General features: G+C 40.1%; 6 protein-coding genes across 12 annotated transcripts; 1 reads left to right on the forward strand and 5 right to left on the reverse strand.

Annotated features, from left to right (window-relative positions):
• Positions 1 to 882: 882 nt before the first annotated feature.
• Positions 883 to 20128, reverse strand: foxp3b (forkhead box P3b). 2 transcript variants are annotated; one of them, XM_072681812.1, is made up of 15 exons: positions 20107 to 20128; positions 12172 to 12237; positions 11441 to 11497; positions 11202 to 11254; positions 8767 to 8912; positions 6028 to 6136; positions 5707 to 5842; positions 4315 to 4413; positions 4108 to 4195; positions 3895 to 3960; positions 3529 to 3667; positions 3334 to 3410; positions 2058 to 2159; positions 1548 to 1669; positions 883 to 1382 (listed from the first exon to the last, which is right to left on the reverse strand). In XM_072681812.1, exons 5-15 carry the CDS (start codon positions 8908 to 8910, stop codon positions 1328 to 1330), a joined length of 1137 nt encoding a protein of 378 aa, XP_072537913.1. In that variant the 5' UTR covers positions 8911 to 8912; positions 11202 to 11254; positions 11441 to 11497; positions 12172 to 12237; positions 20107 to 20128; the 3' UTR covers positions 883 to 1327. The 2 variants fall into 2 exon arrangements, with proteins under 2 accessions (XP_072537913.1, XP_072537916.1); XM_072681815.1 differs by having other exon boundaries at positions 11202 to 11257.
• An 8280-nt stretch (positions 20129 to 28408) lies between these two features.
• Positions 28409 to 34785, forward strand: gpr173 (G protein-coupled receptor 173). Its single transcript, XM_072681811.1, has one exon. It carries the CDS (start codon positions 28493 to 28495, stop codon positions 29654 to 29656), a length of 1164 nt encoding a protein of 387 aa, XP_072537912.1. The 5' UTR covers positions 28409 to 28492; the 3' UTR covers positions 29657 to 34785.
• A 7039-nt stretch (positions 34786 to 41824) lies between these two features.
• Positions 41825 to 45908, reverse strand: suv39h1a (SUV39H1 histone lysine methyltransferase a). The gene is made up of 6 exons (XM_072680923.1): positions 45890 to 45908; positions 45027 to 45172; positions 44208 to 44867; positions 42782 to 42928; positions 42073 to 42202; positions 41825 to 41958 (listed from the first exon to the last, which is right to left on the reverse strand). The coding sequence occupies exons 1-6, from the start codon at positions 45906 to 45908 to the stop codon at positions 41825 to 41827; spliced, it is 1236 nt and encodes a 411-aa protein (XP_072537024.1).
• Positions 45909 to 47380: 1472 nt separating this feature from the next.
• LOC140556838 (organic solute transporter subunit alpha) lies at positions 47381 to 53570 on the reverse strand. 2 transcript variants are annotated; one of them, XM_072680924.1, is made up of 7 exons: positions 53384 to 53570; positions 52635 to 52786; positions 51898 to 51971; positions 51641 to 51796; positions 49964 to 50075; positions 49100 to 49352; positions 47381 to 47923 (listed from the first exon to the last, which is right to left on the reverse strand). In XM_072680924.1, the coding sequence occupies exons 1-7, from the start codon at positions 53451 to 53453 to the stop codon at positions 47496 to 47498; spliced, it is 1245 nt and encodes a 414-aa protein (XP_072537025.1). In that variant the 5' UTR covers positions 53454 to 53570; the 3' UTR covers positions 47381 to 47495. The 2 variants fall into 2 exon arrangements, with proteins under 2 accessions (XP_072537025.1, XP_072537027.1); XM_072680926.1 differs by lacking the exons at positions 52635 to 52786; positions 53384 to 53570 and adding an exon at positions 52606 to 52626.
• Positions 53571 to 58601: 5031 nt separating this feature from the next.
• Positions 58602 to 64245, reverse strand: mapre1a (microtubule-associated protein, RP/EB family, member 1a). Of its 4 annotated transcripts, none has more exons than XM_072680930.1 (9): positions 64162 to 64245; positions 63504 to 63636; positions 63122 to 63267; positions 62810 to 63008; positions 62591 to 62629; positions 62427 to 62497; positions 61230 to 61379; positions 60774 to 60849; positions 58602 to 59819 (listed from the first exon to the last, which is right to left on the reverse strand). In XM_072680930.1, the coding sequence occupies exons 2-8, from the start codon at positions 63622 to 63624 to the stop codon at positions 60814 to 60816; spliced, it is 762 nt and encodes a 253-aa protein (XP_072537031.1). In that variant the 5' UTR covers positions 63625 to 63636; positions 64162 to 64245; the 3' UTR covers positions 58602 to 59819; positions 60774 to 60813. The 4 variants fall into 4 exon arrangements, with proteins under 4 accessions (XP_072537031.1, XP_072537030.1, XP_072537029.1 ...); XM_072680929.1 differs by having other exon boundaries at positions 58602 to 60248; XM_072680928.1 differs by having other exon boundaries at positions 58602 to 60849.
• Positions 64246 to 65822: 1577 nt separating this feature from the next.
• Positions 65823 to 86006, reverse strand: dnmt3ba (DNA (cytosine-5-)-methyltransferase 3 beta, duplicate a). Of its 2 annotated transcripts, XM_072681816.1 has the most exons (27): positions 85933 to 86006; positions 83523 to 83640; positions 83216 to 83361; positions 82884 to 83088; positions 80937 to 82696; positions 80660 to 80816; positions 79762 to 79830; positions 78954 to 79024; positions 78605 to 78730; positions 78099 to 78179; positions 76077 to 76226; positions 75870 to 75977; positions 75428 to 75563; positions 74786 to 74908; positions 74548 to 74592; positions 74376 to 74455; positions 74172 to 74284; positions 73078 to 73261; positions 72322 to 72406; positions 71594 to 71739; positions 70930 to 71020; positions 70599 to 70747; positions 70320 to 70405; positions 70010 to 70079; positions 69804 to 69922; positions 68678 to 68843; positions 65823 to 67864 (listed from the first exon to the last, which is right to left on the reverse strand). In XM_072681816.1, the coding sequence occupies exons 2-26, from the start codon at positions 83635 to 83637 to the stop codon at positions 68699 to 68701; spliced, it is 4560 nt and encodes a 1519-aa protein (XP_072537917.1). In that variant the 5' UTR covers positions 83638 to 83640; positions 85933 to 86006; the 3' UTR covers positions 65823 to 67864; positions 68678 to 68698. The 2 variants fall into 2 exon arrangements, with proteins under 2 accessions (XP_072537917.1, XP_072537918.1); XM_072681817.1 differs by lacking the exons at positions 65823 to 67864; positions 68678 to 68843; positions 69804 to 69922; positions 70010 to 70079; positions 70320 to 70405 and having other exon boundaries at positions 70681 to 70747; positions 70887 to 71020.
• Between the last annotated feature and the right edge of the window lie 30471 nt (positions 86007 to 116477).

Below are 116477 nucleotides of genomic sequence, written 5' to 3' on the forward strand. Positions count from 1 at the left end.
ACAGGGATATATATTAAAGCTGGCTTTAAACGCTGGAATTCGTCCTTTAGATCTGCCTTCGGAATCATAGCCTCACATTAAAGTCACCGTTCCTCAGCACAGTGAGCAGGAGTGGTCGTGGGAAGAGACGAGGCGAACAAAAGGCTTTATAGGTATGAGGAAGCTGGAGTGGATACAAAGGCAAAAAGCAGGAGAAACATGAGGGATCTGCAGGCTTCATCAGTGCCGGGAGACAAAACAGAGAACCGCAGGGGTGCAGGCCCAGTGGATTCATCTAGCAGTGGCACAAAAGCTTTCATGTGTGCGCTGCAATATTTCATTTTTACGTACATTTCATTTGAGCTTTAGCTCTTAGGGAACCTGAGGATGAAATTTCATATGGATCAATTTAAAATTCAGCATCACTACATGCTATTTTATTTTTGATAGAAATCCTATGTAGTGAACTGAATTTTCTGATCGCACACATACTGTGTGGGTTTTATTAGGATAATGAGGAACTATCAAAACACATTTGCATGCACATACACACATGCTTTTCATCATCATTAAACACATTAACTAGTGAAAGATTCTATTTTTGGTGTTTTTTGATTAGAACTGCATTATTGCATATTTGAATAATGTCTCACATCTGTGTCATAGAACTAGATGCGTTTGTCTGACTCATTTCTTTAAATCCATTTTATCTGATGTATCTGAATGAGCTGTGAAATGAAGGGGTTACCACACCCAAACACAGAAACCCTTCTATCACACAGTCCCCCTCTTCTGGCCAAGCTCTGTCATAACATCAAGCAAGTCAGACTCTGAAAATGCCTGCAAAGTTTAGTCTTTCACTGTCAGTGTTGCCACTGCTGTATTGTCAATGCAAAACTGAGGTATGAATAAGAAGCTCTGTATTGAGCTGGAAGACTTATACACACTGAACAAAATACACATATATGACATTAATACAATGTAGTCTGGACTGCTATATAGTACAAGGACAGAATACACTCCATTGAATACCACTTTGGATTACTGTAGATATGAGTATAAAACATTATAGAAAAAAAATAAGTATACAATGTTCTAGGATAAAAAGTAAGAATATCATACATATTGTGAACATAGCAATGTTTTTTCAACATGTGAGTTTAAGTGAACTGACCATGCACAGCTCTGTTTCGTTTAGCATTATTTTACCATTCCGCATAAAGTGTTTACTCTGTGCTTTTTGCTTAATCGCTGTTTTCCATTGAAACGAGTCAAATGAAGAAAAAAAACAGTAAAACTACAACACTGTTACCATTCAACAGTACTGATGGTTCAGAGTAAGGGAAGCTTAGGACACTTGAGGGGGGTGGGTGAAAGATGGCAGCCATTTCAGAGCAGACTCTCTGGAAAACAAAAAAGGGAATGTTCAACATAAAGTAGATTTTAAATCAATTCCAATTGAATTTAAATTATTGACATTGACGCTTTTCCCCCAGTACATAGTTTAACACATGAATCTAGTCATAGGTTTAAATAATTCATTAATATATAAATATTTTTTATTTTACCTGTTAAACTTTTGTCCCTTTCTTTTTTGAAACTCCCTCTCATCCACGGTCCACACAGCCCCTTTACCTCCATCCACCCGCACAAAACATTTATGGAGGCTGAGGTTGTGGCGCACTGCATTCTGCTTACCAACAACAACAAAAAACAACACAGTTGAACCAATGATTTTGTTGTGAAATAAACCATAAATTGAAAGTAGAATCAACTAATAAAAGAAGTTTCAGTCTGGAGACGTTCAAATATTAAGCTATGATTTCACCATATCAACACTGCCATCTAATGGCCACAAAACTCTGGGTCAGGAGTGGACAAGGAGTTTACCAGGGCAGCCAAACTGAATTTAGGGCAGATGCTGATCTAACACTATAACACTGACACTAACGCTGCCTTGCTCTAAATGTGTTTCACTTCTGTGCAAATTTCAAGATACTATCAGTTCTGGTTCTATCATTTCATTTCTATAGTTGTTTTCACATAATGAACAGATGTCCTATTCCATGGTACAGTACCTTCCAAGTGGGAGTGTTGTGACGGAAGTAAAAGAACATTCTAATAAACCAGTTGTAGATCTCATTCAGTGCCCTTCGCTTGTCTGGTGCCTCCAATATTGACTATGGAAAAAACATGCAGATCAAAAAAATAATATTAACAACGCCATCTGTTCTTCATAGGTGAAGTGAAAAACACTGATCTACAGTAAGGATTGAGGTCTACAACTGTCAAAGGTTGGATATATGAGGCAGCAAGTGAACAGTAGAACAGTAGAACAGGAGAAATGGTCAAGCATAAGGACCTGAGCCACTTTGTCAAGAACCCAACTATGATGACTAGAAGACTGGGCCATCTCCAAAAACATCAGGCAGGTCTTGTGTTTGTTTGTTTTTTTATGGTATGTAGTGGTCAATGCCTACCAAATGACAAAAGGGGAATCCATGAAGGCTCCACCTCACAACTCACAGGGTTCGTTAAAGGATTGTTCTGCTGCTAATGTATTCATACCAGATACCACAGGATGCCCTCAGAAAATGGGGAGTTTTGCAAACATTGGCGTGTTGGTGCACTTTACTGTGCAGAAACACAAACATGATCTTAATGAAAAAGTCATCAGAAGAAAACTTTTTTCTGCTTCCTCACCAAAAAATGCAGAGTCAGGCATTTTTAAAGCAATGTTCAGAGAAAAAAGGGTGCAGAATTTCATGAAAAGAAAACCTCTCCGACTTCTAATCACAGGGCTTGTGTTGCAGCCAGTGACATGAGGAACATTTCACTGGTAAGGAATGGATTCAATTAAATAGCAGCAAATTCTAGAAACATCCCACTGTCTGGAAAAAAAAGCTAAGGATGAAAAGACAATGGCCTCTACACTAAGATAATGATGCTTCACATACTTTAAAATCTACAAAGGACTACCTTAGGAGGGGCAAACTGAAGGCTTTGACTTTGAAACTAAAGATCATCAAATCAAATCTGCGATAGTCCTTAGCACTTAGCAGTGCGTGCAAGACGGCTCAAGAATCTCACAACTAGAATCCTTCTGCGAGGAAGAATGGATGAAAATCCACTAAATAAGAACTGAAAAACTTTTACTTTGGGCTCTTTAACCTTTTTTGCCGTTTTGAAAGTGGACCTTTTTGTTTGTTTTTTAATCAGATCATCTTTTACCTGTTTAGCTAACAATAACAGAATAGGGGTGGCTACAATGTTGCCCGGTACATATACTAATGCAATACTTAAGAACATTAAAGATATAATGGATGATATCATTTGCAGAATTTGTTTACTTACCCATCTGATAAGGAAGGCATATGTATATGGTGGCCTGATATTGACATATTTGTAGCATTCCATACTGTTGATGAAATCTATCATGAAAAAGAATACATTTTAGTACAGGCTATTGTACCATGAATGTGTATGCATGTGAGTGTGTGTTATCTATCTTGACAGCCCTGGGAAAGTCAGTGTGTTAGTAGGTGTTACCTGACAGTAGGTGAGGGGCAGGCGTGGGCCAGTATTCCCGGCGTCCTGCTGCGTCGCTGGCCCACTCTGCCCCTCCATCTGGCTCCTCAGGTGGGGGCATGATCGCTGCCAGTGGACTCCACCAGCCTTGAGCTGCTCTCTGACAGGGTAACACACACCACCAATAGTAAAACCTTGATATGGATCCTTTACTCCCAACAATAATGGTGCTTCAAATGTTCTGAGAGATGCCACAGAATGACCACTTTGGGTTCCATAAAGAACCATATTTGTAATAGATGTAAGGTTCACAAACAAAGTTTTTCATGCAACCTCCCTTTTTAAGAATGTTTATGTGAAAAAGTCATAAGATTATGTTTTTCCTACTGAGGTATGTTCAGACAGTCTTAGATGGAGCTGCATGGCGTGCAGTCGCTGTTTCTCCTGAATGAGCTGTAGAGGAGTGAATGTCGTTAAGCGTTACTAACAGTAATTGAAATTAAAGCTGGATGTAAAGGCATGACATACAATTCTGGATAAGGACTGTTGATATATATATATATGATCAAATCCTACACATCCTACTACACATCCCCATACCTGATTCTCCATGTGCCGCACCCTTTCTTGCTGCACCCTCCACTGTGCAATTGCTTTTTCTCCACAGCTGTGTCCATGGTTCAGGTGTCTGGACAAATTACAGAAAATGTGTCGTCAAAAAAGTAATAAGTGACTTTTTGGATGCACAAAGCATCCTGTCATTAGAAATATTTGGATTAAATGCCACAAAAATTGATGAAGACTTACTTTAGGAAAACAGCATAGTCTTCAAAGGCTTCATCACATCCAGGCCATCGACATCGTCCACTTACAAAAAGACAGCTTATCACTTCCGACTGGACGAGGCTGTGAGGCATAATTGTAGAATGCTTTAATGTCATAAGGCCGTGAGCTGAAAGTTGATCATTCAATCCCCTGAACCGCCGGTACTTGACTGAATTGCCCTTGAGCAAGGCATCTAACCCCCAAATCCTCCCCAGGCACCACAGATGTTTGTTTGTTTGTTTGTTTGTGTGTATGTATGTTCACTTTATGGACAAAAGTATTGGGACACCTGCTCATTCATTGTGTCTTCTGAAATCAGGAGTATTAAAAAAAAGAGTCTGTACTGCTTTTGTTGAAGAAACTCATTGCTATCTTACACTCCCACAAACCGCCTGCATCATTTAAACAGCAACGGTGCTTGCGATTATATATCTATTCCGATGGGCGTGATGGTCTCGAAATGAGGTGTGTTCAGATCAATTTCTAGTGTATTGATATCTTGGCAACGGAAAACACAGGAGTGCCACTGACTGAAAACAACCTAGGCAGACGTCAACAGTCATTCAGACATTCCATCCTGGCAGTGAATTGCATGCCGAACAGGCGAACACCCCCGCTTGTTACACACACATGGACACGCAGCAGTGCACAAACCCATAATGGGTGCCAGTTGGCAGCTTTGCGTCATTTTTACGTCAACAATAAATAGAATACAAAATAAAATAACTTTATTCTAGAGGTAAGGCACTCCACCGCTTCAGCAAGCCTTCCCAGACTGTGTGAGATGCCCCAGTGAAAAAGCAATCCGCCAAAGTCAGACCGCACCTGGCAAGTGACACACTGATTGGTTTATTGCACGTTGCCCCCAAAACACACCCAAGAGACTGTCGAGCCAAGCAGGGCGCACTTATTCCAGTGAAGACACACTGACACGCCCTAAATCAAGCTGCATGGTGTGCGGTTGACGGCTCGTCTACTGTCCAGAGAAGTCTTTCTACTTGATTTGGGAGGATTGCTTTGAGGATTTGGTAGCATTCAAGACAAGTGTTACAGGCACAGATGAAACTTGGCCTTCGTCTTTAACCCAACCGTGCAGTGAGCACATACATACACAATAGTGAGAAAACACAAACACAGTGATACAGTGAGCACACATGCCCAGAGTGATGGGCAGCCATTGTCACAGTGCCCAGGGAGCAGAGAAGGTCCTACATAGCTGATACTTCTCTTATCAGGTATGAGTTCTGTTGTACTGCAAGACAGTCGAGTTGCGCAGAGAGACTGAACTTCTTTTTTATTCCGTGCTCTGCTGAATTAAAATGGAACTGATGGTTTGAGGTTCCATTTGCAGTGAAGAGCAGAAGAAAGTCTCACCTGTTTGTCTGAGAGCTGGGCGTTTTGCGCTGATGGGTGAACGCTAAAGCTTGACTTGAGCTAAAGGCTGTGCCATTTTCTCTGCTTTTGAGTGCTGAGTCACCCTCGTTTGATAAGAGGTGAGAAAAACTGGGTCCTGGTAAAGAAATAACAAAGAAAATGAGCGAATAATCACTTAAATAATCACTATCACTAATGATTTTTCATATAATGAACAAAAGCTTTAATTCACAAATCATTTGAATGACTTGACTCAATGAACCTACAGACCAGCCAACATTCTGCAACTGGAAACGGTCGTTCAGATAAAAAAGTACAAACCCAGAGGTAGGAGAGAGGTGGAACGAAGCACAGATGGTCTATTCTGGGTCATCTGAGGACTCTGAAATGCTAACCGAAGAATGCGTGTCTGTGCTGCTTTATCAGCATTCTGCAGAGATACACACACACACAATGTTTTTTAATTTATAGGAAACTGACTCATTTACATTTACAGTTATTAGCAGGCAACGAAACTGTCTCCCATATTTAATCTCAAAGATCATTTTCATTCAAAATAGAGGTGCTACAAAGGGTTCTTTGATCAATGCTACAGAGGAAGAGCTCTTAACCTATAAATTGGTAGAGAACATTTACCTTGACTTCTTTAAAACCTTTAAAATGGTCCTCACACACATGTCTCTTTTACAAAAATATTCTTTATGGAACCACAATTGGTTCTTCCATGACACTGCTCAAAGAACCCTCTGCAGCACCTTTATTTTTAGGGTGTAAGTTTCAGAAATGGCAAAAGGGTCTGAAGATTTACATCACAGATTTAGACATGCAGTCATTGCTTGGTTCCTGCTTTGCTGTTTCTTTCTATAGTTCTTGGAGTTGATGATGAAAATGATTCAACCACAAATGTGTCATCTGTCCATTAACGATGTGTTATTGAGACATAATTTGGCGCGTGCAGAAAATCCTAAAAATGAAATAACATTTGTAGTGGCAAGTCATTTTGAACTCCCACCATCTTCATCACCTTTTTAAAAAACATTTAGCAAATTTGCAATCCCACTGAGGGGAGTGATTGGACACAACCACACCCTTACACTCCTCTTTATTAATTGTTTTAAAAATTTATATTTTTATTACTAAATAATTTAGAGGGACAGATGCACTCTCTTTTGCTATGACAAGGCCAAGAGGAGGTTGGAGGTTGTTTGTAAAATGCTGCTTATGTCTTTCAGGAAACTCAGATGTTCTCCTGAAGGCCGTTATCAAGATGCTTTTGCTGTGTCAGGTAGGACTAAAAATGAAGTATGAACTACGGGACTACGAGCTATCTGAGTGAGGTTCTTCACAACCTCTCCTTAATATGGCTTGTGCACGCCTGTTCCGTACACAAGCCAGAAGCACTTTTACTAACCACTCATTTCTTCTCTTTCACCTTTTCAAAGACTTCCAGACACCTTGACACAGTGACATTAGGTAAGAAGTTGTTTTCGTCTTTTAGGGGTGGGAACTTCCAAAGTGGACCCCCTCACGGTCATCAGGGCTGAATAACATGTTAATTGGACACTGCTGGGGCAGTAATTTTGATAGATGCTATCCAAAAGTTTTTAATGACCAATCGTGGTAAGCTTTGATTTTAATATAACAGTTGATAAGTCAGGTATTTGATCCTTTTGATTTACATATCATTTTAAAAGGTTTAATGGCTTTGATTGGGTTTGTCTGTTTGTTAGTGGAGGGAATGCCCAAACCTGATCTCATCCCCTTCACCATGCTTTTTATTTCTCTATTTCTCTCTCTTTCTCTCTCTCTCTGTAAAACATTTTTAGTCAGTTTTAATATCTTTTAGATTTTAAACTTTGGCTCATGGTCATCTTTTAACATTTTGAGATTTTAACAGACATTCATTAGGACTGAGAGTTTTTTCACATAGTTGCAAGGATTATCTTAGTCATGCTGTGGTATATTGCCCAACACTACGAAATTAGAAATGCTTAAAATGAGCAAAACCAATTTAGGAAACGGATGAAGGTCACATTTCCAGGAATTCATATTCTGAGGTACACATCAAAGTACCCTGCCAAAAACTAATCGTGTCAGTTCATTAATAGGAACCAGGTGCTTTAATCAAATATCACTTTTAGTGTCGTATAGACACTGATCAGCCATAACATTAGCACTTCATATTTAGGTTTTGGATTATTAAATATTTTTCATCTACAGTGGTTGGATATCAGTCAGTTCTTGAAGCAGAAAAAATGGGCAAGCATAAGAACCTATGCCACTTTGACAAGAGCAAGGCTAGACGACTGGGTCAGAACACATCCAAAACATCAGGCAGGTCTTTTGGGGTGGTCCTGGTATGCAGTGGTCAGTACCTACCAAAAGTACTCCAAAGAAGGACAACCGGAAAACTAGCGACAGGGTCGTGGGTACCTACGGTTCATTAATGCAATCTATGGAGACCCCACCTCACAACTTACAAGACTTAAAGGATCTGCTGCTAACGTCTTGGCACCAGATAGCACAGGACACCTTTAGAGGTCTTGTGGAGTCCATGCCTAAAATGGTCAAATCTGTTGTGGCAGCACAAGGGGGACCTACTCAATATTAGGCAGTAGTACTAATGTACTAATGTTACTGCTGAACGGTGCATATCTGGTTAATAATTCATCTCCAGTCAGTCATACCGTAAGCAAGTAAACTTAGTATTTAAGATGCTAGAGGAAACTCATTAGGTACTATGGGAAAATTTGAATAACTGGAATTAAACTCTTTAAAATGTAATAGGTGAGTTCGAGTGGAAAAATTATGTTTTAGCGGAATCTTTTAGAAGTAAGTCAAGATGAGGTTTATTCATCTGGAGGTTTATTTTCTATACTGTGTACAAAAATACACACATGTAAGACTAAAAGATCTATACGAAAAAATCTATACAACATATTTTGTAAAAGAGAAAAGGCAGCATTTGGTGTTACCATGGTAGCAAATAGAGAGAGGACCACAAGCGAGTTGCATTTGGTGTAACTACAAAACGGCTTTCCTCCACAAACCTCAAATTACCTGATGTTCTTCAGGCTGGGCCGAGGCAAGGATGTTTTGATCATTGACTTCATCTTCCTTTTCCTCTTTCAGAACAGGACGTCCCTCTCCATACCTCACGCCCCTCGTCCTGTCAATCTCAGCCTCACTCTTGGACTGTGGCATTCCTGTTGTCGAAATGGAGGAAGAAGTAAGTTGCTCTTAGAAATGTCACAGAAATGCATGATGTGCGTGTGTGTTCATCTTTATCGTAAAATTTACACTGAAATAACCTGAGGCTTATTAGGCCTAGCTCAACTTTTATGAGTACTGATTTATTGGCTTTACCCACGGCTTCTTGGCTGTTCCCAGTTTTGTAAACTATACAACATCTGCTGCGAAACAGTCGCAAATCCTCAAAAGAAGAAGACTGTGACAGAAATGTAAATGCATTTCTCTTAACACAACACCAGGGTTTTCCCCCTTCATTAACACTGTAAGGGGGGGGAAGGGAAAAAAATGAAAGCAGGATGACTGCTGCAGTGGATGTGTATGGTGGCAGGCAGGCTGCCGAAGCAGAACACAGGGGCCACAGGGATGCCACAGGGAAGCCAGGCCGTGGCGCAACACCAGAGGCAGGGATTTGAGCCGGAGGCCCCTCTAAACACTCTTTTTTGCCCATCTCAATTTTGCGAACAAGAAAATTGCCCTATTTCAGCAGCATGTCAACCTCTCCCACCTCTCAGGAAACCACACGTACACACCGCACGCAAACACACAGTCTCACACAGACACACACTCGAACACCAGTGCACGTACACTCGCTTTGCATTTTGCAAGAAAACATGCAGAAGATAAGTAAGCCAGGAAGGGGAAATTGGATATGGGTACACACAGAAAGAGAAAGTTCTCAATCTTTGTGGTTACTGATATTATCACTGTTTATAAAAAAACACTTGCGCGTGAGATCACAGGCTTAAAAATAAACGATGTAATGTTGGCACACCGTGGAACTGAACATGTGTGATGGCCTCAAAGTAAACACTGAATAGTAATGCATAAGCAAGAGCTGAAAACGGATCGCTAATGCCAACTAGCATTATATGAAAAGTCTGCTCTGAGAAGAAGACATCCAATTAAGTGATCACTGAATCATTCGTACGAGAACCCAACACTGGTGGCTTGCAGCCGTGGTTCTGCTTGGCGATAAGAGCTTGTATATAAACAAATCACTCTGATGGGCGTTTTGTACATGACCTCCCCGTGATGGAAAATTACTCATTGCCTAAAATCTTTGAATCTTCTTTTTTTTTCTGCATACCATGGAATGTTTCGTTATTACGCACAGCTCTCCCACAAACTCATTCAACCTGTGCATCTGGTCTGAAACTGGTAAAAGTATTTTCTGGAATCAGTTTCTACCAACCACTCAGTCTACCACATATTGTTTACACAGACCAAGATGTGAACCAAACTATTTTTGGGAGTTTTTCATTTTCAAAGCGATATGCATCAAAACATATGCAGCATAGGACAACTTTCAACTGTCGCATAATACAAAGGAACTGTATTGGGACTACGCACATCTTTCAGTTTTTCCACCTACTCATGCTTTTTTTTTTACCACTTTCAGCTAATAAAATATATCGCCGCTGACACACACAGCCGTGGAGCTCAGAAAAAAACAGCTGTACAGGAGAAGGGAAAAGCATCGTAACTTTCAGTGGAAGTCAATCTAAAAAAGATTTAATCTCAAGAACTTTTGGTGCATTTCTATTGGTGCCTTCATATGAGCTTTTGATACGATAAAAAGGACAACATGCATATTGAAATGATGTCAAAAATGTCAAAAGAAAAAAAAAACGTACGTGCGGAGTACGGATGTTTCTATGTTTTCAGCCTCTGCACTACGCTTATGGTATCCGTACTGCCTGTATACTACAGATATGCTACATACTACAGTAACACATACTACATACACTGCATGTGTTTTCCGTATAGACTCAGATTCTATGTAGAGCGCCTAAACCTGACATTTAAAATATTTACATAACTTGACCAAGCTTAAGACAGCTTCATCTAATAACAAATATGTATTTTAAGACAGTTTTCCTAGAAAATCATTTCAGTGTAAGACAAAAAAAGCCAGCGCAGGCTAAATCCCAAAACACAAAAGTGCAAATCTATCATTTCAGACTCATTACATCTCATTTCCAGAAATAATTTATGTTGTGAACTTTTGTCTCATTAAGAGATACAACGTATAAGATTTACAACAATGATATATGCTTTTGGACTGAACTTTTAAACACCCATGAAAAAAACAATAACAAACAAACCAACACAACACAAATGCAATCTTCTAAATCAATATTCAAAATGCAACAAAGTCTTCGACTGTTCAAGCCAGATCCTCAAAGGATTTATTGCATTTTCGGTTCTCGTTCTTCAGTAACGAAGTTACGGAAAACAATTACCTGTTCAAAAACACACGACCTTTTTGTGCCTCCTGTTCTCTTCCTGTGTTGTTCTTCTTGTCAAGAAAGAAGAAAAAATAAGGCAAAATCTTTTTTGCTTTTTCATCCAAGGCTTTAAAACTCCATGCTGAAGGCCATAATCAACATTTAATGTAAATATGAGATCCTTTCAGTTTAATAGTGACTTTTCAAGGCCAATAAATCACTTGAAAAGACTTCCATGTCAAAGTCTTGTGTACCTGTGGCACTCCTAGGTGATCTGAAGTTACAGAGCCACTTTGTGTGGTTAGGAAAGCCTCATATGGAAGAAGAAAAAAAAGACTTCAGTAAACTACATTAGATACTCCTGCTTGAAAAAGACTGTTCATCTAGACTGATGTTTACTCAAGTTCCTTGTATTTTAATTTACATTTATTTCAAGCCATCACAAATAGGGCTATTTTACTGATTTACCTTACTTTAAGAAATTGTGTGCATGTGCACATATGTGTGCATGTATCTTATTTCTGTATACCGATATATATACATATATACATATACATATATATATATATATATATATATATATATATATATATATATATATATATATAACTACTTTCATACTAAAGCCATATATCTCCATTTATTATTGTTGTTTTCACAGCATATAGGCACTGCAGCTGTGCTTTGCGTTGTGTGAATGTAATATGATAACAGATATGTGGTAGTCTCATAAATTCTTGTATAACATCATGTGCTACTTCTTCTACTAAAGCCTTACACCTACATATACATTTAAGCAAAGACTGTATGCCACTATTTATACCTGAACTGTGGCTAAAATGAAGCATAGCTGAATACTAAAACCATTTCTAACAGCGATTTCTTTATTTTCTTCAATATTTTCGAATGTATTTTGGATTATTTTGTGACGTGCATAAATTTAATTAGCCTAAAAGAAAAGTACCTTATTCATACTGACACTCACCTGAAGCTGTCGCCTCCCTCTGAGAGTTACGCGGCACGCGCTCATTGTCCAACCTTTATTTATACTCTGAAAATGCAAAATGTCATCAGAAAGGAAATTAGCACGTTTCAGCAAGAAACTGTTTATGCCAAGAAACCTTTTTTTTGGTGAGATTAGAATAAGTTGTGCGGCAGTATGCAAACGAACAACCTGTCCCTGAGTGCAGTATTTACCTGTGAAAACTGGAAAATATACTGAAGAAGGCCAAATCAGTGTTAACTTGGAAAAAGCTAAATAAGGTCAGTAAACACATTAATTATCTACCATCCCTCACTATTTCACTTTTTCATATTCATATGAAAACATGAAGAAGATAAATATGAATATCTGTTGGACTCTTTGAAATTAAATGATGATTTTGTAACCAGCTACTGTTGGACTGATTCACTTCATTCAGTGCTTCAGTTGCAACACAAATGTAACAAAATATTCTTAGGTAGTTTTTACTATATTCTCAAGAATTTCAGAGGAAAAAAAGACAATTCAGCAAAAAATGTAACAACTTAATTAAATTATAACATATTCTTAAAGTGCTGAAATGACTCCGAATTTGCCACTCTGTTATTTATTCTTTCCTCTCTTCTAGTCACTCCTAGACTTGAATGATAAGAAGGTCTGAAAGAACAGTATATATTTATATTGTAGTTGAAAACAAATACAGCCGTTTAATACAAATCTCTCTACCCATCTCTGTAGTAGTTATGAGGGAGCCCATTGACTGGTGTAAAAATGGTGCAATGTGATTACACTGCATAATAAGACTGTTGTTTTATATTTGAAAAATAATGAAAACAAATGTGTTTGGACAGTCCATCACAGAAAGGTGTCTGTCTGTGAAGTATACAACTAGTACAATGCTTTCCTGTCGGTTTCTAATATATTAAATAGTCTATAGCTATTTTAGCTTAGCATTTTTCTATATGACACATCTATTGATGGGTTCCATTGATTACGCTGATAATCAGTCAGTCAATCAATCTGTCTGTCATCTATATAAATTGTCTTCCAGAATTACTGGCACCTACGGAAAAGAAGAGCAAAAAGTTGATCGGTAAATGTCATATATTGAAACATTGAGAAACATTGAGAACTTGCAGTGATTAGGGAACCTTCTATTGGACATATATACGAGAAGTGTTAGCTTTCAGTGATGTAAAAGGGACTGGAAATAAGGAAATAATAACAAAATAATTCCTAATATACATTCTTATTTTACAAAATTGGCTGCTTTTAGTATTTAGTATAGTTTAGTATAGTTTTCAGTTTTCTTCCTTAATGCTGGACGAGGCAGGTTAATCCATATAAAAATGATCTTAAACCAAATATCCAATAAACAACAAGGACACTTCTTTAGCTTCTTTGCTTTGTTTTGCTTTATCAAAGTGGCCAGTCAACAGAAATGGCATTAATTTTAGTTTGAACTGAAGGTTTAGATTGTGAAGCACTACAATCATGCACTTCCATTATGTGAAAATTCTTGCTCTTTAGTTATAGTGATTCATCTCAAATTTGAATCATGTTACTCTGACTCAGTATTTCTCTTTGTAGGTGTGTAACATGTATGAGGTTCAGCTGTGAGCAAATATGAGTGCATGTGGGAGGCCACTGAAACTAGATGACCTACGATTTTGGACCTAACTACACATGTTCCCCTTTGCGTGAGTGTGTGAATCAGGCTTAGGTCCAAATTTGACAGTTTGTTCATGTTCACGGGAGGATGTTTCTCACAGCAACACTGTGCACTCTTTAATAAAGGTGCTACAAATGGTTCTTCAGCAAGGCCATAAAGAACCATTGTTGTGGTAGAGATGTGAGTGAGTGTGAAGAACCTCACTCACATCTTTCTTTACCCATTTGAAGGGACTACACATCTACACATCCCTATTACAAACTGTATGGTTCTTCATGTATATTAATATATATATATATATATATATATATATATATATATATATATATATATTAATTATTATATATATAATGTGTGGTTGTCATCACCATTCCACCATTTTGTAATATTTCGTAACAGTATCTCTACTATATCAACTTAATTCAACTCTACGATATGTTCTAATTATTTAGGTGATTTATTTGAATGTAGAGCAAAATAAACCGCAAAGGAAAGGCAACAAAAATCTTCAAAACAAATTACAAACATGGGACTGTCCTCACAGGGCAAACGGTGACGTGCATTTTCACGCCGGCAGCCTGTTTTTGTTCAGATTTCTTATTTTTGTGGTTGGCAAATGTCATCACCGCAAAGCCTGTAAATTCACTCTAGCATTATGATTTCTGCGAAAAACATGATAAACATCACTGTTTGTGTGCCCATTTGCTGACAAATGTGCTAAGACAGACAGTTTCGTAGGAGCAAAATTTAGTTTTCACTGCGATGATTCACAAACTCTTCAAACCGGCATTCACATGAATAAGTCCTTATTGTGGGGAGGATGCTGACATAAACAACACACACATTAAGAATTCAGTTTTGTCACACAGGCTCAGGAGTGAAGCAGTCAACAAATGACTAAGGAAGTGTCTTTTCACGGCAAATGTGTAATGAATTCTCTTGTGCTGAAATTACAATATGAAAATGTCTGGTGTTGATATTCTGTGCTGAGAGGAGTTCATGAGACAAAGTGCAGTGGTGAAGCCTTGTATCACATTTGTTTTTTTCTTTTTCTTTTTTTCAGCTGCAAAAAAAGAGAGAAGAAGATACATCACAACTGTGAACTTCTGACCACTAAGAGGCGCTACAGTATGCAGAGCAATGAAACACTTTGACCTTACTCAGGGAGTATACATGACATCTCTTCCATTTTAAAGTAGGTCTGCTGATTTTGTTAGGCACTGCTGACTTTCCAAGGCACTCTTGGACTTTGTGAGGCCTAAATAATCAAGAGCACTGCTATTCCCATATCTGTAAGTGTGAATCAGTGTTCTTTCTGTCAAGGGAGCTTAGTTAGGTTGTATCACTCATTATTATGCTATATTTCATTACATCACGAGACTTGTTATTGCTGCAGCTCAACAAATAAAAACACCACACCTCCCAAAATATGGTAGATATAGAGTCTGACCAGAGAGATCAAACATTCTTAACTATTAATGAAAGGGAATGAAAATAGGTTTCTTATTCCAAGGAATTTTTACCCAGTTTTAGATTACTCAACAATTATTCAACCCAATTGTTAGTACTGTCCCCCATTATATTTTATACTCCAGACACTGTGAAGGTGAGGACTGATGTGCAACCAGCCACTGCCTATTTTCAAACTGCCGCCAGCGCAACATTACCATGCTCTGAGGAAAGCCCCAGGTACCCAGCTCTGATGTGCTGGCTAGAAGATGCCTGTGCCAGCCAGCATCACACTAAAAGTAATGTGGGAAGAGAGCAAGGGTGAGTATCAACAGTCATATCATAAGTCAACACCAGTGACCCAGTTCTATTGGCAGCCATGGATGCCATGGATGCCCAGCAGCGTCTCTACTTCCTCCAGAAGCTGAGAAAGGCCCGTGTCCCTCCACCCATCCTTACCCTCTTCTATAGAGGGACCATAGAGAGCATCCTGAGCAGCTGCATCACTGCCTGGTTTGGGACCTGCACAGCCTCTGACCGCAAGACCCTCCAACGTATTGTGAGGACAGCTGAGAGGATCATCTGAGTCTCTCTCCCCTCCGTCATGGATATTTACACTGCCCACTGCATCCGCAAAGCAACCAGCATTGTGGATGACTCCACCCACCCTTCACACAGACTGTTCTCCCTCCTGCCATCAGGAAGAAGGTACCGCAGCATCCGGTCCAACACGCCCAGACTCTGCAATAGCTTCTTCCCCCAAGCCATCAGACTTCTCAACTCCAGAGACTGAACTGATGTTGTTTTTCTGTTCCATGCACACGCTCTCTCTCTCTCTCTCTCCAACCATTTACCCCAGACAATATGGGAAGCATTTTACACAAAAAACCTTACTACCTCACTGGACTCAATATTTATTGCACACTGCATAATTTGCACACTACCCCTAATTATTTATTATTCTATTCGTTTCACTGTGTACTCTGTATGTAGTTGAAATGACAATAAAAACCTACTTGACACTTGACTTGCTCATGCCATTACAGTGCCTCCACCGTGTTTGAGAGATGATGTCATATGAAGATGGTATGCTTAGAATCATGGACCCTTTCCTCCCTTCTCCATACTGAAGGAGGTCTTGTGTTTTCAGTCAGCTTCCCCTAAAATGTCAAAAAATTAAATGATCAAATATGTACAGTTGTGTTGACATTTCATTGACTCAGCATTCATTGTTCAGAATCAGCTACTTACAACAAATCTACTGACTCGATTTTGTTCACTTCCCATACATTCCCGTAGCGTCAGTGCACTGAGAGCGTCTATTCACTTCAAAACTCGCCGATCATTGGATAAATGCCACGGTTTTGTCCCGCCCCCGGACGCTGAGCGTCTCTGGGGGTGAAGGGCGCTGTGGGCGGGGCTGGACGCGGAGCTTCTGCAAGATGATTGGAGGATCCGTCGAAGAGCTGAATACCGGTTTGATTGACAGCTATTCTGAGATCTACACCGTCACTTAATCACTGGGAGCTTCAGTCCCATCGCGGATTTTGCAAAAGAAGTCGAGAGGCAAACTGCTACCGATTTCTTAGTATTTTCTTGGTGAAATTACTTCGCCATTTTTATTGTTCATTGTGTAAATAAAACACACTCACAGTACTTTATTTAAGTTTAACATCATTTCGACGTTTCGTTAGTTCGTTCAAATCATCATTCATACTATTGGCAAGGTCGGAGTGAACTACCTAGCTAGCATGGCAGACAATGCTAATATTGTATATATAGCCATTTGATAGTCATCCTAACGAGGAGAAAGTTAGAATTAAACAAGAGGGCAGATTAAAACCTAAGTATATAAAAATATATATGTGGCAGATTATCTTAGAACATTGAAAATGCACAACAGTGAAAATTAAATCTTTATCCAACAAGAAATACATTGATCAACCTAACACTGAGTATGTCCCCCATGTGCCGCCACAACAGATTTTTCACCCAACTTTCACCCCCCCCCAAATTAAAAAGGTACCAATTTCAAGCCCCATCTCTGACTGCCTCCAATTTTCTACAAACTCACACCCTGTGTTAAGGAGACCCAGACTTACATTTACGTTTAGCTGACGCTCTTATCCAGAGCGACATACAAGGTAACTCATATTACAGAGGTGGGTCAGTGTAGTGTTAGGAGTCTTGCCCAAGGACTCTTATTGGTATAGCGCAGCATAGTCACCCAGACCGGGAATCGAACCCCAGCCTCCCACATGGCGTGGTAGCTCAGTGGCAGGTAGTGGTGTTATCTGTTGCGCCACACCAACCACTTAGATAGGCCTGCTCTTAGTCTTGTCCTATCTTGCACCAATGCAGAGATCCGACAATCATATTTGTAATATATTCCAGTCAAGAAAATAAGCGGTTTGGGCCATTTTGACCCAATTTTACAACTTTTAATGTAACATACAAATCTTTACATACACTTTTCCCTTGACCATTCAAGGTCTCTAAAGTGTTCTGTGGTATCTGGCAATAGCAGCAGATCCTTAAAAGTAAGCCACCGTAGATGAAATCTAATGTTATGGCTGATCGACGTACATACATATTCAGTGTTACACTGTACTCACTAATGGCTACTGACTACTGCATCCTGAGTTTTAATCCTTTCCAACGGCTGCTCATGTGTCCTTCTCTTTTTCCTTTTGTCAGGTGAGGCCATCTGTTCTCAGGGCTTCCAGCGGTTCGAACAGCTGTTCATGCAGGCATAAGGGCACACGGCAGAGCGTCGTGTCACGCAGAGACAAAACACCTTTTTACCAGCAACTTACAGACAGCCTAAATGCTCCTGCACCAAGGGCCCTCCAGGTGAGCTGGCAGGCCACACTCTTCGTTTCAATCAAACGCACACCATGAAGAGTTTAAGGACAAGCATCTAACAAATCAGGGCTAGTAGATTTCCACGTGGACTGCAATCAGTAATAAGCACCAGGTAGGCCTATGACTGCAGAACGGCCTTAATTATTTATCAGAATTCTAATCTTCTATACCTTACAGGTGAACAGATTACAGACAGGTGCTTGTATATGTGTACCTCCATGATCTGTATGACCTCTTTATTTTTATAGCCTTTATAAACTAGGATGCTTCTTTAATGTTAGCCTAGTATGACCACCAAACTTTCAAATTCTCAGAGGGGCTCTGAGTGGTCCAGCGGACTAATGCGATGCCACTATGACCTAAGGTTTGAATCACAGGTCATACTGCCTCTCTAAATGGGTCTCTTTCTCTCCCCACATCACTTCAGTGTGATGCTGGCCAGGACATGAGTCTGTTAGCCAAATGCACCCTTCGCTTACTGGCAGTTGAAAAAAGAGGCGATAGCTGTTTGCACATGTGTCAGTCCTCACCCTCCCAATGTCAGGAGCATTACATGTGATAGGGGAATAGTACTAATTACTGGGTTTAACTAAAATATGTTATAATTCTAAATATAAGGATTATTTGTAATACTCCGATTCAAGTCATTTTGCCTGAATTTTGAAAATCATGAACATCACAGAAAGTTTCTTCCTTGAGATGCTTTGCCAGGCTTTTATTGTAGTCGCCTTTCTTCGCTGCTTGTTTGTGGGTCTTTTTGTCTTCAGTTTTGTAAGTAGGTGAAAGGCACGCTCGACTGGATTGAGGTCAGGTGACTGATCTTTTCATTTCTTTGCCTTGTGAAGCTCTCGGTTGCTTTTGTGGTATGTGTTGGATCATTGTCCAGCTGTACTGAAAAACATCATCCTATCTGTTTTGCAGGGTTTGACTAAATCTGAGCAGACAGTATAGCTCTATAAACATCAGAGCTCATTATGCTACTTGTTTGAGCATTAGTGATCCAATTCCATTTACAGCAATACACACACCCATGCCATTACACTGCCTCCACCATGTTTGACAGATGATGTGGTATGCATCAGATCATGAAACCTTTCTTTCCTTCTCCATGCATACATGAATCAATCTTGCTTTCATCTTGTTTTCAGGTGTTTGCATAGTGAAGTAACTGACACTGACAATGATACATCAACCTCTTTGAGTGTTCCTGTACTTTGGCTAGATGTGGTGAATGGGTTTTTTCTTCAAGGGAAAGAATTGTGAAATCATCTACTTTAGTCTTCTGTGGTCTACCAGGCATTTTAGTGGTGCTGCGTTAACCAGTGCATTGCTTCTTTTTAAGAATAAACGTAATTGCTTATATGGCCATTCCTAAAGTTTCTGCTCTCTCTCTCTCTCTCTTTGATGTTTAGATTTTTTAGCCTAGAGATGGCATCCTTCACTTACACTGTCACCTCTATGGATTGCATAATCATAGTCATAATCAACACACAAAGTAATAAGGGAACAGGCCACACCTGGCCATGGAACTGCTCATTAGGCGATTGTCCCATTACTTTTGAACCTGTGAAAATGGAAGGACTATGTAAAAAATGTATGTATTTCTAAATGGTGTGTGTATATTATTGTTTTTTTATATATAGATAGATATAATATATTTATATTATTTATATTCTATAGATATAATGTAATATTATATCATATAATTCTCCTCACTCACTGTGTTTATTTAAATGAATACCGTGTCTTTCTTCCCAGATCTACGTGTTAAACACTCTTAGATGTAAAGTGGTGTAACACACACACACGCACACACACAGCTCATTCCTCATTCATAGGAAGGGGAATGTGGGCCAGCTGGAAGTTCGCAGCCGAGCCGAGCGGAGCCGAGTGTTTCCGAAAGCAGCCGAGTGCAGGAGGCTGGGCGAGCACACGCACTCTCCCCCACTCACCGCGCAAAAACAACAGCTCCGTTTCTCCCCCTTTTTTACGTTTTTCTTCTCCATCCGGCTCCATCCCGCATGTCGTGATCGCGGCGGACGGCCATGAGGACGAGTGCTGGATCTTTCTGCGCGCTCTCCACCCAAACAGGCGCGCGTCTGTAGGTATATAGGGCGCCCGTAGGATGAGCGCGCCGTGCCAGTGGACGAGCCTGAGCGGCGGAGACACGCGCAGGGCTGATGCTTGATCCCATCAACCGGATTAAGTCCAGCCCAAGATGTGCCCAAACGTCCGATGGGGGAAACGTGCCTAGCTCCAGCGGCCGAGATTCCAGCGAGACGAAGACGACGACGAAGACGAAAGGCAGGGAGGAGGAAGCAGCAGCAGCAACAGCAGCACCAGAAGCAGCAGCCCTGTGTCGCACAGCCCCCCGTTATCCAGATCCAGCCTCTATTTCCGAGCGCAGTCCTACGCACCTGACCACCACACCGAGCCCCCCGTCCCCGGATTAAACACCAGGGCTCTCCCGTAAACAGCTCGCAGCAGCAGCAGCAGCAGCTCCGTGCACCGTTGTGGCCGTTACGCCTCCGTTTATTTATTTCATTGTGCCTCGGTTGTGGAGGGGAATACAGCTCATGTTCGAGGCTCTCGCTGGCTTCATGGAAAACCCGGAGACATGACATGCACACGAAAAAAGAGGAAACGATATCTCTCGCTTTCTGAAGCCCGTGTGCTCGTCAGCTAACGACATTATTAGCACGGCTTTTTTCCCACCATGAAACGGGCTTTGCGTTGTGTCGTTTCTCCCCAGACGTAACCGTCCTGTGCATTAATTAATTCATTTTATTTCATTATTTATTTCTTCCTCTTATCCTCCTGCTCTCCGTTACTTGGCAAAGGACGCGAAAATCGATCTTGGATTACCAGCTGGATTCATGTTGGATCCACTGTGCGAGGTGTGTCGGTGCCAAAAGACACAGTTCCCCCCTTTTCTGGGTTTTCGTGGCTGGCTAACTGCAACAAGCTCCCGTTCAGGCCTACAGCCGGAGCCAAAGCCATTGTCTCGGATACAGGCTTGAGGATTCCAGGTAAGAGCTCCCACACATCCACCACAGCCAGCCATCACATCCCCTCGTCCTGGAGCGGTTCAGTAAAGCGAGGCCATTTAGGCTGTTTCATTTATGACAGGCTTTAGGAGAGAAGCACTGATATCAGTCTTAACCCTTCAGGGAAAGGCAAAGTACCATCGCCTGCTGGCCCTTCTGTCATGTCGCAGAGGCTACCATACCATAAAATCTGAAAATATAACTTAGGCCTTTTTATGTAGGCTATCCACTTGTTATTTCACCCCCCCCCCCCCCCCAACCCACCACCACCACCACCCCCCCTCCTCACGTACACACACACACACACACGGTTGGTTTTGTGCATCTGGACAACGAAGGCCCTGTAGCCCAAACAAACAGATCTGAATTGAACCCAAGAGACAGAATATAGACAATCCAACCTGGTCAGTGTTACTCTGACTGATCTGTCTCATGCACACACACACACACACACACACAGAGAGAGAGAGAGAGAGACAGACACACACACCGATACAGGTCATAGACGCATTGGTTGGCATTGGCTGCGAGGGTCTCGTCACCAGCTCTGGGCCGTGAATCAGTTTCTCCATCACATATTCAGCCCTCTTTCTTTTCATGGGAGTGATGTTGGACCGCGCGAGGAGCAATGCAGGAGCTAGGGCTTCAATAAACGCTGAAACCTGCCAGTGTGGCGCAGCTCATCCTTCCAGCTGCACATTAGCTCAACACAGGCTCAGACAGTGGGGCCGTGTTCTGTTTCATGGTGGATTTGAACAGATTCGTGTAGGAGAGTCCAGGCGATTCAGGCTCTTAGGAATGGGGCATTTAATCATCCGTTTCCCCTCCTTCCAGAAAGCAATACAGAAAGAAAGGGGTAGCACAGTGTTGTTCGCTGCTGCTGGCGTTCTTTTTTCCCCACCGGTTTTGAGACAAGCCCCGCCCTCCCTCGCTTGGACTGGCTAACAGTTCATGCTCAGCTACAGCAGACCGCTCGTGAGCATCAACTGCTAACCAATCTTAGCGCGGGAGACGGACCGTCTCTGGCCAATCCTAGCTCAGGGGGCGGGGCGTGTCGGAATACGGGTAGTGAAAAAAATAACGCCCTGCTGTTGCTATCCAGTTCTTGACTGTGGCGCGGCCTTCTGCCTCCAACCAACTCCCATTTTAGCAGACTCCTCCCGGAGCGTTAGCCAGGAACACGACAAATTTCACTTAAGACAGACGCTAAAGATTCCCACCATAATGTGTAACCGGTTTGCAGTTAGTTAATGGGTAATTAGCACAGCGCATCTCTTTGTTTACACGTATTTGTGGGTTGCATAAGCTTATGTGTGGAGTCGTTTATGGTCACTTTTAGGTGGGTTGGGTGGAGGGGGGTGGAGGGGGGGGCTGTAATTACGAAACAAGAAATTTCAGAAATCTGCTCATGTATGTGTAAATCTTTCCAGTGTGCTTTGTGTGTTTGGAGATGAATGGACTATTTCTATAACAAAAACACACAAGCAAATCAGGTGGGGTTTATATGATTCATTTCACACTGAGACACTGAGACACCCATTCTGTGTGATACCAAATGAGACATGAAATGCCACAGAGAGCCGAGACAAGAAGCCATATATGATTTGAGCTTCTATCCTTTTAAAGCTTACGGTACTCTAAAATTCAGTGACAGTAGCTGGGCCTGCATGTGGCATGCCCGGGTCTTCTAGGCCGAGGTTTAGGATATTGCATGTCACATTTTTTAATATTCTGATAGGTAGACTGAAATATAGGCAGTGTTACCTCAAAACCCTCTATTGTCAAAACGGAGGAACTTTGAGGTACTTTGTATTTTGACTACTGTCATTTCTACATTTGGCAGCTGAGAATGTGGAAGACCAGAGCAATCCAAAATCACTTGTTAAATGTTGGATGTCAGTTATCTGGGAAATCTGCACACAGTCGTCCTTCTTCAGTCTTGATGGGTAGGCCTAAATGCTTACTTTGATAGTCACACTTTTCAGATGGTTAGCTTTCAGGGCTGCCATTGTCATTGTTACAAAATGTGTATTTCAGACTCGGGTATTGTTGTGAGGTCCTGAAACATGGCATGATGTTCATATTGTCAACTGCATAACTGGCAGTCGGAGTTGGCCACTGCTGACCAGAATGTGCACTTCCAAATCATTTAGTTGGCTTTGGAAGTGGAAGTCAGCCTTTGCATAATTTTGCTGTGATTTTGGATTATTTCATAAGATTCTGGCCATTTATAGCTCTATTTATTATCATTCAATGTAACGCATTGGCATGCATGTAGCGTTTCTCTGAATAGATCATATTGTTTTAATAATGCACAGACATGATCGGAGCCACTATCCAAAAAAAACAAAACTCACTTTTTTCTATGCATTGGTAGCTGATTACATCTGATGAGCATTACTTTCCCTCCCACCTCACCTAAGCACATACAAATGTGAGTGCATTGAGTCTTATAAAGACACACACACTCTCATACACACACACACACACTCACACTGCACGAGGCAGAAGGGCCCGGTAGCTTAGCAACAAGCTGCTGTAATTGCTATGACAGAAGTACATTAGTATGACTGCTCTAAAACAATAGGTCGTTGTTGTTCTCTCTCCTGTTGGAGTCCGATACTCTGTAATAATCACAATAAGCTCGAAACAGCTCGGACGTAAAACGTGAAAGCCAGTCACTGCTCATATAAAAGGGTCCAATAAATAATGCCCCCAGTATCACCACAGAAATGTAGCTCTCAGAAATTACAGACTGGCCTTCATTTCTGGAGGATTGAAAATCTTGATCTCTGCAACAACTTCGCAATCTTGTCGAAGATCATGGGTGATTATCCTCCCCACACCCTATCCTTCTGCCTCTCTCTTTCTACAGAGATACCCGCTCTCGACACACAAAAAGTGATGTTAGGTGTTGTAGCCTAGCAACAAGTGAGGTAATCACTGTGACAGACTAGTTGCTGGCATGCCATGTTGCGTGTGGTGGGAACAGCTGATCTGCTGTGTGCTGAGAGGGAAGCAGAAGATGTTCCTCAGCATGCTACAGCAGATGCTTACAGGAGCCCTGCTCTTCCCTTTCAGGGACTATTGATTGATTTGTGTTTACAACTGACATGTAGCCTACAAATCTGTAGCCCCCACCCCCTTTAGAGTCCTGGCAAACGGAAGGCAAACGGAATAACTATGTGGGTATAGTAAATTGTGCCACCCTTTTTTATATAATTCTTCAGCTTTGATATAGTTGTATGTGAATGTGTGAACAGCCTTGGCCAAACTGCATATTTTAAATTGCATATTAACTGTTAACAGTAACTGTTACAGTCTCTGTAGCTAATTACAACGCTATTTTCAGCTAATCCTAATGCACAGTTACTCTGTCTTTCATGACATTAAATAAAAAGAAAAAATCAAAATCATCAGCATGGCCTGTGCTAATGTTTGGACACCTCACAGAGTACTTAGTAACACCCCCTTTGGCAGAAATCACAGCTTGCAGCTTACACTTTCTGTAGCAGCAAAAATGGCGTTCAGTTTTTGGAGACATATTTTCCAACTCATTGCAGAAGGCCTGTAGTTCAGAGATATTCTTGGGTCGTCTATCCAGACATTTTCTGTGATGTTTACGTCAAAGCACTGTAAGTGCCATTCTCAAAGCTTCAGCATGTCTCGTCCGGCAATCCAGCGTAGATTTTGAGGTATGTTTTGGATCATTATCCCTGTAGTAGCCATCCATTTTCAGCTTCATTTCTGTGCTTCTGATTTGCTGGTGTTGTTGGAATCTGTTCTTCCCTCTGACCGTGTAGCATAGTCACTGGTGGCAGCACAACCCCAAAGCAGGATAGATCCAGCTCCAAGCTTCACAGTTGTCAAGGTGTTATTTTCATGAAATGCAGTTCCTTTTGTTCTTCAAACGTACCCCTGCAGACTGTGGCAAAGGTGTCTGTTTCAACCTCATCGGCCCACACCACTTGTTTCTAAAGCTCATCTGGCTTCTTTAGATGTCCATATTTCGAATGAAGAGATTCGTGATGAGGTCACAGCAATGTTTTCTTTTTTTCACTCTCCCACAAAGATTATGTTTGGGCAATCAATGCTGCACAGTGGAATGGTGCACCACCAGTCTTATGGGATCTTATGGGATCAGCACCAGACTGATTTTTTTTAAAATTGTATTATTATTTTTTTTAACCAGCATATGAATGGTTCTGTCTTCATCTAGACTGTCACAATTCCCTTAAACTGCTATTTTTTTTAAACATACTACATGGTACAAACTGCAAGCTAAAACATGTCATACATGTTCATAGATCTTCTAATAGCCTTTCTCTGCCTTGTGTGCATCGGTTACTTTCATTTTCAGAACTTTTCTGTTCTGAATTCATAAAGCTTCATAAGTAAGTAAATTTGATTGAGCTAATTACAATTGATAACATGCCTCAGGCCTGATTTGCTAAAATGTCAAACAAAACTTGCCCAGGCCACATTATTTTTGAATTTTTCATTTTTAAATGTAAAGCAACATTAATTGTGCATTATGATTTGCTGGAAATACTGCATTTTAGATTTGATTAGTTATGTTTATTATCTCCAAATTGATAAACAGACAGATGTGGCATTCGGCCAAGGGTGCCCAAACTTTCACATACAGCTGTAAGTCCTCGCCTTGAGTTTTACATTGCATTGTCCCATGTACATTTGTCTTCTTTTTCTAATTGTTCTTTTTACAAACATACTTGTTTTAGGTGTGATTAGGGCTAGATTAAATATACAGTATAAGGCACCCCTGGTCAGGTGCCACAAATGATTAAACAGTTGGAATTTCTATTTATTAAGTGAATTAAACATTTTGGTGTTGTTACTTTTGCACATGTGTTCGCACAAAATTATTCTCTGCAGACAATCTGAATTTATTTTCACATAAAAATAAAAAATGTCAGAGTGCCCAAACTTTTGCACAAAACTAAAGAACTTGTCCATTCATAGATCCTTTATCAAAGTTTGTGCTATGTGTCAACATACACCATAACATTAGCCATAACACTGAGAGGTGAAGTTAAAAAACATGAATTATCTTTATCTACAGTGGCATCTGTAAAGTGAACAGTCAGTTTTTAAAGGTGATGTATTAAAAGCAGAGAAAATGAGCCACTTTAGCAAGGTGATGGCTAGACGACTGGGTCAGAACATTTTCAATACATCAGACAGGTTTTTCTCTGATATGCAGTGGTCAGTATCTACCAAAAGTGGTCCAAGAAGGGACATTGGGCATTGATGTGATTCATGGAGGCCCCATGTCTCAACTTACAGGACTGCTGCTGACATCTTGGTGCCAGATACCACAGGACACCTTCAGAGGCCTTGTGGAGTCCATGCCTCGAATGGTCAGATCTGTTGTTGCAGCACAAGGGAGACCTACTTAATATTAGGCAGGTGGTGCTAATGCCATGGCTGATCTGTATATGTTAACATGGAGAAATGTTTTTATTTGCATCGTGATGGTCAATGATTAAAGATCTTCCAAACTTTCCTGAAGGCTTCTCATCATAAAGATCAATCATAAAAGCTAATGCCAGCATGACACTGAACACGCTCTCTAACAGTTAAGAGGATTTAACACTAATGCTTTTGGGAAACCAGGCCCTGATTAGTTGGCTTTAAGATCAATATTGGGGTAGGAAAAGTAATGGAAATACAATTTTATATTTGATCATTAATAATCAGGTGAAGACCTTGACCAGTTCACCCTCACAGTCTTCCATGTGTATTGCAAAATCTTACAAAAACCTTAGTTGCTAAATGTCAGCTTATTTTTAGTTAGTAGTGCAATGCTGGATTATTGTACAGGGGCTTTGCTTCAAGAAATCACCTGCAAGCCAATAAGCCGTTGCACCTTTTTCAGTGTTGCAGTTTATGTTTGCAAAATGAAGGTTGGGTCCTAAAATATGCAGGTCGGGGGTTTAGAGTAGCAGCTAATTAACTAATGTTTTATGAAACAGAACATTTGTTAGCACTTTTGCACATCCTATTCAGAGGCCAGATTGTGTTTAGTATCTGAAGCACTACTCTTGACTCCTGATCCTTTTTTTTTTTTTTTTTACAGTAAAACCTCTTGCCTATTTCTCCAACTACACTGGTGTGCAATAGGTGATTGATTGTGCTTTGGCTTTAAAGCAGGCACGTACAATTGTGGACCTGGTCTATGTGTCTGAATAGCAGTTTGAGAAAATGAAAGGAACTATGGAGAACTCTTGTAAGCTACTTGAAGATCTTTAAAATAACTGTTGCCCCCTCCTTTGAGGCCACGACAGAGTTCGGCACATTTTGGCACCTACCTCACCCAGGAGCCGACAGCAAAAAAAATCAAGACTGCACTGGGCACCTGGTTCAGTTTCACAACTAAATATGGCACTGTTGAATGCCTGCTTTGCTAAAAAAGGGTGGTGTTGGGAGTGGTCTATGGTCAGAATCTTGGAGTGCATATTCTAGGAATTTGGTGTTTAGCGCAACAATGGTTCAAAACAACTACTAAGGTTGAGGCTAGGTGACCAAGAAGATCAAGTGCACACCACCACTGTGAGTACACCAGGCAGTGCTCCTTTAAAGTGAGGGATGTAAGCATGCCTGCTTTCTCTAAAGTGATGAGAATGAAGGGCCTGATGTGGTAAAGGGTCAAACTATATTTTGGAGGGCAGGGATTTTCATTCTGTTCCATCAGTAATTTCACTGCATGTCCTCACTACAAGATTTAGTGTCTCAATAAAACTCATCTCAGCAGTTTATTATAAACAAACATCACAATTTTGGATCTTATTATGTTTGGTTCAGGGGATAGAAGACAAAATGGATTTGCCAGTAATTGTAGAAATGCTGCTAAACAGTGCATTTCCCAACCAGCAAAATGGGTGTTTTTGAAATTTTGGGGGGAAATTTTACATTTCACTGTGAGGAAATCATTCTTCACAAAATCCATTAACTTTAAAATTCAAAGCTGTTTCAATGTTAACATATATACTGAGAAAAATAACAACTATTTCACTTTATTCATAGGTGTGAGAGGAGGAGAGGAGAGGAGGCCGTTTTGAAAGGTAGCTCCAAAGAAAACTGTGCAAAATGGGGCAATGCAGAACCAGCTTCTCCTGTTCCATGTGAGACAACAACAAGAGGCAACCACGAAGACGGAAGACAGCTCAGCCGGAGGAGGCGGAGGAGGCGGAGGGGGAGGAGGTGACAGAAAAGGAGGTGTTTGTTCCAAAGGAGAGGAAGAAGCTCTGCAGTCGGAGCAGAAAGAGGCATGGCCAACGGAAACGAGAGCAGCGATGGGCCCAGTAACCCCCTGGCAGCAGTTGTGGCTAGCACAGGTGGCATGGTGGGTGGAGGGCCTTCATCAGCCGTGTCCACCTATGTTAAGCTTGTCCTTCTTGGGCTGATCATATGCATCAGCCTGGTGGGCAACCTAGTGGTCTCTCTGCTAGTGTTAAGGGACAGGACCCTCCACAAGGCCCCATACTATTTCCTGTTGGATCTCTGCCTGGCTGACACGATTCGATCAGCAGTCTGCTTCCCGTTTGTACTAGTGTCCATCAAGAATGGCTCAGCCTGGACCTACAGTGTGCTCAGCTGCAAGGTGGTGGCTTTCATGGCTGTGCTCTTCTGCTTCCATGCAGCCTTCATGCTGTTCTGCATTAGCGTCACACGGTACATGGCCATTGCACACCACAGGTTCTACTCGAAGCGCATGACCTTTTGGACCTGCGTTGCTGTGGTGTGTATGGTCTGGACACTGTCAGTTGCTATGGCTTTCCCTCCAGTCTTTGATGTAGGTACCTACAAGTTCATCCGTGAAGAAGACCAGTGCATTTTCGAGCATCGCTACTTCAAGGCCAATGACACACTGGGATTCATGCTTATGCTGGCTGTGCTGATCCTGGCCACTCACGTGGTCTATATGAAGCTCTTGCTCTTCGAGTACAAGCACCGCAAGATGAAGCCCGTCCAGATGGTTCCAGCCATCAGCCAAAACTGGACCTTTCATGGGCCTGGAGCCACCGGTCAGGCGGCCGCCAACTGGATTGCAGGATTCGGACGGGGCCCAATGCCACCTACCCTGTTGGGCATCAGGCAGAACTTGCACAACCAGAATCGACGGCTGCTGGGCATGGAGGAGTTCAAGGCAGAAAAGCAGCTTGGCAGGATGTTTTATGTGATCACCCTGTTTTTTCTGGTGCTGTGGTCACCATACATTGTGGCCTGTTACTGGCGGGTCTTTGTGAAGGCATGCACCATCCCACACCGGTACCTCTCCACTACGGTGTGGATGAGTTTTGCCCAGGCAGGGGTGAATCCCATTATCTGCTTTTTCCTTAACAAGGACCTGAAGAAGGGTCTGCTGGCCCACCTGCCTCCCTGTTGTAGAACTAAACCTCAACTACCCCGTGAGCCTTATTGTGTCATGTAAAGACAAACACCGATTCATTTTCTTTTCTTTACGATTCTTTGTCTTGGTGTGGGTGACAAACGGACAGTAAGAAGGGGTTAAAAGGTGTAATAAGATGGCAGCATGAGGGACATTTTCTGTTACTGTGGCCTTTGATTCAGTGCACGATGCTTTAAAAGGGTGGGCATCATGGAAAAAAGCATCTGCTGTCACCTAAATGCTAAGTCTTTTCTTTTTTTGACAGTTTTATGGGGGAAAAGGATTAGGGGTGAAAATGCGAGACACTAAATCATATATAAACAGTTTTGAGTGCTATTTACCACAAGCATGAGGGTGCTATCATTTTTAAAAAAGGTACAATTATAATAGAAAAAACTGCTGTTTTCACACCAAAACAATTATTTTGGGTTAGCAGTGAGGATTGAATCACAAAAGGCCAAATGTAATTGATTCTATTAAAAAAATACCACTCTTCTATTGACATCACCTGTTAACTGTCAAACCCTTTAAAAGAGCCTGAAAACCGCTATGCCAGAAATATTTAGTAGTTGTCAAAACATTGTTAATAAACACTAAACTTGGCGTAGTTCTATTTGAAGGACCAATTACTAGCAAGTGCATATATTACAGTATTCAAAAAAACTATTTTGTGCATGCATATGATCTTACGTTTAAAAAGAAAACATGTGCCAAAAGGCAACAGACAGCCTACAGATAAAGCTAATCAGTGAGAGCCGAAATTGGTCCATTTCTGCTAATCTCGGGAGTGGCCAGAGGGGAAAAAAAAAATCATTCCTGAAGATTGAATTTAGAAATACAGATTAGAAAACAGAACAAATCAGGTTTTTTGTCTATTCCATGCACCAAAGACACCACTGATCTCAATAAAAGCTGTAGTTGAAGCTCTGAAGTTCTGTCAGATATACTGCAGAATTACATTGGCAGTGGCTCTCATGTTTAGCAACTTTAATTGCATTTGTGCTGAAATTGTTTTTACAGTGTTTATTTATTTGTCTCAGCTCTATTCATGGATTCATTTCTACCCATGAAAGTAAAACTATTTAATCGCAATGCAGAAAATGGCTAATGCCTTCCAAGTTTATTTGACTGAATCTAGGAATGCGACCAGCGTCTTGATGTTAACACTGAACTGACGAGGCCGCATTGATAACCTTACAACAACAAAGAAGTTAACAAAAAAGTACAACTTTTGGTTGCCGTCAACTGAAAATGGCGTAGCTGGAGTGAGTCCCTGTGTGACCTCATAGGTTGATCTTACTTGTCGCGTCACATAAAAAAAAAACGTATAGTACTTGAATTTGTGCTTATTATTGCTGACCTGACAGATATTAAGAGGCACTATTTATGTTACATGACACAACAAAGGGGTATCGTTGCATCACATGCTAAATTACTATTGATACAATCCTGGACAATGGAGTATTAAAATAATAGAATATGTACAGAGGAAGGAACCAAGCTGATTTCAGAACAAATAGATTTAAAGTCTGAAAATGAAAATATGACGTTTTACTAAAAGAATTTCTAGATCACGTGTTACAACAGTGATTAAATAAAAGACCTAAAGTTAAGAGTGAGGTCATGGAACCTGAATGATAATGATCATGAGCAAAGTTCGGGTAAAGAATAACGTGGTGGTTTAACATCAAATTTCTTTCATATTATTTAAATAAATGTTACACAAATACGGTATTCTCATAGGTATTAGTTGAGCTAAGTTGAGGATTTGGGGATGGGACAGGCAGGGATTTCCATTAATTTGCCTGATAGTATTTTGCACACAACTTCAGAAATTGTTGATCAGTGAAATGTTTCTTTGATATAACATTGACTTGAAATGGAATGCTGACCGACGTAGGCAGGGACACAGAGATTGTAATATTAAAAACGAATGTTACAGAGAGCAGAAAATTGTGATCTTTCTCGCGAGGTAGTTTTCAGATTGTTAGAGGTGTTCTGCTCCATTTTTTTTTGTTGTGCAAAGAGAAACAGAATAACAGGAAAACGAACCAACTGCTACACCAACAACTAAAAACCACCATCAACAAAAAGGGGAATAATAATTGTTTCTGTTATCTGCATTTACTGCCTTACTCTATTATCAAGGTTTGATGTTACTGATGTAAGGATGATTTGACAGCTGTATGCCTCTACAGACACTGAGAAAAAAAAAGAATGCTGGGGAATATTACACTGTGTCGTTGACTATTGGAGGACATTCTTCACTCCCCTTCACAACCATACAAACTGAGGTCGCATCAGAAGGGCGATACATAGCTGGAAAAAAAATTTGCCAAATTGTGACACTGGAGTGTACAATTTTGCACAGTCCAATGGAAAGACTTGAATGCAAAAACTTGATTTCCTGTGGAATTAAAAGGAACTTCCTTAATTCTTGTGGATTTCTTTAAGACATTTTTGGTTTTCGTTTCGGTTTTTGTTTCTTCTTCTTCTTCGTATCTTTTGGGGGTCGGGGGAAAAGGAAGCGGATAAAGGTGGGCAGTATTGTGTATTCATATGTGGAAAGGATCGGAAAAAGAAGAACCAGCGCTCGATTCGGTGTTTGGGAGGGAGGGCTTGTGGGTGGGTGACAAGGGAGTGATTTTTGTAATGAGCAAAAATGCCTGGTAGAACATTTTTAGTTGCTTCAGGCAACCTATCTTTTGTAAAATAACTGTGACCTCTGTGCGATTTCCTGTGTATTATATGGACTATGGACTAACTACAAAAAGAGGGAGGGGAGGGGGAGGGACTATCAATTGGTCATCATCTTTTTACTGCGCATGTGTGAGTGAGTGTTTATGCGGAGTATGAATGTGGGAGAGAACCAGGGGGGACTGTGGGTGAAGCCACGTATGTAACAGCCAGAGAAGGACAGCCTGGTGAAAAACGTAACTCCTGCAGTTAATCTTTTGCTTTCCTTTTCCGAAAACTAAAAAATGCTAAAATGTTTGTCCTTTGGATGATGATCCACATTCATTTTGTACATCAGTGAAAATGGCTGAATAACTGCAGAAATATATATACAACATCATTTAGATCCAGGGATAAAAAAGGCTTCATACATTACAGCTTGAAACAAAACAGAAAGATATTCTACAGTGGTTTAACTAAAAATGTAGTTAGCTAAACTAATTCCTTGTTTCCACTGGACATGGCAAAAACATCTCAGATAGAAATACTACTCTGAACTAGTGAACAAAAACTCTTAACAAAACTGCCACCCTGTTTAAAGTGGCCAATATGCAGCAGATTTAATTCGCCATATTTGAAGGTTGAGTAGAATGATTCTGACAATGGCAAAAAGCAGCATTATGCGAGATTGGTATTTTTGCTCTTGCCCCCCCTCCTACAGTTTAGGAGTGTAATTCACCTTTGACTTTTATGGACAGTCATAAACATGCATTATCAGTAATCTAAGAAATACAGAACTGCGCCTGAAGTGACAGACTCATCTAGGCTGACACGGTAGAGTCATATTACACAATTCTATACAAATATGACTCATTTATGATTATGCAGGGTTACACAGTTCTCGCAAGAGGCCACGTGGAGCTCCACTAAAGTTACATAGTGCAGTAGTCAGCGTTCCAGGCCCAGAGTGGCAATGACAGGGATGCCATTCTTCCTGTTACAGGTCCGTGAAGGTTACTTCAAGGTACCAAGACTACATGATGCTACTTTAAACCGAACTATATTTCATGTTACAAGCAACGTAACTGGTTTAATTCATGTCAAATACACACTTTGAATAAAATACTAGCAAATAGCTTAGATAAAGAAAAGAAACTAATTTCCATCAATTAAAACCTCACAAACAAAATCAACCTCTGCCTCATTTACACTTTTTACGGTGCATTTGAACCACTACTAAACATACCAGAAGTAGTAGCCGCTCAATGTCATGTAAAGCTACACTTCGTATGGCATATCTGAAGTAATAACAGTGTAAAAACCAGTTACTGTCTCAGTTGGGATCTAGAGTCTGCTTTAATGCATTCAGGCAGTACATGATAACGGTAGCTGCTTCGAGGCTGCAAGCTGTGCTATTCCCATAACCGTTATCTCGTATTGTCTGCCAATTTCATTGTCACACTGATTACTGGAAATAAATGAAGGAATAATTGAAATGCAAATGAATAGCGAGAAATATAATTCACAAACGAATGTTGATATACAGGCTTTGCTTCAGCTTTCAAACATGGTTAAGGCAATACAGTGTTTCGGGTCAGATTTCTGAATGTAGATTAAGCTTGCTCTCGGACTAAATTACCATAATGGTGATTCACTAATGAGAATTTTCTCTCAGTCTAGCACTAGGCTTAACCTGCATCAAGAAGACAAGTAGGCTTTACTTATTCTGCACAAAGAAATCCGGATTTTTATGTAGGAGTGGGATCTTTCAGCACAATGTAGATAACACTGAATGATAAAACGGAACAAACAACATTCCCTCAATGGCTGACATGCAGATCGAGATGCACCTCAATAACACTGAGGTATCTCCATAAAAACTCTTCAGAAAGAACATGTTGATTCAAACCTGCTCATACCCTTCTCAATTAAGTGCCTGTTTTGGTCAGTTTATTTAAAGCAGGGGTGGGCAGTTCTGTCCCTGGGGGGCCGGATTCCTGCACTGGTTTGTGCTTTTCCTGATCAAGTGCACATGATTCAACTCTCCTGGTTTAGAAGGTCTGTTAGAGCAGGAAAATCAGCTGGACTCCAGCCCCCGTTGCCCACCCCTGATTTAAAGCACGCCATTATTTCTTTTGATTTGTTATTAATAGTGCCTAATATGAGTCCATTTCCCATTGAATTCATTTGTCAATGCAAGACAATTACTCTATGATACTTTCACAGCTCTTAAACTGACTGACAGACATGAAAGGACAAACATAAGTAGTACACTAATCAAACTATGGTCATAGTGGTCATATTTAATTCATTTCCTGGCTTAAAAAATTATTTGATTAACTCTGGAGTTACTTTTTCATGAGTCTATGTTCTATGAAAAAAAAAAGGATCAACATGAGAATGTCAAGTTGGCTTTCAGATTAAGATATCTTGTTCTGTAAATTAAAGGGTTTTTCCCCCCCAACACGACAATAAAAGTTTACTTTTGTTGCGTTTTTGACTGTTAATGTGGCGTAACCTCTCTTCAAAGGGAAATGCATTCTTGCCCAGCTACAGAAGAGTGTAATAGCGTTCTGCACAGCACAAAACAATGACTGTTCACAAAAAAACACCGCCATTGGAGGGCTATAGAATCAACCTCACTTGTGTAGTGAGAACATGGAGAGTGGGACACAAACTACAAAATATTTACTTTTAATATGATTTGAATTTTTTTATTTACGTGACATCAATCGTATGTTCTTGATGAATATGTGCATGGGATTTATACAGAGGATATGGACTCTCACTGTTTACTTCTAACACTGCATTACAACCAAGGAGATGTTGTACTTGCTCCCTTCAAAATGTTATATTTTTACTTTCTTCAGAATAGTTCTATATTCCCCACCAAGAGGATTATATATACTGGTACAGACAGTGATGTGGTGTGCTTTACACCATTGTATCTGATGCTTTACATTGTGCTTGGTAATGTAAGGCTTGGATGCAGCTACGTGGCCATTGAAACCCATTCCATGAAGCTCTCTATGCACTGTTCTTGAGCTAATCTGAAGGCCATATGTTTGGAGGTCTGTAGCGACTGACCACAGAAAGTTGGCGACCTCTGCGCACAATGCACCTCAGCATCCGCTGAGCCCAATGTGTCATTTTACGTGGCCTACCACTTTGTTATAATTCTACTGACAGTTGACTGTGGAATATTTAGTAGCAAGGAATTTTCACGACTGGACTTGTTGTACAGGTGGCTCCTATGACAGTACCATGCTGGAATTCACTGAGCTCCTGAGAGCGACCCATTCTTTCACAAATGTTTCTAGAAGCAGTCTGCAGGTGCTTTTATATACACTGCTCAAAAAAATAAAGGGAACACTCAAATAACACATCCTAGATCTGAATGAATGAAATATTCTCATTGATTACTTTGTTCTGTACAAAGTTGCATGTGCTGACAACAAAATTACACAAAAATCATTAATGGAAATCAAATTTATCCACCAATGGAGGCCTGGATTTGGAATCACACACAAAATTAAAGTGGAAAAACACACTACAGGCTGATCCAACTTTGATGTAATGTCCTTAAAACAAGTCAAAATGAGGCTCAGTATTGTGTGTGGCCTCCACGTGCCAGTATGACCTCCCTACAACACCTGGGCATGCTCTTGATGAGGTGGCGGATGGTCTCCTGAGGGATCTCCTCCCAGACCTAGACTAAAGCGTCCGCCAACTCCTGGACAGTCTGTGGTGCAACGTGACGTTGGTGGATGGAGTGAGACATGATGTCCCAGATGTGCTCAATCGGATTCAGGTCTTGGGAACAGGCGGGCCAGTCCATAGCTTCAATGCCTTCATCTTGCAGGAACTGCTGACACTCCAGTCACATGAGGTCTAGCATTGTCCTGCATTAGGAGGAACCCAGGGCTAACCGCACCAGCATATGGTCTCACAAGGGGTCTGAGGATCTCATCTCGGTACCTAATGGCAGTCAGGCTACCACTGGTGAGCACATGGAGAGCTGTGCGGCCCTCTAAAGAAATGCCACCCCACACCATTACTGACCCACTGCCAAACCGGTCATGCTGAAGGATGTTGCAGGCAGCAGATCGCTCTCCACGGCATCTCCAGACTCTGTCACGTCTGTCACATGTGCTCAGTGTGAACCTGCTTTCATCTGTGAAGAGCACAGGGCGCCAGTGGCGAATTTGCCAATCCTGGTGTTCTCTGGCAAATGCCAAGCATCCTGCACGGTGTTGGGCTGTGAGCACAACCCCCATCTGTGAACATCGGGCCCTCATACCATCCTCATGGAATCGGTTTCTAACCATTTGTGCAGACACATGCACATTTGTGGTCTGCTGGAGGTCATTTTGCAGGGCTCTGGCAGTGCTCCTCCTGTTCCTCCTTACACAAATGCGGAGGTAGCGGTTCTGCTGCTGGGTTGTTGCCCTCCTACGGCCTTCTCCACGTCTCCTGGTAGCACCTCCAGCCTCTGGACACTACGCTGACAGACACAGCAAACCTTCTTGCCACAGCTCGCATTGATGTGCCATCCTGGATGAGCTGCACTACCTGAGCCACTTGTGTGGGTTGTAGAGTCCGTCTCATGCTACCACGAGTGTGAAAGCACCACCAACATTCAAAAGTGATCAAAACATCAGCTAGAAAGCATAGGTACTGAGAAGTGGTCTGTGGTCCCCACCTGCAGAACCACTCCTTTATTGAGTGTGTCTTGCTAATTGACAATAATTTCCACCTGTTGTCTATTCCATTTGCACAACAGCATGTGAAATTGATTGTCAATCATTGTTGCTTCCTAAGTGGACAGTTTGATTTACTTGCAGTTATATTGTGTTGTTTAAGTGTTCCCTTTATTTTTTGAGCAGTGTATATATACACACAAACAATGACCAGCCCTAATAATAACATTGTTTCTACACTTTTCCACTGACAATATTGGAGCTTTTTGTAGTACTATAATTATAGCCTTTAGTCCATCTGTTTCTCTGCATACTTTGTTAGCCTCCATTCACCCTGTATTTCAATGGTCAGGATCCCACAGGACCACCACAGAGCAGGAAGTATTTAGGTGGTGGGTCATTTTCAGCACTGCAGTGACACTGACATGGAGGTGGCAGGTTAGTAATGTGTTTTGCACTAATACGAGTAGGTCACACTTCAGTGCTGCTGGAGTTTTTAAACACAGTGTCTAAACACTGTGTCCACTCACTGTCCACTCTGTTGGACTCCCCTAACCTAGTTGGTCCACCTTGCGGATGTAAAGTCAGAAACAGAACAGAAGCTCATTTGTTGCTGCACAGTTTATGTTGGCCATCTTGTAGTCCTTCATCAGTGCTCAGAGGACGCTGCTTACAGGACGCTGTTGGCTGGATATTTCTGGTTGTTGGACTATTCTCAGTCCAGTAGTGACGCTGAGAATCCACTCGTAACAGTGCAACACACACTAACTTGCCAGCTCCATGTCAGCATCACTGCAGTGCAGAAACGCAACATCCAAATAATATCTGTTCTGTGGTGGTCCTGTGGGGTCCTGACCATTGAAAAGGGTGAAAAGAGGCTAGCAAAGTATGCAGAGAAACAGTCTGTAATGTGTGTGTATACACCTGTTGCGTAAAACAGCACACTTTTTTATTGTTAAACTACTGTAGACAGATGGTGATTTACCTTAATACTTAAAAGCCATGTTAACCTCTATTTATCAGAAGTGACAGGTAAACCCAAGTGGCAATAAAAACTGGCAATGCCAAGTAAATAATAAACAACAACTCTGTCAAGCATTCAAGTTCAAATGGTAAGACTGTATATCACTGGAGCTACCATTACTCACCTAAAACAATAAGAAATAACATGTCTTTAAAACCATCATCCTGTTCTTATCCTTTCTTGTAAGAAAACATGCCACCTAAGACAGATGCCTGAAGTTAACACCTTCAGATTAAGAACAGCAGACTGTTGGCCTTAATCTGCCTTAAACTGCTTGCAGCTCCTGTCTACAAAGGTGAGTCTGCAAAACTATGTCAGCCTTGTAACAGAAGCCAGTAATGATTCTGCCATTTAAGGGGCATTAAACCTGCTGAAAGCAAAGATGCCATGTGGATGATAGATTCAGGGGTGTAGTTTTCCCTTTTCTTGTTTTTATAAATGGACTGGACTTTTCAAACTTAATTTTGGTTTAAAAAAAACGTGTTAATGTCAAAGTAAAAACAAATGAATGTCAATTAAATAAAAAACAAATAATGTAAGTATATGAGTAAATTAGCTCCTGAAGGAATGTGAGGAAGTGGTGAGCCCCCGATACTATCAGGTGTGCACCAGGACATTCCATAACAGTGACAATTTTCACTGAGTTACTCTATGCTACCCTATGCACAGGCTGTTTGGGTCATTAAAGTCATCATGTAGGAAGACATTCATGACGTTTTAGAGTCGCAACATTTGGCACAAGAACAGGTAAAGCGACTTAAAGATGACAAGGTAAGATTGTTTGTTTAGACAGCTATATAGACCTTAATTATTTACCTATTTGTCATATAAATGTAGGCTGCCATTGCTAGATATAGTTAGCTACCTAGCTAACATTAGCTAACTTGCATTGCTCGCTACACAATACGTTAGACTTGTTGAAAGTAGATTAAATAACAGGGCCAAAATGTTTTTGCTAGAAGAACCCTTCTGCTTTGTGTGTTTCTTACGCTTGTCACATTAAAAACACTGCAGTGAAATGAACTAAAGCTAGTTCTTGGGGATTGATGCTCAAGAGAAAAGTGTTATGCAGTAAAGAAGGTTTTGCTTTGACACCTTGTCCTCATGTTATTTAAGTAATGTCATTTGTACATTGCCTTTCACTTGAGACATTTTTTTCTTTATTGCAGAAAGGGGTGTGAACCGGGATGCATCCAAAAGATCATCTGCCCAATGGCAACAAGTATGCATGTAAGGAAAACTGGCTGCATTTCCAGAATGGACAGTATTAGATTAGGATTAGCCGAACGTCTTCTTTTTTTTCCCCCCATTTTCATGACATTTCATATGCATCCACCTGCTACCATGGAGCTGACCACAGCTTCGCAAGTGTAGTTGAATAAATACAATTATGTTGTCTGTTACTGTAGTTCTTTAAATGTTGTCTGTTACCCTTTGTCTTTAAATGCGTTTTTAAATGTTTCTCAGTGATAATGTGTTCATGACAACTAGCAAGAATAAATGTTATGGCTTTAGATTTGAGACCTAGCTGAAAGTACACTTCCATTAACCCAATATCCATTTAGCTACAGCATAACTGCAAGTCTGTGCTCACCCAAGTGAGCAAAAAGTGCTCATCTGATAATATTGGGTGCTCACCACATAGTATCTGGTGCTCCACTTTTTTTTTTCCTGAAAAAATAAAAATGCACCACATCCCTTCAGGGGCTCCATAGTAAATAAATAATTATATACGTGCATAAATATTCACCTGACCTAATTCAACAGAGGTCCAGGAAGTCTGTAGTGTCAATTAGTGAAATGGAGATCACCTGTGCAGTTTATGTACAGTCAATGTGTCTTAAATGATTGTAGAATACAGACACCTGTCTGGCTCCAGTCACAGGTTAATCAGCATTCCTGGCTACACATACACCATGAAGACAAAAGAACACTCAATGCAACTCCAGAAAAAGGTTATTGAAGAGTCAGGGGATAAATACCAAAAGCGTCCATTCTTGGACAATGCCCTGCAGTGGAAGGAATATGGCACGTGTTAATCTTCTTAGAGGAGGCTATCCTCACAAACTAAAGGAATGTGGAAGAAGGATACTACTGAGGGAGACCCCTGCATACACAAGACACTCCAATGTAGCCAATAGGCTAGTGCGGTCAACGGTCAAAGGACCATGCTATCTACGTAATGGTGGTAATTGGAAATGTCTATATGAGCGAGGTCAGCTGAGAACATTACACTATGCTTACCCAAGACTGATCCAGCATAAATCCACCCAATCCAATAAAAGCCACGGGTAGGCCTGAATTAAGCCAGAGTAAAAAGCACATCATGGAAGTGCTAGTGAGAGAAGAGAAACGAAAGGGGAAGGACAGGTATTGGGTATGGACAGATGACAGAGGATGGTACAGGAAGATCAGCTGAAAGATGAAAGTGGAGGGATTGACTGTAACTGAGACAATATGATTGATAGAAGTTGAAAGTATCTGACCTCCTGTAGAAACACTAAAGCTGAACAGAGCTGACTGACCTAAGCTGAGGATTCAGGGTCCATAGGGAGTACAGCCATCACTGGTGCTGAAGCCCAGCGTCCAATGTGAACTGCTATTTAACTACTACAGAATCTGTGGGGCAATAATGCAACCAAATAACGGTCTACATTAGCAGGATTGATTATGTAACAATGATCAATCAAAAGGTAAACTCTGACTTAATTACACACTTACTACATAACTAGTCTAGAATCTCATAAACAGCTTAAGATTGATTAGAGATTCGTTAATCCCTACAAAAATGAGCATGTGCTTTCCAAGATCTGCCTCAAATAGGCTTACATGTAAATGCTCTAAAACCTATGTAAACAGGACTGTGTTGTGTGCAAACATTAGAATACAACAACACCATCTGGTGGCTACCACAGGTGTTGCAAAGACAGACAACAGATTGAGTTGTTCGTAGGTGTCGAGGTGTGGTGTACCATGCCATGGGGCTATTTTGCTGCCAGCGGAACTGGAAATGGATGTATTAAAGGAAAAGGCATAACCAGCATAACCTTAAACCATCAGCTAGAAGGTTAAAAACTGGGATGTTCCAAGAGAACAATGACCCCAAGACACTCACACAAGTGGTTGTGAAATGGATAAAACAGCATTTTATCCCCCAAAGTCTTGATCAAAACCCTATCATAAAAACGGATTTGAGCTCCAATCCTGCCAAAAAGAGTGGTCGAATATCCAACCAGAATCCTGCCAGAAGATGATCGTTAATGGCTTTTAAGTGACAATTAACCAAATTAAGAATGTTTACTTGTGCAGACAGAGACAACAGTGCTAATTTCTACAGTTATTCATATTCATTTTATTGGATCTAAATTGTGAAATAATTTATATGTATAAAAAAATGGTAAAGTGCTTGATATAAACAATAAAAACAAACAAGGCTATCTGTTGGGTTTTGTAGATAGGTAATTGGTTACCCCCCAACAAAAGAAAAAAGTACCATCACTGTGTAAATAGTGAAAACAAGCATTTAACAAATAGTCACCAACCTCTGGCATGCAGCATAGTTAACACTGAGGGACTGAATCTACGAAATGGAAAAGACAGAATGCAACATAAAACTAACATGAAAACTATAAATAAAACAGTAAAAGCTTTTTAAAAGTTAAAAAAATAAGAATAATATAGTTAGCATAAAAAGTGAAATGCAACTTATCATAATCACTGAAAAGTGCATAAAGTTCCATAAAACTGCCATGACTACCAGAGACACTTTTCTAGGTCCCCCCAAAAAAAGCTGTTCCACAGGACACAGAATTAAAACAGATATTTCCGGCAGTTCTGTGCTCCACACTTGCACTCCATGCGTACGCGCTTGATAGGAGTGTCCTGCATTCCTGCCAGGCTGAAATTGGCATCCATTTTTGTGCTCTCTGCATCTAGATCATCAACTGCTCCACAAGAGAGGGCCCCAAAATATCAGTGAGCTTATTCCTTAATAACTATATCCACGATTGTAGAAAATAAACTTAAATTGTAAAACAATAAATCTCACACAAGCTTACTTGTCATTTTGTAGTCAAAGGTGAGCTCCTCCCCTGCTTTGATTGCTCGTGTTGCAAAAAACGCGATTCTGGGAAGACGCTCGTCCAGGTTGTCGATGAAAACGTTATATACCTGCAAGTTTGGGTCACACTGCAAAATTGTTATTAGAGTACTACTGTATTTGTGGCTTTGGTAAGTGGCATCCACTGGCAAACATTAGTGCCTAGTAACATATGTTGTCACTGTCATTCACACAACTTTTTTCCCCTCCATTTTTCTTTCAATTTCTGTACCTTGAGCCAAAATACCATGCTTAAATGGGCCAACAGAAAGGTTGCAAAATGACTTTTTCCTATTTCTGTTAAGCTGCCATTATGGAGATACAAGATTTATGTGTGACATATTTGTGTGATATATTTGATAATGATGAAAATAGCAGTGCCTTTTTATTATTCTATTTTGTGCACACTGCTCATGGTATCTAGAGCCCAACAGTACAGGTAATTTGCTGCGTGGTGTGAAATGTTCTGGAGGAACAGTTGAAAATACAGCTTCATCACACATTTCTAAGGACATACTTTAAAATAGCAAAGGCTGCATAATTTGAAACCAGAATTATTGCTCCTGACTGATATCAAATCAAAGAGGATGTTGCTCCTGACAGGAATATGGAAATAAAAGGAATTCATACTGACAGCTAATGTCAGAGAAACCTTAAATCACACTTACACTGTGGTTGACAAAGTGGGAGATATTTCCACAATGAGCAGCATCCACTGTATAAACGTCATCCACATAATCCAGATCAAACAGGTAGGTGACTCCCTGCTTATCGTATTTCTCTCCTCTCCTCTCAGCCTCCTCCGAGGTGATAATCTGTGATGGCATATTGTAAACAGCGAGCAAAGAGGACAGCAACTTAGAATAAGCTTACTATGTGGGCTGCTGTGGACAGACAAAAAAAATAAGCTTTAGGCTTAATTAATACAGGGTTACATGTGCAGTGACTAAACAAACATACAGTGAGAAGCATTTCTGTGGGCGGAAAACATTTTAACATGTTAACGTCAAAGGTCAATGGACTAGACTGGTTCGAGCGCAAAGAAAGGCTACAGGAACTCCCTCTGCACAAAAAGCACAACCATGGGGCAGATGGGCTACAACAGCGGGTACCAAGTCTCGTCACCCATAAAAATAAAGCTGAAGCTGCAGTGAGCACAGGCTCATCAAAACCAGACAGCTGAAGACTGGAAAAACATAGCCTGGTCTGATGAATCTCAATTTCTGCTGAGGTACACAGATGGTAGAGTCAGAATTTGGCACAAACAGCATAAATCCATGGACCCAACCTTCCTTGTGTCGAGGGTCCAGGCTGGTGGAGGTGTAATGGTGTAGGGAAGGTTTCCTTGGCACACTTTGGGTCTGGTAATGCCAATCAATCAATCATCGCTTGAATGCCACAGCCTATTTGATTTTTGTAGCTGACCATGCGCATCCCTTAATGAGCACAATTTACCCATCTCCTAATGGATCCTTCAGAATGATAATGCACAATGTCACAAAGCAAAAGGTCAGGGAGTTCAGTGTTCCTCAAAACACCTTTAGGATGTGGTAGAACGAGATTCTCTGGACCAGAATCTCAAAGGAATGTAGTGTATGTAGGAATAATAATGTAGGAATGAAGTGCTTGTTGAGTGTGTGTATATATATATATATATATATATATATATATATATATATATATATATATATATATATATACACACACACACACACACACACACACAAACACACACACACACTTTTGTATTTAAATTATATATATTAATTCAGAAACATACTTACTGCCAAAATAAGCAGTTTAAAACAGGTGCCTTTGTAGCCTAGGAGACAGTACTGTGTGAATGTATATACGCAGTATATGATTGTATTTTGCCATGTTTTTTGAAAGCCTTGTAACCAGCATCACAACTCTTCCAAATGCATGCTTCCACAGCAGGGGCCTATTCTGACTGCTTATTGCCTTTGAACATAAAAATATTTCTCCCCGCAGCTTGAAATATGAAGTGAATGAGGTCTGCATAATCACAGAACGCAGCACTGCAGTGATTGAGAAGTGGGAAATATTTTTCCCCATAAAATTTAACGCACCCACCTCTCCAAGGTACTCCATGACAAATGTGTTCTTGTAAATCCTTTCAAGCGTGCGCACACCCCAGCCTCTTCCATTGGCTGTCTTAAAGATGCACAGGTCGTACTGAATGCCCCTCTGCACCACCCTGTTACCACAGTCTGGCCCACAGCAGCATCTAGAGTTACACTCGTAGATGGGCATACCTGGCCTGATTTTGACCTGTCTGCTGTCATTATATGCCATTCGGTGTTCGGATGCTCCTGCACAGCATCCGTTTAGGGGCTCTTTTATACAGTGTGTGCACTTGCAGCCTGCTGCTGCCTTGCTGGCCATCACCCCTTCCCCGATCTTGTAGTCACTGATGTATATAAAGTCTGTGGGAGGTCCATCAAAGTCCACCTCATTTAGGATGAAGATGCGGCCTTTGTGATTGCAGGTCCGGTTAAGCTGCTCCTCCCAGCGGAGAAGTTTCAGACGCTGCTTGGCCTTCTGGAGGAGGAAGGACGCAGTAGAGGCATCCAGTGATGTAGAGCGTAAAGGTTTATTAGCCAGAAGCAGTGCTAAGCGCATGTCTCGTCGAAACTGTCGGAGCATTCTTGGGCATTTGAGGTTTTTGTAAGGTTCCCATGTGTTCTCAACCTCTGAGTAACCTTTCCACTTCACCAGGAAAAACTCTTGATCCTACACAGTAAGGGTGCACAGTAAAGAACACCAGATGTATGAGTTTGTTATATAGGAATGACAGAACAGACTGTACTCAGTCATACTCAGGCTCATCCACACATACAAGACAAACATTTATAATATCCACAGTCCTTTATCCAGTTAAAGCTCTCTCACCTTAAATTTTCTGTAGTTACATAAGTACTCCACCTCGTAGTCACCCAAGTTGTCTCTGGTCACAGACAGCTCCTGGCACACTAATCTCTGTCTGCGACACAGAGCTCGCAGGTCATCTCCGGTCAGCTTACAAGGGACGCTGCAATCTTTAGAGACAAAAGAAACCCCATATGGATGCAAATGCAACATGAACTCCGGACTGCCCCAAGAAAACCATACAGGATATTAAGCGCTCTGAACACTCACGGTCACTCCTGACTTGCTCATACGCTACATGTCCAAATGTTTGTGGACACCCCTTCAAATGAAGGCATTCAGCTACTTTTAGTTGCACTTATTGCTGACACAGCTGTGCAAATGCACATAAACAGATTGTCTAGTGCTTGTAGAGAAGCTTGGCCAATAGAATAGGACTCTATGGAGAAATCCTTACAGTAACCTCACTAATACAAGGGGGTTTTTTGGTGTGTGACAGTGAGCCTCATTAATACTGAGGCATGTGCTCTATCTCAGGACTGCTTCATAGCTAAATACCAGCCCAGAACCACACTTCCAGTGTCAGCTCAGGAAAACTGCTGTAGGTGATGGAGAAGATAAAGAATAGCTATGCCCAAATCTGAATCACACTTTAATTCTGATAGCAAAAGTTACCTTCTCCTTAGCCAGCGTTAGCTAGGTAGTTAGCTAGCTAGTTGGACAGACTCGTGTGCTTTAACTTTAGAAGTTTAATTGCCTTCAAAGTATTCAGAGAGAAAGAAATACGATATTTAAAAGAAAACTGGCCACACGCTAAGACTGGCATCTGAGAGCACTTATATAAATACGAAAACAGCGTTTCATGGTCGCCTGGCACAAAATCCTACCTTTCAAATATCGCGCCATGTTTTCCGCTCGAGCTTGAGGTAGATCACAACCAGCTGTAGTGAGTGGTGAGAGACGAGCGTTGGTGATTGGTCGATTGGTTGTCAGGAGGACGATATTTGATTCTTATTGGGCAGTCTTATTCATTTTTATTTATAATATAAATACATATTATATTTATTCGTCATTAATAATCGGCATTAATAGTGTGTTTCTTTGTGCTGGACCAAAGCATTATTGTAACAATTTATTTATAAAGCTTTTAAAAATACAACACCCAGAATGCCAGCAGTGCTATCAGGTGGTCACGTGGCCAGGCGTATGTAAATTAGTGAGCGGTAGAGATTGTAATTTCAGTGCAGATTGTAATTTTCATTTGCAAATTAATTTAAGTAAATTAATATGCAAATTTGCTGAAGTAACAGTTTAGTGTACTTCTTGTCTACAACCCTAACTAAATATACTGAAGTTTAACATACATGCAACACTACATACGTACAAATGAACTGTGAGCGGTGCGACTGAGAGGCACCAATGACAACCAATGACACAACCATAAGGCTTTTGACTGAATACAATACCTGCTGTATATTATTTACTTTTATACAGAATTCAGTATGAAAAAATAGTACTATTCAAACGCTTGAACCCTGATGACCCAAGACTCAACTCTTTTTATATTCAACTTGAACTGATGCATCTGCTTTACAGCTGAAATCAAGGACCGCATTAAATAATTCTGAACTGTGACGCAACCATTGATAATACTATTATGCTGCAATCATTAATACAAAAGTAAGTGACAAAAGTGACAAACTGTTTTAACAACTTGGTATCGTTCATCAACACTATACTGGAAAAGGAAGGAAGGGTAAAAATTGCAATGGGATGGTCCACATCTGACAACAGGCTGTGCAAGCAGTACATACAGTTGCTCATAATAAAGTAACTGGATAATGCCACTGTAGCATTACTTTTCCTGGCTGCTAAAAACTGAATTCTCACTTTTACCGAACCCATTGTTTAGATATGCTCTCGGTTCAGTGGGATAGGCTTAATGCAGTATGATGGTGTGTTTGCCATTTGCTTAGTGGGGCCTGTAAAGTGTCATGTGCAGAAAATAAATATTGAATATAAACAATGTTCAAACAGCAATTTTCTACTTACATATATGATACTATAAAGACACTACCAGCATGCGGAGATATACTGTTGTATGCAAACATTTCGACGTTGATTTTCTAAGTGAAAATAATTATACAAATCCTTTACAGCAAATGAAATATGGCATGTTAAATATATTCCACATGCCGTAACCTTTGTAAATGCCATTTTAGATTAAGCAAATAAACAGTAACGAACTGTGCATTAAAATGTGCCCAATTCTGTTCTCTGTAGACACTTTCTGACTCAGAAAATCAAGCCAAACTTTCACATACAACTGTATAATATTTCTAATCAATATTACAGAATTACAGAGAACATGCTGCCACTTATTAGACATTTTAATAAATAAAACATTGTTTTCAGATCAAATCAAAATGCACAACCTGGTAAACTACAGCAGAAGGTCATGGAGGTCATGTAATGTACTGTAATGTACTGACACTATACAACAGTCACGTCAGTATTTTCCACATAGTTGATCTCAGCACTGACAGTGATGGTTGGTGGCTCCGTGCTTTTATGCTCCTCAGGTAGCGTAGTGTTGACTTTCTCTGACGTTGCCCGTATTTGAGGCCTGGACTGTGAGGGAAAGGAGAAGCGGTCCAGTGGTGCATGTTCTATCCTGCACAGGCTGTCTTCACTGTCACTGCTGTAGCCAAGATTAGAGCACCATGGCTCCTCTGCCTGGGAGCTGAGCTGCACGGCAAGGGGCAATGCGTCCTCAGTTTGGATGGACTTGTCAGTTTTACTCCCAACCCCCTCCTCAAGTCCGTAGGCCTCCTCTGGAACGGGCTCCACTTTGCGGAATATGTTCCGTGCAAAGAGGCCAATGCAGAACATCTCCACGATCACAGAGTAGTGGTAGATTACTACAAAACACAGAGTGGAAGAGGGACATAGAATTAGTAGCTTTTCCATGTCAACCCATGTCAGCTCAGGAAGGGCTGAGTAGTTGGTTTAGTTGTGTTAGAGCAGGAAAAACAAAAATCTAGGGCAACCCATGACTAGGATTGGGAACAACTGCTGTAAAGAATTCAATGTTTCCAAAGAAATTTGGAAAATGAAGGATAGGCTCTAAAGGACTCTAAAGGCCCAACATTTCAGTTGCTCATCCATAAATTAGTTGCATATTGTTTAATAGCAGTCACCGAATACTTTATAGTGGCTGAACCAATTTCTAATAGTTACTAAATAATATATCTTAAAATTAAAACTACTAAAACCTATAGTTTAAGGGGCTAAATTACATATTTTATTTTGTGATAATAATTGAAAAATATCACTAAATAATATGTCATATTAAACATATTACTTGTGCTATAACCTTTGTGCACGCTTGTTTGTTTGTTTTTTCCCATGTTAAATGAAGTGAATATGTTTTTCCTAATATGTTAAATTAAAGCAAAGCTCTTTGAACAACCACTAAAAGACACATTTCTTTTTGGGATGAGCTGAGAGATACAGGACCCTCACTGAAAGTGAAAGAAGCATGTGGACTGACATGGTACAGTAATAATACCAGTTTTAACTCTAGGAGGGAGGTAGGACAATTCTAAGGGCCAATGACTAACAAGGGCCCTAAAAGTTATTAAGTTATAGGAGTTTTTTGACAGAATTGGTAGAGTTGTGGGGCCCACTGTAAGTGGCCCACTGGGGCCCATCTCACCACAGGGCCTTAAATCCCTGACAGCAGCCCTGCAGTGGAGCATCACAATTATTTTAAAGCTGTTATTTTAAGGTAATATGCTGCATAGTGTTGCTTTAAGTATACCCCACATATATTAAAACAAGCAACTACATTTTACTGTGTATTAAAATATGCAGAAGTGTGTTCTCTGTAGAGGGTGTGTATTTGTTCTTACTCAGAAAACCAATAACATGTCATTTACCAAGGTTCCCAAATCTTTGCTGGGAATATGAAAGGCAAAAGGTTCCCCAGGACCAGAACTGGGAACCGCTGCCAAAGAGTATTCAAGAGTATTCAAAGAGTATTCAAGAAAAATTCATTCTTAGAATAACCAATCAAAGTTTCAGTAAGCACTTACTCTGGGAGCGGAACAGATCAGAGAAGGGAGGTGTACATGGCACAACTTTAAGCGCTCCCATGGTTTCCAGAATTCCATTTTGAAGTCCACACAAGACCAAGACCACAATGATGCAAATAAACTTGGCTCGAAGCCCGTAGCCATGCAGTGCTCTCTTTGTTGCCTTATAAAACAGCAGGTAGCCATAGAAGGACAGAAAGGTGGACACACCAATGATGGCATTCACATACACATTGGGATTGACTGAATCCACCTGAGAGACAAATGGGAAAGAAATGCATTACGGTTGATATGCTGGACATTATGCATTATAGTGTAGCAGAAGCAACCTGGACCTGATAACCCAAATGCTTGGACAACTAGACAGTTTCTGTCTAGTCACAACAGTGATATGCTAAAGCATGTGTATTATTATACTGTCTAAGGTTGGTGTGTAACAGGTCGTGACACTTCTCCTAATAATGTCCGTATCCGTTGTTTGTTTTCTTGTATTTTTTACCTTGAAGTTTTTCCCATTCACTGTTTTATGATCCCTGTCCACCCTCTCTTTATTCGCATACACATCTACATTTGATGCACCCACCCTTATACCTCCATGCACACTTTACACTTAACCTTTAACGGAAATCAGTGTACAATGTAATCATGGAGAATAGCTATTGGTCTATTCAGCATGCAATGTAACAATGTAAAAAAGGGAAAACAGAAAAAATGGACATGCAAGGTTTTTGTGTGACTGAGACGATATAGACAAGTCCCTGTACAGTATTTTGCTTTTTTGTATTACTTTTTATCATTTATATTTATGAAATTTGAAGATTGATAATCATGTGTGTCATTGCTAAAATGGCCCTTTTTACTTACATCACCATAGTCATACTGTTCATCTGTCCAGAGGACAAGAGTTATGAAGAACAGCAGTGATCTGACCACAGAGAGCTGCAGAACAGCTGCCATCATCCATCCCAGGCTTGTCCTATAACACAACAGAGGCAAGATGCAGATAAATTTATTATTATTTTATAATGTGACAGCCCCTGTGTTAGTCCTTTCTATGTCTCAATATACTCAAACTATTTAAGTCTTAAACGGTTACAGTGAGGATGTGGCATGCTAAAGGGATTCTCATTGTTTTGAGTATACATGGCTTTTGCATAGTCTGTTAAATTTGCCTGGCCAGACTAATATATTTAAATTTAACATAAAAATGAAATTGTTCTAGGTCTAGTTCATCTATATCTATTAGTCATTAGCTGTACAGTAAAGAGGAAAATATTATATTTTTGTGAATCCAAAGACAGCTAGGTCAGGTTTCCCACACTTTTGTCCATTTGTTCTTTGAACTCATGTTTCTGCTGAAAGTAGATTTGTCTGGCTTTGAAAACATTACATTACATATGAATGATTACATACATAATCCATCAACAACAATATCTATTTAAATTTTTGGATTGAATATTTATACAATGCTGAAAGGATGTCATACTGTGCCTCGAAGAATTTGAAGATTGAAATCACAGCTGTGTATAGTCATATGCAAAGATTTTACAGCCCTGTTAAACTGGGATGTTTTGTTGATTTTCTAAATGAAAATAAGTAAGAAAACATATCCTCTATAGAATACAAACGTGTGTATTTATGCCAGTCCATATGCCTTTTACTTTGTCAATTCTACAGCACAATTATTAAGAATATATTAAGAATTTATCCCATATCATAATGTATCTGCTGAATTTAAAATGTGCCATAATCTTATGTGTGCCAAATTGTCGTTGTGTCCCACCAATATATTCAATCATGTAAATAAACAGTAACTGTGCATTAAAATATGCAGACATGTTCTCTGCAGAGGATTGTTTCACGTCTGTTCACTTAGAAAATCAACATGTCATTTAACTGGAACTCCTCTTCTCTGTACATACACTGTGTACTGTTCTCTCTACCTGAACACTAGCTGCTATACTTATTACTGAACTGTATTCTTGTTAATGTAGAAGATGCTGTTTACAACACCAGACTGGTCGACCTCAGCATCCACTCCTGAACCTCCCTCTTCATTTACACACACAACACATCACTGTTAGTATAGTATCTTTGGGCCTTAAATACCCACCTCATGCACACGTTTGCATTTGCATTGTCTATGTGAACTGCCTGGTGTTACGTCTATGGTCCTTGCACTATTGTATCATGTCCTACCTATTCTGCACCGGAGACAAAGCCTAACAGTGTCTCGTTGTACTGTACAACCCTGTACTAGTGTAATGACAATAAAGCTGCACTGAATTGAGTTCAATTGAATTCGACCAGAATTTTGCATACAACTGCCTTCTTTAGAAATGACATGAACTCATTACATTTAGCAACTATTTTGCATGTGAAAATGATGTCTTATGTTGTGAAAACTAATAAAGTATTTTCTAAGCTTCAGGCTTAAACCTGAATAATAATAAAAAAAACTGCTGAGACCTACAAGTGCCTGTAGTTGCATTGATATGCAAAACATTGGTGTATGTAATGATCTAATCCTAATTAGCCTACCTGTTGATGTTGATTAGGGGCAGGCAGCAGCAACAGCAGCAGGGGAAAGGGTTAGGAGATACCTGTTCACCCGCCAGAGCTTCCAGCATTCGGGCTTTTCCCCCAAAGAAGTTTTTGATGAGGCCCATAAATTTCAACAGAGTGATGGAGTGATACCTTTAAGACAGTACAACACAACCTTCTGTAACTGTGCGTCCATGTGTTCCTCCACGTGTAGAAAACTACTGAAAGTACAACAGATTTACAAAGTCACTTACAGAGAGGCTATAAAATTGCAGAGTGAAGAGGACCGAGGCACGTACAATGCAATGATGGACATCATTCCAAACACCTGAGTAGGAAGAATAGTGGTCAGGTACACGTTATGTCCAGAAGTATCTATTTCTCAAGCATTTCTTACAAAATCAAAGATATTAATGAGGTGTTGGTTCACATGTTTACATTAGATCAGTAGCCTTCAAACCTCCAGGAGCGTCAGAAGAGCTACCTTACCACAGATTTTGGAACCAACCCTACCTGATCCAACTAATCACTGCTTCCAGAAGTACTTGATTAGCTAAATGAGTATATTCGATCTCCAGGAGGATGTCTGGAGACCACTGCACGAGATGCTGGAACATTGCTGCTGGGATTTGACTGCATTTAGCTTTGGGTTAGGTCAGGTACAGACACTGTCCGATGAGCTCTGGCTCACAATCAAACCCAAAAGTGCTTAATGTTTCTTCAGCACTCCAAAGAGCATGACTTCAATTCTTCATGATTTGCTTGACACCACTCTAGCTGATGCCTGGTACTGCATATGGTGCATATCTCAGTCTTGTATATGGCAGCATCCAATTCTACTAGTAATACCTGGGTGCACTCATTCAACACCTGTGCCTTAAAATGAACTCTATTCCCTAGTTGGAAAGAATTGCATACAGTGCCTCCAAAGCAAATTGCAATACAAAATCATCTGCGGTTACATTTTGACCCATCAGCGCTGTTGTTTTACCGGGTACATGCCCAGAATCCACAGGTAGAGCAGTCTGCGTTTGGACGAAGGCACATGACGGAGGAAGAAGCCAACCTCCTCCAGGAAGAGAGCCAGCAGCAGTACAGCCAACACCGCCGGGATGAGGAACAGCCACAGCTCATTTTTAATCACTTTGTGTGGAAGAAACACAGCATTAACAAGTGGTATTTGCAGAAGCACAACAGTAGCTTGGACGGAATGGGAATTTGTCAGACGGATTTATTCTTATAGCTTTCAGAAAACTGCCATGATGCTGCAGTTGGCACTGCAGTCATTGCACATTGGACCCCCAAGACAAGATGTTTAGGCACCTATTGACCTATTGAATATCCTCATATGCTGTATTGAAATCACTGTGCCTTCTTTTCTGAATGCTAATGGAAATGAGTGAAATAGAGATATAGCATGGCAAGATATGCTGGGAAAAAACAGACAAGCTATAAAGCCATGTTGACGCAGTGACAATTTACATATTATACTGACTGTAAAATATCTTAAGGTATAGACAACTGTCTCCATTTCATTTTGGAAGGCGAATTTGTTGAATTTACAAGCTTTACATGCTAGAGAAAGGGTTTTCTAAACTGTTTGGAAAATGCTGTGATGCTTCAGTTTCACTTGAACATAAGAACTCTATAAAATCATTCCTTGCTTTGTGTGTTTATGGTTCAGTAAGGCATCCTACTGTAGACAGGAAAAGGCTGAAGTGCAAAACCAATGTTTCTTACCTTTGAAAAACTCTAACGAGAGTGGGATTTCAGCCCCCATCAGGCTGCAGTTGTCTACCCGCCTGAGCATAGCTCTTCTGAGAATTCTCAGCACTCAGAAAACCACCAGCCCAGTTGGGGGTTTTTTTTGGACCCTGGTGTAATACTCAAAAGAAGAAGACGAAGAAGACCTAAGCCATACGCTTCTTGTTTCATTAATCTCTACAAGTTAGCTGGTGAGGTAGTTTCTGATTGTCTATGTGATGTCTTCCTGCTCTCAGAAATTAATGATTGACAAAGACAGGTATAGTCACAGGTAAAGGGCCAAGTCCATCCTCCTGCATGTCCATGGTTCATGTCCTTTAGCTCATACAAATCGTTTCAAGGGAATAGCCATGGATAAATCACCATAGTCCCAAATCCAGGGTTGTCAGGTGTAGTCACCTGCACCATACAGTTTCATGGTTTCCTGCTGTCTTACTGTTGATCTAAGAATGACTTGATCATTAGCAAATCATGTGCTATGCTCTCAATATTAAATGACAGGTCTTGGGGAACTGGGATGTCAGATCATTTGGACTGTGAAAGTTGTCTCTAACCTTTTGGCACACACGTCTGTAGTCCACTTCTGCTAAAACACACACACATTGAAGCTTGGTTGATCAGCTTGGCTCTTAAACAGCATGCCTGTTTAAAAGGGTATGTTTTCATTTGAGTTTGATGGTTTTCCTGTACTACCAGCATGAGTAACTTGACCAAGTTAGTCGGCCAGTATGACCAGCTTGTACATCTGGACTGGAATGATAATATATGTGTCATGCGGGGAACCAGCCTAACCAACACACTTACCAACATAGGATATGTTTTTGCCAGATTAACCAACTTTTCAACCACCTTTAAATACCAGCTTAGACTATGTGAAACAGCTAGCAGGGTCACATAGTGGTTGGTTGGTGTTGGTGTGGCGCAACAGATAAACCCACTAGCTGCCAGTAAGCTATTACACCATGTAGGAGACTGGGGTTCAATTCCCAGTCTGGGTGACTGTACTGTGCTACACCAATAAGAGTCCTTGGGCAAGACTCCTAACATTACGCTGGCCCACCTCTGTAATACGAGTAACCTTGTAAGTTGCTCTGGATAAGAGCGTCAGCTAAATGCCATAAATGTAAATGTAAATATATTTAGCATGTAATGGTTTATCTCTGCTTGATCCAACGTATTGCATTCTAACTGCATTATCCAGTGCTGTTTTTTTTTCCAGAGGAGTTTTTACCCTGTCCTGTGATGGAAACCAGATCATTCTTGCCTTAGATCGTAATTTTTTTTGGTGAAGATTTTGAACCATTTATGCAGTTATTACAACGGAATGAGCTGTGAGCGTTATAAGTGCTTCAACAAACCCCAAGCCCGGGTCTTTTATTTTGAAATTGTGGGTCAGGTCCCGTGTAAAAGGCAGGACGAACACGGAACTCTAACAATAAACAACCTGGCCTTGACTGAATATATAGCTATCTAGCTCATCAGGGGCCTTTATTTTTATTTTTTCAATTAAACGATACATAAACCCGAGGGATTTGTAGATGGCTAGCCACATAAAAACATGAATATAGACTTTCTTCGTTAATAGCTATCTAGAGTCTCCTTGTTTGGAGCACCGGTTTGCTGTAACGGACTCTGTGATGGACTCTCCGTACAGTAGATTTGCTTCGTACGACTTTGACAGTGATGTTCGGTTTCAAGAAGGTCTAAAGAAAGTGTCTGACAAAGGTTTACTGGAGCTGAAGGTCTTTTATTATAACAGGTAAGTTATGCCTGCGTCGCTGAAGCCAGATCTGCATGTGATGAGTTCAAGGAAGGAAGGAAGGAAGGAGGGTAGGGAGGTTATCCTGATTAATGATGTAGGAGTTGATTATAGCGCTAAACATCAGTCAGTGTCTTAAATAAGATGACCGTTATCTGAGCTACTATGCAGCTATAATAAGAAGAGCAATTCTGTAAACCCTTTAATCAGTCAGTGTATTAACTTAAGGAACTTTGGCTAATTTGTTATCCTCCTGTATCCCCGTCTTCATATATTTTTTTTATAAATAATATGTAGGCAAAAATGAATTGACCAAAAAAGAACATAAATTAGGTTGTTTTCATAACTAATTTCTAATTTCTTTGAAATTAAGACCCCAGACCTTCTTTAAAAATTAAAAAAAAAAAAATTTATGCTGCCTTTTCACTTTTTTAAAAAAAAATCTAAATATGTCTATGGTGAAACTGTAAAATATTGTGTGTTGCAATTTCTGTGCCATATTGCCAATCCTTTAATCACAGTTGCAAAATGCTAATTAGGTTAATCAAGCTGACCAATCTGCTGTATTCTTTCTTATAGGTTTGTTGAACCAGTTGATTTAATTGGTTGTCAGGAGTGGCAGGACAGACACCAGGATCTGCGACCTCAGTCAGCTGGAGATCTACTACGGACTACTACGGCTACGGCTACTACGGACACCAGTGTTAAAGACAAAACGCGTGGCTCTGAGGAGCTCACACTGTTGGATCAGGAGACCAAGTCAGCGCAGGGTGATTCCCTCTCTTTCGCAGAAGTGTTCCGCAGAATTCAAGCCGGGGAGGAGATCCCCGGACTTCAGAAGTTGGACATTAAACCTTGTAACCACAAACCTTCAGCTTCTCAAATGTCAAGGAAGTCGAAGCCTTGGGAGAAGTAACGTGTTTTAAAAAGGCCCAGTTCACTGTTTACACCAACGGTCTAGTTTTTGCTCTTTATGACTGTACATACAAAGCAATAAAAGAGATAGATTTTTACACCAGTCTCAGTGTGGCCCTCAACAACATATGCCATGACACAAGATGATACTTTAACTAAGTGGTTGGTGAGGCGCAACAGATAACACCACTACCTGCCACTGAGTTACAACACCATGTGGGAGACCAGGGTTTGATTCCCGGTCTGGGTGACTATGCTGCGCTACACCAATAAGAGTCCTTGGGCCAGACTCCTAACACTACATTGGCCCACCTCTGTGATATGAATAACCTTGTATGTCGCTCTGGATAAGAGCGTCTGCTAAATGCCATAAATGTAAATGTAAACTTATTCAAAGGGCAGATGTCCAAAGTTCTTTCTAAAAATGTTCATTAAGCTTGTGGTGTTGCTTTTAAAGCTCTGTAGAGGGAAAAGGAGAATGAGTTTTAGTTTGGATTGAGGAAAAATCCTTGTCGTTTTTAAGACTCTTTCATCGCAGTTGACCAGTGACAAATTTTTGGGCCCCAATCATGTCATGTTTTGAGTGACAAGTATTTCTTTAGCTTGGTGACTGTCTCTCTGGGATCTCCTGCATCCTTTGCCGGTGCTTTGTAAACCCTTATCTAGGAGAATGCAAACAGAGATGCCCTTTTCTGATAGAAGTCATACAATCTTTGAAGACAAATGCATTTGGTCACTACTACTGAATGACAGAATTAACCATAGCATTGCAATTGCACTGTATCACACAATGCTTCCAGTGGAGGAACAGTGAAACCGGCCAACCGCACCTGATACGATGTCAGCTGTACACACTTGGAGGACAACAATAACTGCCAATTTGATGAAATCAGCTGACAGACGCCTGCAATGGCCAGTTATGTTGTCTGGGCCTCCCAGCCAAGGACTGGACTGCTGATAGGGCCACAAACATGTCACTTGTTTCTCTTTAAAGCTTTTTCACCTCCCTCATTATGTCTGAGATTGCAATAGTAGATATTCTCATGAACAGCACAACTGGACGATGAGAAGTAGATTCAGCCAAGAGTCTTTCCAATCTTATTTGGGGGAATTGAATCCATTCTTCTCAGCAAATCTCAAAGCTTCGAGTCCTTTTATTTTCCATTTTAATTCTATTTTAGTTATTCATAAATAATAATCAGTTAAGTATGGCTATTTATAGCACCTCTTATCTTGAGTCAAAGCTTGTATTGGTGCTCTTCTTATTTTCCCTGATCCCATCACACGCAATCCAGCTAATCAGCGAATTAACAATCTCTACTCAAGTTGAAATGAGTGTGTTAGAGCAGAAAACACCAAAATATTCAGGACATGGGGGTACGTCAGGGTGCACATATGGCCTGTTACAGTGGCTACAAACTTTTGAGTAATAGTATAAGTGATTTGATTTACATTCTCAGGATATCTAACACAGGTGAGCCATCACAGCACAGAATGCCTGCCTGCAGGTGGAAGCCAGATATGAATATCAATATCATATTTAAACACAAACATAAACTTTTTAACAAAGATTTATATTAGGAACATATAAATGGATCATATAAAACTCTGACCGGACAGGAACACGAGAGTCTAGACAATCTGATGAGTGCAGCTCTTACTGGATTTTGCACTGGTGACAGTGTTCAACTCTGGGATAGAGCAGACCTGATGGATCCCGTGTCTATGGAGAGTCTATTGAAACAGAGATAAGTGAGGCACTCCCAGCAATACGATGTGTTTCTTCAACTCAAAATAAAAAAAAAACAGTCATTTAGCACTACTTCACACTGGCATAACATTAAACAATTCAGTGAAGCCACAGTTGTAATCGGTGTGAGGTATTTACAGAATTTACTGAATGCTAAATAATGCTAAATGACAGAGGTGTGAGTGAGTGAGTATCTTGGGTGTGAATGAGAAAGGCCTCAATGCCAGGTTTAAATGCTTTGCTGTTCTAGAGGTGTCCTAGAATAGAAAACTGTATTTAGCCCACCCCTGCAACAGCTCTCTCAGCTTCCCACATCTCCACCTCCTGTATCTGTATTTGCCTCTCTGACCATACCCTTAATAATTCAAAGGTGCTGGTCACTGACCTAATATTCCACAAGGCCCAGAGCTGCCATTTTCTTTACTCCATGGTCACTTCTCCAGCTCTCCTGCACCCACCCTTATAACACAAGAGAGTGGAATGGAATGCTAAAAGATAAGAGTATACTGTGCAGTGCAGCACGTGGACATACCATAGTAGCAGTTTGCCTTGGCTTCCTCTCTTCAGAGAGGACTAGCCAGGCTGAAATCCATGGGCAGTTTTTTTAGCACTAAGCAACCAATCAAGTCACAATTAGATACATTTTTCACAGTACAAATTATGAAGACATCAAAATCAGCCTACCACCCTACCACCTTTGGACACACAAGTCAAGTCAAATTTATTTGTATAGCACTTTTTACAACTGTTGTTGTCACAAAGCAGCTTTACACAATTAGTAAAAGTCAGAAAAAAATAACATAAAATGTAAAAATCCAGGACCCCTAGTGAGCAGCCAATGGCGACAGTGGCAAGGAAAAACTCCCTTAGAGCTGGACTAAGAAACATTGGGAGGAACCAAGACTCACATGGGGGATCCATTCTCCTCTGATCAGAACTATTTATAAATTATTGATAAAAGTCACCGAACCATCTATACTGTTAAACTGTTCTGATCATAATCATAATATAATAATCATGGTGTAGTATAACGTAATATAGTCATAGCAGTGATAGTCAGAGTAATGAGAGTAATGATAGTTAATAGTGGTGATATTAATAGTGGCAGATAGTTAAAGAGTCCATTTAGGTTTGAACATGGTCATTAGACAGGTAGCAAGGAGCAACCTTAGATGTTTAGACATTGGGTTGTCTTAAACTGAGGGGAAAAACAGCTTCCAATTTCTGTTGCATAACAGTTTTTTTTTTTTAGATGTTTTAGATTTTCCACATATTTGTTGTAATAGCAAGATTATGAAATATTTGGTATTTCTTGCTCTTGGGCTTCACAGACAGTCAGGGACTACTTTGAGCCACCTCTGAAGGACACACTTTAAACACACATTTCTGGACCAGCTGAGAGACACAGAACCATCACTGAAACAATCACCACCTATGCTGGTTACATAGTACAGTGAAGCATCAACATTATTTTAAAGCTGTGAAGTTTTTTTGTTTTGTTTTTCTTGTTTTTTTACATGAAAATGAATTGCTCTTGGCCTCCATAGGCCCCAAATTCCATATTTTATCAATATAAATACATACAAATAGTAAATAGCTCCAATTTGTTCAATCTCCAACTGAAGAAATACAGTTCAGTTAGACTGGACATTTAGCTGATGGTTTTAATGGCTTTTCTACCATGACTGTTTAGCAAATGTACAAGAGATCTGCTGAGCTGCCAGGTAGTATTTTAAGACACAGACTCCACTCAGTTCCACTTTCAGATGTCGACGGTTTATGCCTTTAGTGATATTACAGTCATTTGGAAATTGGAAGTGTAGTGTGGCCTGTAATGCATTCTGGAATATTTGTCTGTGCCAATGTCAAGTCCACACACAAAGTCATGTCCTGGTGCCTCTTCGATAACATGGGTGGAAAAAGAACACATCCGGGCATTTGGACTGTACTTGGCTAGATGTGAACTTCTGAAGGGAACAGTACTTAGGCTGTGGCGATGACGTTTCACAAGAACACAAGTACAGACAAGAATGCAGATTCAGAACCAAATCGCAGGGAAGACATTATACAAATCTGACTACTACTATCAAAATGTCAGTACACATGCTCCATTTAGGACGACCAACGCAGATTCACAGACATGATGCAAATTCAGTCACAAAGCAACAGAAGTTTTGTTTCCGGAGTTCACAAAAAGGGACTTTTCACTGATGTATTTTGTATAACATCCGTGAATTTGCAGCGCGTTGGAAAAAATGTAGCACAGGTGTTGTGATTTTGATGGACTCGTTTGCAAAGCGTTGGACTTTTTTGGCCAACACAAAGAATCTGACTCCATATAAGTGCAGTTTTGTAGTCTTTAAACCAGAGGTGCCAGAGTTTTTTGTCTTTGGGAGCCAAGGCCGAATACTTGTAGGCTGTGGGTCAGAAATATACATAGTTGTTTTAGAAATAAAGTAAGTACACTGTTAAAAGTAGAAGATCCCTGAAGAACTTTTGGAACCTTCTTCAGTATTAACCTTTTTCATCTACTTCAAACTAACTTTTCAAACTAAAGAACTTCCAAAAGCTTCTTACTATCACTATTTCATAGGGAACATTAAGTTATATACAATTTTTCATTGTTTTAAATTTCTAAAAGTCTAATTTTCTCCTTAGGTGAAGATGTGGGTTTAGTGTAATCTGCTGACAGGCCAAATCATACATCCTCATGGACAAACCTTGACGCATTGGCAACACTTTGGTCAGGCATGCTCTGAAAGGATCTCCAAAGCTAACAGGTGGACAAAACAAGACATACAAGCTGAAAACAGAAAAGGCCCTTACTACTGAAGTGGCTCCTCTCAATGGAACATCTTTGAAAAAAGCAAAGGGTGCAAAAACAAGACCACACAAAACCACATACACTTTTTAAAGAGAGCAAACTTTGCATCTAAACATACCAGGACAGTTTTAGGAGGGTAAATACTGTCAAATGTGGCTTTATCTGTTTAGAATCATAGAATCGTATAATGTCTTCTGTAGAAAAGAACAAAAACAATAAGTCAACCCATTTATAAAGTGCAACAATGAAACTCCTTTAATAACATTACTAACAATAATTAGAATTACAATCATAAAGCTGTTACTTCAAAAGACACAACAGGACACATAAATAGAACCTCTCTCAAGGTATAAAACATTCAAAAGGTCAGTGTGCAAAAGCAATGTGCCGAATGTGGCTGATAAAGAAATCTAGTTGATGGTGTGCCTGCGAAAGCACGACCTATGTATAGGTTACAACTCTTCCGGTTCACCCGGGTCATCTTCACCTTCTGTTTGCTGAATAAGAGAAAAGAAAAACGGTCAACTGAGCGCTAAAGATCTGACAACGGTCTGAAGTCACAGATGATACTCACATCTGCATACAGAATAGTGAAGATCGTTTGCAGCGTAGGGTCTGTGTTCTCCCCTTTCTCCAGGCAGAGATGCTCAATGTTCCTCAGTTTGCCGTAATAAAAGTCTCTCTCCTGCTCCAAAACTGTGACGGTGCATTTCAGATCATTGATCTGGTGATCAGTAAAAAAAAAATAAAAAATAAAAAACAATAAGCAACAGACTGGGAATAATGAGACTGGGGAAGCTGCTGTGCTAAAACCTATGCTGAATAGGCAGATTCTGACTATCAACCCTTAAATGCATGGTGCTATATTGCAACAATCTTTTTTTTGCCTAGCATATAAAAATTATATACACTATATGTACAAAAGTTTTGTCCACATAACAGTCTCTTCTGAAATTAAGGGCTAAATAAAAAAAATCCACACACAATTATGCTTTCACAACTGAATTTATGCTACTTTTGTTGACTTGATTGCATTCAGCAACAAGAGCATTAGTGAGATCACCTCAAACTGCTCCACAGCATTGCTTCATCTGCTCCAGACAGTCCTATTCTATTGGCAGTACATCCCTGCTCTAGACAAACTGTGTGGGTGCAACTTAATGTAGCTGTCCACAAACATATGGAGATATATATATATATATATATATATATATATATATATATATATATAATTTAACATATTTAAACATATAACATTTATATTCCAAGCCATTAACAGAATAATTATTTCCATACGTTTCTGTGTATTAATAACCATGTAAAAAGGTTTGTACTTGAATGATGAAAGTAACCAGTGTCCAATGGCAGCGTACTGGTTTACTTCCACTGCATGCACTGCAATTTATATGCAATGTTGGCATATGAGAAGAAGATAAATGTAAAGAAATGAAATTTCATAGGTATTCAAAATTCATGCAATAAAGGGATTTCATTACATATTCCATTAGAAAGCAAACAGCCTCTAAATGTCTAAAAACCCACTCATCCGCCTCAAGTCATGTTTTGCGTTATGAGTCTTACACTTGCATATGGGATGTCTGGCACTACGCAAGATGCAAAAATATCTCCTTTAAAAACAAGCAAAAGTACATTGTATAATCCATCTGCTGTCCAATTAAAAAAATAATAATAATAAAGGTTTGCGGCAACCCAACGACATTGAAACCAAGATAAAATATCAGAGAGTAAATTATTATTGGCAAAACCTAACCATTTGAGTCAGATCCTCTTTATCTGCAGCAGGTGCTGTCTTAGGAGCAAGTGTGGTTGATCTCTGTGGAGCTGGGTAACAAAACACAGTAGTTGTAAGAACATGGCACATAATACACAAACACTCAAGAAGTGTTATAAATTTTAAAACACCACGCATCTTACCAACTGGTGCTGTTGGCTTGACTGAAGTAATGCGTGCCTCTGCAATTATAATTAAGATTAACCAACTTGCAATTAAAAAAAAAAAGATATTCTTCTAATGGTCTGGACAGTTTATACAACATTCAATACATCTTATACACTAGATTACATGACTTCATAAATAAAACGTGGTACTGGTGTATTCTGTCCAGCTCTATCCATTAAGTCATTTCTCCTCACCCGAGCTGCTGCCTTTTCTTGGTTTGTTTGCCACAGCTGTAGCCGGAGACTGCGAGGTAGCGGCCTCCTGTCCTTGCCGCGCTGCTTCTGGATCATACTCCTTCCCGTCATAGTTCGCATCGAAGAACTTCTTAAACCACTGCACAAACTCGAAGTTATCCTGGAATTTCCCTTTCACAAGCTTGTCCACAGGGATAACCTGTAAAACAGGGGTAGAACAGGTGGAATAAACAAATGTTTTTTGGTTTGTTTTTGACCAAAGGGGAAAATATTCAGCCCGTTTTGTCCTTAGGACACTGGGGTGTGACTCACTTTGTTGACCCCAAGCTTCTTAAAGCTGGCCTGGAGGATTTTGAAATTGTAGATGAACTCATGCTCCAGCTTTGCTTGGAATTTCACTTTCTTCAACGGCAAGCAGGACGGGAACAACATATCCATAAACTGACAGTATGCAGCACCTAGGAAGACCGTAACAGCAGCAGTCACCAAAAACACAGGCCACAACTGTGGGTGATCACTTTACTAGACACAGTTAAACATCACTGTATAGGTTTTACTGCCATAAGCAAATCTGGATAATCTAGTAGTTTAATATGGTGGTTGTCTTTATTTTACAGTGAAATGGGGTTGGGTATACATTCCCTTACACCATTCAAGCCTTGGAGGGAACTTTGACTGGAGTAAAAACACTCACCTGAGGATAGCTGTTCAATCTTAGCATGGTTCATCTGCAGAGAGGTGTTAATCCAGGTCAGCATGTCATGGCGACTGAGGTTGTCACTAGTTACTGAGGTAGAGTAGACGTTCACAGCCATGGCTAGAAAAAACTAAACAAAACACGAGTTAATGTAGCTAATGTAATCTCTCGTTTATTCAGAAAGCGCAAACTGTAAAGGCTGTATGATCACTGAAGTCTTGGGTGTACCCACCCTCCAGCGCACAGCTATCCTAGCGCTAGCTAACTAAACGTTGAAGGCATCTACAGCACTTTCCTGCCAGCATCTAACTAGCTAACAAAAAGAATAGTAGCTAGCTATGTGTAATAAGTATTTTTGACGGATAGAGAGACAGAAACCACTCAACCTGTACTCTAAAGCTGCTGTAGCAGCCAGCAACATGGACCAGACCGGACCGGACCCGACCCGACAGTCCGGATACTGTTAGCTAGCACTACCTTATTTACACCTGAGGAGCCAGGTTAGCTACGACTACATTCAGATCTTAAACACGTAGTGCTGTTCAACTTCTGATCTGAACATCTGAACAGACCCCCACAACACCATCATTCTGACTGGAAGAAAGCAAAATAAATAAATAAATAAATAAATAAAATAAATCCCTGACGGACTCACTTTTGCCGTAGTTTGCTCCTCAGTAGTGTTGTATCTGCCGCCTCGGCCGCTACAGGTGCAGCCTTCACCTCCGTTGGTTCGCGCCTGCGGTCACCTGATCCACATGGACCTAGCAAAATACAGGTCCTTGTGAGGCGTATTAACCCTTTAAAGCCTGGACCTTCCAATTATAGCCAGAAAATTCCAAATCTTTCAAAGTGAAGTTCTTATTTTACTTTCGGAACAATTATTTTTTAAAGGTTATTAAATAACATTTTACGTCTGACTTTTATTTTGTATCATAGGTGATACATCCGGAATTTGTGGCTCATAACAGGTGTTGTTTTTGTTAAACAGACGTAAAGGTACAACTGTATAACCACAAAATGTTTCTCAAGTAATTTCAAGAAATCTATGTATGTTTAGAGGCATGTAGCGCGCAGTTAATCCACAAGGGAACAGACAACCTGTATCTGATTATTTTCTTATTTATGTAAATAATAATTATTTATTTATTATATATATTATTATATATATATAATATTTAGCTACATTATATATATATATATATATATATATATATATGCCTAAAACACAGCACCCAAAAGACCTAAACAGCTACAGGCCGGTGGCACTGACTTCTCATCTGCTGAAGTCACTGGAGGTGCTGGTCCTTAACGACATCCACTCTCTGGCTTTGCCTACCAGCCTGGTGTTGGGTTGGATGATGCTGTCATCTATCTTCTACACAGAGCTCTTTCTTACCTGAAGAAGCATGGCAGCACTGTGAGGATCACCTTCTTTGATTTCTCCAGTGCTTTTAACACCATACAGCCAGTTGTTATTGCTTTTTTTTTTACTTTCATTATTTACATTGTGTATATAGTGGTAATTTAGTGTCTTGCTATCCCTTTTCTGCTGTGACACTGAGAATTTCCCCACTGTGGGACTAATAAAGAATTATCTTATCTTACTGTTTTCATTGTGTTTTATTTAGGAATTCTCTCATATAATTAATTATTTCATTACATTAATAACGCTGGGGTTCTAACAACTCAAGTATGATACACTTGGCATTAAGGGGTTAAGGGGTTAACTATAGTAGGTACACATGTATTTTCTTAGGCCCAGATTATGTCTAAATGAAGTCCCAATCTGGGGTGATTTACCATGGGCTCTGCAATTTAGTTAGGCTCATATCTGGTAAATGGACCCTTAATGTTCAGTTTAGTGTGTAAGCTTGTGAAAAAAAGATGAATGTTTTATTAGTACTTTATTCAGCTTTAAAGATGGATATTTCGGTTTATAAAAAAGATTTGTATTTACTACTTAAAGACAATATTTATTATTGATATTTTACTTTAATATTTATTTATATAAGGGACATGTATCCATTACTGTTTTACAAAATCTTCAAACCATTAGTGGGAACAAATTCACATAACCTTACATCATGAAAATTGTGCCTAATCACAACCTATATCTAAGTGTAAAAAACACATACAGTACATCAAGACTGGATACACTGATATTCAGTACAGGAAAAACTGGCCACTGGTTAGTTTCTTCCTACAAGACATCTTAACAAGAAATAGGCATCTATTACAAGCAACCACCTAAAATGAATATAATGTGAGATGAAATGAAACACAGGAGACCTGGAACAATTCATTAAACTAGTATTTATTTGTCACCAAGTACACTGACATTGATATGGGTTGATTATGCTCAAGTAAACACCAAATTAAACTATGAAGACAAAACCTGAGCCCATTTTTCTAACTGTAGATTTAAGACAATTAAACTGTATTACGATAATCTTTGTGGTAGACACTGGGAAAGTGTCTACCACAAAGAAAAAAAAATGTTCATTCTCAGATCAAAAGATTCCAAGTATAAAAGTCTAATGCTAATGCTAACATAACTGATGTTGTTCAGTACAAGAACATAGCACCAAATGAAGTCCTGAAAAACGTACACACACTTGCACACGGCATAGAGATAGTGTTGTGTTCCTTGATTTGCCAGTAAAAACAGTCATTTTTGACATGAAGGTCCTCTACGGCCTTGAGACCTGCTGGTGTTAAGAGCTCTGAGGAATTCTCTTGATGTGTTTACAACATTATGATACATGAAAATGGACAGACAGACTAACTTACATGAGTCACTTTTCACACGTAGAATTAAAAGGCTCTTAACTACAGTACAATACACAACAGCCTTGAGTTTCTCTCCAGAACCCTACAGACATGTGTCTACACAATTGACAGTGCTAGACCGGGAATTAACAGGATTCTGCATACTGCATAAATACTAGTTACAGAGCCGCCACATAAGAGCACCATGCATTTTATATGCATTTCCTTATGGAGCAAATACTGTTTTCTTAGCACCTTTGTTGAGCACCTAGAGTCTGTATTCCATCAAATCGTTGTCCAGTTGTCCACTAAACTTTCATATTTAATGGTCAAATGTTGTATTATATTTGGGTAATGTTGAATGTCATCACTGTTACCAGCCTGCTCAGCTTGTTCTACGCTACACTCTATTCTAAAGCATTCCCTCTGAAAAACCTGGAATCAGGTTCAAATGAAAGTACTACTGTCCGTCCTCATGTAGGCACTTACATAGCTTCAGTCTTTGACCCTCTGATATCCTCTGGCAGATTCCAGTGGAAAAAAAACAGCACGTTTTTGCTGATATAATACACAGCACCAGTTCCATACAGTACACAGCATACAATAGTACAACCTGTTTTGAGCTTTGAATCATTAGGATTAAAAAATCTATCTACCATAAAAAATATATTACATGATTAGCTGATCATTAGCATGATTACACTCAGTATTGTAAAAATACGTAGTGGTGATGGTGTAAGATTACTGTGTACTAGGGCAAGTAAACATGATTAATATTTTAAAAGATGATGAGTTCCAAAATCTGTAACTGTGTGAGCACAAGGACAAAAAATAAAATTGTGCTAAACAGTTTTAGAGTCTTGGGGGAAACATCATCCACAGATTTAGGAAGGGGGTGGGGGGAATGAGGTATACAGAATCAGGATTGAGAGATTGTACAGTGATGGACCTCATTAAACTTTGATCACAAAATCCTGACTTTAAAGCCAAGCTCATTTTCATTCCTTAAATTATAAATAGCTGAACAGTATTTCTACAGACTATGAATCACAGAATGTCACTGAGGTAGTGGATGGGGGTTGACTTGGCTCTTTCCAGCATTAGAAAAAACATGATCTAAGTCATAAAAGTGTACAAAATAGATATACAGTAAATCAGATGTACATATAGAACCAAGAAAGTGTCTGTGCGTTCTGAAAGGCCTGATCACACAGGAAAACTGATCAAGTCACGTTAAAACACTAAAAACTGTGTAATGTTAAAAACAGAGGTGAAATGCTGTGAGGTCAAAGTCTGCAGAAACACCAAAAACGAATTAAAAGGCAATTAATTCGGTAGAACCATGTGTTGTAGTGATTGTAGGTAGAGCCTTCTACTTCTACACTACCCTTCCCCTACTGAATGTCTGGTTTGGTCCTACCATTGAATGGTATGAGGTTGACTAGGACTCGCATTCGAAATAATCCTTGAGTAGAGGGAACAGGTGCCGTATAACAGGAACGCTCCAGGAGCGTCCCAGAACCTTCTGCCTCTGTCCTCGACCCATGTTATTCACATCTGTGTAATGCTTCGGGAAGCCAAATATGCTGCAATGGAAAAGAAAAGACACCATCACTCATCCACAGTGAGTCAGTATTTTCATCACTGCTACTCTGATGAGATCTAGGCCTTCTGTTTACAAGCGTCCACACTTAATATGCTGACTTTTGCTGTTGAATGGATTGCAACAGCAGTGGGGACAGTGTAAAATGACTGTGTACTGGGGCAAGTAAAACATGATCAACATTTTAAAAGAGTCCTGAAAGGTCTGTAACTGTGTGAGCATGATGAAAAAAATAAAATTATGCTGAACAGTTTTAGAGAATTGGGGGAAGCATCATCCACAAATTTAGGCAGAGATAAAGGGAATGAGGTGTACAGAATCAGGATTGAGAGATTGTATATTGATGGACCTTATTAAATGACAATCAAAAAATCATGACAAGGCAAAAAAGCTCTTTAAAAACAAACTCATTTTCATTCCTTAAATTATAAATAGCTAAACAGTATTTCTACAGACAGTGAATCACAGAATGTCACTGAGGTAGTGGATGGGGGTTGACTTGGCTCTTTCCCAGCATTAAAAAAACATTATTAAAGTCATACAAGTGTACAAAATAGATATACAGTAAATAGGTCTTCTGAATAAAACCAAGAGTCTGTGCGTTCTGAAGGGCTTGATCACACAGCCCTGAGCAAGTCACATTAAAACACTATAAACTTTGTAATGTTAAAAACGGAGGAAATGCTGTAAGGTCAAAGTCTGCAGAAACACCAGAAATGTGTGTTGTAGTGATTGTAGGTAGAGCCTTTTACATCTAAACTACCCTTCCCCAACTGAATGTCTGTTTTGGTCCTACCATTGAATGGTATGAGGTTGACTAGGACTCGCATTCGAAATAATCCTTGAGTGGAGCGAACAGGTGCCGTATAACAGGAACGCTCCAGGAGCGTCCCAGAACCTTCTGCCTCTGTCCTCGACCCATGTTATTCACATCTGTGTAATGCTTCGGGAAGCCAAATATGCTGCAATGGAAAAAAGACACCATCACTCATCCACAGTGAGTCAGTATTTTTATCATTGCTACTCTGATAAGATCTAGGCCTTCCTTACTCAATATGCTGGCTTTTGTTGTTTTGCTGTTTGCAAGAAGCAAGTCAGTTTATATCACTTACTGCTAAAAGACTATGAAAGAGGGAAAAAAGTGTGGCTGCTAACCTGAACTCACACCATTACATGTACTGAAAAAATGTTTGTACTGAAAAAACAAGCAAGTTTGTGGCAGATATGACTGGCAGATATGTGTTGTTTAGCTCCTTAACACTTCAGGGCTTATTACACACTACATTGTATTATCGAGTACTACAGGGACTTCTGTACAAACTGGTGACGTATTTTTTGGTAATAGAATCTTGTAATAACACAGGATTTAGGCTTTTTAAGGGGTTAAGACAGGTGTCGCTGTGTTTCAGCAGTGTTGCAGAGACATGCTGTGTGCTAGGGAAGCAGGTTAGATGAACTGGTGGAATTAAAGCTGATTGTTTGTGTCACGTTCGAAGCTGAATGTTCTACACAGAACATTTCCAGGGACCAGCCATGGCAAATCCCACTGGTGGGACCTTACTTGCTAAAGGGTTAATAAGTTGTTCTAACATGAACACTGGTTAAAAATGAATGTGGTTTATGATCATGTCAGAATCCAATGTTTTATCTTCCACCTCTACCAACTGAAAATTAACTGCATAACTATTATAGCATAACTAGTATACTATAATATACATCATATTATTATATTATGACAATCCACCTAAAAGTGAGAATAACCACCCTAAACTTGGATGACACTAGCGAGACGAACATCTTCCATCACCTAATGTAGTCCATGATATGATGTTTCGCTAGTGTCATCCAAGCCGACGGTGGTTCTTCCCGTAATTTGAACATGTACCCTGGCTATGTAGTTTTCCTTTTTTGCCCATTCTCACCTCTCCATCTCTGTGCACCAAAGGTAATCCTCCTTCCCATTCATGGAAACAGGCAGAGGTCCCATTTTCCCTTGCTTAATGGAGTTGGATTTGGTTGTGATAGTTCGAACCTTATTAAACTGCAGAAAGAGTGGAATAAAATATCCGAATTAGCAATCAGAAAAGAAGAACATGTTTTTGTCAACGACTTCACCTTTTAGTCCCACCTTAGCAGTTCTTCCGATTTCCAGGCAATCCTGCAGATCCAGCTTGTCTGTAAGTGCGGAAGCCAGCGGTCTGTTGAGATACATATTACGACATTTAAATATAATGCTAAACCTTTCTCTGAACTCTGAACAAAATAAAATGAATGCAGCAAAACCTATTTAATACATTTTATATTTTATAATATCAGTTGACATTTTTACACTATTATGGCAGTTTGTTCCACATTGTTATATCTATAAATGTTTTGGCAAAACACATGAGTATTTAGGGATTAATTAAAGATTTTAGGATAGGATTGTGAGATTTTACCTGTTCATTCCAGGTAGATTTCCCCAGAAGTAGCGAGCTCTGTGAGCAGGGCTCACTTTCACAGCATCAATCAAAACTGGATTGCACTAACAACACAACAGGGAAAGAGAGAGTACTCTCATGAGTATGAACACTTCTCCCCCTCAAAATCCCCCCAAAACAACAAAAAGACTACAATTATGCATCATAAGAAAATAATTCATTCACTGAGCCGAGTTACAAAAGAATAACAGACACAGAGAGAAAGTGAACAAACAAAAGTGAAAGTTGCTTTCTAACCTCCAAGAAGCGACAGATGTCAGCTTTATCATGGGCACTCATGGCTACCACGTTCTCAAAGAGCCAGAAGAATGGGCGGTCATCACCTTCCTTTGGCCTCATCATGGTCAGCATGCGATAGTACTCAAAGAACAGGCGGCCTGTGCCCTCTGAGAGAAACACATTCAAATGAAAAAGTCTCATGACATAAAACTAGGCAGCAAAATCATTGTTAAAAATCTAATGCAGTCTATACTTGTAGATTTAATCAGGGTATCAGCTGTACATCTAAAATAAACTACTACATACCCAAATCATTCTTCTGTATATCTTCTGTATAACTTCTCCTTACCAAAAAGGCCTTTCCTGGCTGGATTCACCATGGACAAGTCATTGCAGGGACTGCCTCCAATCAGAAGGTCAAATGGTCCCCATTCAGCCAGCTATAGCAGATAAGAGGCAGACAAGCGTTAGTATGATCTAAGGGTGTGTTTATACTTGTACTTCAGTTCTCTTGGTCCAGACCAAGCAAGAAAATGATACACTGTTACATTTTAGTCCTGGTTTGCTTTGCGGTCATACTGACATACTGACCCCAAAAGGGAAAAAGGTGCAGTATGACCCACGAACGAAAGAAGACTGCAAGTAGAGGGCCGTATAAAGAGAGTGTGATCGCAGGTCTTGTGTACGTTAAAGCTGTAAAATGTAGCGTTACTGTGGCTGCATGCAAACTCACTCATGCCAGCTACACTAATGAACGCAATTCTAATGGTGGCTAGTTTTGGTAGTGTGTGGTTTGGAAGGCAGTCCCGCCGAAAGTGTCAGACAGAAGATGTTAAAGCACAGACACGCAGGCAGGGCTGACACGAATAAACACACTCTACAGCAGCATCTTAATGTGTGCAATGCAATAATGAAATGCACCAGAGTCTGAACTGAAGACTGCGTCTGAAATGTAATCCACAACAGGCGATAATACATAAGTACATATGGAATCAAGTAATTCCTATACTTACATGTTTTCTAGTGATGGTGCGTACATCATTGACATATGAAATCTTTCCCTCATGCTTGATCATCCCCACAGCAATCGAGTCCTCACAGATCTCGGAAGCAATGTATTGTTCCACCTTGAAGCCCAGGTCTTTTAGAACGAGGTAGCCTACAGACGGAAAAAAGGACAGATACACTTAAATAATCTGTCCAATGACAGCCTTCAAATATCAATAACGATTCATTTTATTGTGATTTGACTTAGTAACAGATTCTTATAACTATAACAAAACCCACTGAGTGAATTTTACATGCATTCAAAAATCTGTTTATAATCGGATTTCTGCAGGTATCTGATTATTCAAGTGGTCAGATAAACAGCATACTCCAATTTCTTAGATTATATGAAAGATAAAGAGAGCTGGATTTTAGCTCAGTAATCAAATTTCTTAGTGCATGTTTCCTCTTTACTTAGTATTCTGTACTGTGTTTAAAAAAAAGCAGCAGCATGATGTTTGGGTTTTATATGACATTTACATCACATCTATTTCTGTGAGATTATTCTGGCTGCAAAATAGAAACCTGATTACTGGCAAACTGACTCAAGCAGACCTAGATTTTGTCATTATCTGATTACTCAAGTGGAGTGTAAAAGCACTGATCAGATTACTTGCAAAATTACTGCAGTTTATTTCAGATTTTCTGCAGTTGTCAATTTATGATGTGCATTTAACCTCTCTCACTGACTAACCTGTGGCAATCCCATCAAAGAGGGAAAGGACCCTGATTGGCCGGCGCTGATGGGCGGGAATTGATGGATAGACTCTGTGTGGCTCCTAGTTCACAAAGAAAAATGGCAGTTATGATAAAATCATACAACAAAAAGGATCATGTCAAACATACATTAAAGTGACAATATGGAACAACATTTAATTTACAGTAATTTACCCCAAATGTAGTGGATCAACCAAGGTGTGTGGTGTCTTTTGATTTGCAATTAAGCTAAAAGGCTAATGTGGCTAATGGGTAATGGAAGCTTATACCTTACCAATTAGCATCATGCAAACAATATGTTTAAGCCATTAAATCAAACTGCATTGAATTGTTAGATAATCCCCAGCAGACTTGCTCCAGACTGCCCAGACTTGATCCAGGGGCAGACTTGTGTAAGTGTAAAAGACACCCTAATAGTATTACATGCTTGTATCAGGTGTACAAAATACCTTGCCAATGTTTATACATAACAGTATGGTATATACTGTCAGAAGTCACATAAGCATTGATGGGGTTTATGGCTAGTATAGGGTGATGATGTAGGCTAATTGGTGGTGAAATTACTTGTTAGGTACATTAGCTTTGTGGCAAACCCAGGCCAACAAAGAATAAAGGCAGTAAACACTTTAAACAGTAAACGTTTCAACATTTCCCTGGGCTCTTTAGTGCTGAACAATTTATGCAACAAGTGTAGAGGATAAGACTGCTTGTAATAAGGACATCTGCTACTCACGAATTCAAAGGCACTGTTATTGGCAAAGAACTCCTGCACGCGAACGCTCCAGTCTGGTCGCAGTTTGAGCACACCATATTTCTTAGGGGGCAGACAGACGTAGCAGCTCCACGGATCTACGTCCTTTAACTTATCAAACGTATCTGGTCCAACCAGCACATTCAGACAATCCTTACAGAAACACCTGAGAGGGAGGGAATGATGTAAGACTCATTTTACTTACTTTGCAGTTTGTTAAATGGCTAAATATGACCATCATTTAGCACTTACCCCAGATGCAGTCAATCAAACAAGACAGGTTTAGTATCTATTGTTTGTTTCTTTAGTCTACAATTGGAGATGCAAAGCTAACGGTGCTGACAAACATTATACTTAGACTTAGTCACCAATCTTATCTCTGAAAATTAAAAATAAATTCAAATTTTCTTAAAACTCTTAAAAAAAAATTAAAAAAAAGACAGAAATTAGCATCTTCTGTTCCCAATCTAAGAATTAAACACAGGTAACAAAATTGTCTTGACTGATCGACTGCATTTTGGGCATTTTAAGCGATAAATCATGTTTATTTATTTTTTTAACCAAACTGTTCCTTTAATGTCCCACAGAATTATAATTGGAGATTTATAAGAATGAGATGACATGGTTTTGTACTTTTCTTATAACAATACTTCAATGTTTTTTTTTCAGATTGCTTTTGTAACTTATTATAGCCTAAACATTTTATATGTAGGTGCTTGAGGATTAACCTAGACTTTCATCATTCAGGTTCCTTGCTATTGGTTAAGGTCATTAACTTTACAAAGACAAAGCACTTTAGTACAGGGCCTGAGTTTAAGGAGCCCAACTATGTAAAACACCATTTAGCACAGCAGCTCAGCTAGAGTAATAGTATTCTATTACTTACGCAATAGAATAACAATACTTTTTCTCAAACCATTTCTGAATACTCAACTCTGTAAATGAGAACTTTTCTATTCTAAAGTTTCTAGACCTGCACAAGAATGCAGAGAATAGGGTTAAAGATAGAAAGAGAGAGAAAGAGAGAGAGAGAGAGAGAGAGAGAGAGAGAAAAGAGAGTACATTTCATCTCTAACCTGCAGCAGCTGGCATTGCCACAAAGAATGACCTCCAGCCCAGCACAGCACACAGTGCAGTAAGACTGATATCCGTCCTCATCATATCTGAAAAGGGTCTCAGTAAAGTTTTCCTACACAGGACAACACACACAGTAGCATTAATGTGCATTCAATGGAAGCTCGTGGACAGTAGCAGATGTAGTAGCAGTTAAGTTAGTGTACCTTGCATTTTAAACAGAGGCTCCCTTCGAAAAGCGGATGGAAAATGTCAATGTTGGCAGTTCCACATGAAAGACAGAAATCTGCAGAATGTGCACAAAAGACATAAGCTTAGCCCCACATGATACCTGCTGTAAGAAATGAATCAAAAACTGTACATACAACAAGAACTCACCCTCAATCTTTTTGCCTTTGGCTGTGACTTCGTGAACCATTTGGTCTAGGTTGAGAAAATAAGGTATTGTGAGGATGAAATTCCATTCGGTTTGGCCCATTATTAAAAAATGTTAAGATATAAAGATTATAAGCATTTACAAACATGCTGCAATATGCTGCAGAGCACAAACATACTGTCAATAAATAAACAACATGTTGTCCATTAGAATATTGCATTAAATGGCTTTTGCATCTACCTCTACTGTAATCCTGTACAGTGGTGGAGGGCCTGCCCCTGTGAACATACTTCTTCTTGGCTGGAGGCTGATAATCCGACACAGATGAGTCCGAAGACTCTGTTTTCTGGTTGGCAGATGAATCTGTATGGCAAGGAACAGATTCAGCCATACTGTACTTTGTTAAGGCATGTAGGTTACATATAGATTACAAATACAATTCATTATGGTCCATTATTTAAAAATGTCTGTTCAGCGCACTCAGCAGTTCATAAAGGGCTACAATGAACTGCTAGGAAAAGCAGTATAAGATTCAATCACAATCTTACTTGAAAAAGGAATTTGAATAATCATGTTGTATTTTCCCTGGAAGCTAGACACCAGGACAATATATGTGTCTACATAGTATATAACAGAGTATAACGGTATACAGCAGTTGTGCTGGGATGAATTTAAAATGTAGTTATAGTGTAGTTAACCAGAAAGAAATATGAGTTTCAATAAAAGTCCAGCAATATGATACCGGTTGTGAACCGATTTCAATGAATACTTAAGCTTTTCTTACAATGTGCCATATATTGTAATGACACAACAATAATACTGAAAACTGAAAGTTTTGGTTACAGCATTTTGAATTTCATTTTGTCCCATCCCTAATCTTACCATAGGAGTCAGGGGGTGCAAATCCTGCAGGGCCTGTCGGCTGAAAGCCCTCAAAAGCCCAGTTCAGCATAGCCTTCACCTCCTCCGCTTTGTTCCCAGTGGAGTTAAAAGTCTTCGAGCAACGCTCACCAGCCAACTACACACACAAAACATTGCCATGATATTTCTTGCACTGCATCTGAAAATTCAAACTGTGGCTGTTCACACTCAAAAACATGATCCAAGGAGTTCTGCTGACTTACAAACTGAAAATATCTGTGCATTAAATGCAATTAATATAGCATTTTAAAGTAAAATAAATGCAAATGCATGTCTGTATGTACTTATGTTGAGGTAGAAACATTCATATATACATACTCTATTTGACTGAATAGAAGTGTGTGGCTTAATTGTATTCAGTTCACACCATTTCATTTAGGGTGCACTTTGCATTCTACTGTACCTCAAGAACTTGATAAATGGCATCTTTGTAGGCAGGCAGACTGGCATAGGAATTGTTGCAAAAGCACTTTGCAAAGGCAGCAAAAGGCAAAAGCATTTCTGTGTACATCTGTAGGAAGAGAACAACGAAAGAAAGATCATAGTCAAGTTCACAGTCAATATTGCTAAAGGGGAAAAAAGTCATTTTTCAAAAAGACTGGATCCTCACCTCAGAGTACATCCCATCTCCAAACCACTCCACACGTCTCATAGATAGGGGGGCATTCTTTGACTTCCAAGCCACAACCAGTCCCGGCCACCAAGAGAAACCCTTTACCTTCCCCCACACCAGCTCTCCAGTGAGAAAACCCTTCCCATCCTACAGGTGGAGAAACACAGTCATGGGAACATGTCAACAGACCAGACAGCAGTGGAGATTATACAATCAATCTAGTAGCATTAGTGGCAGCAGTAGCACAGAGAGAGGCTCAAGACCTTTTTCCACTCTTAAAGAAAAATGGTTTCTAAATGGTGGGCCTAAATTTAAGATTAGAATTTGTAGCAAATACTATAATATTTGAGCAATGTCATAAACACACAAAAACACACCTTTGAGTCCCTAAAGAACAAAAAAAGAGACATGTGAGAGTGAAGAACCTTTAAAGATTACACATCCACATTAGGTGGAGTTATTAGAAGTAATTAGTTAATTGTTTTTTCACACTCATTCATCTAATTTACAATAATGTTCTTTACATAACCATACTTTTTAAGAGTGTAAGAAAAACCTTTTGAACCGTTTGGACCCTACATTATGCAGAAACAAGAGATGTCCCGATCCAATCCAGGCTTTTTTTTAATGGACCAGGTATTAGCTTGTAAAGCTTGATCCAAACCGATCATTAGTTGTAGCAGAGCGCCCTCTGGTGTCCTCTATGCACCCTTAACAGATGAGAATCTCAGTGGACACCTGCCACAGCGAGAATCTCAAAAACTACCCTAAGCATTGTCATTGCGGTGACCTTAATTTGTGACCTTATTACGGTGAACAAAAACAAAAAAGAGTGTTATCTGAACTGATACATTGCCTGATGCGGTGCCGTTACCAGCAGTCAAAACAAGGCAGAAGATCTTCCTCTTACAGGAAATCTGTAACAAATTTTTTTGTTTTGTTTAGCAAAAAAAGGCCAAAGATGAATTTCAGATTGGGGTACTTTTTGGGGGAAAAGCGGATAGCAGACAACAAAGTAAAGCGGCAAATTTGGGCATGACTTCAGCTTAGTTTAGCTCAGAATCTCGTTTTAAATGTGACGCAGCAACAGCAGACAAATCACCGAACAGCAGTTAAAAGTGTTTGTTAGTTATTGTATCAGAAAAGGATAATCTTAACCACTCTTCTGTGAAACATTTGTCTATTTTCTGCTGTTTTAGCCATTTAACGCACACACACTAGAGAAGCAAATCATAGCCTGTTCAGTCTTACACATGAGTAATCAACAAACAGCAACAGCTATCAGTTCAAAGAGTACCACTCTGTAGGATAGTGTATGTACACTACCTTACACCTGACTGCAGCGCTTTAAAGGAACTCTGAGCTGTATGGTCAGGTTGTTTAGTTAATACCAAATAAATAAATTAGTTTAGAATGTTTATATAAACTGTAAAAATGCATTTACTAAAGGCTGTACTATTTGTATAAACACAAAGATTGTATCGAAACGGTACTGGTACAGTCAGCTTTAAGGTATTTGGATTGGGGGAGGCAAACAAACATGATGGTCATCCCTAGTAGAAACTCTTACAGAAGGCTCTCCACTTTTCCAAAACTAATTCTTTGAAGAGCCACCTACTGAAAATCTCGTTATGGAAGCCTTATAGCACGGGTGGACAATTCTGGTCCTGGTGTGCTGGATTCCTGCACAGTTTTGTGCTTTTCCTGCTAAAGCCCACCTGATTGAACACCTTTTGGCAGTTTGCAATTGGCAACTGGGAAGTTTAGCAGTTCTGTTCAAGCAGGAAAATCCACAACATGTCCTGTACTCCGGCCCCTTTGCCCACCCCTGCTTTTTAGAAAATCTTTTATATGGCACTGCACCAAATATCTCTTTTCTGCCATTTTTATTTTTAAGCCTGTGGCTTACATTTGATCATAAAGCATGACTGTTAACACATGCCAACAGAAGCCTGGGATGCCATAGTTTGGAAACAGCTAATTAGTATTTCAAGAAGAGTTCCCCTAGTACTTCTTTACCTGGTATTTCTGGCCTCTCTTTCCAGACCTAGGACTTGGTGTAGCAACGACTGATGCAATCAAGCTTCCATCATTCTTCCCCTACAAGCAAAAGGCATTTGACTGATCTAATAAACATGACACAATGTAAAAATGCTATAAGACCATGAATATGGAGTCACAATCTAAAATGCGTACACAGGAAAGACCTAATAAATGTGTGAAAAGACATACACACATGACGCATGTGACACCATGCTAGCCATGCCCCTAACTGTTCTTAAAAGGCACAAAGATAAGACCCTGGGTCAGAGTGGTACGTAAGAGTTTCAAAATGTAAAAGGTGTAAGTTTGTTGATCTGATGGGAATGGCTGGAAGGAAACTACAAGAAAGACGGAAAGCTAAAGAGGCAGTCGTAGTGCTTTAGGAGGTAAGGCGACCAAAAGACAACAAACACAGAGCCAGAATTGCAGCCAGCCAACTGGACAGAAGCAAGATAGCATGGTAGACCTGGACAGGTACATACCACCTCTGCCTTCTTGACCGGGATCTGTGGTTTGTCCCAGGTGCCTGAGCCAGCCTGAAAGACAGCACGTGCCTGTGGCTTCTGACGCAAACTGCTTTCCCAACCGTATATCCCCCTAACGGAGTCCTGAGAGACAATAAACACACACACACCCTCGCTCAGCCTACACCCCCCCCCATGACTGCACTGTGGCAGCAGAGTGCCCAAGGAAAATATAAGAAAAAGAAGGAATGCTGGCAAGAAAGAGAGAAAGGAAGGTTAAAAGCCAATTAAAATAGAAATTAGTGTGGATATCAATATTCAAGATCAATATTCTTTTGATCTAAAATACCAAAACAAACATGTTTACCTCTCGTTTGGAAGAACCAGACACAACTACATCATCTTCAACAAAGACCACTTTGCCATCTTTGCCAATCTCTGCAAGAAGAATTGTAAGATTAAGTCACACCAATGAAGGTTTAATCTGTCGATAACAAACCAATGGGGAACCTAAGCTATCTAAAGTATCTAATGAGCAATATGTCATGACTGTGATTCCCATGCATGGCTTTCATTGGGATGAGCCTTCTTTCATCTTCACAGTGGTTGTAAGGAAGGATGGGAGGGGATTAGGGGGCAAGGATGCTTTGCTATGAGGAGGACAAACTAGGATTTAACCCTTTAAAGCCTGAGCCAATCAAATTCTTTAAAACTGTAGTGTATATTTGACTTTCTGAACATTTATGTTTTTTTTTTTTTCAAATTAAAAAACAGTGCATATACAGCATCATCATATTTGATTTTTATTTAAACAAACTAAAACATATAGCCTTTCAAAGTTTCTAGAAAAATAACATATATTAAATTTAAAAAAAAAATGTTTTTCTGTATGCAGAGCAATGATAATCATAACAAGCTGAAAAAACATTATTATAAATAATAATTATTATTTGTGTAATCATTTGTTTTATTATTATTATACATTTTTTTATTATTATTAAATAATAATCCATCAAAATAATTGAGTATTTAATTATCACACTGATGTTGCAGATGTCTCCAAAACTCAAATATGTATTAAATATAATACACTTGGCTTTAAAGGGTTAAAAGCATTTTCTGGTAGTTACTTGCTCTCAAAGAACTTAAACTGGACTTAAGTGTCTTTCTCACACCTCTCTTACTGGTTATCTTCTGCAGTCGCACCGTGCATGGCTTCACTGAGTCTGAAAGGTCAACCATCTCTGGAAAACAACATATTGTTTCCATCAATCCAGCAGGTTTCTAGGAGCATTGCGTTTGCTTTCCCAAAGACTACGGCAGCAAGTAACTACACAGAGATGCAACTGAACTGTGTTAGTAAAAAGGTAACAAATGTATGAACCATTAGAATATTGGTTGCAGAGATACAACAGCTGAATGACTTCCTTTAAAAGGGCTAAAACTGTTTGTGAAACCCGTTACTGTAAGATTATAATTTAGTGTCTGTCAATGATCAGACAATTACTATGAAACGTATGTGCAGGGTTATATTGTTGCTATTAGTTATTAGTAATGAGAATAGGATTGGATGTGTGGGCCACATATGGAGCCTCAAAGTCAGTGTTAAGCTTTGCAAGTTACACATGCCATCCGAAGAGTTCCTTAGATGTCTTCACTGTGGCATCACATAAGTTACAAGTGTTTAGAAAACCATGTTACAAGCTGTGGTACTGAAGCAAGCTATTAAACCTGCAGATTCTTATATCATGGGCTTCCCACTGTATTGAGTCATTGCATCCTTTAAACCTTGGAAAACATTGTATGTTTTTATTAGGTTTTAGAACAATTTCTTAATATGCTGCGACATATTAAAACACAAAGGATAGCTAGCATGGGTGTCAATAAAGCAATATATATATACGACAGTGTCTGCCAGACTGGAATGGGTGGAATACATGTTGAAAGTATGCCCCGTCAGAGGTAGTCTACAATAAAAAGACTTAAGTGAAGGGATTCCATGGCCTAATTACAAAGCAATCCCATTTATGAAAATGTACTGTTTAGGAAGCCAAATTCACTTCATGTACTTACTTGATATCTTCCTCCTCCTGCCATTTCTGACAGGTGTCTTAGTGCTGGTGAGCTCTGAGGATGAATCATCATTGGTTGATTCCAGGACTTTGGCGTTATCAGAGTCGCTCTCAGCCAAGCTCTCAACTAATTGGCTGACATCTCCATTCTCTATTGCCTATGTGTTCAAGGGAGTGACATATTTACACAAGCACAAATCACATCAATTAAATGATATTATTAACTATATTAGGTCTAACTAACTTACTACCAAATTCTTATTCACACTTCAGCACACCTGAGCAAAGACTTTCTCCGCTTCTAGAGGTGGACAGGGCAATGCCAAAAGGCTAAGGATAAGTTTCCTGAAGGCAGAGTCTTGCCCGGTGGTCTTGAGGACACCGCTCCAATGTTGCTCTAAGGATGGGCTAGGTAAGCCATGCAAGCTGCCTTCAGTGTGTCCGTTTGCTTCTATTCCTTCACCATCTCCTTCCTCAATGAGCTGGTACTCCAGAAACTCATCCCTGAGTTGTGCAGAAGCCTCTGGGGCGGCAACAAGGCCGAACTGGGCACCAAGGTCTACGACAGCCTTGCCTGTGACCTTTAGCCTTCCCTCTGGGCTAAGAAGTTGAGACATGCTCCTCAGGATGCCATCACTCAAAGGAAGTCCCTCAGCTACACAAGCTGTAAGTGTCTTATGGAATGCCATACACTCATCCTGAAAGCCCTTCAGAGAGTCAGCCAGTTCAGCTTCCTTTTCTGATAGAAAGTCATCCACTGCTGTCCCGCCAAAGCTGAGCTCAGTGCTAGGAAGGTATAACTTGGGGTTTTCAAGAATCGCAGGATCTCGTTCTTTCAGGAAGCGTACAACAGCTTGAGGATGGAGGAAACTTGAGGCATAGGAGCGTAGCAGACCACTGGCTTCCCGAAGGATCTGTACAAGGTCTGCCCGAGCAGAACCCTCGCGGCGTTCTAGGCGATCATTAAACGCATTAAGTGGTCCAAGGCTATGGTCCAGGAACATGAAGGTGACCCTGAGTTTGGGGTTTTCAAGTTGAGAGCAGATGAGTTTGGCTTTGTTGTCATCCTTGCTGCAAGAAGTAAAGTATGAGATCAAGTCTGTCCACATTTCAAGCACCCTGTGGATGAGAGCACAAAAAGCCTTGCAGTTGCTGGAGAGGGACCGGACTGAGCTATCAAAGCTGCAGACACCGGCAAAAAGCCCCTTGAGATTGTCATTTTTTGTACAGCAAGTGGAGTAGTGTTCATAAATACTGTCAACCAGTTCTTGGACCTCTTTAGAGAGGGCCATCACACCAGAATGGCAAGCTGAGTTTGCCAAGTCATAAAGACCACCTAGGGCCACCACGTTTGGATTCAGCTCCTTCAGCTTCGAGGCAACCTTCACAGATGCCTCATCCTGGTCATCAACATAAAAAGCTGCCATGTTGCTAAGTGGTATATCAAATTTTTCCAGGGTGTCCACCAAAGATGTGGTCATACAATCATCAGAGTCTATGCACTGAAAAACATCCAGGATCCGTATGCAATGCTTTGCAGCCTTTTCGTCAAAAAATCCCAAAAGTACTACACAGGCAAAATTCCCTTCCTCACTCTTTTTGCCAAGCGCTACCCTTCCATAAAAGTAGACACAGTAAGGAATCTGCTTGGTGGCAGAAGAAATGTCCTTTGGGTACTGTAATCCAAGAACATGCCGGGCAGTACGCTGGGAGACCTTGTTGGCGTCAGGAGGCAGACAGTGAGTTTCAATGAAGCGCAGCATGAGTTCACTATGGGTGAAGGAGTCGTCAGCCTGCTGTCCTTCTGATGGTGCCTTTTTTGCAGCTATCTTGTGCTTTCTTGACTGCTGGTGATACTTCAAGTCACGTAATCCTGAGTGAAGCACGTTAATATTTACATCACAGACTGTACAGTATGCATAGGTATCCCCCTGAGTGCTGGGACTGACCCATTTGAAAGTTTCTTGCCACTGCGGATCATAAGTAATGTTCTTTTTTTCTAGATCCAGATCCGTGTCGGAATCCTCTTTTCCTTTTCCTGAGCAAAAAAACAGACAATAATTAAACACCCTTACAATTATACAGTAATTATTATAATATAATGTACATTATATAATAATATTAATACAAATATGCAATTAGAAATTAAACACCTAAGGAGAATTTCAATTACATTTGTTCATTATAAAGCCATGATCTTATTGCCTACATAAACAAAGTCTTACCATGGGTATCTTTACTTCTCCGGAGCTTTGAGCTCTGGGGAGGATTAAGACTTAGATTTGCAGGTGCAATCTTTTGACCATTGCGTGCCTCCGTTGGGTTATAAACCTGCACAGTCATGTTAGTTTGGAAAAATTTCCTAAACCATTTCAGAAAGGTAAAATTAGCCCTGAATTTCCCCTTGATGAGCTCTTCCACATCAACAAACTGTAATAAGAAGCAGTTGATTAGAAACACTTTAAAACCTGATCAGATTTTATTCGTAAACCAAAACAAGATGCAATTCTAAACAATTCAAATGAGCAATAAAGCACAGTCAGCTTAAAAGTCTCACTTTTGTGACGTCCATTTTCTTGAAGGCTGCCTGTAGAAGACTGTAGTTCTGGAGAAAATCTGTCTCGTTCTGGGACTGGAACTTTACTTTGCTTATGTTGATGGACCCTGGAAAGAGCCAGTCCATCAACTGGCAAAAGCATGCCCCTGAAGAGAAACAGGCAACATCAAGTATGCTGATTATGCACTTTACTATGCCCTGGCATGTTGTTCATGGGGTTCTATTAATTAATGAGTATTTAACCCATGTATCCAAATGACATTCAGCAGTTGCTCATGAGTATAAAAGATCGATGAGTGTTCAGTACCTGAACATATCTGTTCCACCTGAGTGAACTCGGTTTGTAGCAAGTTGTTAAGCCAGGACAGAACCTCATTACGGTTCCACTTGTCAACTGGGCCCAGATCGACATTTGTTGCCATTTTCTGCAAGAAAGAAATGAAACGTAAATTAAACTTTGTCAGATGATCGTTGGTAGAGAACAAATTGAAACAAAGCATGACACATTATGGTCCCGTTCACACCTGGCATTAGCACACGTCCTGGGTGTTCCGAAGTTCAAGCCTCGGGGGCAAATTGTGATCCAATCACTCAACAATCAAATGCAGAGGTGGTCAGAGGCACAATAACTACGACACCACACCGGCCACCATAAACACGAGTTAGCTGTGTGCATTACAATAACAAATTAAATTATACTATTATTAATATTATATTATTTTGGTATATTAAAGGCACCATGCACAAGCAGCAGTCACAGGTGTGAACGGCTATGCGTTTCAGGAATCACTTGTGATCAGATCACCCGGTCGCATGCTAATAGTTGACAAAATGCTTCACACAGTTAAAATGTGTAGTTTAAAAAATTCAGTTATAATTAAACATTTATTACACCATTCTGATCTAATGACGATGAGCTATTTCACGTTTTATTTTAAGACAAGACAAATGAAGAGTGCTCCGGACACACATGCAAGACCAATATAATAATAACAAATAGAAAACAGTGTGTGTGTGTGTGTGTGTGTGTGTGCATGTGTGTATAATCTATGGACATACAAACTATTGAGAATAGAAGTAACTAAATAAAAGTAGTCACATTAGTACATTAGATACAGTATTAAGTTACAGTACTGTTACTGTTAGTGTTGCAATGAAGGTTATCCACAAATGAAGTGGGTTACAGTTACAGTAATAAATAAAGATCCTCTATAAGATTTTTAAAGAAATTTTTAATGCTATTTATCTTCATTTGAACAATTTTAAGAGATAATAACAACGACTGCTGAAAATCATCTGGAAAAACTGTAATTAATGGAAATGCCCTTGTAAGGAATATGTTACGACACATTTATTACTACTTAAAATAGTTCAAACTAGAGTTACATGCAAAATATCATCTTGGCAAAATGAAAAGAGGTTTAGAGGCCTTCTGAAAGATGGCTGTAGATGCATATTCAGTCTGGGAAGACCTCAGAACACCAAGAAATCATCCTTTTACAAGTGGAGAACATTTAAAACAATCGGCAACACGGTCAAGTCAGGCCGCCCTACCAGGTGTAGCCAAAAAACAGACCAAAGTCTCCAGAAATCCTAAATTGTCATCACTGGACCTAAAGGTAGCTCTTACAAAGAACAAGCTTCTACCATCAGATAGAGACTGCCCAAGTTACATTCTCATGGGAGGTGTGCAAGGAGCTGTCAAAAAAAGACTCAACATTTATCTGTCCAGAGCATGTTGTTCCAGAAATCCTGGTCTTTGTTTAGGTGTTCTCTTACAAGCTACAGTCTTGCTCTGGCTTATAGCTACTTGAATAAAGCCCATAAAGCCCATGACATAGTTCATTCATGGTGGTCGCAGAAAAGTGGTCGTATTGTGCAAGTAACGTTAAATGCCTTGAATTATAATAATAATTTTTTTTAAAAATCACCCGTTTTAGTCTAAAAAATTGAAATGTGTTTCTGTGCTTTTAAAAAAGTTGGAGGGAAAAAATGGAAAATACTTCCTACTGTATTTCGTCAGCTCTCGAAGAAAATCTCGCGGGTCAGATTTTCCCGCGAACAGAGCAGGCAGGCTTCGATTAGGAAGTTAAACTTTGCAAACCGGACACTGTAGAAATAAAGCCCTGATGCGAATGACCACACTGAACACACGAGCTAAACAACAAAACAACCCATGTGGGACTTCTCCGGCTTCCTGTAATCACCGGCCCCTCTGCTCGAGAAGTGCACGTGCATTTTTAACTAGTCATTTTTCAAGCTAATGGAAAGACCTTTATTCTTCTTTTTCTTCAGATTTATGGCTGAGATTAAGGCTGACAGAGCGACCACCTAAGTCCGCTTTGTTTGGGTCTGTCGTTAAACTACTTAGCTAGCTCCCACTGCTATCTATCTCTACAGCTCTCTTTGAACGCTTTACACCCACGTTCAAGAAATAAAAAGCCACTTCTGCAGAATAAAACGCACTGATTAAGCTTCGTCTAGGCTTGGTTGTTTTATTGGGTCGAGACCGGCTGATGTCTTTGTGCCAGTAGTGTCTTTCGTCGTCTTTGTGTCTTCCAGTGGTGATCGCACATACGAGCCCTGATGCGAGCTCTACCCTCACTGCACACGCACAGATCCACAGACTGACTGTGGTGTCACTCTCGCTACAATAAAACGATAACGGTAACAAAGTCATAAAAACACGTGTCTCTTTAAACCCGAGTCGGACCTACCTCCTTTCCTTCGGTACCGCAGGCCACTGGTTTCTGCTCTATCGAGCAACATCCAATACACCAGTGTACCCCACCTCCCCGACACCCGCACAAACCCCCCCACCCCCCACCCCCGATTACGCCCCCTACAACATATTTATTATTCTTAATGCCATTTTCTCGCACGGGATTGGTGGAGAAACACGGGGGCGGTCCTTCGTAATTCGGTCTCCGACCAAGTTCTCGCGAGGCGATTGTTGGTAGCGTGTTTACCGCATTAGCCTGCACGATAAACGCGATAAATGTGACCCGACAGGAAAATTGTTTCATATTCAGCCGTATTTCTCACTAACGTAGCATTGCCTACCCCAAGAACCGACGTGTTGACTGTGGTGTGATGTTAGGAAAAATAAATAAATAATAAAATAATTCGATAAATAAATAAAAGAGAAAAAAAAACAGCAAACGTTTCACCATCACGCCCGCAAAACAAGTCTACACGAACGCACGGTGTTAATTGCTGAGTCACTTATATAAATAAATAAATATATATATATATATATATATGTATAAATATAATTAAATCGACTTTTATTTAATTATTTCAGTTTTATTAATTTTTAAATAAACATTTATTTAGAGATATGCGATGACAATGGCTAGTTGCTAAGGCTATTAGGCGACATCTCAAGTCCTGTTACATTACTGTGCATGTGTTTAGCTAGTCAACTAGTCAATTTGAGTTATCGAAAGAGCCTCGTTATTACTTTACTTCACGTTTTCATTATTACTTTACTTCACGTTTTTAGGCGCGGTCCTCTAGGAAAACGCTTGCTTTTCGTTTTACACACGATCACATTATACATTATTAGAACACATGTAAACACGTTTTTTATTCTTTTTTTTTTATTCATTTTTATATGCATTTATCATGCAGTCAAAGTCAAACATAAAAAACAATAGGATATACAACCTCAACATTCATATATCATCTAAACACATTTATAAATAGGCTATAATCGAAACGTGGGGTCGTGTTCTTCACGCGCTTCGACTTCGTTCCTCTTGCAGTGAGGAAACAGCTCCTCTGTTGGTTCTTCGTTTATTAGGACGCGTTCACACACTGTCTTTTTAACGTGGTGGTGCTTTCGCCATTCTGTAACTCTGATGTTACCTCAGCGCCCGCGTTACAGTGTACTTCAGCTATGAACAGCTGGTCCGATTTCGGGCGGGAGGTTTTCTGGCGCTGAGGTCCAACGTGCTCAACAAGCCGCCCATCTCCGCCCATTCATTTAACGGCGAGGCCAACGAAATGGCGGTGCTCCATGTGTTTCTCTAAAATGGTAGACTGGTCTCTTGGTTGTACCGAGGTGAAGTCCACACGACCCAGACACCGACCCACTGCCCTCTCTCTACTCTAGACGGGCTGTCGAAAGACTGCGTTTCAAAATGAGACTGAAATACCAGTCAAATACAGTCAATCACCTCAAACCCCTTCATTTCCTGGTTCACTGGATCATTTGTTTTTACAGTATTTGAAAACGAAAGCCCTTGATATTATATAACGTGCAGATTTTACGAGGAACAAACTTACAGAAATGGTCTAAAATGTCGAATAAAGTCATTAAATACGTTTCTGTAGGGTTTCCATTTCCATTTCCTTACGACAGCGACGTTCAGTCTTCTTTAAAACCCAAAACACTACACCATGTTTTTTCACCAAACCAAAGTTGTCCTATTTGAATGAATTGAATACATTTCTATATCAATAACTTAATATTGTAAAAGAATGGTCTATATAAAATAATTAGAGATGTTCATTTAGACCACGATCAGACGATCCATGTTAGAGGAGGATTTTACCTCATTCAGTTGTCAGAGCTTCAGGAACAGGCCCGAGCCCCTCAGCAAACAGCACATTCAGTTGGAGTTGACTAGAACCTAATATTTCAACTACATGCTATCTGCAATTCTGTACTCTGTGCTCTTAAATTATGCTAAGCAGCACAACCAATTGGTGGTGTGGCGCAACAGATAACACCACCGCCATTGCATTACAGCAACACCATGTGGAGGACCAGGGTTCGATTCCCGGTCTGGGTGCCTATGCTGTGCTACACCAATAAGAGTCCCTGGGCAAGACTCCTAACACTACATTGGCTCACCTCTGTAATACGAGTAACCTTGTAAGTCGCTCTGGATAAGAGTGTCTGCTACATGCCGTAAATGTAAATGTAACTAATAGGATAATTCTCCGTTGTCTCCCTACATGGCTTTAACAGCACTTTAAACTTCATCGTCGGCAGGACCAACACTAGTGTTTGGAAGTTGAAGGCGGACAATGTTGTTGCTTTTGTCTGATGCCTACTTTTTGTATGATGTCTCCAGACATGGAGGGAGTGAGGGCTAACTTGTGCTTCCCCCTCTCAGATTTCCAGGCGCTTTAAAAACTTGATATGATATTTAATGTTTCAGTATTTGGTGTATATATATATATATAAGTATACATTTTTCCCGTATGATAACATTGTGACGCTCCACTGAATTGTAAAAGGGAGAATAGCTGGCTCAGCACACTGTAACATATACGTAACCTGAGGATTATTTGCGTAAAACCCTGTAATATTACTCCATGGTGTTTCAGTTTCAGGGACAGTTCTGTATCTCTCAGCTCGTCTGCTGTTCTGCTTAGAAAAACACAGACATGAAGAATACTTTTGTGCTGTTATAAATACATCACATCACATTAACAGTCATTCATTAAGCCCAAAGAATAGCCCCACCAGTTTGTACAGAAGTGGCCAGAAGTGGTCTAATTTTGTTATTCTAACTTAACGATTGATGTAAATGAGCTTTACTCCAACTATCTCACGGCATTGGGCCTCATTCAGAAAGCAGTCTGGGCTGAAACCTACTTCTTTAACTTGAATGGAGGACACTTGCCTGCTGTAGGCTGCATAGGCGAATGTGTGAAAATTAGTTGGTTCTTGTGGCATCATCAAAACAAAATAGAAAAAAAAACAAGATAGACACACTTCACCAATCTGCGACTTCCAGCACTGCTCTGTTTTTCTAAGCACCACTAAATGATACAAGTAATTCTGTCACTTTTACGGCATTCCATGAGACAGAGCAGAAACAAGCAGACAACTGTGTTCAGCAGTGTTTGTGTGGAAAGATGCACACAGAGCAGATGCTCGCTGCCTAGGGCACCACCTGTTACAGGCCTCAGAATTCGACTGCAAGAATCTGGTGTCAGCATGCTTATGTCCTGTACCTCTCTCGCACACACACACATATACATACACAATGCACAGTGTTAAATTAGGGCGTATTAAATGGGAAGTTTGGCCTGGATACAAGATGGAAATATTGAGAGCGTTTTTTAAAAAGGAAGTCAGCCCAGATGTGGATCGGAATGTGAGTCCACAAAGCCTTAGAAGACTTAAAACCTGCCCACTGTTTTACACCCTCCTTTGCATCCACCTCTTTTGAATAGTCGTCTATCCATTCAACCACACCCTTCTGAAGAGAGGAACAATAGAAGACTAGTGGTGGGGGATTGAGTGGACCTCGGCAGCCAACTACACCTAATACAGAGAAACTGGGTGAGGAGTGGAGGGCGCTGTATGGAAAAAGTTACAATTAGAAAAGGCAACAGCAAAAAAGTTACATTTTTGACTATTAGGATGCCTCTACAGTTGAGGAGTATACTTTTATTTTATAGTATATACTTTATTACTTTTACACCACAGGCATACATACAAATCACGCTTTAAGCTCCCTCTCATCAACAGCTGTGCATTTGTTAACATGCTAAGAGATACAGAACGAGCATAGACAACTTCAGACACGCGTGGACTGAGGTGGTCGAGGAAGATTACAGAATTTTACACAAATATGACTGCATTACGCTGTTTTGTGAGATTTCGTGCACCTCCACCAAAGTTACATATTGCCTTAACAGCATTCCGGCCCAGAGTGGCAATGACAGAGATGCGATTCTCCCTTCTACAAGTCAGTGTAGCATTTTTGCCTTAAAAAAACAACTTTATGTTTATGCTGCACTGACTTGTAAAATGGTGAATAGTATCTTTTTGTCAATGCTTATCCAGGCTGCACTATGTAACTCTTGTGAAGCAGAATGGATTCACTCGCAAGAACCCAAGAACTCACTGCGCAACCCGATTTCATATTTCATATTCGTATAAAATCCTGGAATATTACTCTACCGTCTTGGTCCAACAAGAGCTCAGCAAATTTGTACATACAACACAAAAAAGGGCAACAGCTGAACTCTACTCCTGGGGACTCATCACATGATCCAGCTTTCATGATTTAAGAGTAGATCTTTCATGAGCGTGCCATGCTATCTCACAGACATATTGGTGTCATTTAAAGAAACTCCTCAACATTGTTGGGCTCACTGAGCTGGAAATGGCCAACCTGGCCAACCGTGAAAAACTATTTGAACGCCTTTCAGGTCATAATGAAACAACCGCAACCAGGTGAATACCAGATGGCTTACTAGTCAATACAATACTATCTGATCAGGTGCTGTTTGGCAGAAACAGCCACAACATGAAAACCAAAAGCTTGGAGAAAAAACTACTCTTGGTTCCCTAAAAAACTTTTTTTAAGAGAGCTGCATGAGCGTATAACCTTTTAATGGTTTAAATAAACTTCACTTGATGTAAAGGCTGTTCACAAATGTCATGGTATCTTCACACTCACAGATCTCTTCTACAAGAGAACCAAAAGTGGTTCTCTGGCATCATTCAAAGAATCGTTTGTAGCACCTTATTTTTTAGCGTGTCGATCACATTGAAGCACATGAAGCATCCAGTTTCACTACTGCTTAGCATTTCTCACTGGAGGATATGTCACAACTCAAGAATGAGAATCCTGAGTTTGTAATACAGCATTGTTGTCCGTTCAAGTGCAATTTGCAAGTGGGAAAACTTGTATTTCCCAGTTTCTGACCCTCATATCACTCTGCATTGTTGTTCAGTTCTGTTAAGACATTTTGTATAATAGGAGCTTACAATTACACGGAATTACAAGAGGTATTATTGCTTCTGTAAAACAAATATGCAGTAATATGCAAATTAGGTAGTCATAGGATGGTGGAACTGTCATGTATTTTTAGAATTCATAGAATTTCCCTTTTTTGAAATTAAAGATTGTAAATATTGTTTCCAGTTTCAAAATATACCGTTCCATATATGAAGCCCCTATATGGAGACTAAGAGCCCCTTTTGTTCCTAGCCTACCAGAGTTTAGCCCCCCACTCACACTCACATTAGTTCTCTTGATTCTTTCTTTCTTTACTTCTTTGAGGGCTTTTTAGATGAAGCACAATTCAGCCATGTGAAGCAGAAGCAGAAACAAAAACTACAGGTTTATTTGAAAATAATTAAATTAAACTTATTTATTGTCTGTATTGTCAACTAAAACAGGGTTGTACAGTACAGTAAAGAAGGACATGACACAACAGTGCAAGGACAATAAACAAAAGACAGGGTGCTCAGACAATAAGTACAAAGACAATAAATACAATAAGTACAATAAATGCACAAATATATAAATATGTGCATGTATAAATGTGTACATGAAGGCTGGCTGTTTAAGAGCCAAACTAAGTTACTATACTAACATTAGAAAGGAATAAGTATGTAAAGCAGTGACGTGCTGTGTGTGTAGATGAAGAGTAAAACAGTACCAGACCGTAGTGCAGCTGTCAGAATGCTCTTCACAGCGAATCTGACGAATTTGAAGAGGAGCTGCTGTGACAGGTTGACTTTCCTCAGCCGTCAGAGAGAGGGTAGGCGTTGCTGGGCCTTCCTGACAATGTGTGATGTGTTAAGTGACCAGGTGAGAGCTCCTTGGTTTTGCTGACTGATGCACCATTCTGAACTTGCAACTGCACATGTAAGTTAGGAGAACTTCTGACTAAATTAAGCTCGAGACAGAGGTGGGCCAAGGCAGTGTTAAGAGTTTTGCCCAATGACTTTTATTGGTGTAGCACAGCATAGTCACCCAGTCTGGGAATCAAACCAAATGATGTGGTAGCTAACTTTCAACAATGCTTCAACAGAATTATTTTATAAAAATAAACTCATGAAATAGGCCTGGACAGAAATGATGGTACCCTTAACTTTTCCAGACGGCATGTTTCAGCTTCTTCCAAAGATGCTCAATAGGATTTAGGTAAGGGCTCATAGAAGGGCACTTCAGAATAGTCCAATGTTTCCTCTTAGCCATTTTTGGGTGTTTTTAGCTGTGTTTTGGGTCATTATCCTGTTACAAGACCCATGACCTGTGACTGAGACCAAGCTTTCTGACACTGGGCAGCACATTTCTCTCTAGAATCCCTTGATAGTCTTGAGATTTCATTGTACCCTGCACAAATTCAAGACACCCTGTGCCAGATGCAGCAAAGCAGCCCCAGAACATAACAGAGCCTCCTCCATGTTCCACAGTAGGGACAGTGTTCTTTTCTTGATATGCTTCATTTTTTCCTTCTGTGAACATAGAGCTAATGTACCTTGGCAAAAAGTAAAACTTTTGTCTCATCTGTTCATAGGACATTCTCCCAGAAGCTTTGGGGCTTGTCACCATGTATTTTGGCGAATTCCAGTCTGGCTTTTTTATGATTTGTTTTTAACAATGGTGTCTTCCTTGGCTCAAACAAAGATGGATGGTGCAATCTGATACTGATGTTCCTTGAGCTTGAAGTTCACCTTTAATCTCTTTAACAGTTTTTCTGGGCTCTTTTGTTACCATTCGTATTATCCGCCTCTTTGATTTGTTATCAATTTTCCTCCTGTGGCCACGTACAGGTTGGCTACAGTCCCATGGAACATGCTTGTCTATAATTTCCTTTCTAATCTCCTGAGACAACTCTTTCCTTCACCTCCTCTGGTCCATGTTGAGTGTGGTACACACCATGTCACCAAACAGCACAGTGACTACCTGTAGCCTTATATATAGGCCCACTGACTGATTACAAGATTGTAGACACATGTGATGCTAATTAGTAGACACACCTTGATGTAACATCCCTTTGGTTACATTATTTTCAGGGGTACCATCACTTTTGTCCAGGCCTGTTTAATGAGTTTACTTTTTAAAATAATTCTGTTGAAGCATGGTTCAAAATCAATGTTGCATTTTTATTTGTTAATTTTCATAAAATTGTTATTTCTTATTACTTTTGTCAGATTTAAGTTATTTCTGTGACCATTGTGGGTTTTTCTTTCATTAACCGAGGGGTACAAAAAATTGTCCATGTGTGAGGATTGTGGGTTTACTAAGTTTCTCAAGTTCTCACTCTTGCAAAGGAAAAGGTCCTTCACCTCTTCTTCCTTTCTGCCTCCCACCTTGATGTATGTAACTGAAGATAACGGCTCACTGACCACAAACTCCCTGCCTTACATTCAATCACCAGTTGTTTCCAGACTTTGTGGTCAGGAGATCCTGTTCACTGTATACTGAAGCCCTGTCAAAATCTACCAGACTGACCTCTGCAAATCAAGTCACCTTGGGATCAAAAAAAGTTGTGATCATGAGATAATGGAAACGAAAAAATATATTTACACACAGCCTTTCTGGACTTCCATACAAGAAATTGTGTCAATGAAATTTTGCTCTGAAATATTCATTTCAAGTTCCACGTCAATTTGCTGCTTCCAGTTTGTTGATGGATAAAGTGAGAAAGAGAAAATGAGACAGCGCAGTGAGCAAGGAGGATGGCCAGGGGGTCAGTATGAGGGAATGCTTTATCCAAAGGTCAAGGGTCACACAGCAGGACTACTGCCCAAACTAAAATAGAGGTGAAGGGGAGAAGACAGGACTCACTTCACATTAGCAATGTGCTCAGATACGCCTTCTGGCATTCAGCAAGTCAAGCAGAATGGTTCTAAAGAGAAAGAGACAGAGAGAGAGCCTTAATGCAGTCAAATCTTCAAATCACCAGAATAAAAAAACTGTAAATTAGATTTGAAGACGTGAGCTAGAGTTTCTGGTAAACCAACATTTGGTTTACACGGCTAACTTCAATGTAACAGGATTTCAAGTAATTCATAAAACAGCTTGCCATTTTTAATGATGTAAAAAATAATAAAAGTAATAACTGGAGTTACAGTGGTATTTACAGAAGAAAGATTTCCTAGTATGTGAAAGTGCCAGGTTAACTGGGGGCAGTTTCTTGTTGGTACTATCATCAGGTGGGGCAATACAAGTATCCCTTCTTATCTTGGAGTGCAAAGGTTGTCAATGATTTATTTTAGAAGGCTTTCAAGGTCCTGATTGGACCTAACTCTGAGTAAAGCACATGTGATTGAGAACAAGGGGTTAATGCATGGGGTTAATGATTACACATTGTTAGCCAATATATTTATTTGTATTTATTTTATTAAAATAGTTTTCTTGTTTGGCAAAAAGTAAACATCCAGAGCCTTTACATTGCCTGCATTGCCCTGCCCCCCCCCCCCCCCCCCCCCCCCCCCCCCCAAAGGAAAAGATTCCTTCGGTCCTGGAAACAGGTGTGAAATTGTAATTGCGAGCATTACTGTGAATTGGGAGAGAAGCATCGTGTTGCATTTAAAAGAGAAAGAAAGAAAGAAAACAAAGACAGAAGAGAGGAACAAAAGAGCAACACTATGGCACCCAACTTTCCATGCAGAAAGGTGGGTGTAGTCTGTGAGTGGTGAAAATGAACCTATTAGCTTAGTCTATAGCGAAACAGGCTGCCGTTAGTCATTTAATATCCTTACAAAACTATGTTAATTTTTGTTGATCTGGTGCTGGTTAATCTGGTCACCCCCAGGATGCCAATTCACTAACATTAAAACTGTTTACCTTTAATAATTTACCATTAAAATGACATGTAAACTGTAAAATATGTTCCTTAGCATTTTCTCATAGTGGGCATTGGTCTTGCATCAAATAGTAAGTTCGACTGTATGTACAATGTTACATTTTCAGGGTTGATGTGGCTTGGAGTGGTGAGGTGGTGGGGCCCAGTGTAATATCTTTTCATGGGCCCTAAAATCCCTCTATTCTTGCTCCAGAGGTTCTCCGGTTTTCTCCCACCTCCCAAAAACACACATGGTAGGTGAAATGGTCATGCTAAATTGCCCTAGGTGTGAATGTGTGAGTGAATGGGTGTGTGAAGTACAGTCCAATGGACCAAATGATTCTCTGTAGGCTCTGGACCCACCACAACTCTGACCGGAAAGAAGCAGATAAGATGTAGGTAGGATAGCTGCACCGGCCGAAAAAAAAAAAAAAAAACGAGAAAGAAACGTCAGGCAGTGAGTGGCCAGTGTGCTTGGAACCCGCAGTCACCACAGGGGGTCACTATATGCATGTCTTAGCCAGTCCGCCTGTGTTTGTATCGACCCGCTGTGAGACTATTCGAGACAGTAAGGCTAATTGATTAGGAATCTGAATGGTAAGATTCACACAGATTAAGCAGAAAATATTGAAGGTGGGTGGCAGTGCATATAGTCCATGCATGTCATGCTGTCTTACTGAGTCTTGCAAACTGGTTCCTCTCTGTTTGATTTCATTGGTCCAGTTTCTTTACTTGCTTTTTTGAAATGAAATGGCTTTGACTATAAAGGCCACATTTTTTCACAAATTCAAAAGGAAATCGACTAGACATCGACAGGGACTGGCAGGGATTTTGGGCCCCACAACTCCAACGATTCTGACAAATTACTCAACTAATACATTTTTAGGGCCCCTTTCAGTCACAGACCCTTAGAATCATCCTATCTTCCCCCCATATGGCGCTCATGGAGATCAAAACACAATGTTGTACAGATGTTCAGTTTTGGTTGGAAATCAAAGTCACATATTTGTAAAAATAAAAGTAAAAAAATAAATGAATAAAATCTAACATTGGGTTGACATCAAGCTTCAGTTTTAGACAGACGTAGAATTTTGGTTACACCAAAACCACACCATGACTTCAAATTAACAACGAATCAACCTAAGATTTTCACATTGTGTGGATGTTAGCATTATGAAGTTTAGCAGATGTTGGGTTTTGGTGACCATGCTCAACATCTACTAATTTTTGCCATTTTACATTAATGTGGCGTTGGCATGTTGGAAGACGTTGGATTTTGGCTACCTAAACCAAACCAAAAATATTTTCATCAGCTGTCGTCCGAATTCTACATCAAACTGACACTGGCATTAGATGTGATTAATGGCACAACATACATTTAACCAAATAACAATGTCTATAGAAGTTGGCGACCAGCTGGCAAAAGAGTTGTAACCAATTGTACCATCCGTCCATAGAAACAAGGTCACACCTTGCTAATAAACTACTAATTCAGCCGTCTATCTGCATGTCCACGTGTGAGAACATGTGCGCCTGGGTATGTCCACGATGGTGTGAAGAACTGCAAGAGGTAGGGTGTGTTTAGTGGGGAAAGGAGGGCATATCGAGGTCACTGGGGTCACTGGCTTTGTGTGGAGTCTTTGTCTGTTTCCTCTCTAAAGGGGCCCACAAGAAGCACAGGAGGGAACATGGGGGGAGAGGTTTACGCACTTGATGTGACTTGGATAAACAACACATACCTCTGTTTAATAAGAATTGGTATTATTTGAATTGTTATGGTGCAAATTTGTTAACACATACATCTTGCATGGGCTAAACTAATATGCACCCTTGATGTACCCTTGCATACTTGTTGGCAGCTGAACAGCTTAGCAAAAATGTACTTAGACTTATGTTCAGACTAGACGTGCATTTGTTTAGTGCGGAGTGTATCAGCCCCTGTCCTGGAGGTCTGGCATCCACCAAAAAGGAGATCCCCTCAAAAGCTCCTATTTTACAGTGCTGGAGATTAAGATGCTTCAAATGGTTGTTTGAGAAATGCCATAGAAGAACCATGTTTGGTTCCATAAGGAACCATATTTGCAACAGAGATGTGTGAGCATGAAGAACCTTAAAATTGGTCAAATAAATACATAAACCTTTTTTTATTCAAGTAAAGCTTCTTTAAGCTTCACATTCACTTATCTCAGTTACAAACATGGTTCCTTATGGAAGCAATGTGCTTCCTCTGTGGCGTCACTCAAAGAACCCTTTGAAGCACCTTCATGTTGATCAAAATGCAGTGAAATCACCACACTATGCTGGGCTCTGGCCTCCAGGACTGAAGTTGAAGAGCCACAGTATAGAGTAACTGAGAATATGATCCTATTGTTTTCCTAAGCAGTCTGTATGAAAGGGACTGCTGACATCTACTGGTCAGAAATCTATATTGCAGCAGAAATAATACAGTTATGCTCATTTCAGGACCCTCTACTCTGATTACAGGGCCATGTCTAAACATTTTGGGGGCTAAGACCTAAGCAACATCCTATTTGGAGTTTTTTTTTGTATGAAAGAACTTTTTAATTGCAAAAGGTAAAAACGAGTATAAACACACACAAGCAAACAAAAATATTAATATATCAAAAGTTTAGAAACACTCTACCCTATGTATAATCAATTTGCTTGCCTGTACATAGGGAAACCCCCTAATAAGCCAACATACAATGTGCACTATATATACAAAAGTATTGAGACACCTGAAATCAAGGGTAAAAAATATCCTGTTTTTAAGTAACGTTTCTCTACTGTCCGGTGGGGGGTGGGGTGGGGGGCATGTACTATCTATTAGTGCTCTATCTACAGGATTTGATTGCATTTAGAGACTAGGGAGGTCAGGATGTTGGATGATTACCACCTTACCTCATCCCTCAACTCCCTAACTCATCCAAAAAGTAATGGTTGGAGCACACAGTTGCACTGCTTCACAGCTCAATGCTGGGAGGCTTCATACCCCTCTGGCCCATGCCTGCCATTAGGTACGGTGCCAATAGGTTCATGTTTATCTGCTCCAGAGAGTCCTATTCTACTGGCAATATTTCTCTACAGGGACCAGATATGCTGTGTATGTACTCATAGTATATAGTACTCAAAGTATCCTTAGATAGTTTGTATAGGCTAGGCTCAAATAATGTACCCTAAGCTTAGATGCCACGAAATACAAGAGTCCGCATTGCGATATATTGTGCTACTGTTAGCAAGACCATATATACAAAAACAACCCAAAAATTTCAGGAAAACTTTCATAGTATAAAAAACACACCATCATATGCCTAATATCTGAATAAAAGAAAGATTGACCTTTTCTGCAATCAGAACAGTGGGATCTGAAGACTGGATCTGTCTAGTGGTCAGGGTTTAGGTAAAACACAAAATGAACCACTGTCTGCCACCAATCGTATGTAAACTATTAATATTTAAAAACAGTACTGTGTTTTTGAGAGTCGATACAGTGCTACCAAACATGATATCACAATATTTCGATACATCAATATTTTCGGACAACTCTTTGAGGTACTATTGTGAGTTGCCTAGTTATAATAATGCAGTAATTAAGTTTGTTATTACAGTGTACTGTGGTGTAGATTTGCAGCGCAAAGAGCCCTTTCATGCTCCGGCCGCTAGTAGTCAAAATAGCCCCCCCCCCCATACACTCACACAATCACATACACAGAGCTAAGGCTCTGACCTTGGGGTTGCCATGGCAACCTTGGTGCTCCACATGAAACTTCACTCAAGTAAACAAGCATCGCCGTACACGCCATCACACACATGCATGGAGCACGCCATACATGTACTGTATGTACACCGGTCACCCTGAAATAATCTATGCTAAAGCATCCTAACCACGTTTCTCATTTCGTCTAATTTTTTATACTGAAGGCAACGGTTCTACATAGAACCATGACAATTCCAAAAGAACCATTAAATGCTTGATTGTTGTTTTGTCTGATCAACAGGTTTTTCGCATTGATGGAAAAGCCTTTGTAGACGGTTCTCTTTGAAAACTCTTTGAAGATTTCCACCATTGTTGCGAGTCAAAGATCCATTTTTCTCACCATATACAGTAGAACCCTTTTGACTAGAGTGTATATGTATCTGCAAATGCCCTCTTTGGCAGAGCAACTTCTCTGTAACTAGACAACAACCAGATCATGGATTTAATTAAAGCATCTCTCCCTCGCCCCACCATAAGCCTGATCAAAGCTCTATTCTGTATATAACTGTTGCCAGACAGTTTCCAAGACAACTAGGCTACAGAGGCATAGAACTAATGAAATACCCCTTAATATAATTACCTGATCCCTTTAAAAAGCAAATGCCAATAGCTGTGAGAAAGTAGTAAGTAACTAAAGGTGATGCGTGCTTTGACAGAAAATATAATTGAAAGCACATAGAGTTACAGTATGAGATGCAGAGGTGGCTGAAGTCACTTAAAACCATCCTGAAATAAGTGTATTGTCTCTTCAGTGTAATTACCTATTAAAATTAGCTGCCACTAAACAAAAAAGTAGCTACCAGAAAAAAGCTTGAGTGAAAGGTACAGAAGTGTGTAGTGTATCCAGCATGTACCAGCAAAGGAACTGAGGATTGATGAGCTTAGGCTGTAAAACAGATGTTTTACAGAAATCTGAGATCAGGCACCAACAAGCAGTCACAGGAAATATTCCTTAAGAGGATGAGGAAGAAAGACTCCAACACGGAATCCACCATACACACCATACACAATTTAAAGTAGTTTATTAGTAGTTTAATTTTATTGTATGCAAAACCATGTAAAATGACAGATATTCTCTGAAAATAACAACCCATAATATTTTTTTTACAGAGTAAATACTATTCTATTTATACACTACATTTTTCTGCTTTTTAAATTACTATCAGATGTATGTAAAATTACAAAGCATATCTGTAATTAAACATGCAGACTACATACATATATATAATTAAAGCCAAATAACCTAATTGAAATTCAGTGGTAAAATAATACATTTAGAGACAGTTTTAGTAAAGTTTCTGCACAGAAACCCTTTTATTTTGTTTACTAATTTAAAACCGTACCTTATCCAAATTTATTTATAATACTCAAGACGCATGAAGTGCCCAGGTGTAAAAGAAAAGTTAAAAAGAAAAACAAAATAAACAAATTCAGAGGCCATAACACAAGATGCGAACCACAATGCAGAAAACCAGACTGGAATTGGCAAAAAAAATACAAATATGAGCCTTAAAAGTTCTGTAACAAGATTGTATGGACTAATGAGACCAAACCTAATCTTTATCAAAGTAATGGAAGATACAAAGTATGAAGAAAGAAAGCATCTGCTCATGATCCAGAAAAGACGAGCTCATCTGTCAGGTCTGATGGAGGTAGTGTCATGGCTTGGGCTTGCATATCTGCTTCTGGAAAGAGAAAAAACACAAAACGGCAGCCTACCAAACACCCTCAAATGTAATAGAAACAAAAAGGATGATGTCCCAGCCTCCAAGTGAGCCCATCTGAAAGGAAACTCCCTACTCATTCTCAAAAAAAAAAGACAATAGACTTAGTCCACATGTATCCAGATACTTTTAATAAAGAGATTTCCCTCCCTTCAGTTTTGATAATATTTTCATCCACACAGGCACAAAAAGCTTGCATGAGCATGCTAGACATATATGGGGCGTATGTGGGGCGACAGTACTTTATACAGATGTGCTTAAAAGTTTACATACTCCGGCAGAATTCTTGCTTTCTTGGAGAATATGAATGATAACACAAAAACTTTTTTCCACTCATGGTTAGCGGTTGGGTGAAGCCATTTACTGTCAAACAAAGAGAATGTGTTTTCTCTTTTTAAATCATAATGACAACCTGATCAAAAGATCAAATGACCCTGATCAAAAGTTCACATACCCCGGTGATTTTGGCCTGATAATATGCACAGAGGTTGGGTTTGAGAAGGTTAAGAAGGTTAAGGTTTTTTGAGAATACCAATTATTCTTAGAATCTTTCTTAATTGATAATTAAAACAAATTCTTAAAATGAAATCTTATTTTTTTAAAATCTTTTTTCATAAAATTAAAAAAAAAAAGAAATCTAAGAAGAATTTCTTTCTTAAGACACTTTTGTGAATCCAGCTGCTGCTCTTTGTATGATGAATATGAGCAGGCGCATAGACGAATAAGACAAATAATATTATTTTTTTTGCTTTCTTGGCCTTTTTTCATAGAATATGAATGATAACACAAAAACGTTTTTCCACTCATGGATAGCGGTTGGGTGAAGCCATTTATTGTTAAACGACTGTGTTTTCTTTTTTTAAATCATAATGACAACCAAAAACATCCGAATTACCCTGATCAAAAGTTCACATACCCTGGTGATTTTGGCCTGATAACATGCACAGAAGTTGACACAAATGGGTTTGAATGGCTACTAAAGGTAACATCTTCACCTGTGACCTGTTTGCTTTTAATCCAGACAGACTCTTGCATCTTTCATCCAGCCACTGACGTTTCTGGATTGTGAGTCATGGGGAAAGCAAAACAATTGTCAACAGATCTATGGGAAAAGGTAGTTGAACTGTATAAAACAGGAAAGGGATACAAAAAGATATCCAAGGAATTGATAATACCAGTCAGCAGTGTTCAAACTGTGATTAACAAATGGAAAATCACGGTCAGGTAGACCAACAAAAATTCCGGCCACAACTGCCAGGAAAATTGTTCGGGATGCAAAGAAAAACCCACAAATAACATCAGCTGAAATACAGGACTCTCTGAAAACTAGCGCTGTGGCTGTTTCAAGATGCACAATAAGGAGGCACTTAAAGAAAAATGGGCTGCATGGTCGAGTCGCCAGAAGAAAGCCATTACTGCGCAAATGCTACAAAGTATCTCGCCTACAATACGCCAAACAGCACAGAGACAAGCCTCAAAACTTCTGGAAATCGTATATCAGCAAATACTGGAGGCAAATTTGCACTCATCAGCTCGGAAGCTGCGGACGCATGGGACGTACTTGGACGTTCCAACAAGACAACGATCCAAAACACAAGGCCAAGACGACCTGTCATTGGCTATAGCAGAACAAAGTGAAGGTTCTGGAGTGGCCATCTGAAGTCTCCTGACCTCAGTATCATTGAACCACACTGGGGAGATCTTAAGTGCGCAGTTCATGCAAGACAGCCCAGGAATTTACAGGAACTGGAGGCTTTTTGCTAAGAAGAATAGGCAGCTTTACCATCTGAGAAAATAAAGAGCCTCATCCACGACTATCACGAAAGACTTCAAGCTGTCATTGATGTTAGAGGGGGCAATACATGGTTTTAAGAACTGGGGTATGTAAACCTTTGAGCAGGGTCATGTGGATGTTTTTGGTTGTCATTATGATTTAAAAAGAGAAAACACAGTCGTTTGACAATAAATGGCTTCATCCAACCGCTAACCATGAGTGGAAAAAAAAAATTGTGGCCAAGAAAGGAAAAATTCTGCCAGGGTATGTAAACTTTTGAGGTTTAATCCCAAATGACACATTGTAGTGTACTATACAAGTCATGAAATTATGGATTGTAAATCTAAACAGAGCATTATATTATTAAATATTTGTAAAGGAACAGTATTTACATTCATTTATATGGCGAAATCTGAAGTTTAGTGCTATCTGTGTGCAGAGTTGTATAACTTATGTAGTTTACTGTATAGGGAGTAAGGAATTTTGACATTCAGTCAGAAGCATACATGCATGGTGACGTCAGTTAAAAAAAAAAAAAAAAAAAAAAAAAAAAAATGCAGACAAAGATGTTTTTAAAAATATTTGGGTACGTGTAGACAGGGCCTTAGCTAACTGCTGTTGTTTCAGTTTAGTACCCAAAATATCTGTGTCGGTATTGTCCCAGCCATGGGTGTGGCCTAAACTTATGGTTTACATTTAACAAATCTTTTAAGCAGAAAATGGTAAACCTTGAGACTAATTTACGTCTTTAATGTATTTGTTTGATTGTTTATTCATTCATTTATTTGTCTCATTTATAGACTCCAGCAAAGATCTACACAGGCAATGTGGAGCAGCGTCTTAGCTGGGACATGACGAGCAAACGTTTTAAAAATACATGTAGACAGAAAGTGTATTTGAGTCAGTATATATGTGGATTAAAGATTTTATATAAATATTAGAACTTTGTGTACAGGTCAGTAAGGCAAAGTTTAGGTCAGGCTACCGGAGGAAAACACTTATTGTTAGCTGTGTCCGAATACTTTCTTAGATTCTGCCTGACCTGCTGGATTACATGCATGTCATTTTTAGTTCATTTTTATTAAATACAATCATGAATCCATTCAAATCTCACAAAGGGTTAGCAGAAATTGGCATTAGAGGTGGGACAAAAAAGGACAGTCTATTACAGTGAGTCATGAGGTCATGCTGTGGAAGTACAGTGCCGCGGACAAAGTGATCACAACAACACTGGTATCTTTTCTTTTCTGTTAAATCTGCCGTTCATTACCAGGCATTATCACAAAGCACATCTCTAAATGTACTCTGCATGCATGCATCTGACTTCTGTGTCTGAGAGGCGTGATGGCGATAGCTTTGTACTCTGATACGTGGTGCCGCCCACTACGACATTTAGCTCTTTTATAGTGAAATGATCAACATAAAGACACTTAGAATTCAGCTCATAACAATTAGCTGCTGTCAGAATCATTGAGTGTTTTCTCCCATGAGATTATCAGTCACTACCTGTGTTAGAGGGTTAGCATAGTCAGCTGCAGTTTACCAGTATTACATATATCTCTTTGAAGGAGGTTCATCCAAAGCTTTCTAATTGATAAAGATTTATCTGTTCATCTGTCACTCAAACAGTCCAGTGCATCATACAGATTTATATTCATAAGAATGTTCTTAAATGCCATTCTTCTCTAATATTCATGTAGATTAAGAAAGTCTGTTTGTTGTTTACTTATTTAGGCAGTTTGCAACATTGTCTTTTATGTTGTATTCCACAACTTAGTATAAACAATGTGAAATAACATTTTTAATTTTCCAATATTTAGTTAAACACGTGCAGTGAAGAGTAAAATGTAGGATAAACAGAATCAAATTGAGCATTCAAACATTTACAGCAAACGAGAGCTAGAAGTTCATTTGGCTTATGTAGACACAGTTCTTGAATTAATGCATAACTTAGACATTAAATTAGACATTTAATGAGACATTCATTCTGTAATTAACTATTTAAACGGATCATTTTAGCGGCTTATCTATTAAACTCTTACACTCAAGCGTGAGGTAAATCATGAGGTTAAGAAGGTTAAGGTTTTTTGAGAATACCAACCATTCTTAGAATCTTTCTTAATTGATAATTAAAATGAAAAAACAGGACATGTCTCCTCAGTCTTTGGAAGAATATCAATTCATCTTATCATATAAGAATAGAATTATATAATTATATATAAATATATTTATTCTAATAAATATTTTATTAGAATAGAATAAAATCTTTTTTTTTTAAGAATTTCTTTCTTAAGACACTTTTGTGAATCCTGGTCTTTGTATGATGAATATGAGCAGGCGCATAAACTAATAATACAAAAAGACTTTTATTGTGTGATTATTTTTATTTCAGATCGACACATAGGTGCCATAAAAGGATCTCTGGATGAATGCCAGCCACATTTAGCTCCCTAAAGAATCTTTAAATAGGCTCTTAAAGAATGAGTACTTTATTTGTATTCATTTATATTTGTAAAGGACTTTTCTGCAGTTTAAAGAACCTCCACATGATGTAAAGGCTTTGCTCTATGTCCAAGCAAACCTTTATGTCTGAGTGTAGAACAGTAGAGCGGTTAGAGTTAGACTGTAAAGAGTTAGGCTGACCTTGGAGGTGTGTGTGTGGATAGGCCGGAGGTGTGCAAAGGGTGTATAAATAGTTCTTTTTAATTGTCATCTTTCATGAGACTTTTTCTCTTTATTAAGTTATTGAAGTAGTTGGACTGCACGAGGGTGGATGTCGGCAGTGCTGTTGCCATGGTTTCTGTTTGCCATACACCTCGTGGGCTGGAGAGGGACGCTCCGTTCACCTCCCCTTGCTGCAACTCCACCGGGGTGGCATCTAGAAGCTGAACTTAAGATTTCCTACATCAAGCACATCTCAGCCCCTCTCAGTATGGCCCTCACACACGGCTTATCTGACTATTTCATGCCATTTGAAGCCTTCTGCTGATCTATTTGTGTCTAGCTGTCTTTTGGTACATAGACCATCTGTCAGTTTGACTCCCTGGCTGTTTGCGTTCTGGAGTTTTCTTTTTGTTGGACTATCCTCCCTCCCTCTCTCTCTCTTGCTGTTCTGTAGCTCGCAGGTACACTCTTTCACACAAACAAGTGCACATACACAGACACAAACAGTTTGTTCCTACCGGTTTGGTACATTTGGTATATTTATTCAGTAAACTGTCACTTTTTCGGTCATCCTTCTTTACCGCATCTATCTATATTCACTGCAGCAGACATCTGCACGACAGGCTGCTGAGGTCTCTTTGCCTCGTTAAAAAGTTTCACACTGGAGCTCTTAGGCTAATGTAGCTAACAAGTAATATAAGCTAGTACCCACCAATTAGCATTGCGTTTAAACCGCCACACTTGCCTCAACCCGCTTTTGAGTTTGAGGCACTGATTGGAATACTGTTATCCACAGAAATGGACAGAAGGACATTGCAAAACATGCAACAGGTTGTCTGCATCAACGTAGGAGGAGGCTTTGTCTTGCAGCTGGTACCCTGGTACACGTGTGTTAATTGTGGCCTATACGTGTCTCTGACCACCTCTAAATGAACAGGTCAGGTGAGGTCAAGTGACAGCCATTTACGAAAATGTCATTTCTTTGTCTTAAGAAGCTCCTTGGTTGCTTTTGCAGTAGGTTTTCAATCATTACCCAGCTGTACTGTGAAGCACTATCCCATCAGTTTTACAAGTTTGACTGAGCAGAAAGTGTACACTGTAACACTGTAAAAAGTGGTTAGTTCATTCAACCTAACAAATACCTCGTATGATAACAACCCTACAACCCTATATGGCCCTATCAAAGTATTGGGAAACACGCTCCTTCATTGTTTCTTCTAAAATCAAGGGTATGAAAAAAAATTATCATGCTTTTGTTGGAGTAACTGTCTCTACTGTCCAGGGAAGGCTTTTGTAGCATTGCTGTGAGGATGTGATTGCATTCAGCTACAAGAGCATTAGTGAGGTCAGGATGTTGAATGATCACCACCCAACCTCATCCTCAACACAGCCCAAAATGACTTGGACATATAGTGCATTCATTTGAGGTTATGAGGTCGACGGAGGAACCACAGTGTAGTCATATCATCAATAAACACTATTGACCCAGTTCCGCTGGCAGCCATACATGCCTATGTCGTGACAGTATCTTCATCATGTTTGAAAGATGTTGTGGTATGCTTCAGATCATGAACCTCACTTTCGCTTCTCCGTGCTCAAGATAATCTTGGTTTCATTTGTCTAGCCTACACCTACTGTACTCTCTTACTGGGAATGATGGCCTTCTTCACTTGCACTGACACCTCTCTGGAACATATTTGGAGAGTTGAAGCACTGAACACCTAAGCTAACAAATGCAAATTCAACACTTGGAATCAACTCCAGACCTTTGTTCAATTACTTTTTTAGTCTGTAAAAATGGAGGGGCTGTGTATCAAAATAGCTGCATTTCCAGTTATTGAATTATTATTGCTCATATTTTTTCAACTTTAAACTCTGAGTAGGAGCAAAGAAAGTGATTTGTAGTTAATCCAATGTGTTTAAACCTCCACTTAAACCTTGGTGTCACAAGTGGGATGCTTCGAACTGGAAGGCAGGCAGTAAAAAAGGAGGTAGGGGGTACTGAGTCCTACAACTGACCCCTGCTAGATGCCTTACTCAGAAGGAGGATGCAGAGATTTCCTGGGAGCGCAGATGGCTCCAAGCAGGACAAAAGTCATGTTGGCCTGACATTGGTCCTACTTGAATGGTGGCTCAAAGCACGACTGTAGGGGGAGCCCAGGAGCTAAAAAATGCCAATTCTCACATAATGCTGCTTGAAATCCACTCCATGCCACACATTACACATTGCTTGTTCTTAAGATCAGCCAGCATCTAAAGAAGCCAGCCATCAGTGGTTTGCTTCAGTAGCCCGACCTAAACACGTAATGACCTAAAAGTTATGACATATTTCGATGTCATATTTCTATACAAACTGACTCAAAAACAAATCTGGGAAATATGCTCCCATTCACATATTTACTAACTGAAATAGGTTTTTGGTGCAACATTTACTTTTCAAAACATCCCCTTGGCCCTTTCCTGCACTGCTGCTGCTCCATGTAGCCCACACAGACAATGTGCTCAGCACAGGGCTGCAGATCTCGGAGCTTTAAATAAATGGACAAAATAAATAAACAAATCTGATCTAAATTAATGAATTAATTAGCTGATAAATTAATATTAATTAATAACTGGCATAATTGTCAGGGTTGGGTAGTAACAGGAAACACGCACCAGTAATCAGGGTACAAAAAGCAGCTACATATAACTAACTATAATCCGTTACAGTTACAGTGAAACAGTAATTAGATTACAGTTGGCCTTTTCTTTGTCTCTTAATTAAAAAACATGGAGCTGGTTGAGTGTAACATCGCCCACCTGTGGAGATTTGGGCTTGCTGTAAAAATTCTCCAATGGAAATTTTAAAAGAGCCTCATTTTTAAAAGTGATATGAAAAAGAATATTCAGAAGTAAATATTCTCTTAGCCTTTGGAATTTAAAGAAATATTTGAAGGTTCGATTAGCTGACTGCTGGATGCTGTAATTGCTAAATCTTCCCCCGTTGCTAAACGAGTGTGCAGGTGTGTTTCTGTGTAGAATTTTAGTACTAACAGTATTAATCACAATAACGGAAGCTGAATCTTAGTTATCCTTGTTGTTATAAATGAAACTTGCTAAAATGTTAACATTCTCACATAATCTAACAAAGCCAGCTGCTCTTTATACTGTTCTGCTAGAAAAAAAAACAACCTACACCAGCAAACCAGACCAGAATAAATTAGATGAACATGGAATGAACATGCTGTTTGTTTTAGTCAGATGTTTGAACATTTCATGATGAACTGAGCAATAAAAATATGATAAACACCCAGAATACTTGGAATGAATCATGTTATTTTTTACAACATGATTTGGGTATCTATAATTTAGTAGACAGGATATGTTTTGATCACTACAGGTAACATATCAGGTAGAACATTTTTTTTTTTTTAGAACAAGGCATTTACAACAGGAAATAAAACAGCCACACCTTTCCTCATTTTGTTAAAAGCTGAAACACTCAGAAAAAGCCCCAGATCACAGACTGTTCTCCCTCCTGCCATCAGGAAAAAGGTACCGCAGCATCCGGTCCAACGCGACCAGACTCTGCAATAGCTTCTTCCCCTAAGCCATCAGACTTCTCAGCTCAACTCAACTTCTGAACTGATGTCTTTTCTGCTACATGCACTCTCTCTCTCTCTCTCTCCAACCATTTACCCCAGATAAAATGGGAAGCATTTTTGCACAAAGCATTTGCACTAATAACCTTACTACCTCACTGGACTCAATATTTATTGCATAATTTACACTGCCGCCAATTATTTATTATTCTCTGTCTGTACTGTGTTGTGTTGTCTGTCTGCACTTGTATTGTGTTGCACTTGTGTTTTGTATGCACTGTCTATGTTGCACCATGGTCCTGGAGGAACGTTGTTTCATTTCACTGTGTACTCTGTATGTAGTTGAAATGACAATAAAACCCACTTGACTTGACTTGACTTGAGATCAGTGGTTCTCAGCCCTGGTCCTGAAGCACTACTACTACTGCCCTGTAGTTCCAAATAGACTCCCAGTTGAGCTAAAGGAGTGAGCATATTTTGTCAGATTTTTTGTTACATCCAAAGTGCAATAGACTTGCTCACAGTAGTTTTCTTTAACAAAGTAAAACATATCTTTACATATATAGTCAATATATAGTCGATATTTATTATTAGTCAATGATATAGTCAATATAATTTATTATTAGTCAAGTAGTTTTAAACATAGACATCTGTATGCATACCAGGAAGCAGAAAACAGTATCTGATTTTATTTTCTTATTTATGTAATTCATTTTTGTTTATGTAATTTATTATAAATTATTGCTTCTACTTATATGTTATTTAATCATTATTTAATGTAATCATTTTTGTTCATTGTTACATTGATTGTGCAAACGTTTCCGATATTTAAACATGTATAGAATTTAACACACTTGTGCTCTATGTGCTCTCTTTCTCTCATTTTGGAAAATATTTCATGGCAAGTATGATATCAGTGTGGTTATATATCAGTTTTATCATAAAGATGTTTATTGTATTATATTTTTCAGTATTGGAAAAGTTACGTCACATTTTTCTATTATGTTAGTTTTGCCTAACAGGGAATGTTGTGTGAGAAACAGTCTAATAAACCATTATTCAGTCAACCGTTTTCAGAACATCCCTGTAACATTATTTCTGTAATGTTACAGGCTAACCTTCCTGGAACATTTGGAAAACATTGCTGGATGTTTCTGTTACGTTTCCTGCTAACTGGGTAAATAAATGTAAATAATGTAATTCACATGATTTAATGTAAGACGCTTCTTGGTAGCAAATCTTAAAGAAGCATTATGAGAGATTGACATTTCTTGCTCCTGGGCTCCCCCTCCAGCCAGGACATGGAATTAACGCTTTGAGTAACATTAGAGGATTTTGCACAAAGCTACATAGTGCAGTTTATAGCATGCCGAGCCCGGAGGTATAGCAATGATAGAGGCACTATTCTCCCTGCTACAGATCAGATCAGTCAATAACATGATGTTAAAGTTGTTATTTTAAGGTAAAAAAGCATCATAATGCTGCTTTAACCAGTCAGAATTGTTCATAATAGAGTGTTTCATGCATCGTAAAGCTACATCACAGACGATATTAGATGAAATAAAGATTTAAATACATTGCTTTATGTTGGAAACATATGTTGGAGTTGTTTTATCACACTTATGACATACGGTTTTGGCCTAAACTGTGTGTTTTTAAGCAAATGTATAGCAGAAGGGTGCAAGGAAGGCATTATAAAGCAAAGCATTATCCACGACTTTGGTTTTCATCATATTCAACATTCCAATTAAAAATCTTAGAATACATTTGCAGGTTCATTTGGTAGCTTTGGAAAGTAACTAACATGTACATATTGAAGACATTGTGAGCCCTGGTTCCTATCAACACCACTACAAATAAATATATGTCTTAATATTTCTCCAGAACATCAATTTAGGTCTGAGCGACTGCATGGTCCACTTCAGATGTTGGAGCCATCTGGTCACAGGAGACCAGGAGAAATCTGATACTGATGTTCTGAAGGAAAAGGTAGTGGGTCTGAGGAGCTAAGAGACCCTAAGAGGCCTGCTGAGCTGTAGGGTTGCTGCTGGACGTAACTGCCCTCATCAGCCCTCTGTTTCACCCTGTGTGTGGAGAAGCATCGTGGCACAAAGCCCAGTGTCTCTGCATCCCTCACTTAGCCTGACAAAAAAGAAGCCTGTGGCCGCCCAGCCAGCTGAAGTTAGCTTTGTCGCACACATGAATAAACACGTAGCGCCCAGTCATGTTTCAAGTACCGCGTAAAAGCGTAATCACTAAACACAATGCAGAAGTTAAACACAGGTTAATACAGTGAGAATTGAAGCCTCCGCTGATTGAATTCAAGGCCCTCTCCCCCTTATCTCTCTCTCTCTCTCCCTTGCTCTTTCTCTCTCTCTCTTTATGATTAACCAGACCCACCCGCCTTTGCTTCTCCCCCCTCTCCTTTTCGCTGGTCGTTTCCTGTTACTTGGTTACCGGTTGCCGCGGACTGCTTGGGCCGACTGCGTTGCCATGGCTACCGTGCCCATTCTGTCGTCTCCTGGCTGCCTCTTGGCTTCCTTGTCCTGACATCCCCCTCTCCAACCCACCACCCACCCCTTTGGCCCACCCTACACTGCTGTCCCACGAGGCTGAGTGTATGTGTGTATATATGTGTGTGTGGCTATGGTAGCATGTGTTGGTGTGTGTGTGTGTGTGTGTGCTTATGTGTGCTTGTGTGTGCTCCCCTCCCCTCCCCTCCCCCCCTCCTATCTTCCTCCCTCTGGCTGACCGACCAGCCCCAGACCAGCAATTTAACACCTGCTGAAGGATCCCGGCTCTGCCCACAGACAGCAAAACACACACATTCAGAAGATATTGGCGCTTAATGAGTAACGACCCGACCAGAACTTTTCCACATATGCGCATGAAATATAGTCCCGTAATCTCTCTGCGTAATTACTCCGGGCTCGTTCTTAAGTGATTTATAACCTATATTACATTTCCATTACAATGCTGAATTATGGATTGCATAATGAGCCTGTTATCATTTAAGGCCCTTGCAGTGAGCCCACCTTGTTGATTAAGCACAGTACAGCCCCTTAAAGTACACCGTGACCAAACAAACCGGCAGAAATGTTTACTCAGAAATGTGGTAAATATTTATAGGCCCTGGAAGGATGCAAATGATGCATAAATACATATCAGGTTCAATCTGCTGCAAGTGGATTTTAGAACAAAGCGGGCTGCCTTGTGACGGGACAGAGCTGGAGTTGCAGTTCAGTGGAGAGAACTACAGGTGGCAGCAGTCAATAGAACATCAATCACCTCATCATCGGCCTTCGAGTTGGTCACTGCTGGGATGTCACAGTTCAAACTTTGTCCACATGCTCTCTCTCTCTCTCTCTCTCTCTCTCTCTCTCTCTCTCTCTCGGGTGCTTTATTAGCATAACAGCTAGTGCTACATTCATATGGCCAAAGCATGGAGTTGCAAAGCTTGAGTGTATTATACTTTTTTTTTTTTTAATGAGTCAATTTTCAAGTCCCTGTTTTTCTTGTTGCTCCCTCTTTCTTTTTAAACACACTACCTAAGTTTAGGGCGCTGTATAAGCATAAAAGCTAATGCTATGTTCCTATTGCCAAAGCATGCGCTTGCAAATTGGGAGCGTTAAATTTAACATTTTCAAGTCTTAACCGTCATAACATTAACCATTAAGCTCAAGCATTAAACATTACCAAAGAAAAAGGCAGAAATAAAGCTAAAAGGTATCTAGTAAACAATTCAACTTATGGTATCAGAGCATGTTTGTACTGAATTGAGACTAGCATGCTAACTTGTGGCTGGCGTAATGGCTCAGGCTAAGATATGATTTTAATAATAATTAGTTTGATCGGCGCACAGGAAAGCACAGGTTTTGTTTCAAGCATTGTACGATTATAATGTTGAACAGGGAAGATTCTGGGTGATTTTTGTCAGCCATGTAGAAATAGGCGTCCTCTTCAACTACAAGTATTGAACTGGTTTCCTTCCTCATTTGTTAGCCTTTCTGTTAGCCACAGTCCTGTGTCATCTGACCGTGAGTCACATTCTTAAGGATAAGGAGCATCACTTCTGTTTTTGGTAGCCATCTTTAATCGCCCTGCTCATACCGGTCTGTCGTCACGCAATTGCGTCATCAAGTAATGACATGGAATGGTCCTCTGCAACCATGCATGGGGGTTGGGGCTGCATTGACAATGCTGAGAATACCTATCACAGCAAATAAGCAGCATTTTTGGAATATATCGTTGGTGTCGCACAGAAATCTCTATTGTTCTTTACATTGTGTAAAAAATCATGATGAGTGAAACAATAAAAAATGCTCCCAAAAAATTGACACTGACTTCCATTCAAAATTGAGAAGGTTTTTTCCTTCTCCTGTAAAGTTGCCATTTTGGAGATACAAGATTTTTTGCTTAACAGCGACATTATAAATCTAATTTGTACTGTCAGGGGGCCAAAGGCAGTTTCCTACCCCTATCTTAGCATGAATCAATGTATCAAACCTTATCACCAATGTGGATGCTAAATTTACAATTTTGTCAGTTGCACCCCTGTTATATACATAAATACACATAGATACAAATGGTAAATGTGTTATTTAAACCTGGTTTGCTTTTGTGTATGTGTGTGTGTGTCAGTCTTTTTATCTGTCTATCTCTCTCTCTTTTTCTTCAGAACTCAGAATCTTGGAAAGTATGCTTTGCATGAGAGGAGGACAATGTATACCAAGCACACCCCCCCCCCCCCCCCCCCCCCCCAATACCCTTCCATATTCAACGTTTTCCACACACGGTACCCTTCAGCTTAACGAACGTTAAGAGAAGACGTTCCGTGCCCTCGCCTCCGCAGTCACCGCATGCTTCTTACAGTAAAACCAGCTTGAGACGAGAGTGAAAATCCCCCCTTTGACACTAATCACCTTGACTACAGTAGCAAGCCTACCACCACCACCACCACCACAGCATCATGGCGTCATGTGACCTGTGTGGAGCCTGCACCCCCCCCAACCCCACTCGCCAACCCCCCACTTTAGAAGGCCAGTGTTATGGAGATGATGGGTTGAGGTTCATCATGAGCATGTTGGAGCTGGGGGAAGGGGGCGTTTAATAAGGAAGCAAGAGCCTCATTAACTGTCGGCAACGTGTGACCACCCCCAACCCAACCCAACCCCACCCCAACCCATATGATTCCATCCCCCTCACCCCCAACATCCTCTAGATCATCCTGATGTGGCTTTGGCCCACATGGTGGTCCAGCATCAGCCTGAAGGCCGCAGGTCAAAGGGTCCCGCAGTGGCCAGATAAATGATGCTGAGTCATGCACATCTGGTAGCCAAGCAGTGTGTGTATCAGTTTTGTGCATATGTGCATGCTTGAAGAGGAAGTAACGTTAACACACTAAGGGGTCAAATTCTATTGGTGAGGGCACTTACTTTACTGCTGCTACTACTGCTTTCTTTTACCAAAGCATTATTTATTCTGCTCAGTGGAGAAACAGGCAAGGTTCAAGAAAGGAGAGGGAGAGAGTGAGAGAGAGAAGGAAATAAGCTGCAACAGCAGAGAAAAGAACTGAGTTGGATATTTGAGACAGAGCGAGTGCAAGAAAGGGAAAGAGAGAGAGAGAGAGGTAAAAGAGGGGCTTAGGAAAGAAGACTCAGCGTGATGCAAAAGTGTTTTTTTCCTTGGACAGTTTTGGGCTAATGCTCTGCTTTGGGTGCACCCACCCTGAGCTGGCAAAAATAAACAGCGGCGCATCAGCCTGACTGCACGGCATGAAACAAACACCAAGAGGGGCTCTGCACCAGCCTAGAACAGACCACCTCCCCTATTCGTTACTGCATATGCACCCCCTTGCAGGAGCCAGTCACATTGTATTGAATGACACAAAGGCTTAAATGTATGTATATATTTGTGTGTATGTTTGTGTGTGTGTGTGTGGCCGAAATGATGAGCACTGAAGGGAATTACACCAAACGCAAGAGCGAAAACACACACATACACATACACACACACACACACACACAAAGGCCGAAAAGGAACATTTTTTCCTCTACTGCCAGCATTCTTAATCGCACCCTGAGGACGCGATGTGAAAGCACTGGGTTAAGCTGTGTGCCAAGCCCACTCAGTCTGCTAGAGAGCAGCGCAAGGACGCTAATCCGCTAACAGCAGCACTAGAGCCCCACCATCACCCCCCAAAAAATAAAAATCCTTCACAAAACAATGGCAGGCCAGAGCTCCAGAGCTGCTCGTCGGCCCCCTGACCAACGCTCAGTCAAAAATGATGAAACTCAGAGAAAGACTCAGACATGGACAAAGAACACCAAGGCTAATCCATGCTCACCTGAATGGCAGAAGCAGACTGACTCGCTCTTCCACTGGTGCATTCAAAGCCATAGCCACTGAGTGTCCAATATTTTAGACAATAATAACTTCATCAGTTTATCTGCATCAGTGTGGCCTTAAACATTCAAGGGCCTGGATGAATAAAGGTAAATAACATAGACAAGGATAATACCTGGCCTCTGTACTCCTCTTCTCTTTACTTTTATTAATAGCACACTGTTGGTCTACACCTAGACTATACAGAACTTACTATGGTTCATTGTTGGTCATTGGCACTTAGTGGCACTTGGTGCTACTTAGTCCAAGACTGGGTTTAATGTGTGTTTGGTAAGCCAGCCTTCTGAAATCAAGGGTAGTAATGTGGAGTTGTCCCACCTTTGCTGCAGTAACAAACTTTACTCTTCTGTAAAGACTTAACTCTAGATCTGCTCATGTGGGGCTCACATAGGTGGAACATAGGCTAGGTGGGTTCCAGGTGAGCCCCATCATTATAGCCCACCTTAATCCCATCTAGGCCCCATATTCAGTGTACAACCCAACTCCTGGTCCCATCACTGACTCTGGTGGGCACTCACATGTGAAATCCAACTTGAAACCCAAAGACAACATTTCTGGTTCCAATGTTAGCTGGTTCAGTTCTCAAACTTTTTAAGGCGCATTTTGTGACCACACTGTTAAAAAGAAAGGTTCCTCAAATGGTTCTTTGAGGGATGCCATAGAAGAACCACTTTTGGTTCCCACTCACACATCTCTATTACAAACAGATTTCTTTATGAAACCAAAGGTGGTTCTTCTATGGCATCCCTCAAAAAACTCTTGAAGCACCTTTATTTTCAAGAGTATAGTACCACTGCGGACCCCAACCCAACCCCAACACTTTACTGTGTGGCCTGTATGAGTACCCCTAAAGTTTGGTCTTCGAGTTCCATGTTGGTCCCACATGGGATCAGGAGGGGTTAAGAATGGGCTCCATCTGGGTTGTACATTGCACATTGGGGCCTAGATGGGACCCTAGATGAAAGCCCAACTAACCCACATTCCACCCATGTGAGCCCCACATGAGCATGTTGGCTGAGAACCTCACTCAGCTCTACCCATGCGACACAGAAACAAAACCTGTACTAAACAGTTCCTCTTTCTCCTTTGACTGTTCTGTTTTAGGGGATGTTGAGAAATTGACTGGAAAATGCATGTAGTTAAACTTGACACCAGTATTAAGAGTAAACCGCAAGAGTAGCGTATGTGTGACTGGAGCGAGAGTATGTACTGGTCATGACTGTGTTCTGCACTGTTTCTAGGTACTCCTATACATACCAGTATGGTACACGTGGTCCTCCAACATAAGGGGTAATCAGCCAAATCAGCATGGACACTTAAATACAGGTCACTTGGAAGTGGAAATGAAGAAGGAATGTGGGATAACGGATTTGCAGGTGTATCATGCTATACAGCACTGCCCGGTGGAGAAGCACCATAACTTCACAGACTAGGACCTCGTCTTACCAGAAGGAACACACTATTGAAACCTTCAAGCTGTTGTAGAGACCATAGAGTTTGGAATCCACACATACACTTGACTGATCAGCGTCAGAGGGTCCCAAATTACAAGATCTTTTACCAGGAGGAATCCCACATGAGTCTGTGTGGTTTTCAAACCACACTTGTCACGAAAATACACATTGCTGCAATAGCATAAGTAAGACCGGAGCAGTCCTTGTTGTTTGTGCTGTGATTTGCAGTGGAAAAACAAGGTCTAGGCAGACCACAGAACTTTTCGTGTAGCCATGCTCGTTGAGGTTGTACAACTACTCCTCCGGGTTTCCACTCAGCTGAGCCTCACCTGAGTTTTGTGCGTTTT

The sequence above is a fragment of the Salminus brasiliensis genome, chromosome 6 (assembly GCF_030463535.1).
Source record: "Salminus brasiliensis chromosome 6, fSalBra1.hap2, whole genome shotgun sequence".
Taxonomy (NCBI): domain Eukaryota; kingdom Metazoa; phylum Chordata; class Actinopteri; order Characiformes; family Bryconidae; genus Salminus; species Salminus brasiliensis.

Coding starts and splice junctions, on each gene's coding strand:
- LOC140556838 (XM_072680924.1), bottom strand. CDS start 53,453: ATGCTCAGGCGGGTAGACAACTGCAGCCTGATGGGGGCTGAAATCCCA. Junction 52,787..53,383: donor CTCGTTAGAGTTTTTCAAAG/GTAAGAAACATT, acceptor TTCCACACAAAG/TGATTAAAAATGAGCTGTGG. Junction 49,353..49,963: donor AACAGTATGACTATGGTGAT/GTAAGTAAAAAG, acceptor TTTGTCTCTCAG/GTGGATTCAGTCAATCCCAA.
- gpr173 (XM_072681811.1), top strand. CDS start 28,493: ATGGCCAACGGAAACGAGAGCAGCGATGGGCCCAGTAACCCCCTGGCA.
- suv39h1a (XM_072680923.1), bottom strand. Junction 44,868..45,026: donor GTAACTACAGAAAATTTAAG/GTGAGAGAGCTT, acceptor CTTACTGTGTAG/GATCAAGAGTTTTTCCTGGT. Junction 42,929..44,207: donor TCATGGAGTACCTTGGAGAG/GTGGGTGCGTTA, acceptor ATGCCATCACAG/ATTATCACCTCGGAGGAGGC.
- mapre1a (XM_072680927.1), bottom strand. CDS start 63,624: ATGGCTGTGAACGTCTACTCTACCTCAGTAACTAGTGACAACCTCAGT. Junction 62,630..62,809: donor AAGAAAAGGCAGCAGCTCGG/GTGAGGAGAAAT, acceptor TTATAATTGCAG/AGGCACGCATTACTTCAGTC. Junction 61,380..62,426: donor AAGAGGATCTGACTCAAATG/GTTAGGTTTTGC, acceptor ACTGATCACCAG/ATCAATGATCTGAAATGCAC.
- dnmt3ba (XM_072681816.1), bottom strand. CDS start 83,637: ATGGCAACAAATGTCGATCTGGGCCCAGTTGACAAGTGGAACCGTAAT. Junction 78,731..78,953: donor CTGGTTCTTCCAAACGAGAG/GTAAACATGTTT, acceptor ATTGTCTCTCAG/GACTCCGTTAGGGGGATATA. Junction 74,593..74,785: donor TGTACAGGATTACAGTAGAG/GTAGATGCAAAA, acceptor TTCTCAACCTAG/ACCAAATGGTTCACGAAGTC.
- foxp3b (XM_072681812.1), bottom strand. CDS start 8,910: ATGCCACAGTCCAAGAGTGAGGCTGAGATTGACAGGACGAGGGGCGTG. Junction 4,196..4,314: donor GACTATGCTGTTTTCCTAAA/GTAAGTCTTCAT, acceptor TAATTTGTCCAG/ACACCTGAACCATGGACACA. Junction 3,668..3,894: donor GACTGTCTGAACATACCTCA/GTAGGAAAAACA, acceptor TTACCCTGTCAG/AGAGCAGCTCAAGGCTGGTG.